At 32.8% G+C, this 144,179-nt stretch overlaps 7 protein-coding genes and 1 pseudogene across 7 annotated transcripts in view; 6 read left to right on the top strand and 2 right to left on the bottom strand.

Annotated features, from left to right (window-relative positions):
• Window positions 1-306, top strand: part of LOC145639140 (trihelix transcription factor DF1-like) — a 4,624-nt gene extending 4,318 nt beyond the window's left edge. The window contains exon 3 of the transcript XR_014114820.1: window positions 1-306. This exon is cut by the window's left edge and continues 167 nt beyond it. The gene's annotated coding sequence lies outside the window, so the exon portion shown is untranslated.
• Window positions 307-33,758: 33,452 nt separating this feature from the next.
• On the top strand, window positions 33,759-34,682 carry LOC145638043 (uncharacterized). Its single transcript, XM_081689016.1, has 2 exons — window positions 33,759-34,032; window positions 34,200-34,682. The coding sequence occupies exons 1-2, from the start codon at window positions 34,003-34,005 to the stop codon at window positions 34,668-34,670; spliced, it is 501 nt and encodes a 166-aa protein (XP_081545142.1). The 5' UTR covers window positions 33,759-34,002; the 3' UTR covers window positions 34,671-34,682.
• Window positions 34,683-37,330: 2,648 nt separating this feature from the next.
• LOC145638042 (uncharacterized) lies at window positions 37,331-39,705 on the top strand. The gene is made up of 4 exons (XM_081689015.1): window positions 37,331-37,421; window positions 38,786-38,817; window positions 39,088-39,155; window positions 39,265-39,705. The coding sequence occupies exons 1-4, from the start codon at window positions 37,357-37,359 to the stop codon at window positions 39,430-39,432; spliced, it is 333 nt and encodes a 110-aa protein (XP_081545141.1). The 5' UTR covers window positions 37,331-37,356; the 3' UTR covers window positions 39,433-39,705.
• Window positions 39,706-72,828: 33,123 nt separating this feature from the next.
• On the top strand, window positions 72,829-77,107 carry LOC145639139 (tubby-like F-box protein 8). The gene is made up of 5 exons (XM_081690304.1): window positions 72,829-73,084; window positions 73,997-74,431; window positions 74,604-74,691; window positions 75,123-75,255; window positions 76,064-77,107. The coding sequence occupies exons 2-5, from the start codon at window positions 74,084-74,086 to the stop codon at window positions 76,773-76,775; spliced, it is 1,281 nt and encodes a 426-aa protein (XP_081546430.1). The 5' UTR covers window positions 72,829-73,084; window positions 73,997-74,083; the 3' UTR covers window positions 76,776-77,107.
• Window positions 77,108-88,566: 11,459 nt separating this feature from the next.
• LOC145640430 (uncharacterized) lies at window positions 88,567-89,760 on the bottom strand. Its single transcript, XM_081691713.1, has one exon. The coding sequence runs from the start codon at window positions 89,758-89,760 to the stop codon at window positions 88,567-88,569; it is 1,194 nt and encodes a 397-aa protein (XP_081547839.1).
• Window positions 89,761-98,471: 8,711 nt separating this feature from the next.
• On the top strand, window positions 98,472-103,617 carry LOC145638041 (putative pentatricopeptide repeat-containing protein At3g15200). The gene is made up of 3 exons (XM_081689014.1): window positions 98,472-98,614; window positions 100,761-100,792; window positions 100,882-103,617. Exon 3 carries the CDS (start codon window positions 101,098-101,100, stop codon window positions 102,514-102,516), a length of 1,419 nt encoding a protein of 472 aa, XP_081545140.1. The 5' UTR covers window positions 98,472-98,614; window positions 100,761-100,792; window positions 100,882-101,097; the 3' UTR covers window positions 102,517-103,617.
• A 32,242-nt stretch (window positions 103,618-135,859) lies between these two features.
• LOC145639138 (protein BYPASS1-LIKE pseudogene) lies at window positions 135,860-137,778 on the top strand (annotated as a pseudogene).
• Window positions 137,779-142,287: 4,509 nt separating this feature from the next.
• Window positions 142,288-143,475, bottom strand: LOC145638040 (uncharacterized). Its single transcript, XM_081689013.1, has 2 exons — window positions 143,258-143,475; window positions 142,288-143,146 (listed from the first exon to the last, which is right to left on the bottom strand). Exons 1-2 carry the CDS (start codon window positions 143,400-143,402, stop codon window positions 142,467-142,469), a joined length of 825 nt encoding a protein of 274 aa, XP_081545139.1. The 5' UTR covers window positions 143,403-143,475; the 3' UTR covers window positions 142,288-142,466.
• Between the last annotated feature and the right edge of the window lie 704 nt (window positions 143,476-144,179).

Here is a 144,179-nt window from a genome sequence, read left to right as displayed (position 1 = left end):
TGAGAATCTTATTACTTTAAGGAAAATTTGATATGAATGATACCCAATTTTACAATTATTTTACCATTACTTTTTACCTCTTTTAATTTTAATTTATACTGTAAGAAAACATTTTTTTCTTTCTTTTTTTAAACAATCCAAGATTTTTTATTTTACTATTTTTTTTGTCTACTTAAATTTAAAATGGGATTAATTTCGTCTAAGTAAGAAGTGGGATTAAGTTATTATAAAAATATTATAGTGAAACACTTGATTTTTACTGTCAAATTTTACATATATTTTTGTTACATCATTTAAGAAGACATGTGATATACTACGACAACTACGTACAAGTTTAGTACTAGCTTACAATATGTTTTTCTTTAATTATCTTAATTACCACCTCCATTAATTTTTAACTGCTGTTACTGAAATAATTTTGTATACTAAAAAGGCAAAAATGAGTGAAGTGTGTTCTTTGCCAAACATATAAAGTGTTATTCTTATTTTCAGGATATTATTAAATTGAAAGTAATTAAGGGAGTGTTTTTTTTTTCCAGCATGGGTTATGCTCTCTTCATATGAAATAATTTTGTGATGTTAATTTTTATTTGAATGAATTGATTATCTAATTGGATCTTGCTAACTTTCTTCAATTTACTATTAAAAAATAAAGGTATAGAGTATTTGATACACTCATGCAAATAAAAATTAGAATTTTGGTTTGATATAATTTGTATTTTTTAATCTGCATGTTGTCACCGTGTAGTACGATATAAATTTAAGGAAATTTTGATTTTTACCACCTTCAACTAACGACTTTATTGAATTTACCACCTCCAAAAAATAAAGATTTACTTTACCACCTCATAAAAAAAAAAATAAAACATCAGTTTTACCACCAATCACCTCCAACTAACGGATTCCGTCCATAAATCCGTTAGTGGGGCCTACCTTGCACACGTGTCGCCATATTATTGGGTAAGTTTTAAAAAAAATTATAAAAAAACAAAAAATTTTTTTAAAAATCCCCATTAATCAACCGATGTTGCTGCCACCGTCGGGACCCCCACCGCCGACCGGCCACGACCAGCCCCACCACCTAGCGGCTACGACCAGCCCCCACCACCTAACCGCTACGACCAGCCCCACCACCGCACCGCACAGCCACAACCACCTTTCCACCAATTTTTATTTATTTTTTTGCTCTGTTTTCTCGAAAGCCACAACAATGGCGTCTCTTCCAATGGAGTTAATCACCTCCATTCTTTTCGATTACCCAGTAAATCACTACTTCGCTTCAAATGCGTTTCCAAGGCTTGGCATTCCTTAATCAATCAGCAACACCCATTTAATCAGACTTCATCTCGCACATTCTCTCTCCTCTGACCGTCGTCTTCTTATCCTCAACCATGGAAGTCACCTGGAATCGACTCCATTGAAGTGGGGTTCTGAGCTTGATGCTAAAAACGATTGACAAGGTTTGATTTACCCAATTCTTTTTCTGGTTTTGAGGTTTCGATTTGTGGGTGTTGTAATGGATTAATTGCTTTGGTTTGTAGAAATGTTGATGATAATCGATTTGTATCCCTGTTGTTGGTGATTTGGCTTCTTAGTTTTTGGCAGCCACCAAATCCCGACCACCCATAAAGCCTCTTCTAATTCCGACCACTCTAAAAACCCTAGCCACCACCAAATTTCGCACTCCTAAAACCCTAACCACCACCTAATTCCGACCACCTCCCTAACCCACACACCAAATTTTGGCCCCTCCTTAGTCACACACGAAATTCCGACCAACCGAGGTAGTTGATTTCGTTGCTGGTTGGTTTACACGGAAGATCGGGGAAGATGAAGAAGAAACGTCAAAAAGGTGGGCCCTACTAACGGATTCGTGGACGGAATCCGTTAGTTGGTGGTAAAATCGATTTTTTGGAAATTTTGTTGGTGGTAAAGTAAATCTTTTTTTTTTTTTGGAGGTGGTAAATTCAATTAAGTGGTTATTTGAAGGTGGTAAAAGTCAAAATTTCCTAAAATTTAATTTACGAAATAATTAATAGCTTTTTTGGAACAAAGTTAAGGGACACATAGCTTTACATAGACTAATTTAAATTTAGTTTGTTTGAAGTTATTAATATGCCAGAATTAATTTTAACTAATTTTATACATAGTATAAATTTAGTTTTATGTAGTATAAATTTTTGCTTCAAAAAAAAAAATGTAGTATAAATTTAGTTTGGGATGAACTTTTTAACTTATTTTATGTCTCAAATCATATCGATCAAAGTAAGTTGAGAAAAACACACCTATAATCAAGTTACAATCATCAAAAGTATCTTTCACTAAACTAAACTACTTACACTCATGCTAATTGAATCTACATATTATGTATTACTAATTAAAATTTCTTTTTGCTAATTCTTTCCTTTAATTAATTTTTTATTATATTATGAAAATTGATTAGTACACATATTAATTGAGATTTGTTTTTATCAATTGAGATCGATTTTTACTAATAAGTTCAATTTTCAGTGTGTAAACTGATTTTAGAGTAAAGGTAACTTTAGTAGAAAAAATAGTTAGACAAAAAACTCCACTATTAAAGTTATTCCATGTTAGCAATTTTAATAATACTAACATCTTAATTTATTTACAAATTAATATTGATATAGGTGTTATTTCATCTCGACTTGTTGTCTAATTAATACGAATAACAAACACATATAAGCTTGAGCCAACACTACTTAACAAAAATTATTACAATTTTAAAAAAGAAAGTGTGACCAGAGAAGTAAATCCTTAAATTTATTTTACTTATACATAGAACTAGCAGTGTAAGGTCCTGTTCTCTTCACCTTAAAAAATTAATATTAAGTAAAAATAATTTCAGTTCCGTAAAAATAAGTTCAGTTTAGTAAAATAAAGTTCAGTTCAGTAAAAATAATATCAGTTCAGTAAAATTCAGTTTTCTTAAAGAAAAATTTGTAAAAATAATTTCAGTTTAGCAAATATAATTTCAATTCAGTAAAAATTTAAGTTTAGTAAAATTAATTTAAGTTCAGCAAATATAATTTTGTTTCATTAAAAATAATTTCAGTTCAGCAAAAATAAGGTGAAGAGAACGGGGTCTAATTTGTAAAAGCTTGCTAGTATTTTTAGATCCTTCTATATATTTGTGAAATTTTATTATGTAAACCCAAATAGTATCTAAACGTAATGAGTATTATTAGAGCCTGTTCAAGAGTTCTTAGATGTTAAATCAATATAAAATGCTCACACAACAAATTTCAGAAGTATTGCAACAATGCAACAATGTAAATAAATCCTTTAAAATTTAACCACAACAAAGCTTTTTGTAAATCTATTTTTATTGCCTTAGATTAAGACCCATCAAATTATTAATTTCCGTCATTAAAAGTTCATCCTTGATACGGTGTAGTATTTGTCTCACAAATTAAGTCAAAACTTAAAGAAATTTATAGACACAAGATGTACTTAATTTATGAAATAAGTGTAATAAGTAGAAATAAATGTAAGTTTATACCTAAAACCCCTCAACTAATTTGATTTTGACTAATTAGAATTCATAAGAGATTATCAAAACTTAGTGGCCCTTAAAATTGTTTTTCTTTGGAGGTAAAACTTTTATTATTTTATTATTATTAACATTGCATTTATCAATTTATTTATAGACTTACCAATCTTATTGTTAGCATTACATAAACTTATTCTAACTTATGATAACTTATTTAACTTTTTCTTTTTTATGATAGCTTATTTAACTTGAACCTTGATTATTTAGGCGAAAAGAACGTGGCCAGGAAAACAATCATGAACCATGATATATGTACCATAAGGAGGAGATTTTTATTTTCCACATAAAACATAACGTTAATTACATGAGTAAGACAAATGAGAAGTATATGGGACCTTGATTTTGGAGCCGTTATGCTTTAGATATCACGCTAAATCATTCTCCCCTTCGATTTTTTTCCCCTAAAACGAAAAAGAAAAAATAAAAATAAAAATTGGCCAACATTGCTTGTTCGATGACTTTCAAACTTCAATATATATAAACGTGAAATTTGAATAATTTTCTTTAATTTCTCCGTCTAATGAGTCATGCCAATCTTTCTTGAGCATAGCCCATGGATATGACTTGACTCATTTGCCTTGTTATGCTAGTTGAAACGTGCCAACTGATCCCTTTAATAATTTTATATATTTTGTAAATTGATAAATATAAGTGGAATGATATGCATGCGATTAGTCCATTGTGCTCATTTCAAAATTTAAGAAAAATGTCCATGTGTTACTTGTTACACATTGATATGTTTCTCGTGTCATGCCCATCTTATGATAGGCTCATATTAAGTTAGACAATTTTTGTGTCGTGCTTGATTGGCATTAGATCATGTCAACCTGGTCCTTACCAAGCTCAACATAAGACTTTCTTCTAGCAAAAGAAGAGAGTGGTGACTTGGCCAATCTCTACATACATAAGCCTTACCTTGCCTAGGCCTTGGTTTATGGCATGCTAATTAAGGGTGTTAAATAGTCAAATTGCTAAGAATGGATACATGATAAATTGTGTAATTGATATTGATAGTAGTATAAGAAGAAGAAAGGGGGTAAATTGGGGTCCAAAGAAAAGTGGGGACAAAGAGCAAAAGAGGGAGAGCAGTGTAGTGTGCAGGGCACCACTTCCTAACAACATGCCATGCCAACATCACATGAGGAACGATGAAGCCGCGCCTCCCTTCCGTCCCCTCTCCTTTTCCTTCTGTCCCATCAAAGGAGCCTCCTTCCAAGATTCTCTTTTTCAATCCCCCCTTTATTTGCTTCTTTCATCATTAGACCTGATTATTGGGCGGGTCGGGATAAATACGGGTCAGATTCGTAATAAGCCGAGTTAATGAAAGGGTGCATTATATCGGATAAAGTAAAACTGGTAAATATCGGTTCGATAATGGACATACCAATAAACATTTAAGAAAAATAATAGAGGAAAGAACCAAAATTAAGTACCACCTCTGTTTTATATTATGTGCAACATTTTGTATCTCCATCTTCTTCTCTTATTAACACCTATAAACAATTTTGCCTAGGATTCCGTGTCAGGTTCTTTGTTACGTCAGAGGTAGTAAAATTTTTTCGCAATTTATTTATTTTTGTTAAATTAGACAAATATTTTGACCTTATATTGACGCTGTCCAATAAAAGATTAGTCCACTAAAAATCCTTTTTAATATAATAATAATAATAATAATAATAATAATAATAATAATAATAATAATAATAATAATAATAATAATAATAATAATAATAAACTATTAGTCGTGTCCCAAATCATATATCCGTTGGGCTCCCTTGTCCAATAACCAGATCTATTTGTCATTAGTTTGGTGATAAACCTATAACATAAACACTTAAATGAGTAAGTTTTTGCTGAATGATGAATATTTTAGGTGCAATTCGTTAGAAATAGCTTGAAGTTTTTAATTTATTGGATGAATATTTTAGGTCCAATTCATTAGAAAAACCTATTTATCTAATTATCTATAACATGTTATTATTAGGAAAATATTTAATGTAGTTAGTTTGAGTGATCGTTGTTTAGCTTAAAATTATAAGCTGAACTGAACTGACTTGAATATTTTATGAGAGAAGGAAATTAAGAAATGAAGTGAATTGAAAATAATCTGAAGAGAACAAACCCTTATTTATAAGGTGTAATACATACATAAGCAATTGTGGTTATGTTTAGTTCACCTGGTATGATCTGATCTAAAATTTTTAAATTTGGCATGGTATTATCTAATTTTCAGTTGTAATCTCTAGTCGCGATCAAAGCAAAATAAAGAAATTAAGCATGCATCAAGTCTATATTATTTAACATATTATTAGATCTATATTAATTTATGTGAATGAGATAAAGTTTTGAGTTTGATGTTTTTTTTTTCCCCAGAAAATTCATTGTTTCCTCCATGTTTAAATAAGCGAAACGTCTCCCTTATGCAATAATTATTCAATTATACTTTATTCAATATATATATATATATATATATATATATATATATATATATATATATATATATATATATATATATATATATATATATAATATTAATAATTATTCAATTATACTACCGTAGGTTTCCTTATTACTACAATTATGTAAATACCTAGTAACCGGTACATAAGAATAAATTTGTTCTAGCAAAAGTTTGGCTTATAATTGAATTTGTACATTAATCATTTCTTAAATTAATTAACAATGGAAGGAGTGTGCACTAGGTTATCTAACTAAATCATATTACATTTTTTTTATTAAAACTATTTAGAAGAATAATGTACTTTGTCGTAGTAATTATCATTTTGATTAAAGAGAGTAAACACTACTAAGTAGTTAACGGGATGAAAAGTTTATATATGTCGTATTTATTGAAATTTGTCTACAATTATTGCGTCTTTACACAATTCATCCAACTCAAAAAGAAGAAAATAATAATTTAAATGCAAAATTAAATAAAGCTTTAGCTTAAAGATTTGATATATATGTTGTACTATTGTATTATAATACACATTACGTTTGAGGTCAAAATTCTTATTCCTTCAGAGCCGTTCTTTAATTAATTTATATAACATAAATCTATAAATTTATATAAACAAATTATGTAACCCAAAAAAGGAAAATAAAAATAGGAACATAAATAAGTAAACCAAAATAGTACGATGACATTAAACAATTAAGTATAAATAATGTTATGTTAGTATCAACTCCTATATAATTAAGAGTTTGTAGACTTATAGGAGTGTTACGTACTTCTATGAAAATCAAGGTTTAAATGCCACCCCACGTGTTGACTTTCTGGACCCAATGTGTTGATTGATCCCAGGCTTAATTAATCAAATATGCATAATTATCATTAATTTAATTTTTTTTTACAGTGTTAGTGGTAATAATAAATAATTATATAGTGTACCCTATTGAGTTTATAACTATTTTCCTCTCTAAATATTCCTTGACATGTGTATTTGTATTATTATGATTCTTAATCCTTATTTTGTACACTTGAGGATTTTTCCCTTTGGATTCTTTTGTCTCCCTTTCCTACATTCATAGTACATAACCTTATTACCTTCTCCATTGATTTTTATTACGTAGTATTTGTTTTGAGAAGGAAGTTAAAAAATACAACAGAAGTTCTCTTAAAACATCGATACTATTAGAATAAATAATTAAAAAATTTACTATCTATAAAGGGATTGATATCCTAGAGAACTTGTATAAAATGACATGGTTAAGCAACATAATCTGCTACTCGATCGAATTTCCTCTCCGTACAGATGACGAGATTCAACAACATAATAAGCCATCCACAATTAATCATTATGTTAGAGGACCAACTAGAATATGTTTTATACTTTTATCACGCCACTCATATGAAAACCTGTTAGGCTTGAAGTATATATACAACATGTGTTGTCCTCATACTTAGCGCTTAATATTCCAATTGAAAGTGGGGGGTGGATGAGATTTGAATTGAATCCATGACCTTTGTATCACGTTAGCTCCTATACCATGTTAATGAACCAACTCAACCAAAACTTTAAGTTGACGGTTGATGCACAAGAATATGTTTAATACATCTATCACATTACATACATTTAGGGCATGTTCACTTCAGCTTAATTTCATTTCAGCTCCAATCAGTTCAGTTCAGTTCAGCTCCAATCAGTTTAGTTCAGTTCAGTTCAGCTCCAATCAATTCAGTTCAACTCAATTTAGTAAATGTGAACAAGTCCTTAATTTCTTAAATTTATAATATAGAAACTATAATTAAATATTTTTCTTTCATTCTTGTTCTTATAATCAAAGAGGATCGATCGATTCTCATAGAAGTATAGGATTCTCGTTAAGAGAAAGAGGGTTATTGGATGTGTTGGCCTTATATCCAACACATAGGTGGTTCGACTCCGGTCTTGGATACTTCTTGACTAGAAAAAACATATTAACTAATACAAATCGGAGTATCATTTGAATGATTTCTTTTTAAAATAACATATATGCAATTCTATTCTATAATTTCCTATTTGTACACTTATAAAGCAATCTTTCAATATTCTTACTTTTATGCTAATGTCCGTCCCAAATTCATCATAAAATGTCCATATTCCTACAACCTCTTGATTTTAGATTTGCAAACTTCATCTTCATATCCTGTAATGTTGTACAAAAAAATTTTTAAAGTTTGATTTTAGATCAAACATCGAACAAAACATCTTATATCATTTGGCAAATAGTATAGTTATTAGTAGATATGATTTCTCAAAGACATGTTTTAAAAGGAAAAGTTGAAGACTAGATACATAAAATTGTTACTATTTCAAAAATTTAGGAATCATTAATAACCACATAATTTTTATTGTTATTTTTTTTTTTTTGGTTTGAAGCAAAAAGAATATACCCTTTAGTCTTCTAAATGTTGCCTCACATATTTATAGGATTTGATTGATCAAAGTTCTAAAACAATGAATGAAAGCCCTTTAGTACGTACAACGTATTGGCCTAATGAAAGGGCTTTATGAGCTTATCAAAAGACAAAAGTAAAATATGCTTGCAAGCATAAAATTGCATAGTACTACAATAAAGCTTGATATGATCGTTTGTGGTAAATGTTTGACTTGTTACTTTTAAGTTCCTGTAGTATTTATTTTTCAATTTTTTGCCTACTAATTTGATCATATTCTCCTTTCTTTGCTACTAAAAAATAAATATTCTCTCTTCCTATAGCAGTTGCCCATAAGACTACAAACTAAAAGCAGAGGAAATCAAGCTACTTTGATCTTATTGCTTTCACTTTTTAAGGATATATAAGTTCAAATAAGACGAGCTTAAGAAAAAAAAAATTCCATGTAAGGGTTAGAAAAGATAATAAAGTTTAGTTTATAGTTAAAATAAGTTTAGTATGACCTTATTTTGTTCACCTTATTTTATAAATTAAAAAAATAAGTTCATACGCGCAGTATTGTAAAAGTTTTATTATAATAAACTCTTTAAGACATAATTTCATTTTAGTTTGAACTAGTTTTTGGCCCCGTGCTATGCACGAATTTATAAAGTAAGATTTCTTAATAATTATAGTTGATTTACATTAAATAGAGTTAATTGAAATAAAATGACTTATGTAATTATTTTATTTTTTTTTTCAATTTGAATTTATTAATGTCTATCTTTAAAATTCTTAAATTAATGTGTGTTGCACAAATAAAATTTATTAAAAGAATTTAAATTTTTTAAGGAAAATAAATGAATAGTATTTTGGAGGGAAAATTTTTCACAAAATTATGCAAAAATATTAGTATCATGAAAAACTTTTGTTGAGTAGTTAAATTATATTGATTGAATAGATGGAGTTTAGTTGCACTATTTCTATTAAGTAGTTGTTTAACTTGTGTTAACAAACTACCTCCATTTTAATTTAGTTGCAAACTTGCAACTTGTCTAGTATCATGTTGTCCACATATAATTTTAACAATTGATATCTTTAATTATAATTAAGATATATTAGATATTAATATCTTTATAAATATGCATCAAAATACATATAACTAATTCGATCATATATAACTTAATAGAGTTTCCTAAATACGAAATATAAATTACTAAGCAAAATATGTAAATAGGGCCAAAATAAAAGTTTTGAATTGAAGGAATACTTTGTACAAACTAAAGTATGAAGTATTTATGAAGTACTAGTATAAAGCTAGCAAAGAGGTCAACAAGATGAACGGTCACGATCAAATCAACGGTAAAAATAGAAATTCTGGTGTGAAGTTAATAGTGATAATAATGTAACAGTATTGAAGTTTGTGTTAGGTATCATGCACACGTACACTGAAGTCTCTGAGACTCTGCCTTATTATTTCATCGTTTTGTAATATTCTATTTTAACTTCCATTAATATTTCTATGTACATCTCACTCTTCTTCTTTGTCTTTATGAGCTTCTACTTGATGTTTCTTGGGCTCATCACCAATTCATCATCAAGAATGTAGCTTAGGGTGAATAGACTATGCAATATTTAAGCAAAAGAAACAATTTAATTCTAACACAAATTAAATTATTTAGATACTTGTACAAAATGATTGTTGGTTCAAGCAATAATAATTATGTTATTAATGTATATAATCCATTCTCTTAGAAATTGATGTAAAACTCGTATCAACGCAGTAAGTCTTTTTTAGGGAGATTATAAATTACTCATATGATATTTCGCAACAAATTGTGGTTGATTGAGAGCAGTGTTGGGATGGATAATCTCTTAGAGATTTTCCCAATGTAAAAATATATTGACAAATTAGAGAGAAATAGAATAGAATGACTTGATTATTATTCATCAATGACTTGAGTATTTATACAAAACCTAAGCTCATAAGATAGGAAACAATCTTCCTAAAAGATATACGTCTAACCATAAACCCTAAAGATATATTCTCAAAATAATATTTTAACATAAATATCCTAAATAAATATATTATTCTCTTAAATGATATCTACGGAAAATATATCACACATATATTTTCCGATATCTCTAACATATATGCATAAGAAATTATTTTATTGGTTTTTTGAAGATAGTTTTTTAGTTTTATAAGTTACACTTTGATACCAAACTCCATCATTGTAAGTCAATCTACCCTAAGGCCTTATTCTTTTGAGCTACTATGCTCTGCTCTACCCTGCTCTGCCCTGCTGCTCTGCTCTGTAGTGTGTGGAAGCTCTGCTCTGCTTTGCTGAAATTTGCTCTAGTTGCTCTGCTCTGCTCTACTCTACTGAAATCTGCTCTCTCCGCTATACTCTGCACACTGCTTTGCTTTGCTTTGTTCTGCCCAGAAGCTCAAAAGAACAGGATCTAACTCAAGCAACACATAAATGAACTCGAACTCATAATGATTCAATTAAATTAAACAAAATGTACCAACATGAACTGTAACTAAGTTGACGACGAATCAATTTGTATTCAATTCATTCATGTTTGATGTTGACCCAATATAACGATCTGACCAGAATCTGATCAATAATGACTATTTCAAATTTAACTGTATCCAAACTCAATATAGTCAAGTTCAAACCTATTTCTCGATCTGAACCGAATCAGCCTTCAACCCGCAAATGAAATACCTTCATGGTGTGTTTGGATTCTAGAATTTCATTTGAAATTCCGGAATTGGGACAATTATAGTGTTTGGATGTCCAAGAATTTCAAATGAGGAATTTGCCCAAATTATACAATTACCAAGTAATAACCCATGAAGGTAAGGATTTCAAATGACAAGGTAAACCATGTCATTTGAAATACTCAAATTCAATAATTCAAATGATGCATTTGAAATAAAATCTATCTTCCCAAACACAACCTCAAGTTAATTAATCCACATGAACCCATAAACTTACATAACCTAACATAACTCACGGATGAGATGACCGATTCATATCAATTGGTCAATTTTTAAAACATATTCCAACCTGATTACCCAAATATAACCCGTCTCTACTCATCCATCCAATTTAAACACGAATTGACCGTTATATCTATAAATACACTATTTTTTTTTCCAAATATAAAGATTAAAAAGTTGGTGCCAAACTCTTGCTCAATTAATAATTGAACAAAAATGTAGGCACGGAATTACAAAATGATATTTGTACAATCAACACCATCAATACTTCTACTAGCTTAGTAGTCCTTATCTAGAGATGACATAGTCCCTCAATTTTCTGATATTATAAAATTCTATAATTGCTGCACTTATGCGTCATCTGAACTCTGAAGAAGCATAATAGTATAGTACTGTATATAACGTTTATCTAATGTTATTTATTGCCTCAAATATTACGTGTAAAGAAAGGTAAAATTATGGCTTTCAGATAAATCTGACTATGTATATATTCTATGATTATTTAATTTTCCCACTAAATTTACAGCGGCTTTCCCGAATTATTCTCAAGGGAAAAAGTTGCATTAACAATCATTGTTGAGCTCTAATCATTGAGCCTGCCTCAATCCATTCAATTTGGCTGCCTCTATTTTTAGTCTTGTTACAATTTCTCTTATTGCCATTATTCTCTTCTACCATTTGCAACTTGTTAGCTATAACTACAAAAGTGTTTATGTTTTATTGCAAGAGTTGCCAAATAAAGTATATTACATAGTCTACGGCCCCGTTCTTTAGAACTGCTCTGCTCTGCTGAGCCCTGTTTTGCTCAAATTAAATCTGCTTGGCTCGGCTCTGCTCTGCTCTGCTCTGCTCTATTTTCAAATAATAATTAATATTGTGTTTATGATAATAATTTATTATTTTGAATAATTATTAATATTAAAAATAATTTTAATAATTATTAATATTAATAATAATTGAAAAAAAGCCTCTCTCCTCTCTCTCCACCTTTCTCTCTCAAAAACCCTAGCCTCCATTGTTGAATTTTGAAGGGGCTTCCATCGATTTTAATCGGTGGAAAGCCCCAATCCTGGTTTCTTTAGGTTTATAATAATACTTCCCCCTTTTGGGAGGAATTTTTCTCCCTCGAAAGAAAGGGTTTCCGATCTCCTTCGAAAGACAAGGGTTTTTCGACCTCCTTCGAAAGACAAGGTTTATCTCCTTGATCTTTTCGAGAGAGAAATTTCTTGGTTTTGAATCCATGGTAGCAGATCTAATGGATTGTCGTGAAATTATTTCGTTGGTGAAAAAGTTATCAAGTTTTCGAATACGAACAGATGAATCAGAAGGAAAATATCCTCACGGCTACAAAGGATCGTTAGATTGTCTCTCCAACAAGGCTGTAATTTTCAGCAATATAAGCGGGAGATGCTCCGCAGTGCAAGATCTACTCGACGGTCGTAGTTTTTATGAAGGAATATTCTATTTGATTCAATATCTTATGTATTTGTTAACGTCGAATCTTTATTGTAGATGTCGTATGACTTTTAATTAATGAAATATTTTTGCTTTTCAAAAAAAAATATTAATAATAATTAATATTTATTAATCATAATAATAATTAATAATAATTATCAATAATAATATTTAATAATTCAAACTATCAAGAATTAATATTTAATAATATTATTAATTAATAATTACTAATAATTACAACAATTCTTTCAAAAAATAAATAAATAATACTCCGTAATAATAATAATAATAATAATAATAATAATAATAATAATAATAATAATAATAATAATAATAATAATAATAATAATAATAATAATAATAATAATAATAATAATAATAATAATAATAATAATAATAATAATAATAATAATAATAATAATAACAACAACAATTAATAACAATTTCTTTTATAAACATTTGATATTAGAATCACAATATGTAGAAACATTTTATGTGGGTATTGATTGTTAGTTCATAGAGTTGAATTAATTTTCAAATCTTTCCATAAAATTTAAGAATTAAAAAAAGAAGTTGTTTTCAAGTATTACTTTGTATATTATTATTATTTTAGAGTTAAAAATATATGATTAAGACAAATTTATAAGTAAAATCATTATCACTCATTAAATCATTATATTTTAAAATTTTTGTGAAATAAATTTAAGTAAACCGTTGTCTTTTATCTTTCTACTATTAACATATATTAAATATGGTACACATATATTTATGTTTTCACTCACCTACATCGTATATGCACTTAATAATAATAATAATAATAATAATAATAATAATAATAATAATAATAATAATAATAATAATAATAATAATAATAATAATAATAATAATAATTTAATTGCAACAACAACAACAACATTAATAATAATAACATTAATAATAGTATTAATAATAATGTTGAAATATGCTCTGCTCTGCTCTGCTCGGCTCGGCTCTACTCTGCTATCCTGAAATATGCTCTGCTCTGATCTGCTGAAATTTAATCTGCTCTGCTCTGCTCTGCTCTGCCCAGAAGCTCAAAAGAACAGGGCCTACGTATAAGAGTGTCTATCATACACTCGAACATATGTACATGTGTGACGAGTGCATGGTATATTGTAAAAGTAATAACCACTTCATTTTTATATACTTGACTAACATTTTTAAAATGGAAATTTATATTGCTTGATATATATATATATATATATATATATAGGTTGATCTTTACACTCTGACTTTTTACCATCTTTTGTGACTTAATATGAAGTCAAGCGGAATCTTGTTTAAATTGTCTATAGTATTGCTATCATAATATTGATCTACTTCTTTATTTTATAATTTTTTATATACTAAGGGTATGTTCTGATTTATTAAACTGAATTGAACTGAATTGTGTATGAGAGAGAAAAATTAGAAACTGAACTGAAATGAGCTGAACTAAACTGATTGGAGCTGAATTGAACTGAAATGAGATTAAGCTGAAGAAAACATGCCGTTAGAATTAAAGAAATGCATGTTATGACAAACAAGTCAAGTGAAAAAAAAAAAAAAAAAAAAGAGTATTGGGTAAGCTTTTAGTAAACAAATACTCTAAATAAAGTAAACTATGTACAGTCCTCTCCTGAAATATTATGCCAACGACTGTGTCAAATATATGGAAACAAAGGAAGTTTATAGCAAAGTTCATAGATTATATCTACTCGTATATATAGGTATATACTCATCTGTTTCTCATTAGTTGTAATGTTTGCAATTTCGTAAATTCATTATGTTTTTTTGATCATCTCTATTACTTTATACTAAAACAAAGCTGTTTTTTGGAGGGAATTTTCCAGCCTAAACTTTTTTTTTTCTTTTTGTAGAAATATTAAATTTGCCTAGAAAATTCATCATATTTATTTAGTTTGTCATTTTTATCTAGTACCAGTATCTTTACTAAAATAGAGGGTTTTTTTTTTTTTTTTTTTAAAGGAATTTTCACTTCTAAACTCTATTTTATTTTATATGATTTAGAATTTTTGCTAACTTATAAATTTGCTTTGGAATTTTATTATTATTTTTTTAAGACCGGAATTTTATTATATAATTAGTTATTATTATGATTAAATTTTGAGTCACATTTTTTAGAGACTTTTATATTTGCATTTGAATTACCATTAATTTTAAAATCGAGCATGGCTCGAGAATTATCTAGTAAATGTCTAATCTATAAAGTGCACTCCTCTATTTTTAGATGCAACATTTTTCTAAAACAACTTTTTTTTTTTTTAATTTGTTTTTAAATATTGCAATTAAAATTGAAATGAGGAAGAATATTTTACATACACTTTATATAGGATAATTGAGTTGAAATACTAGTACATCATTTTTCAGGTCGGAAGTGTCAAATACTTCGTATAATAACTTGACCCAATTGATAAGACGGACATTTTATCAATATTAATGGGCTGAACGCTACCGAAACCCGCTCATATGCTTGTTAAATTGTAACGCTACCGAAACCCGCTCATATGCTTGTTAAATTGTATATCAAGTTTTGGTTATACGACTTACGTCAACAAGAGCTAAAATTCATGAATCAATATATATACCTATACTAAAGGCGAAACTAGAAATGACACTTGTCATAAACTCATAACCTGGTTAAAAGTTTTCCCTCCAAAAGGTCTTTTTTTTTTTTTTTTTTTTCAAAGCTTCTTAGAGAAGTATTTAATTAAATACTACCTCTGGTTCATTTTACTTGCAACAATTTCCATTTTGGGTGGTTCATATTACTTGCAACAAATATTTTTTTTTTCCTTATTTAGTAACTTTTGGGCTGTAAAATGACATATATGCCCTTACTTTTTCTCTTAAACACTCTTATTAAATTACAAATCTGATTTCATTAAATTAAACCTCAAGCTTAATTAATTAAACTCTCACCCCTTTAATTTTCTCTCTCCTCCTCCAACCCCTTTTTCATGGTGGCTTCGTGGTGTTAAGAGCGATGGGGGCTTCAGATCGGCGGCGTGTGTTTGGTTTCGTGGGTTGCAGATCGGCGGCGTCGTGGGTTTGGTTTTGTGGGTGGGTTTCGTCGGTTTCAGATTGGCGACGTGTGGGTTTGGTTTTGTGGGTTTGTTTCAGATCGGCGATGTGTGGGTTTCGTGGGTTTGGTTTTGTGGGTGGGTTTCGTGGTTGCTGGGTGCGTGAGGAGCGGTGGTGGTGGGTTCGTGGGGTTGCTGGGTTGTTGGGTTCGTGGGGTTGCGGGGTTCGGTGGGTGCTGGGTTCGTGGGGTGGTGGTGGTGGTCGTGGTTCGTCGGCGGTGTTGGGTTCGGTCTAGGTGGTGGTGGATGGTTTCAGTGATGCTGGGTGGTGGTGGTGGGTGGTTTGGGTGATGCTTGGTGGCGTCAGTAGTGGTGGTGATTTTAATTTAATTAAGGTTGTTTTTTTTATATATATTTTGGGTTGGATTAATAGTTAAGCATATACCCTTATTTTTTCATAATCATGCTTTCAATCTTTTGCCTTGGTTTGCGTAAAGTTGTCCTTTGTTGCGACTAAAATGAACCGGAGGTAGTACTTACTTTACAATAATATTTCTTTTCTATTTGGCAAGTATATTCATTTTTACACATTCAACAAAGATTTATATATTTATTTATTTTATGACAGGAACAAAGTCATATAATACAATAATGTAATATTATCTATAACTTTGTAATGTAATCCATGGTTATTTTTATTAGTCGTGCATGCATTTCTTCCTCTGTTTTCTTTAAAGATTCAAAAAAATTGTAATTACAGAACTTTCATCCTATTTTGCAATTTGATATTATTTTTTATAGTAAAATAATTGTATTAAACTAATTATAAATATTGAAATTACGTACCGTGCATGGCACGGGATCTAACCTAGTATGCTACTATAGGAAAGAAATCAATCCTAGAAAAACTTTATTATCAACGTAATTTAAGTTTTATACTTTGAATTTTATTTTCTCACAAATTCTTATATGTGTGCCACACCATGTGCTATCATGCATGAAGTTTACATTGTTAGTGTTGTAGGGGTTATTTGGGTACTGTTACAAGGGTTACCTGGGTACTGTTACAAGGGTTACTTTATCAGTGTTTATAGGAGTAACAGTAACCCAATAGTGTTAAGGGTTACTAGGTCAGTATTATAGGGATTTACTCGGTTAGTGACTTAGTGTTATAGGAGTTAATTTATTCTTTCACAAGCGATTATACGGTATAACCAACCGCGCATAAGACAGGCTCTTTCGATCCAACATATTCACACTTTGTGATAAATTGAATATATGGAGTAACATGTTTCAGACACCTAAAGAAAGAACTTTTTTTTTAAGATATATAGAGTAAGAAACTAAGAACTTGAATTATCTACCATTATGGCCATGATCATTACAATTTATCTTTATTTATCCCCCACCCCCTCTAAAAAAAAAGTTAATGGTTAATAAGTTCAAATAATAAAAGTTTTGAAAAAAAAAAAAAAAAAAAATACTCCATACATTTATGAAGAAGAAGATCTTAGCTCTAACTTTAAAACAAGGCGATGCACAATACAAGCCCAATGTTTGTATACCTTTGAGGTTTTTTTTTTTATTTGTGGACCCAGTTCGGTCCAGGCCAATGTCTGTATCATCGCAGAGGCCAATTTCAATCACTGAATTGGGCTAAGCCCAATATAAGTATACCATTGTACTTGTTCAATCCATGAATCAACGAAAAGGATCTTCACTAAGAATAGTCACATCAATCCTTTTAAACTAGAACCAAACAAACATAAAATTTAGAACTCTCATAATTAATCCAATCCGTCATAACCTATTAGTCATCATCACTAAACCATAAACAAGAAAGGTTTCTCATAAAAGAGAAGGAAACTCCATTGATTTTTTTATTAACGGTTTATGTTTATTAAGGAGGTTTAAGTAGCGGTTTTGGTGTCGTAGACCATTAACATGAAAAAAACATGTGTACTTATCTATACTATTGTTACTAGATAAACAGTTGTTTATCATGAAAATCAAGTGATCAACTTGTATTTTCCCCATATAAGGCGGCATATAGTTTAGTTTATTTTTTACCCAAAGCAACAGCTATATTAAAAACGAAAGGAGTTAAGGTACATCATTAGCAACAGCACTAACCACACACGGGGGGACCTCATCAATCCACACCCTCATCTCAACATAATTTCTACTCAAATTTGCTAATTTATGGGCAACAACATTCCCTTTTCTCCCAACAAAGGAGACAGAGAAGGAAGAACAAAGGCTAGCAAGATGATAAATATCATTAACAACCACACCCAGCAGAGAGTTCTCACGGTTTCCTTTCTTCAGCTTATGGTAGAGATTAAGGCAGTCCACCTCTAAAATCAAGCAACGCAGCCCCGCCTCGAGAGCAAAATCAATGGCGTGCCTAGCAGCCAAGGCTTCCGCGACAATAATATCAAAAGAACCCGTCTTCAAACAGCAAGTGGAAGCCAAGACTACCCCCAAATCGTCCCTTATAACCGCACCGAGACCCACCGAGCTGTTATCGAAGACTGCTGCATCAGCATTAACCTTTAAAAAGCCCATCCTAGGAGGGGACCAAACCTGACCTGAACACAAAGCACTCCCACCACCCGAGCTAACCATAGCAGTGGCCTTCTCAAACTCGCCAACCAGACTAGAGGCTTTCTGAGAGACAACCTCATCATCCATTTTTCTATTTTCAAAAGAAAGAGCATTCCTTTTGAGCCATATACCCCACAGTAAGCACCAAAAAAGATCCCACCATGCCTTCTCTTTAAATTTAGAATATCCATCACATTATCCACCTCATCCTCATTTGCTCTCACAAAAAGAAGACTATCATCCGCGAAAAACAAGTGAGAAATGGGCTCCACATGTTTTCCAATTTTGACACCATGGATCAAACTTTTACTTTCCGCATCTCTCAACAGAGTCGATAAGCCCTCAGCACAAATTATAAACAGAAAGGAGGACAACGGGTCACCTTGACGTAGGCCTCTAGTCGGGAGGAAACCCCGAGAGGGTTGCCCATTAACAAGGATAGAGAAAGAGGCCGTCCGAACACAAGCCATAATAGCATCAACAAATTTACACGGGAACCCCAGCTTTATCATCATTTTTTCCAGAACCCATTCGACTCTGTCGTAAGCTTTGCTCATATCGAGTTTCAAACCCAAGTAACCCTTTTTCCCTGTTTTCTTTTTCCTCAAGTAGTGGAAACATTCATACGCTACAAGGATATTATCAGTAATAAGTCTCCCAGGAACAAAGCCACTCTGTGACTCATGAATGATATCTGGGAGAACTTTTTTGAGCCTATTTGCAAGAACTTTAGCCACAATCTTGTAAAGCACATTGCACAAACTAATTGGTCTAAAATCAACAGGGGACTCACAAATTTTTTTTTTCGGAATTAGAGCAATGTAAGTCTGATTTATAGAACCAATCTCTTCACCTTTGTTCAAAATATTCAAGACTCGTTCAACAACATCGTTACCAACCACATTCCAGAATTTTTGATAGAAAAGGGCACACATACCATCGGGTCCAGGGGCTTTTGTTAGATGCATAAATTTGATGGCCTCCACAACTTCATCTTTGCAAAAAGGAGCATTCAGCATTGTTAACATAGGGGCTGAAAGCATAGGGCAGACCTTGTCAATGACAGGAGCGGGATCCACCGCAGCATTTGTCCCAAAAAGAAACTTAAAATGACGAACCAGCACCTCAGCAATTTGATCCTCCTCTTCATACAAAATTCCAGCATCATCATGTAAAGTTTCAATGTTATTACGCTTCTGCCTTTGCTTGGTTTTTGCATGAAAAAACTTTGTATTTTTATCTCCCCCTTTAAGCCACTCTTGTCTACTTCTTTGGCGCCAATATCTTTCTTCCCTCTCCTCAAGCTCATCCATCCTTTCATCGAGAGCACGCATATGGTTGATGATTTCATGATTTTGGTCAAGCTCCATGAGCCTAGCCATCTGTTGCTTGCATTCATTAAGTTCCTTTCCAGCATTACCAAAGATGTCCTTGCTCCAAGCTTTGAGCTTTTTGGCAGTTCGGGTTAAATTGGCAGAGACACTATCACCCTCTTCCCACCCATTCTCTATAACATCAGCACACCCACCATCCCTTAGCCACATCTCTTCAAAACTAAAGATCTTCCTTGGTTTCTTTTTTTTTGTGACATGAACTCTATCTTTCAGACAAAGAAGCAAAGGTAGGTGGTCAGATTTTCGCTTCTCCATATGGGTCACAAAGGCACCGGGATAAAGATCCTTCCAGCTCTGAGAGGCAAAAAATCTATCGAGACGTTCTTGTATATTCTCCTCATCACCTCTATTATTACTCCATGTAAATTGATGACCCACAAACCCCAAGTCTGACAACCCACACAAATCCACAGCTCTGCGCAAAATAGCAGCTTCACAAAAATTGAAAGTGGCTCCCCCCTTCTTCTCAGTTGACCAGAGCATAAGGTTAAAATCGCCACCGCAAAGCCAAGGGATCCCATCCTCATTGTGAAGGTTTTCAATTAGAGAACCAGTCAAATGTTTCTGCCCATCTTCCGGGTAACCAAAGCACTCCGTGAATCTCCATTTTCTCCCTTCATCATCCACCACGGCATCAATGTGGTGTAAAGAGAAAGATTGAATGTTAACCTTCCAGTCCTCCTTCCAAAGAAGCGCCACTCCCCCACTCCTTCTCCTCCCATCCCCATCACACCCAACCGCAAGCATACACTGAAATTTCAATTTTCTTTTTATTTTTTCCATCTCACCCGAGCTCAACTTTGTTTCCTGTAAGAATACCAAACTGGGATTTTCCGTGATGACAATTCGCCTAAGCGCATTGATTGCACGAGGGCTCCCTAAACCTCGGCAATTCCACGATAAGATGTGCTTCATTTACCACCGAGAGCCCAAGAGGTGGGGCTCGCCACACTATCAATCTTCAAAGCAGAATTTTTGTTTATCTCGACCACTCTTTTTTTAAGGCTCAGGTTAGCATCCATCTCCATAGGATCATCCTCTTCTCTCCCATCATCTCTGTCCTTTCTTATCGAGCCCGTTAGAGCCTCGCTAGATTCTGATTTACCCACCTTATTTCGACTAATTCTCTTGAATTTTTTCTGTTTCTCAATAACCTGCATCTCAGTCAGAAGGTTACTATCTTGAGAAGGATCGATTTGTTCAAAGGGAGGCAACAAAATTTGTTGGTCAGCAGTTTTAGTAGCCTGACTTTCTTCGCGAGGTTCAGTAACCTGATCAGCATCAAGATTTATTCTCCCTTCTTCCTCTGTGAAAGCACTCACCCCCTGCTTATTTGCAATAGCACAGTCCGAAAGCTTCTTTACAACATCACTAAACTTTTCAGTCGAAAAGCTTTCATCTTTTGGTTTTGGCTTAGTCACAAAAAGTCTCCTAGCACAGTTCATATTCGTAGAAGAGATATGGCTGTCATTTTTGTTAATTTTCCATGGAGAAGCTTTGAGCCACACACCATACACAAGATTTGGATCCTCTGCATCCCTACACTCATCACAGTCCTTTACTCCATGCCCAATAAGTCCACAACAGAAGCAAAAGAGGGGGGGTTTTTCATATTTAACATCAAAAAAATCTTCAATGCCACCTCTCATTTTAACCTTTATTTTTTGGAACAAAGGTTTGGAGACATTCACAAGGATTCTAAGCCGGATTGATTTGTCTATTCCACACATACCATTATTATCCATCTTTATGAATTTACCAATTTTGTTGCCAATAGATTCAATATTAGCAAGATTAAGTCTCCCTTTAAGAGGTAAGTTGTAAATCCTTACCCACATTGGCAACTTTTCCAGTGTCACATCAAGAGGTTTGACTGACCCTTCCAATTCTCCAAGAATAATTGCGTGTCGATCGAAATGCCATGGCTGCCCTTCAAGGACCCTCTGTTTATCCTTCCAGTGATGAAATTGGAAGATGAACAGATTTTTTCCAATGTTACTAATGTCCAAACCATGTCTGGGTTGCCAAACGTTTTTCATTGTTGCCATAAAAGCATTTATGTTCACATGACGATCTGTCCAGAGCTTGCATATAGTTTAGTTATCCGTATAATCGTTCAATTTTTTATTTATTTATTTTTTTATTTATTATTATTATTATTATTATTATTATTATTATTATTATTATTATTATTATTATTATTATTATTTTCAGCTGAGGTACAATTTGAGTTGACAAGAAGCCTTCCATTACATGAAAAAATTGAAAATTGTAATCGCTACTTGCAACCTATTGATCTTTGTTTGATAAATTTAAGGTCTTGACTCTTGAGGCTTATCTCCCAAAATAATTATAGCACAATATATATATATATATATATATATATATATATATATATATATATATATATATATATATATATATATATATATATATATATATATATATATATATATATAACCTCCTAAAACCAATTAATTATGCTTGTTTTAATGATCCTGGAAGTAGTGGATAGCCCGTACGTTGCCTTAAATTGCTACTTTTGTAATTGTTTAACTGCTATTTTTTTAAGATCTTGCTAACAAGTGTCTCGAATGTTAGATAAGAGATTAATATATTTCTTAAAACTAGGTTAGGTCCCGTGTCATGCACGACTATTTTAATTACTCTATATGTTTTTTAATAGATTAATTTCTCTGTATTCAATGACATTTTTAATTAAGAGAGTCACAAAAATTTTTTTTCTACGGTTTAACAAAATGAAAAGAGCATATTATGTCGGACTATTTAATGCGTCAAAAACTGTTGGACTTTTTAATAAAAGAAATAAATAAGAAGAGTGCAGTCCATTTATATATTGAATTAATTTGTAATTTTTATAAATTTCTCAATTTTTATAGTATAGTGATTTCTATATAGAAAAATATAAATAAAAAATTTTGTAAATGAGTTAATGTATATTCAATTAAGATTATATTCATTTATCCTTAGCTGGAAGGATAACTCTCGCAAAATCCACCCTTAACACGATGAGTTCCTATGCTATGCAGACTGCCAAACTCCCAAGAACCATTTGTGATGAATTAGACAAAAAAAACTCGAAGATTCATATGGGGAGGGGATGAAGACCATAGGAAAATTCATCTTTTGTCATGGGATTGTCTCCAACTTCCCAAGGAACAAGGTGGTATTGGCATTCTTAGTGCAAGAAATATTAATGATGCTTTTTTAGCTAAATTGGGGTGGCGTATGATGTTCGAACCTAATGCTCTTTGGTCAAGGGTCCTTCGTGCTAAATATTGTAAGGGTCGTTGTGACTTGAACATGTTTGAAGGAAGGGCTAGTATGTCAAACGTATGGAAAGGGATTTCTGAAGCTGCCAAGACTATTAACCAGGGAGCTCGAGTGGCTGTAAGTGATGGGAGCACCACCCTTTTTTGGGACCACCAATGGGCTACTCCTACCCCCCTGCGTGAGCAAGCTATTGCAGCAATACCTGAGCATTTAAACGATGCTAAGGTGGAGGACTTATGGGATCAGCACGAAGGGTGGAAGTGGGAGCTATTTGCAAATCTGCTTCCAGAGGACTCCCTCAAATTAATTGATGCCTTTGTGTTAAGAGCAAATCCTGATGTGGGTGACTTGGTTTACTGGGGGGGGGGGGGCAGCTCGAATGGCAAATTCACAATTAAATCTGCCTTCCACATCATTCATAGAGATAGACCTGAGTTGAAGGATGGAAGCTGGGACCTTGCTTGGAAATTAAGAGTTCAGCAGAAAGTGCGTGTCTTTTTGTGGCTGGTGTTACATGATAGGGTCTTAAATAATGCTAATAGAGTGAAGCGTAGTATTGCAAATGAACCTTGGTGTAAAACCTGTGGTCAGGAAGAAACTATACTCCATGTCTTGCGTGATTGCAGGGCTGCAAGGGATGTTTGGAGACACTTTGGAGGGCCAGCAAATTCGACTGACTTTAAGCAAGGAACTCTCAAGCAATGGATTGTGCGTAAGATTAAGGTACAATTTCGAAATTGATCTCTCCCCTGAAATTTGGCCTACATACTTTGCTATTGCTGTGTGGTGGATATGGAAATGGAGAAACAATGTTGTTTTTGGCAAAACAAATGACATACCACTTGAAGTTGGTAAATTTCTGTTGGAAAGGTTTGAAGAAAACTGGAGAGTTTTTGGTGAAAATGCAAGCACAACTAGCTTGAGTCTCAACCCAAGGAAAGAAGTATACATTAAGCGGCAAGCCCCCCCTATGGTTGGTTAACCCTTAACACAGATGGAGCAGCAAAAGGTGCTCCTGGCCCTGCTGGGGGTGGTGGCATACTTCGTGACTGCACTGGGAAGCTGAGGTATGCTTTTTCATTGAATCTAGGTGCCAGTACGGCTTTTATGGCAGAGCTTAGAGCTATGGAATATGGGATAGAATTGGCAGATCGTATGGGAGTTGCAATGTTGCAAGTGCAGATTGATAACCAAGCTGTGGTTTTAGCAATGAACAAGGATGATGCTACAAACGAAGGGGAGGGTGTGCACATAATCAGACGCTGCAAGAAGATGTTAGAAGACCCTAAATGGAGAGTTGAAGTCCATCATATATATAGAGAGGCAAATAGAGCTGCAGATTGGCTTGCTAATCAAGGTGTTTCTCAGAACAACAAGATAGCGTTGATTCAATTCCCTCCTATAGCTTTAGGACGTATTTTACATGATGATGTAGTAGGGGTGGCCTTCCCACGTTTAGTTCCTCCGTAGTTTTATTTTGTTTGCTTTTATTTCCCGGGGCTTAGCCTTTCGTTTGCATCAAAAAAAAAATAAAAAATTAAGATTATATTCTTTAAAATATTCCATCAGAATTACATTGTTTAACGAATGATTATTTATTTCCTTATTACTCCGTAGTTATTAATTGCATATCAACATAAGAAAGGTAAATATTTTTGCTCATACATATTGTTGACAAATACAAACTTTTTTCAAAATAACTTCCTAAAAAAAATTATTTAAAAAAAAAAAACTAAAGACACACCAGAATTTGACACGTGTCATTGCTGGTGTGTCTTTTAGTATATATATATATATATATATATATATATATATATATATATATATATATATATATATATATATATATATATATATATATATATATATAGTTAAGTTATTATAGTAATTGATGATTGATATTATTATGTTCGGAATGTAGACAAAATCACGTGTTTATCGGTGTAATTAATGTTAATTTACTACAAATATTTTCATATTTAGTTCTCTTATCTAACACGCTCAAACTGAATAGAGCTGAAATGAATATATTATGAAAGAAGGAAATTAGGAACTGAATTGAATTGAAATTATGCTAAGTGAACCGGCCCTTAGTAATAGTTTGTATGATTATTATTATTTTTTTGTGCATGATTAGAGCGTAATTAATAATAAGCCCAAATGGTAAAAGTTTAATATTTCTTTTTAATTAATAAAAGGTTAATTTGCTTATAAAACTCTAAATTAAACCCCCTATCAAACAAATTAAAACCCTAAAACTCTTAGCCTCATCTAACCTTTCATTCTTACGCTTAATCCTCAACTCCAACCCTTTTTACAGTGCTTTCTTAATCTCTTCATCTCATACCTCTTAATTCAAGAATTGCACAGACAAGTTGTAAATTATGACTGAAGACGATGTTTACTCTAAGAATGTATGCTCCAGACCTGGACATATAACTTTTAGTTCCGGACGATCTTTTAAGAATGAATACTCGGTGAAGGTATGTTGTGTCCAGACCTAGATACATATATATATAACTTTATGTTAGTTTTCTTGATTGTTGAATCAACGAACAATTATCGGAATATTGGCATCGAATCGAATAAAAATACGGATTATTACGATCATTAATGGTATTCTGTGTTACAGAAGGATGCTGATGATGAATACACTACAACTTTATTAAACATAAAGGAACAATCTCATATCATGGATCCATGTCTAGCTTTAAGTTGGGCTAGAGATGCTGGATGTCTTACTGAACTACTTGAATCAGAAGAGACGGCTTACCTTGCCGAATACGACACTCTCGAGAAACAAATTGCCAGGCAAATTGAAATCAATGACAAGGATGAATTTGCATCTTTCATCGATCAGAATTATTATAAACTCAAGGCTTTCCCTGCATACGAAGTGCTCGGCCGCCTTTGCAAAGATTGTGCTACTGCTTGTGTTGATGCATTTCTTGATTCTCAACTCCGCATTTATGTTGATTTAAATGAATTTTATCATGCTATGAACCCGGCACGCCTGCCATTGGAACACGCTGCTCGTGGGTTGTCTTATAGCCTTACTCACCTTCTTCTATGCCGCGGAGCTTTCCCCGACGACAAAGGGCTCAAGGAAGCACTGTGCGCTTTTAGGTAAAACTAGCATCAAGTATACTCCTAAAATTTATGATAACTCATTTCCTTTCGTAATAATTGAAACACTTTGACTTTTATGCTATTTATAAGTTTATAATATATTTATGGATTAGTTTTTAGGTATATTTTTATTAAATCAAACTTTTATAGGAGTACTTTTTGTAATAGTATACAAATATTAATGGTAAAAGTTATGTGCAACTTTTGGGTATTATTTGTAAGATATAAAATATTCTAAAGTTGCAACTAATAAGAAAGGGAGGTAGTACTTATTATGAAAAATTGTTGTAGCTAGCTTGTGATCAACTCTTTTTTCTTTCACTGTCACCAGATCTCATGTTGGATTGATCGCAAACAATCATACTTCAGGTTGATTGAATTATTGGGATCGCCGGAATTGGTAATGATTATTTTCCCTGAATCAATAATAATACTCACTACGGTACATTTTAAACCTGATCGTACCTATCCCTTAAGGTTTTTTTGGTTCAGTTTGAGAGTGAGGGGGAAGGGTAAGGGATCCCCTCCCTCAAAGTTTCTCTAACGGGGATTGAACCTCCCATCTCAAGGTTAGAAGGTGCAATCCTTACCACTAGACCAAGTTTAGCTGAGTACATTTTTATGGCTTTTGAAAAGTGATTTATGTTAATTGTTATGACAGGAAGAACCCCTTAACGTTATCAAATTGCTGGCTTCATATGCTGAACAACTGAAGATATGTAATCTTTGCCTAGAGTGTATTAAGATTGGAAACATCATCGAGCTAGGCGCCTTACTCTTTGTTTGTTGGGATAGGCTGTTGGTTCCGTCTCCTGATCTAGAGAACACCCCAATCGTGCAGTTTATAATGACGGAGTTGGCACCACAAACAGAGCTTTACATGGATGAAGAGAATTTTGTGAATGCATTCAATGTCATCAGAATTTTAAGGCTTCAGGTACAACTTCTTAATATACATCCTCAGTTTTTATTTATTTATTTATATAATTGCAACAGTTTAAACGACATATATCCACTTTGACTATTTATATCCGTAATTGTATATTACTCATTTTATTTCCTTTTCTAAAGAAAATGTTAAAGCATGATGCGCCACGTGGCATTACATATGCTGGACCTTGGGGTGTGAGCAATGACATTACAGACTGGTAAAGAGAGATTCTGATTATTATTGTTGTTGTTGAGTTTTGTTATATTCCTTGCTACTAAATAGTTTGGTTGTTTATTTTAGTGAAAATCATGATTGGTAACTTGTGCACTTTGTTTGTGAATATGACGCTCCAATGTGGATTGATCAAGTTTGCTTCTCAAGCTCACGTCTGAGTCTCAAGGTATGAGATAAGTTGTGAGATATGAAACAAAATTCATAAACAAATGAACAAATGTATTACTTCCTCCGTTAACTATTATTTGCAACAAAGGGGGTGTTTGCGCGCGGACTCCTAGGCAAAATTTGTTTGTGAGAGTAAAATGGAGAGAGAAAAAGTTAGGTGCATGTGATGACGAGAGATAGAGAGAAATGATTACCTAAAAAGGAAAAAAAAACATTTGTTGCACATAATAGTTAGCATCCATTTATAGTATATGTTGCAAATAACCGTTAACGGAGGTAGTAGTTGATAAGAGTGACATGCCTTCTAATGCAATAGCTTCTATTTTGTCAGCGTTGTCGAGGAAGATATTTTCTAATAAGCAAATGCTTTTGAGACCTACTTCACACTCTAATGTTGGGGTAAAGATTCCAAATTGACTCATTAAATGACTTGACATTCTAATAAGCAAATGCTTTCTAGACCTACTATACACTAATCTGTTGGGGTTGCAATATCTTTTTAGGTGCACACTGAATTTTCGCAACAAATTGTTCCTCCGAAACATCCATCTCCTCAACAGCTAGCTATCAAACTTGACAAGTCAGTTGCAAATCAAATATCGAAAACCACATCGATGAGGTCATTATTGCCTCTACTTAGGATTGTCAAGAGGATTATCAAGTAGGTGTGGGAAGTTAACGAAAGGCGGCCTTTTACAGCCATGATAGTTGACTTGCTTATCTATCAACTTTCCTTTGTTGTTTCTTTTGATTTCTGTAGGATTCATTAAATATGTAGTATGTATTACGAAGTATATATTATGGGTTATCATTGGCCGTAATTCGATCATCCTGCTCTTTCATGTTAAGTAGATGATGAGGTGAACTCAGATTGAACCTGATTTGGCTCGACTCGAATTTGGGTAAGGCTCAGTTCAAGTCAGTTTGTTAAGCTTTAACCTGTGTGTTTGCTGGACCTTGATTATTCCAATATTGAAGCTTGGCTCGACCTTGATTCCAATACACTTTGCTTTGCTTTGCTTGATTCCTCTTTTAATCATTATAAATTAATCTCTCTATTTTTTTTTTTTTTTAGTATCTCTAATTATCAATATTGTAAAATTATAGAAAGTGGATATTAATAAAATTTACATTGAGACGATTCAAACAGATCTTACGTGTATAGTTTGTGAATAGATCAAAATTCAAATGGTGTCAACTGAAAAAACGGGAGAGATTGTCATATACACCCGGGTGCACCGTACACCCACGAGTATTTTGTTCTTATTTTGATGATTGTTTTCTCATTTAATTATCAAAACAATTTAAAACAAGGGCTTGACTAAGGGTCTGTTCTTTTTAGATTATTTTCAGTTGAGCTCGGCTCCAATCAATTCAGTTCAGCTCTTAATTTCCTTCCTTCATAAAATATTATATTCAAATTCAGGGTCTGTTCACATTTACTTAATTTCAGTTCAGTTCAGTTCAGCTCCAATCAGTTTATTTCAGTTCAGCTCCAATCAGTTCAGTTCAATTCAGCTCCTAATTTCCTTCTCTCATAAAATATTCATTTCAGCTCAGTTCAGCTCTAATCAGCTCAGTTCAGTTCAGCTCAATAAATGTGAACAGACCCTCAGCTCAATTCAGTCAATCAGAACAGGCCCTAAATATAGTGGTCATATATCTTGGGTGTATGGTGCACGCACACCCAAGTTGTACATAACAAATTCCCAAAAAAAAAAAAAAAAAAACGGAGGATGTACTCCCTCTGTTTTTAAGTACTTATTCCACTTTCCTTTTACGATTGTTTTTAAATGCATGCTCCATTTCCTTATTTGGATAGCTCTTATAATATTTAATTAATTCATTTTTCTCAACTAGTGGATATAGTTTTACTCCCTCCGTCCCTAAATTACATTCCTCTTTGGAAATTTACACGGGAATTAAGGAGGGAAAAATAAGACAAATAACAATAATTAGATAATGCAATGGGAAGTACAAAGATAGATTAGTTATTACTCATGACAAGTCATCAATCCTTTGCAAAAAAAAAAGGATCAATCACATGCTCCTAATTAAAAAAAATATTTAACCAATCATATTCATTGTAATTTGGCACAATGATTATAAGTGAGATTAGGTAAGGATAAGTGAGAAAGCATTAAATATAAAACAGAAAAAGAGAGTTGATTTACTAAAAAAAACTTACCAAAAATAGAAAGGAGGAATGTTGTAGACACCCATTTGTGTCTCCCCAAAACCAAACCCAGTGATGAGTACCTTTCACGTCGAATCATAATCGAATGAAACGAAAGTGTGGAAAGGTCTAGTGTTGCGAAAAGTTTTAATTTCTTTTCTCTTCTTTCTGTTTTTGAAAACTTTATTTTAAGAAAATAGTCAATCCAGTTTGGTTGGTCCATGATATGGGTCCAATAGTGGTGTAGTTGGATAGGGCTTGCAAAGACCTTTCCAACGATATATTATAAGCCCAATTCCGATGAATATTGAGGAAATTATGGCCAAATTACCAAACTGGGCCCGGTTTGAGCTTTATGTACGGTCCAATGATCTTGGGGAGGGCCTAATATGATTTATCATTCCTAATGCAATTAGGAATGGTTTTAGTCTTCTAGAATCTTCTAGAAGGTTCTTTTCATTCCTAATTCAATTAACATTGATAAGTTGACTTTGTTGACTTTTTAGAGTTTCAATCAAAATCAAATAGCATTTTCGAAGAAATTATATTATTTTATCCTTCAGTACGGTAAACTTATCGGATTTTCGAAAACGCGTTAAAATCAAACTTGGCGTCCAACCCCAGGCCTTGGCACCTGGAACCAGGCCTTGGCGCCTGGAACTAGGCCTGGCGCCTGGCGCTAGCCATTGGCGCCTGGCGCCAGCTAGCCAGGGTTGGCGCCAGCTCTGTTTCCTGAGCGTCAGACTCTATTTTGTTAATTTATCTTTTTTGGCTGATTTTCTCTATAAATATCGTATTAAAAACTCCGTTTTCATTAATCAATCATCATCTACATCTATCATTCACCAACTCTCATCAAGATTTTCTTGATTATTCTCTCCCTCATTCATCTTTCCTCTAAACTTTGCTTTTTTAATACAAAATTCCGCATTCACAAGATCTAGAAACACCTAGCCATATTCGAAGTTGCCTTCGCCCTAGACGTGAAAGGTTTTAATTTCTGAGGGTTTGGTCCCAAATCTCTCTTTCAACTATTTAATTTAATTGTTTGTTTATTATTTTCCTTGAAGTTACTAACGTGTGTATTTTGTAATTAGAAAGAGGTACGAAGCATCAAAGTAAGTGTTTTAATTGATTAATTGATATTATGATGTAGAAATCATGTTTATATTGTTATTATGATATTCCTAGTATCATTATGATTCCTGCGATGCTTCCTATGTTCTTCCTAATATTTATGATTGTTAGTATCATGTTAGGATTAAAGACTTGATTTTTATTGCTTAGTGACATGCTAGGGTTTGTTATTAATCTCGTTAGTATCATGCCTAGGATCTTGCTATTATTATTATGCTTTAATATTAACATGAACATGATTATGATTATAATTGTTATAATTTACATGATTATGAATATTATTATTATTATTTTGATGATGATTATTTTATTGTTATTATTATAATTATTATTCATGATATTGGTTCATTATTATGTTGCTTGATTTTATTATTTATTGCTTGATCACACCTTTTATGCATGTTTAAAGGGAATTGGTGCTTGTAATCACGCTTGATAAGATATTAATAATCTTGTTTAGGGTTAATTTGATTATAATTTCAAGTGATCGCCAATAATAGTTTATTTGTGCATTAATATTCAACCAACATAGATTAAACAGGTTTAGGGTAAATCTATTGATTGTATATTAATTAGAAAACGCACATGAATACGATCAGAATAAAGTAGAGGCCTATTATTAGGGCAGGTTCAATCTCTTTTAGGTTGGATTTGTACCTTCATCCCCGAACCCTTATTTGGTTCTAGACCTTATGGAGTTGACGATCTCTTGGATCGTTAAGGGGTGTGACCTTCACCTCGTGAACGGTTTACAAGTTCCTAAAAAACTTGTTGGCGACTCTTTTGCTCTATCTTCTTCCCTTTTGGACGCCACCGTACTTTAGTGTATGATCACAGTGGGGTTCAAGCTAGTGGGATTTTAAAGACTTGAAAATATTCCCTACAAATGTAATTTTGGAATACCAAAAATAGAAAGGATGAATGTAATTTAGGGACGGAGGGAGTATTATTTTTAGATCTTCTATCCTTCAATTTACCTTCCACTAACCCAACTACCTCTATATTTTATTAATTTCTCCAATTTCTCCTAAAACTCCAAGCATAAAGAAATTAAGCAAGTATTTAAAAACAGAGGAAATACAATTTAACTTACTTGATCAAATGGACTTTCTCATCAATATTAATGGCCTGAACGCTACCGAAACCCACTGACATGCTTGTTGGTATAAGTTGGATTGTATATCAAGTTTGGTTATATGGCTTATGTCAACAAGGCCTACAATTGTTGAATATGCTATTGTATGAAATAAATCAATCCTACAAAAAGCTATATAGTAATATCAAAGGAATTTAAATTGTATACTTTGAATTTCATTTTCGATCCAATATACTCCATGATGTTAATTTGAATATCTATTAACATCATGGAGTATATGAGAAAGTAAAATTTTCAATTAATAAAGTAATAAAGTATATAGAAAAGAGACATTTTCAATTTAAAAAAATAATTAAAGTACATGGGAAAGATAAATTGATAGATTTAAGAGTGTAAAACATTAAATTAGTTAAAAGTTGACGCAATTTTTATGGCAAAGGACAAATAAAATGAGAGTATAGAAGTCTTTTAATGTATTTCTTTGGCGTGCTTGCACGGGGTCTTTGGCTACCTTTGGGAGACTTCATCAAAGACACATTAGAGAGAATGGGCTTTGTAGTAGTTATGGTGGTGGGGAGGAGAGTATTTTACATGCCCTTTTCCTCTGCTCCAATGTTAAGAGCATGTGGGACATGTCCCCTTTTACTGGCCTGTTGGTGGATGCTCCTTCCTCTTCTTTCATGGATCGATTGCTTTGGGTCCTTTCTAAGGTTAGTAAAGACGAGTTTATGCTTTTTGTTTCTCTGGTTTGGGCTGCGTGGGCTTATAGAAATTCTGTTGTTTTTGGGGAGCCATGGAACAATAGAGATATTGGGGTGTTGGGTTTTGTTAAGCTTGTTGGTGATTACTCGAAGTATATGGGTGCTGTGACTTCCTCTGTGAGGCGTGTTGCTGTTGGTTTTAGGAGTGGGTGGAGCCCCCCTGATGCTGGGTGAATGCGCATCAATGTTGATGCTGCTGTGCGTGATGGTTGGGGTGTGGGGTTAGGAGCTGTAATTAGAGACGATCAAGGAAAAATTGTTGCTGTTATGGTGCGCAGAATGACGACTATGGTTAGTGTGAAGATGGTAGAAGCGTTGGCTGCTAGAATGGGAGTGTGTTTGGCGAGGGATTTAGGTGTGCAGCAGGTGGATCTTGAGTGTGATTCGAGTTCTGTCGTGGCTGCCATTAACAAGCATACATAGAGGTGGTCGTCCTCATGAGGATTTAATCTTTGATGATATTGCTTTTATGCGTGAGTTTTTCCCTGGTTTTTCTTGTAATCATATTAGAAGGGGAGGAAATTGTGTTGCACATATGGCTGCTAGGATTAGGCCTGTTAGTGATGTTGAACAAGTGTTTGTTTCTTCGTTTTCGCAAGGCCTCGTTGCCTTGGCAAATGTTAATTTCGATTGATCAATTCTAATCCTTGCTCGCTGAGCATTTCTATCAAAAAAATAATAATAATAATAATAATAATTATTATTATTATTATGAAAATTTGAAATGTGACAAATATTTAGGGACATCCAAAATAACAAAAGTGACAATCAAATGGGGATGAAGCTTTATAGTACTCCGTATATAATTGTTAAATACATGTGGTACTTCCCTATGTAATCTAGTAAAACAATAAGCCCAAATGGTAAAATAATACTTCGTAATGCGTTTAAATTGCTTTATTCGCTTATAAAACTCTCAACCCTAAAACTCTTATCCTCTAACCTTTCATTCTCACGCCACAACTCCAACCCTCTTTTACAGTAGTTTCTTTCTATCTCTTTAATCTCATACTTCGTAAAAACTTGTTCTCATTTCTCTAGCAAGTAAATTAAAGGTTGACATATCTCCATAGTTCTGATAATTTTGAGAATTGCAAAGACAACTTGTTATTTATGGCTGAAGACGGTATTTACTCGGAGGCGGTATGTGTCCAGACCTACATATATATATACATAATTTTATGTTGTGTTGATTGTTTGAATCAACAAATTTCGGAAATATTGGCATCGAAATTAAATCTGATCGAATAATAATAGACGGATTATATATTTCGATCATGAATGGAATGGTGTTTGTTTGTGTGTTACAGACGGATGATGAAGAAGAAGAAGAATACAAGGCTGAAACTCTATTATACTTAAAGGAACACGGTCATCACAATGTTCCATGTCTTGCTTTAGAGTACGCTAGATCTGCTAACTGTCTTCGTGAAGTATTTGAATCAGAGGAGACGGCTTACCTTGCCGAATACGACACTCTCGACAAACAAATTGCCAGGCAAATTGAAATCAATGACAAGGATGAATTTACATCTTTCATCGCTCTAAATTATTACAAACTTAAGGCTTTTCCTGCATCCCAAGTGTTGAAGCGCCTTTGCAAAGATTGTGCTACTGCTTGTGTTGCTGCCTTTCTTGATTCGCAACTCCGCATTTATGTTAATTTAAATGAAAGATATGAAGCTATGACTATTGGCTGCCCATTGGAACTCGCTGCTCGTGGGTTAGCCTTACTCACCTTCTTTTATGCCGCGGAGCTTTTCCCAACGACCGAGTGCTGAAGGAAGCACTGTGGACTGTTAGGTGACACTATTTGACTTTTACACTATTTACACATTGTACTTTTGAATAATTTGAATTGACTTTTTTGATTTATAGATACATAAATATAGTCATGTGATACCTTATTTGAATTGGTTATTACAGTAATATCTACTTCCTCCGTTTTCTTTTAGATGCAACATACCATTTAGCGCGGTAATTAGAAATGTGGGGTTTACATGATATAATAAACTTTAAATAGGATGAGTGGTTGTAGGATGAGTGGTTGTTAGGAGTGTAATTTAGTGGGTCATATGCTTTAAATGAGGGATATAGTATAGTTTTTCCCCAAAGTATCTTTCCTTTTATAGTGTGTTGCAAGTATTGTGACATTTCGGGAAGTATTACAAGTATAAGAAAACGGAGAAAGTACTTATAATTTTACAGTGTTGATGGTTAGAGACGTTAATCGATTAAAACATGCATTGGCTAGCGTAATAATACAAGGTGTCAACTAAAAAAACAAAGGAAGTATAAATTAGAAATTTGTTTATGTATCAGTTATCAATTAAAGTTAAATTTAACGCATGCAAATTTGTTATACTAGTATCTTTCAATAAGAATACCAACGAATACACTTAATTAACAAAGTGAAGTTTATTTTATAAGCATCCTATCCACACTACATTTTTCAAGTACTACTATACTACTAGCTAACTTTAAATGCAGTTTATATATTTTTCTAATTAATGGCTCTAAATGTTTTACTATGGGATAGATAAGTATTTGAATTTTTATTAAACAATTTTTTTTTATAAACTTGTATAATAAAGATGTATGCATTCACCCACCCACCTAATACTCGTTTTAAATGTGATTCACCCCTTTATTTATATAATGATTCATATGTGCTATGTTATGAATGTTATACATTTTTGTATATGTTTCAAAATATTAGAAGTCGGATATTAGTTATTAAATAATTTAATTGTTATATATTTAATAGGTTATATTTTTCATACCAACAAAAATTTACACCTTTAGACTTTGTAGTTTTGTGTAAGATAGAATAAGTTTATTTCCATCATATGTGTATTATGTTGCTTTAATTTATACTTCCTATTTTTTTTTTTATCTTGCGACACATCTTTTTCTCCCGTTTTTCAACAAGGTGATTAAACTAGGTAAACGAATGAATTAAGCTATAAAATTTAAACCGTAGCAATTTATCCTTTTCTTCTTATAGATGGCATCTGTTTACCTAGTCTAATATCTTCCTTATTGCAACTAAATAAAAACAGAAGAAGTATAATATATTATATGCATGTACTTTTTTACACTTACAAGTAATTTTTTTTAATTTATTGTATAATGTTTGTGTATAAATTTTTTTTAAAAAAATTACATATCTCATTCATGCAGGTAGTGTATATTCTTTTATTATAATATATGTAAATTAGAAACTAAATATTCTAATTAACAACATTATATATAGAACAACATAATATTATTGCACATAATTTTTTTATATCTAGTATACCACATATTTTTCAATCAAAACATTAGTTTCTTCTTGAAATTCTTAAATATAATGCCCTAAAATTGCAACTAATATTTAATGAAGGTAGTATGTATATAAAAAAAAAAAAAAAAATGTACAAGTATATTCTATATATAAGACAAGCAAATGAGAGAGAGTCATTTGTCATTCTCACATTAATTTGCAACAATGCCGAGTATAAATTGTGAGTCATAAAAAAATCATTTGTTTCAAACTGATAAGAAAGGGAGGTAGTATTTATTTTGAAAAATTGTTTTAGTTTGTGATAAACTCTTTTTTCTTTCACTAACACCAGATCTCATTACTATGTTAGATGTCGGATCGGTGCTCAACAATCATACATCAACTTGATTGAATTATTTGAATCGCCGAAATTGGTGATGATTATTTTCCCTGAATCATTATTAATACTAACTACTGTACATTTTTATGGCTGTTGAAAACTGATTTATGTTAATTGTTTTGACAGGAAGAACACCTTAACATGATCAAATTGCTGGCTTCATATGTTGAACAACTGAAGATATGTAGTCTTTGCCTACTATATTGAGATGGGCTATATCGTCGAGCTAGGCGCCTTACTATTTGTTTGTTGGGATAGGCTGCTCGTTCCGTCTCCTGATCTAGAGAACACCCCAATCGTGCAGTTTTTAATGACGGAGTTGGCACCACCATCAGAGCTTGACATGGATGAGGCCACTCAGAAGAATTTTGTTAATGCATTCAATGTCATCGGAATTTTAAGGCATCAGGTACAACTTTTTAGTACTTCCTCCGTTTTTTTGAGTTGACACCATTTGACTTTTACACTATTCACATAACATGCTTTGACTCGCTTTTGTGGTTTATAAATACGATAAAACATATTTATGTGGGATCTTGTTTAAATCGTTTCAATGTATATTTTATTAATATCTATTTTTTATAATTTTACAATGTTGATAATTAGAGAAATTAATCGTTAAAAATATGTGTTAGCAAGCGTGATAATAGAAAGGTATCAACTGAAAATAACAGATAAAGTATACGCCATCTTTGGTTTTATTATACTTATTTTTTTTATATATATAAATGTAATAGTTTGACTATTTATATATGTAATTGTATATTACATTTTATTTTACATTCTTCTTGTTTTGAAGAAAATGTTGAAGCATGAGGCGTCACGTGACATTACATATGCGGGACCTTGGGGTGTGAGCAATGACATGTGAGTACCTATTTCCAATCAGTTGTTGATTTTTGATGTTCTTTGATGGGAAAGTATCCGCCTTTAATGTATAGAGTTCACTAGGACTCTAATAACACAATTTTGGTATTAAATTGTGTTTAGATGGTATCATTTAAATATCAAAATACTTATTCAATAGTACCAACGAATGTAAAAAATGTTTTGTTGATATCAATATAGTTCCTGGCTGGTATTTAGATTAACCATCTGAACACAATTTTAATACCAACACCGTGTTATTAAAGTTCTGGTGAACTCTATACATTAGTGTCCTAGACAACCTCGTTCTTTGATATATTCCTTGCTACTATTTGGTTGCCCTAAATAGTTCGGTTGGATTTAGCTAGTAAAACCCTTGATATTAGTGAAAATCATGATTGGAAATATGGCATATCATACAAAAATGCTTGACAAATTTGTCCCTCTTTTGTCATTTGGTACACCCACTCACCCCTCTTAGAAATGCTCCTCCTATCCCTTTTTGTTTGCCTCATTTTCATACTACCTCCGGTTCTTATTACTCGCAACAAAAGAATATTTTATGTTTCACAAATAATACCCCTTTGTTACGAGTAATAAGAATCGGAGGTAGTATTTAGGATTTTTCAAAAGATTCCCATTCTAAAATCAGTCATAGGGATCTCAACTATATTCTCACATAAACTCATTTGGTTCCACCATTTTTATCTTATCAATTTCACTTAATCAAAATTTAAAAAAAATAACTCTATCCCAATTGTGCAAACAAAAAAGGGAACAGTAGGTGTAATAGTTTAAGATAAATGGGTAAATAAATAAAAGAGGGAATATGTGACTTATTTGATATATTATGGAGTTTATACATATTGGTAAAACTCTAATATTACTCATCTGAGCCATAACCCAAACCAAACTCGATCCAAAAGACCCTATTACTGCTTCGAGGACAGGGGTTTGAACTTTGGATAAGTGTATGTGTTTCTTTTGCCTTATTCAATCTACACATTTGACTAAATTGTGTGTATTCAATAAACTTAGTTGTATTAGCCTTAGTATGAAAGAATTTGAATTTGAATTTGAGGGATAAACTTGCCCTTGGTAAATATTACAAGTACATATTTACATGGTAGTATTCTAGTCAATCTTTTGATACATACTAAGTAATATAAATAATTAGGACATAACTACATAAGCTATATATGGGGAGTAATAGTGCAATTAAATTTTCAGTTTCTTATCATTTAGATTTTGCGTGCTCAAATTGCAGTAGTCTAAATTTAATTAGATCACCCATTCTGACTTAATTAGTGGGTAACTTGTGCACTTTGTTTGTGAATGTGATGCTCCATTGTGGATTGATCTAGTTTGCTTCTCAAGCTCACCTCTGAGTCTCAAGGTACGTACCTTTGTCCACTACCTTTTGCAAACAACCTGTTAAAAGTTGTGAGATACTCCCTCTATCCCCCTTTTTTTGCACCATGTGCCCACTTTATATAAGAACTTTTTATTATTATTATTTTGTGACGGAACACTTTATACAAGATTTTTTTTTTTTTTTTTTTTTTTTTTTTGTAGAAAACTTTATACAAGAGCTTTATGAAACAAAATTTATAAATAAATCAACAAATGTAAATGTCATTTAATGTAATAGCTTTTGTTTTGTCAGTGTTGTCGAAGAAGATATTTTCTAAGAAGCAAATGCTTTCTAGATCAACTTCACAAACTTATGTTGTGGTAAAGATTCCAATTGGCTCATTAACTAGCATGAATTTTTTTAATCACTCTCTATGATTCTGTTTTATGTACTATACACTAATCTGTTAGGGTTGCAATATCTTTTTAGGTGAAAAAAGGGTTTAAATTTTCGCTACAAAAGGTTCCTCCAAAAGGTCCATTATATCCTGCACAGCTAGCTATCGAACTTGACAAGTCAGTGGCAAATTCGATATCGAAAACATTAGCAAGAGTTCATGCGCCTCTACTTAGGATTGTCAAGAGGATTATCAAGTAGGGTGTATGTGGGAAGTTAACAATACCAGCAACTCAGCAAGCACCTAGAAGGCCTTTCACAGGCATCTCGACCATCTTAGTTTACTTGCTTTATTGCTTATCTATGAGCTTGATATGGCACTCTGTTGCACAACCAAGTATGCCCAGTCCATTCGGTGGAACTATCATGCCCAAAATAAGCTAGAATTGCAAGGCCCGATAAAGACTTTAATGAATAAAATTTAAGGGTTCGTTTGGTATAACTGTAGTTTTTCTATTTTTTTGGTTTTTTTTTTTTTTTTTTTTCAAAATCATATGATATATGTCATGTAATGAATAAACAATTCGTTACATTTATTAAAATTATGATAAATTTAAATACTGATAACTAAAAAGTGAAAACATCTTTTTCTTATATCCTGTTTTTGGTTTTTTGTTTTAAAAAAATAGCAGAAAACTGAAAACCGAAACGATGTCAAACAAGCTCTAAATCCATCCATTTTTTTTATATCTGTTTTTCAATATTTGGAATTGAGGAGACTAACTGACCAATGGACGTAATTTCTCTAATTTTTTAGTAGTTCCATATTTTTTTTACACTCATCTATTTCATTTTGACCATTATTTGCTAATTATATATAATAAAAAAAAAATTTTAAAAAAAACATAATTGTGTTGAGCCTTGTTAGATTTATCTTGATTTATAGTTATAAAGAAGATCTTGCCTCTAAACATTAAAACACAAGGCGATATACCGCATATTCTTAGGTGCACACTCATGCACCTAGAAATAGGTGTAACAACAACACAATATGAACATTAGCTTTTCAGAAAGTGAACATAAGCATAAAAAATTATGAACATTAGCTTTTCAGAAAGTGAACATAGGCATAAAAAATTATGAACATTAGCTTTTCAGAAAGTGAACATAGGCATAAAAATGTGTGATTTTCGATTTCTTATGTGGTGACTTTGTGATTAACTTCAATTGATTAGGTTATACTACCTCCGTTAACATTTTGTTGCAACTTTGGGGTATTATTTGAGAGACATAAAATATTCCAAAGTTGCAACTAAATGTTAACGGAGGTAGTATATGATTTTCTTAATTCTAATGAATTGAATTTCATCTGATTTTCTGCATTTTTTTTTATCAATGAATATAATCATGAATATGTTCATGAATATGAACATATGCATAGGATCCCTTAAATGTGAACATTAGCTTTTCAGATAGTGAACATAGGCATAAAAAAATATAAACTTATTGATAGCATGCTATTTTGTATGATTATAGAGTGGTTATTAACGTTTAATATGTGAGGAATTGATGCCTTAGTTCATTATTCACTCTATTTTTATGCAATTTTGTGTATCCTATGCTTCACGGGTTGTTAGTGTTTTTGTTGAGTTTTTAGGCCTAAAGACGACCAATTGAAGCCTATGGATGATGAACCAAGGTTGAAAGCAAGAAAATGATGGAAAAAAGACAAGGCAAGGGAGCCAAGTTAAGAAAAGGAGAGAGCTGGAGTTGAGAGGCCTCTCCACAGAGTGGCGCGGCCTCTCCTAAGGCGCGGCCTCTCCAGGTCAGTGGAGAGGCATCTCCACCCCGCTGTTGTAGTTACTGCCTTCCTTGGCAGTTTCAAGGAATTTTGTGAGGAGAGGCCTCTCCAACATAAGGCGCAGCCTCTCCACCTGGATAGACCTCTCCACGTCAGCGGAGAGGCCTCTCTACCTTGATGCAAAAGTCCCTACCTCTCTTGGCAGATTCAAGAAATTTCGCAAGGAGAGGCCTCTCCAACATAGGGGAGCGGCCTCTCCACCTTTTTGGAGAGCCCTCTCCACCCTGCTACGGAGCATTCTGCCCTAATTTTCCCCAGTTTGGAGCGGCCTCTCCAGTCTTAGGAGCGGCCTCTCAAGGACTTGGAGAGGCCTCTCCCGATAGGTCCTGCGAACTTTCTATTGCGGAGTTTACTATGTAATTGGGGGTTATAAATAGTTTTTGGGGGCTCATTTGTACACACCTTGTTCTCTCTTAACTCCCTTGAGACTTCTTAGGCCCTTAGTTTCTCTAAACCCTCTTTAATTTAGTTTAGTTTTCTTCAAAGCTCAATCATTGTAAGGATTAATTGAAGTTTGTTCTCTTGAATTCAACACTTTCTGAACTTTGAAGCCCCATTAGTAATCTTTTTCCTCTATCTCTTGTTCTTAAATTTCTGTTTTTATTTATTTTGAATTGTTAATTTCTTCCTTAATCTTGTTTAATTGTTGTTGCATGTTTATCTACCTTGTCCTTACTACTTTTCCCAACTTGTTAATTTAATGTTAGAGTTAGAACTTGTTGTTATGATGCTTTTCACCATGATTTGTGAGTAGTTAATTAGCTAGGAGTTGGGTGAAGACCCAACCAAACCATGGGTTGATTGGTGTTTGTGCTTGCATGTTCATTTTGGGTTGATGATTGATTGTTGAAGAATTAGTTAATTGTATGTGTAATTGGATGGCCACTTATTGCTCATGTATTCACTTCTATTCTTGCATTGAGAGATGGAGTCTAGTTGTGAGCCTTTTTTATATGATTATGCTAAATTCCTCTTGATTACGGTTCCTTGTTTGGATGATGTAGTGGTCTTAGTTGCAATAATTAGGTGAGAAATCTCAATTACTTGTGTCTTAATGCTTTCATGGACCAATCGAAACACAAACCCGAGATAGTAGTCTACTTCCCATCGTTAAGACTTGGTTGGCCTATCTTGTTAGTTGAGTTTGGTTTAGGAATGCTTAGTGTTGTGGCTTCGAAAGAATGCAATGTTAAGGGCCCTTTCTATCACCAATTTGTGTTCATGCTTGCCTATTGTTTTGATTAATTGGTTTGGTTGTCGTCGATTCCCATTTCACCCTAGTGTTTGTCTCCATAGTAGTTATCTAATCAAAACCCCCAATTTGTGACCGAATTAGATTGCAACCATTTCATACTCTCGGTGTACTTACTCATTCCCTATGGATACGATCCTCTACTTACCCTAGACTTGTCTTAGGTTGGTTTAGGTAGAAATATTGTTTGGCTTTAGGGTGATTGTCCAACGACCGATTATTCCTCTACCACTTATGCATTTCAGAAAGTAAACATAACATTTCAAAATATGAATGTAAGCATTGGTTTTCTTAAAGTGAATATAAACATTTTAAAGGTGAACATATACGTAAAAAAATATGAACATAAACATTTAAGAAAGACAACATATGCATAAACAGATTTAATTAATATTTCATGAACTACACATATGTACATTATGAATATGTTCATATAAATTATTATGAATATAATGCATTTAATTATGAACATAAAAATTTGAAGAAATAAAAAATAATATGATTATGAAACATATGCATTATAAGTATTAAATGTTCATTTTTTACGTGTTCATTTTTTATGATTAAATGCTCATTTTTTTTTCATGTTCATATTTTTTTACTAAATATTCATTTTGTAGAACGTAGTGTTGATTTTGGCAGATTGCGGATATGTTGTTTGGGTTATTGATTTGGGCCGCGCGTTTTGAGTCTTCCCTTGTTTCACCTACAATAGATACACAACCCAAGCCCAAGGTATGTATATCTTTCAGGTTTTTTATTTGTGGAACTTTTGTCCAATATCTGAAATTCTGAATCATCGTAGAAGATTAAGCCCAATATTAGCATGCCTTTAATAATGGTCCAATTTAAATCACTGCATTGGGCTAAGCTCAGTATAAGTATACCATTGTGCTTGTTGTCCAATCCATGAATCAAGACCCACACGTGAGGATCTACACTCAGAATAGTCACATTAATCCATTGAATATACTATAACCAAACAAAGTTTAAATTTAGAACTGTCATTATTAATCCAATACTTCATAACCTATTAGTCATCATGACTAAACTAAACCATAAACAAGAAAGGTTTATCATATAAGGGAAGGAGACCCCATTCATACAAGGGAAGGAGACCCATTGACATTTTGATAAACGGTTTATATTTATCTAGATTAGCGATTTCAATGTTCACCATGAACTGTAAAAATATATATATATATATATATATGCACTAATTTACAATATTGCCAGTATATAAACAATTATTTATCATGAAAATCAAGTGATCAACTTGTATTTTCCCCATTTAAGACGGCAAATAATTTGATTGCTCGTATAATCATTCATTTTTTTTACAATTAATGACACGACTATTGCTCGTATAATCGTTCAATTTTTTCCACTCATAAAATTTAAGAGGTCTTGGCTCTTGAGGCTTCTTATCTCCCAAAATAATAATAGCACAATAAAATCTTGTTCAGAATATTCTAATTTTTTTTTAAAAAAAAAAAAATTAAAATTGAAAGTTGTGAGAGTAATGTTATTCATAGTGCCTTGGATGTTATCTAATTAGATAGGTAGCTACTACTAGGTAGTGCAATTAGGAACACATGCTTGGTTTCCAATTGGCGAAGATGAGCACACGCCCCACTAAACAAGGGCAGCTTAAAAAATTACACAAGAAAAGAAGATTTTCATGATTAATAATCTGACTTTATTCAATTTTCCAACATTTTTCTGTAGAATTAGATACTATATACTGTGTATAAATAGCATAATCTATCGTTAATTTGGTCTGTCGTTTAATGTTGGAGAATCATGCGTTAGTATAGAATATTACACAGTAACCAACATACGATGTACTAGTATATGAGACATTGCCTTTTTAGTTTTTTTGGTTTATGGCTTCATGTCCCTAATTAGTTTATCAAGATAGACAACCAATTTTAATTATATACACAACATGCATGGTTGAATCTTGAATTCTTATTATATTTAAGGAAATTATCATGAGCTATATATCCTCGTGTTTTAGAGATCGCATGAGATATCCTTATGATTTCTTATACTATCTCCTATTCAAATTACTCGCAACTTTGAGGTATTATCTATGAGATATATAAAATATTCCAAAGTTGTGAATAATTTGGACCGAAGGTAGTATGTATGTGGTTCCCTCGAGGTTTGATAAAAATAAATTTCTGCTAGACGGTTAAAATTAACAACATTCGCCAAACTTTGCAACAACAAAATAAAGATCAAAGATGTATTGATTGGTAAATATGAATAATATAGTTGAGAAATTGGACTTTTGATCATTTAAGAAATGATAGAAGCAAAAATCTCTAACGAACTTATTTGTCACCTTTTAAGACTTTTTTGATTTTTTCTGAACTACAACATAATCGTTATAAGTCAATTATTCTCTCTCCCTATAGTCTAGGCAATACAATTCAAACGATGGATTTAAAGATCATATATATATATTGATATCTTCGTATTGTAGCACTATTTAAAGAATTCGCACTCGTTTATATATGGTCATAAACTAGCCAAGTTAAAACTTATCCTTTAAATTATGAAATATCTCATTCTAAATTAAGTGACACTTGACCAAGCAAACCAAAGAAAATACAAGTTTATCTTGGTGATAAACAAAATTTGTTTATCTAATGTCATTTTCGTAATCAAATCAACAAAAAAAATCTCAAACAACTTGGCATTTTCGTAAATAAGTCAACATTTGTGGGACCCGCATATTTATAAAAATTGTTCACTTATTTACAAAAATATCATGGTGACTGAGATGAATTGTTGATATATTTACGAAAATGTCATTAGATAAATAAATTTTGTTTACCATCAAGATAAATGGAGGCTCCCTCAACAAACCATCCAAGTCTGTAGATTTAAAAAAAAAAAAATGCTAAATCTACCAAAGAAGTTAGAAAGTCATGTGCCATGCTAACTAGGATATTTTGTTAATTTAACTATAAAAATATGACTAAGGGTCTGTTCTTATACGATTATTTTCAATTCAGTTCAGCTTCTAATTATCTTCTCTTACGAATATAAAATATTTATTTTAGTTCAGTTCACTTTAATTGAGTTCAGCCAACGAGAATAGACCTTAAATAAACAAATTTTGTTTATCATGGATTCCCTTGTTTATGTATGCCGAAAATACATTGTTCCTTCCATTCTTAAAGGCTGCAAACTCTCAAGTCTCAATGATATTGTCAAAAAGGTAATTATTATACAGTGTAAATTATCAAAATGTGAGAAAGCTAGAAGATGTCCATGGATATTTATACGTAGTATATTCTGCTACTTAAGCTTGCTCATTTGTCACGAGTTGATTGAAGTCACACAAAATACTTTGTTATAAAAAAAAAAAAAATAAATAAATAAATAAAATAAAAAAAATAAAAAAAAACCTAAATACTTCGTGTAAGAAATTAAATAAGCTTATTTACCTTAATTCCTTAAACAAAGCCTAATTCGTTCTTACTATAATAGTCCATGGTTGTTGGATAACGTTTGATCATCATCTACATTTCAATCAGTAATACTTTATTTTCAGCAACATTTGCAGCTGCTTTCACTAAAACACAGTTCCTACCATTACCTTCATACTTCCTCTTTTTTTAATACTTATAACATTTCTCTTTTCACGCTTGTCATATTGTCAATGCACTATTTCAATCGCTGATATCTTTAAAAACTATTGAGTAAATATTTCGTAGTATAAAAATTTGATATTATGAAAGTATATTTGATTCTAATCTATAAATCACCAAAATTAGTCTAAGGGTCTGTTCTCATACGTTTATTTTCAGCTCAGTTCAATTCAGCTCTTAATTTCTTTCTCTTATAAAATATTCATTTCAGTTCAGTTTAGTCAGTTTAGTTCAGTTCAGCTGAGTTCAGTCAATGAATAGGCCCTAAATGTATGTAAATTGTGTAAAGCCAAACTGTTGCAAGTTAAAAAAAAAAAAAAAAAAAAAATTAAAAAAAATGGAGGAAGTATTAATTAGTTGTGCTATCTAGGAAATGCTCAACTTTTACATGCACCATATATGCATCTGAGTCAATGAGTGTTGGAGTTTTGAATTAGTACGGATTTAATCACATATATTAGCCAAAAAAGTACTTTGTATTAGTCTTAGCTTGATAATAAATAAATAATTAGAAATATATATATATTATAGAATTTTTCGGAGGAATTTTAAAATGCATTACGCAATTTTATTTATTTATTTATTATTTTCATTTTCTAGGTTAGGATGAAGAGCATATCATCATCTAGAATTTGCATGGATTAGCTTAAATAAGCTATAATATATGCTAAGTTAAAGGGACCTCCAATGAAGTTTTCCAATTTTAATCCAGAAAAAATGTACAAATTACAAGATCCACCAAATAAACCTCGATTCAAAGGCCCCATTATGATGACCTTGGCAAATGCATTTTATTAATATTCGATATGCCTTATTTTGTAGCTAGGTTCGTAATTACGACCTAACTATATAGTTTCTATACAAATTAGTACGTTCAATAGTTAATTTAGGGCCTGTTTTCTTACGTTGAAATTCAGTTCAGTTCATTTCAGCTCAATTCAGTTCAGTTCAGTTCGGTTCAGTTCAGTTCAGCTCAATTCAGTTCAGTTCGGTTCAGTTCAGTTTAGCTCAATTCAGTTCAGTTCAGTTCAGCTCCTAATTTCCTTCTCTTATAAAATATTCAGTTCAGTTCAGTCAATGAGAACAGACCCTTAGTGCAAAATGATATTTGGTTTTACTTTCTTGAGGAATTTTAAAGGGAGCAATCTTAGGCATGTAGAAATGCATAACAAGGGGTATTCATGTAATTATACATATGTACAAACGAATGCATATTCTGATTTCATTGGATGATCAAATGGTTCCATTGAATACACAATGATCCTATATATGCACATAATGGTATTATATATACATTCAGTTGTACTAAATTTAAGCATAAATGAGAATCCAATACTTATCAAATATATAGCATGTGTTTTTACAATATTTTAATCAAATAAACTTTTAGTGGAACAATCAGCATGTGGTCTCCCATCACGTGATACAATCCGACCAAAAAATAGGTAGGGTCTACCTATAGACCTCTCTCTACCATGTGTTTTTACAATATTTTAATCAATGTTATGTATTTGCAAATGCATAACATTCGGTAAAGGCTACACATACAATTGTTGTATGTGGTCCCTACATACAACTCTAATTTGTAATGTTTCTATTGGCTAAAATAATAGGCACAAGTTCCATTAAATTCAATTTACATTTTGACTCCTAATTTTCTCCCATGTTTTGTTGATGTGTCAAATTTCTAATGGTGTTGTATGTAGGGACAACATACAATGATTGTATGTGTATCGGCCCTCCATTTCCACTTCCTCAAAGTCACCAAAAGTTCCACTTTGTACTCCTTATAAAATAATTCGTTGTAACTATTACACATCATCTAATACTTATCAAATTATTAACCAAGCATTAATTTACTGATCACACTGTGATATTTTGATGACATCATAAATTCCAAAACTAATATTGTACCATAGTTCATAGTGCTTTATAATCAATCTTTGAATTGTAGGTATTAATGCAACAAAAATAAATTATTAAATTACAATATTGTAAGCATCATATATATTCACCTAATTTTTAATTTATTTATCCTAACTGATTTGAACTTATTTCGTTTGTATATTAGCTCTTATTAAAATTAAACTTGTCTATATAGCTATATTAGCTTTCCTAAACTTGTAAAATCCTTAGTTTCTCATAATTAATTAAGTGAAAATAAGGTGAATGTCATAATAGTCCATACTTATACAAGAATGAGACAATTTGTTTATGTTTTTAGAGATAACTCTTATCGTCACACATTAAAATATTATTGTTGTGGTCATCAACTACTGTTTTTTTTTTTTTTTTTTTTTTTTTTTTTTTTTTTTTTTTTTAAAGTATGTCTACAAATATATTTTAGAACAAATTAAGTAATTTCTTATTGTACTTCGTATAGTGTTTTTTTTTTTCTTTTCCAAATTGTATACGTAGTATAAGAAACTGACATTTATAGTATAAGAAACTGACATTTATAAGAGAATATAATTCAAGTTTGACATTTTTGTTGTTGACTTAAAAGGGTAGTCCGTACAATTTATATTGTATAGTGGATGCAAATTTGGACCGCGGAACGAAAAGGGCCATCCTTCATTGCGTCCTTCACTCCTTATTGACAATTAACTTATTTTCACCACTACTTTTTCTACATTTATTTGGAGAAGGTTGACTATTGTTATGATTTCAGAAACTTTTAATACCACGTGCCCTTGAATTATTTGGATAAATTCTAAATTTTCTACATTTTCTTGGTTAGACGGTAAAAAGTGAAAATTATTTAGATTTTTTTTTTTTTTCGAAATTGAAAATTATTTAGTTTACAAAAACTTTTGTATACATCCGGTTTACACTAATATTAGTGTACATCGAGCAGTATAAGGGTAACTTTTAGTTAATTTTAGGGTAACTTTTTGCCTGTTTTTGGGTAACTTTAAACATAATACAATTTTTATATAAATAGACAACAAGAAAAGTTTTATAAAAGTAATTTAATTACATTCAATCACTAATAATTGATTTTTAGTCATTTAAAATATGATTCTTTACTAATAAAGTGTAGATAATTTTTATTTGAATTGGGTTACTTTTATGCATATTAGGGTAACGTTTATTCATTTCAGAGGTAACTTTTAATCACTTTAGTTATCTTTATAATGGATGTACAATAATTATTGTAAATCGGATTTTTTTAAAAGTTTGTGTTTAGATTAATACTCCGAAGTATTGTAAAATTTGATCTAGAAATAAAGATATTACAACGCATTTCATAACCTTTAGTTTTTTTTTTTTTTTTTGAAACCTCATAACCTTTAGTTTGTGAAATCAATTTTCAATGAATGACAACTTGGAGTTGGAAGTGTAAGATTTTAATACAGATCGTTTTTCTCATCATTTTATTATCATTTTAATACTTGGAGTTGGGAAGCTAATTGTATTCCCATGCTACATAAGTTTTAAGCTAATTATCATTTTAGCTACTTTTTGCTTTAGTGGCTAGCTATTAGCTTAGTAGTAGTTGTAGGATAAAAAATACATGGAAAGAGCTTAATTGGTGCAATGAGTATTTTATTTTGGCAAGTTTAATTCCCAAGCAAATTAGCTTTTGCTTAGCCAAGCTAATTGAGTTTTCTAACTCCAATAGTTAAGCTAGTAGCTAGATAATTAATAAAGTACAAACAAGTCCCTACCTACAACCATTGGAGTTGCTCTTATTAGCCTATGGCAATAAACAATGAAAGATTGCTCTAATTTGAAATTTATCAACTAACACACTTATTTACAACTTTGGCCTCAGTCTATGTTATCACAAAGTCTTCATTAAGGCGATCATACTTTAATTTATTGTAAAACCGTCCAATTGAAGATTTTTATGGTTGAAAATTTCATCGCATTGGTGATTTTTTTTTTTTTTATAAAGTTGCACTAATTCTCTTTAAAGCTCTAGCAATTTCTGCTAGAATTATAATTAAAAATTCCATCATATTGAAGATTTTTGTAAAGGTTTTACCTTTTTTTTTTTTTTGTTAAAGTTATGTAGCAATTTTTGTTAAGTTTAAGGTTATGACAAAACTACGATCTCCTCTCAATTATATAAAGTTACCATAAAAATTATAAAAGTTATCCCTATACAACATTAAACTATAAAATGTTATCATTTTCAAAGCAATTTTCTCTTGTTTTTGGTTGACACGTGTGGGAATGGAAGTTCATTTAACATTAAGGGCCTCTATGTTTGATGTAAAATGTTTTCACGGAAAATTATTTTTCCAATTTTCTTTGTTTGGTTTGTAAAGGGTTCGTTGGAAATAGTTTTTCCAATGGTGGAAATTGCATCAGTTATGATGAAAAACATTATCCTTTACAAAAAAAGGGAAGCCACATTTTTCTCCTTTCTCCTTTGTTGAAGCTTAAAGGTTTTGATGATGATGAACTCGAACTAAGCAAACTTCAAACTAATAAGAGTTTTCTAAGTGTTGTGACTAGAACAGTTGAAGTTGACTTTGAAAGTGGAAGAGTAACCTAGCTATGAAGACTCATAGAGATCTCAAGGAAAGTTAAAGAAGATAGGAGAAGAGTTCCCAAACAGGAACTTGAAGACAACAAGTTATAAGTGTTGAATTGGTCTGCGTTGAAGACAACAAGTTTTGGAAGAACTTGACCTGCGAAGTTCTAGTTCAGAACTGGAGTGCAAGTGACAACAGGAACTTAGTCCTGGACTGCGTGAAGCCCAAGTATCCTACATTATAGAATATTAATTGGCATAGCAAATTAGTTTTGTTAAGCTTTTATCTTTTAGATTGCTGTAAATATGATTGTTAGGTTTACGAGTGAGACTTATTAGAAACGTGACAAAAAGCATGGCAAGCTTCTTAAAATAGGAAAAATTTAAAAAGATAAGTTTTTAGGAAAAGATTTTCTAAATGATTTATTTCTTAAAAACCGATTATCAAAAAAATATTATTCTTTTTGATAATTTATCTTTGATAAGTTTTCTAACAGATTTTCTTTAAAATAGATTTACTTAAAAACCGTGTTTTGGGATTTTGTTAATTTAACATATTTATCTTTTGAAAACCCTACTTTCTATACAAGTCTTGTATAAATTATAGAAATCCCACTTCATTGTTTTCTGTGAACTTATGCGTGAAGTGTGCTTAATTGTGTGAGTTTGTCAAGTCCATAACTTTGTCATATTAGTTTCGGGTTTCATGCGTAGCTTGCCACGACTCATATACTAAGGTTCTATATTTTGTATTGTTTGGGTTCTTGGGTGTGTGTGTGTGTAATTTATCTTTGCATACAGTGTTGTAGGCTTCTAGGTTGAAGCTGAGTGTGTAGTGCTAAGGGAGTACGAGTGAATCTAAGTCAGGGACTTAGGTTGGGTAGGATAGGGTCCTACTGTGTAGCAAGTTTAGTCTGGAACTTGTAAGTAAAGGTCTGATTATAATAGGTTGTAACTCATGTGTTTTCCCTACTATAGTGAATTGGTTTGGCTTTGGAAATCCCTTAAAGGGGTTGAGGTTTTACTTCCAGTTGGGCCCTAGAAGGTTTCCTCATAAAATATTGTGTGCATTGCAAGTTCCTTTATTTACATTCCGCAAAAGTAGTCACTAGGAACTCGCATATAATTCACCCCCCTCCTCTTATAGTGTTCGTCTCAACTAACATCCTTATATATCCTTTATACTTTCCTCTCATCTATCCACACTTTTCCACTCCTAGTTTTAATTTCTCTTTATCTTTTCTTGTAAGAACTAAACAAAGGAAAACTATCTTGTGTGGTTTTCCTTGAAAAATTTATTTTCCATGAAAACTAATTTTTCATTGAAAATACTACCTCCGTTAACTATTATTTGCAACAAAGAAATATTTTATATCTCACAAATAATACCCCTTTGTTGCAAATAATAGTTAACGGGGGTAGTATTTTACATCAAACAAAACGAGGCCCAAGTTAGGGCATGTTCACATTTACTAAATTGAGCTAAACTAAGCTGTACTGAACTGAACTGATTCGAGCTGAATTGAAATGAATATTTTATGAGAGAAGGAAATTAGGAGCTAGACTGAATTGAACTGAACTGAAATAATTGGAGCTGAATTGAACTGAAATTAAGTTGAAGTGAACAGACCCTAGTTTAAGCACGTTATATGCAAGACATATTGTTATGTTATTTATTAGTGCAAACTTGGCCTCAATCAACATACGTAATCCTAAAGATACACACTTTTAATTTGTTGCATATAGGAATAAATTAAATTATTCTTGTATGTAGCAAGTTGATATTTCAAATCTAAGGGTAACTCTTACTTAATATAGCTTGAGTTTTAGAAGTATTATACTTGCTTTTATTTATTTTCTATGTAAAGATGGGAGAAATAATTATTTATTAAAGTCGAAATAATAAGGTTTGCTGACATGATTTCTTTAATAGGATGTAGGGGGCCATGTTAGATTGAAAATTTTGTAAACTACAAAAGTAAAAAAAAAAAAAAAAAAAAAAAAAAAAAGATAACATATGAAGTGCATCACACATCATTGAGTCCCAAAAATAGTAATTTAACATATGAGACTGTATAGTTCCATTATCTTTATATGACTATGAAATATCTTCAATTGCAGCTTTATTGGCTTGCTTGGGAAGAGAATTGTCTAAACAATTACTAGTTTTGAAGTTTTAAGAAAAGAATAAAGAGGGATTAGGGTTAAACTACTTGAGTACTTGGTTCAATCAATAAGCAAACAAACTACGAGTGCATAAAAACAGAAATAACTCTATTTATATCAATTAGTGGTTGAGAAAACTGGTCCAAATGATAGTATGATGTTTTAATGAAAGTGTTGAATAATGGTGTAACTGTATTTATTTTTATCATAAATTAAAGCGCCCATTATTCAAGCTGAGCAGTCAGTATTCTTTCATCGTTCACAAAATATATGTCAATGATAACATATCAAATATGAAGAGCTAATATATACATGTTGCAAAACCTAACCATGTTTTCCCCCTATATATTTTACTCATTGTGCAACTCTAACCATTAAAATATACTCCATCTGTACTTTAATAAGTGTATATTTTGACTGGCATATAGTTTTAGGCAATTTGATTGATTTAAATATAATTAGAAGTAAGCAGGGTAGTTGGAGTATTTAAAAATTGAAAAAAGAAAGACAGTGAGGTTAATATAGTTTATTAATGCGAGAGAAAAAAATAATAAAAAAAAAGTAGTTATTGATTTGGGTGGGATCATGAAAAGAGAAATATATTACTCGTATATTACAAATGTAGCTTTTCCCTGAAAAAAAAAAAAAAAAAAAAAAAAAAAAAAAAAAGAGGAAGTGTAACATTTATTAAAATCCGGCCACAATTGATAAGTATATATAAACAATTCAAATTATTAAAAGGAAGTGTAATACTTATCAACGCGAAAGGAGTAATGCGAATTATTATTCAACTTTAGATGAAATAAGAGATATTCAATCATATCCATTAAGATAATTATGTATGTAACAATTCTAGATTGACGAAGTAAATTATTATGTCAAGTAGTACATTTTAATAAAGTTTTTTCATTATATGTTAATTGCAACTTGACATAACATGTTTCATTTTATATAATTTTTTTTACTACGTATTATTATTGCTACTCATATAATAGAAGAATTGTTCAAGACACCATAATTTATAAATTCTTGTTAGACATCATCACATAGTAAACTTAGTAATAAGCATTCAAAATTAACAAATTAATCATATTGATATATATTCAAGATTATAAATAATGAAAACCAATCAATCCAATATGAGAAGAAGAGAAAATCATGGAAGCTTCTAGGTGAAGTGAAAAAGAAATGTGAAAGTAAGTAATTTAAAAAAATGATGAGAAGAATCTAAGAAGCTATGAAGTGGCAATGTGGCATGCTTTACACCATCAACCGCACGTGAAGATTAAAAAGAAAGGATGAATCATGTTCATGGCATAACAGTCACAAAAAATATTTGATCATCTATTCATCTTAGATTATCCTATATACTTAAATTTTCTTTATTTAATAGCTAATAAAAAAAAAAAAAAAAGTCAACTTATTAAATTATAATTCAACCCATGCTACATAATGCATACCTCTTGAGTGCTTATAAGAGGTAGGTCAAAATTTGGTACCGCTATTTGTCTTGAGCCCTTGCCTTACACTATTGTCTTGTTTTATATAGTAGTTCATTTTTGGTTCAATAGCAAAGATCAATTTTGTGACATTTAATTATGCTTCTTAATATGATGTAATTAAGAAAGTTGTATCTCAGTTGTTGCGTTGATAAGAATGAATCATTAATTAAAAATTTCATGCTTTGTCAAGTAGCTACAATGGATGGAGTAGCAACTAGCCAAGAATTAATGGACGAAATTTGAATGTCCATTATGGATATGAATCACATCCACTAGGAGAAAAATTACTTCGTTTCATAATATCAAATGATGTTTCGTCTTATAACCATAAGATATCGATATATAATTGTAAATATTGTAATAATTAAAGAAAAAAAAAAAACCCTTTTAGCCTTTTAATTGTAAAATTATTCTTTTTCTATATTAATATGAGATATTGAGTACGAAATACTTTTTTTTTTTTCTCACGTTAAAAACTCTTTGATAATATACTTTTTTAGTAAATTAATATTTTATAATCTAACAACATTTAATTTTCAATAGAATAATGGTTGTTTTACTCGTACATGTATGTACAAATATAATAAAATTTAAGACTATTGTGGGATGCATGGAGTGATAACATATCTGCTACAACTCTCCTTGAGTAGATGGTAATAAGATAAAGAAATATAAAGTCTACGGGTGCATACACTAATACTAGGACAGCAACGTACCAACTAATCCATTTACAACTTAGCAACTTTTTATTTATTTTTTTATCATAATTTGTAGGAGGCATCTATTGTACTGTGTCATACGGCACTTTTTTTTTTAGTCGACCATTAATATTTTGATTAGTCGAATAGTTAAAAGTCCTCTCTTCAAATTTCACGTAGCAGAAGCAAATTGAATAAAGCTAAATCTATTTGCATACAACATGTTTCGGGTGAAAACAATGGGGCCTTGCCGAAGGCCCGCTGAAGTGGTGAAGACTGGATTCGGTCCAAGTGATGTTGGGCCGAAGGTTTCCTGCACAGCAAACACACGTAAACTAGCCTCGGGGGTGTTGCCGAGGAAGGCCCCTCCGATACTAAAGTCAGTACAATGTGTAGAGAGAGAAAGCTATGCAAGAGAATTAATTGCTTGAGGCTTTGTGTGTGTGTGTACAAATGTCATATTGATGGCTTTTATACCTTTGCGTATATGGAGAATGTGGGCCGTGGCCCAATTGACATGTCTCGTGGACTGATCTTGACTTTAGCACAATTGGAGAGTTGAACCTTGACCTTGGGCTTTTAATTGGATCATTTAATGACTAGGCCCAATTGGACTAAATTGGACCCAAACACAACATCTATCTGAAATTTCATAATAGTAATTAGTAAAGGATTGTTTCTAAAGTCATACCTTCTTCTTTCTTTCTAATTGACATGTTTTGAATTTGTGTACTATTCAAGTTACTTTGACATCTTTATTTGATTTAGGATATTTTGCAAAAAACCACCTTTTAAATTTTGTTTTTTGCATTTGACCATCTTTTATAAAAAATATTGCAAAAAACCACCAATTTTAAAAATTTTGTTGCAACTTACCACCAATTCAATGTAAAACAATTGATAAATTTGGCTAAAAAAAGTGGTGATTTGCAACAAAATTTTTAAAATTGATGGTCTTTTGCAATATTTTATTTAAAAGGTGGTTATATGCAAAAAACAAGATATAAAAGGTGGTTTTTTGCAAAATTTCCTTTGATTTATCATTAAGACAAAAACTCCTTAATTTTCTAGACTATTTAAATGTGTAGTATCAGTTGTGTTAAAGGACCAACTCAACCAAAAGCTTAAGCTGATGGATGAGGCCCAGGAATATATTTTATACTCTATCACTCCCCCTCACATGAAAGACCATTTGGGCTTTCTACTTTGAAGGAGGGGCGGATGAGATTTGAACCCGTGACCTTTGTGTCACGATGGCTCTGATACCATGTTAAAGGACCAACTCAACCAAAAGCTTAAGCTGATGGTTAAGGCCAAACAATATTTTATACTCGCTCTATCAAATTTCACGTAGTAAAAGCAAATTGAATTAAGCTAAATCTATTTGCACACAACATCTATCTGAAATTTCATACTAGTAATTAGTAAATGATTGTTTCTAAAGTCATACCCTTTTTTTGACATGTTTTGCATTTGTGTACTATTCACGTTATTTTGACTTTTTTATTTGATTTATCGTTAAGACAAAAACTCCTTATTTTCCTAGACTATTTAAATTTGCAGTATCAATTGTTAAGGAAAACATAGTTATGTAGAGTCTTGATTCTTAATGAAGATATAAAGTTAATACATTACTACTTTTCCTGTTTTATCTCAATTATTGTTGACATATACCTAAGCAAAACTATTTGAACATTTGATCCATTAATTTAGAGTATCTTATCAATAAATTTAGACATGGATTATTTCAATTCGAAAATAGTTTGTATTTTGATAAAATAGGTATAGAAGTACATAAGAAGTAGATAATTTAATTTAACTCAAGGTAGTCTCCATTATTCTGCAATAAATATTTGTTATATGCACTATTTGATTGAAAATTTAATATTACTTTTTATAAATCACATATCATTTCAATTATTGAAAAGTAATTGAGAAATAATAGTATATAGGTCAAGTTATCCACTTAATTAGGTCATGTAATTGAGAAATTATATAATATACAGGCCAATTTCAGGAGTTATAGCTAAAATAATATGTCATATCACTAATATATAAACTCGGTCTCACAGGCAGCCCACGAGACATCGTCACATGGCATTCCAGTTTTTCGTCAAGTGTCGAGCCACGTAAACAACAAATAAGTATTATTGTGACACATAGAATGCTAAGTAAGCGGCTTTGGATAAATTTTTTTAGGATAAAAATGTTGTATAGTGTTTTATTATCGATATACTTCAAATATTTCATATATACCAAATTAATTGTAATATTTACTAAATATCTTATAACTCATTACTATTTTCATCATATTCGTTTTAAAATGTTCTTTAAAATGAGATTCATTTATAATATATTTTGATAAAAAAAAAATAGAAAATCTGTAAAAGTAAGTATTAATTTTAATTAGTTTGGTAAAAATATTTTCAGTTCATTAGAAATAATTTAAGTGCAATAAAGAAAATAGGATATTTTTTACACTAACCACCTACAAATTTGGGGGAAAATGTATAATCCAGTTAAAGGTTAATATATGTAGAGTAATATTGTCATTTAATTTGGGTTTTTAAAGGGAAATTTTATATAATATGCCCCCAAAACGGAGATTCTAGCCAGAAACAATACATGTGGTAATGCAAATCAAACTTTTTTGTTTTTGTGGTAGTTAAAAAAAAAATAAATGGTACTTGGTTTCAAAAGTGGTCATTTAAATAATAGTTGTAGACAAAATTTCTTTCAATTTACTACCTCTAATATCTTGAAGTTGAAAACAATAGCTATATATATATATATATATATATATATATATATATATATATATATATATATATATATATATATAATCTCATTAAAACTAATTATTAATCTTAAACAATTAAACATATCCATTTATATGATTTCAACCCAAAATCCATTTAATTTCAACGAATACGAGCGGTTGAGCAATTTCCAGCACAAGAATTACATAAATAAATTATCAAATATCCACCCAATTAACAAGGTCTCGAGCAAAATGACAAATTTATGATTTATTTTTATAAGTTCAAATCAACATAAAACAAATTATATTAGAGGAAATTTTACATTAAACCATCTTTTATAATCATTTTTTTGCAGGAAACCACCTTATAAATTTTTTTTTCGCATAAACCCACCTTAATCTAAATGTTTTTTGCAAGGCCACACCTTTAGACGGAAAACAGACTTTAACCTTGTATTCCAGGGTTGACCTGACCACGCACCTCTCACGTGACACCCTAAAACCACTAACCCTCCCTTTTCCCCCAGCCCCTACTGCCAGCCCTTCCCCCCTTCTAGTGGACGGCGACCAGCTCCCTCCTTCGTTGCCGGCAATCGCATCCCCTCCCTTTCCCCGTCCTTAAACCCAACCCTCAAGCCCTAAACCCAATTCTTAAACTCAATCATGTACCTTCGTGAAGCGCAACTTCCAGGCACAAAAAAAAAAAAATAATATCCTAAATCCTAATTAAGATGAAAAGAGAAATTAGAGTTAAGGTAATATTTAGGGACTAAAGTTTTTTACTTTTCACCTTTTGGGACCTAAAATTTTTTCTTTCACCCTGTGGGAACTAAGAAAGAATTTAGTTGAAATTTTTAACTATGGTTAAGTGGTGGGGCCCCTTAATTATTTTAGGTTCCACATATAAGCATTAACTTTACACATAAAAATCGTAAAAAGTTAAGAAATTATATACTCATAGACACTAATAATTACACTGATTTACGTGTGTTTTTGTCATACATTTCTAACTTTATACAATTTCCAAGAATGTATTTAATGCTTATATATAGCCCTCATAGCCCTTAGGGCTTTATATGACATTACCCATTAATTATTTACAAAAGAGAATTTATTTTTTAAAAAAATTGTTTTAGGTGTTTTTAGTTTTTTACCCAAAAAAAATTACTTCGAAAAATAAGGTGTCTTTTCGACTCCACTCATCATCATCAACCTCGGCTTCCCTGTTTGTTCTCCATTTCAAAAAAATTGAAGCTTTGAAGGCGATTAGTAGCGGATTTTCAAACATCTTAGCACAAATAAGTTATCTATGATTTTTTTTTTTTTTAAAACCAAGTTCTCTATGAATCTTGTACAATATTTTTTCTCATTATTTATTGCTAGGTTAAGGGCTTATTTTTAATACGTAGTAAAATTTTATGGGAATTCATGAATTTTGATTATGAAACTACTGCTTCGTGTTGTTATAGTGTTGAATTTATTTGTTTGTTCTTGTGTTATAGAATTTTGAACTTCAAATTGGGGTCAATTCAGAATTATTGTGTTTATGCGATTGTATAATAGACCAACAACATTGTATAGTGGACCAACAACATTGTTCTAATTTCTTAAAATGCAAGGTAAGAAAACCATCTTTTTTAATTCAATTATTAACATCAAATTAATGCCTTAAGAATAAATATTTTTTAAAAAATAATTTAAAATTTTTTAACTACATCTACGACTTCAACAATTCATAATTTCATACTCATGAATTCATGATTGTAAGCCGAAAAACTTTATTGTTGGAGAGCAAGAAAAAAACTTAAAGTAAATTGGACTGTTGGATGGAGATAATATCATTGAATAAGGCTTGCTTCAATTTTTGGATGTTGGATATTGTTGCTTTTGAATGACGATTGTTGTTGTTTTGTTTTGGATTTATGTATTGTTGTTTGCTATTTAAAAAAAAAATGAGTTTAAAGTTGATATTCATGATCTAATTTGTTTTGGAAATACGAACTTTTTTTTTTTACTGCAATTAATGCTTAGGTTGGTTAGTAAGATGGGTTAAATTGTTTGAAAATTAATTAACCATAGGTCCCAAATGGTGAAAGAAAAAAGTTGAGGTTCCAAAAGGTGAAAAGTAAAAAAGTTTAGCCCCTAAATGTTAGCTTAACTCGAAAAATTAAGAAACCCAACCTATTTCATAGATAATGCAATTAACTTGTTGATAGTTTTAAACTCACAAGATCTAAAAACCCTTAGACCCAAACCATAATCAGAAACAAAAATTTTGAAAAATACAAAATAGTCGTATCTCTACAATTGCCTGTGAAAACAAAAATTATTTCATCCTTGTTTTGTCAAATTTCAAACCTCACAAGTCACAACCATCGGTAAATGCGGAATACAAGATCAAAGTCTATTTTCCGGCCAAAGGTGTGTGTAGACACCCATTTGTGTCTCCCCAAAACCAAACCCAGTGATGAGTACCTTTCACGTCGAATCATAATCGAATGAAGTGAAAGTGTGGAAAGTTTAGTGTTGCGGATAGTTTTAATTCTTTTCTCTTCTCTCTGTTTTTGAAAACTTATTTTAAGAAAATAGTCAATCCAGTTTGGTTGGTCCATGATAAGGATCCAATAATGGTGTAGTTGGATGGGGTTTGAAAAGACCTTTCCAACGATATATTATAAGCCCAATTCCGATGAATATCGAGGAAGTTATCGCCAAAATACTAAACTGGGCCCGATTTGGTTTTTATATGCGGCCCAATGATCTAGAAGAGGGCCTATTATTAATTATCATTCCTAAAGAAATTAGGATTGATTATAGTCTTTTAGAATACTCTAGAAGGTTCTTTTAAATCCTAATAGAGTTAGGATTGATAATTATGTTTGAAATTGAATAAAACTACTCCTTTTAAGAATCCTTGTTTTGTACGAAGTGGAATATATTCAGATTTTATTTTCGTGCCTCATAATATTTATCAAAATTTTATATGGTTGGATAGATCTTGAAATTATCTTTCCAATGATATATTATAATATTAAATCTGAGTTATAACGAAAAAGATATGAATGAGACATGAAACTCTATCCAAAACTGACACCCTTCCACTATTTTGGCCATATCTTTTTATCTACAAAGTATTTTAATCTGATTCTAATTGGGTTGGAAAGTAGACTTTAAGAGCTTTCCAACGACATATTATATACCTTATTTGGACTTTCGGATCAAAAGATATGATAAAAACAAAAACGCGTGAATTTATGAAATCAGCGCCAAACGCCAGCCATTGGCGCCTGGCGCCAATAGCCTGGTGCTGGCGCCAGCTCTGTTTTGCGTGCGCCAACCTCGTTTTGCGTGCGCCAAGTGCTCTGGTTTGTTTATTTTATCTTTTTGGCTGATTTTCTCCATAAATAACGTATTAAAAACTCCGTTTTCATTCACCAATTCTCACCAATTCTCCTCATTCACGAATTCTCACCTACAATCAGTTTTCCTTCGCAATCATTAATTCTCTAATTCTCTCTTAATCATTCACCAACTCTCATCAAGATTTTCTTAATCATTCATCTTTCTTTCTCTCTTTTTCTAAACTTTGTTTTCACATACAAAATTCCGCATTCACAAGATCTAGAAACACCTAGCCATATTCGAAGTTGCCTTCACCCTAGACGTGAAAGGTTTAATTTCTGAGGGTTTGGTCCCAAATCTCTATTTCGATTATTTAATTTAATTGTTTTAATTATTATTTTCCTTGAAGTTATTAACGTGTGTATTTTGTTATTAGAAAGAGGTACGAGACATCAAAGTAAGTGCTTTAATGGTTTCTATTGATTTATGATGTAGAAATCATGTTTATATTGTTATTATGATATTCCTAGTATCATGTCTAGGGTATTTTTAATATCAAATATGATTGTTATGATGCTTCCTATGTTCTTCCTAATACTTATGATTGTTAATATCATGTTAGGGTTAAAGATTTGATTTTTATTGCTTAGTGACATGCTAGGGTTTGTTATTAATCTTGTTAGTATCATGCCTAGGATCTTGCTATTATTATTATGCCTTAACATTAACATGAACATGATAATTATTATAATTGTTATAATTCACGATGATTATGAATATTATTATTATTATTATTATTATTATTATTATTATTATTATTTTGATGATGATTATTATTATTCATGTTTATTCTAATGATTGATTATTTATTATGTTGCTTGATATTTATTTTTATTGCTTGATCACGCCTTTTATGCATGTTAAAGGGAATTTGTACTTGTAATCACGCTTAATAAGATAATTAATAATCTTATTAGGGTTAATATGATTATAATTCAAGTGATCGCCAATAATAGTTTATTTGTGCATTAATATTTAACCAACATAGATTAAACAGGTTTAGGGTTAATCCTAATGATTGCATGTTAATTAGAAAGCGCACATGAATACGATCAGAATAAAGTAGAGGCCTATTATTAGGGCAGGTTCAATCTCTTTTAGGTTGGATTTGTACCTTCATCTCCGAACCCTTATTTGGTTCAAGACCTTATGGAGTTGACGATCTTTTGAATCGTTAAGGGGTGTAATCTTCATCCTATGAACGGTTTACAAGTTCCTAAAACTTGTTGGCGACTCTTTTGCTCTATCTTCTTCCCTTTAGGACGCCACCGTACTTTAGTGTATGATAACAGTGGGGTTCAAGCTAGGGGATTAACGCTTGAATTTATTCCCTACAGTGTGTCATTGCAAAAAAAAAAAAAAAAAAAAAAAAAATTAGATTAAGGTGTGTTTTGCGGGAAAAAAATAAATTATAAGGTGATTTCCTGCGAAAAAAAAATGATTATAAAAGATGGTTTAATGCAAAAGTTCCTAAATTAAAATCTGATATAAATTAACAAATTATAAAAAACTAAATTGTATAGTTAACAAATTACATTGTATAGTTATGTGTATGGATAAAAAAACTCATAGTTGTTATGCATAATATCTTTCTTATATTTGATAAATCAATTTTAAATAAATTATTATTAATTTATGAATGAATTAATATAATATATTCATAACGATAAAAATTAATTTCATTATGTACCATTTTTCAGGTTATAAGCCGGGCATTATTAGTCATTAGCAACGATATTACAAATTTGATGTTCCAGTTCAATTAAAATATGTCATAAAGGTTTCGGTTTAATATAATCCATTTTAAAATATCAATTAAACATTGCATGCAGCTGGAAAATTGACAACAAATAGATGGCTTCATACTTATTGTTGTAATTGCTTTTCAATAAAACTCAACATATTCAAAATTTAAATTAAATGACTATTCACACTCTTTTACAAGAGTATTTTTTTTTTTTTTGACAACAGCACAAGATACAAGAAAATTAAGTGACGAAGCTAGAAAGATTAACTCTACACCCATTAGCAATCAAGTGTACCCTATGCACTTGGTCTCTACTCACCTTCCAAACCACACAAAAATCTAAACCATTTGCCTCCCTTTTGATATCTCGAGTGGTCCATAGAATGTTGATATCAGGATGTTGTTGGTTATCAAGGATAGATGCTGACCAGAATCGCAGAGTCCGAGAAGAGCACTATTTTCCCCCAAGTTTTAGTCTTAGCCCATCTAATGGCCATGAGGCAGGCTAGGGCCTCCGTATGAAGAGCTGAGTTTGCTTTACAGTAGTGACCTCCTCCCTCGTGAAAATGGCCATTTGTATCAATAAAACCCCAACCCATGCCTGCAGTTCCCGTAGTCTTCTGCCACGAACCATCTAGAAGAATCCTCATTCCTTGAGAACCGATCCCATCTGCCTGGAGTTTGAAAACCTCCCTCCCTAGCGAAGCATAGTGAAAACCTGGTGGTTTAGGGCCACACGCATCGTTCTGCTGATTAATTGCCTTGCTTCTAAAAATCTTTAGGTCTTCCTTTGCTTTATCAAAATGTCGTTGAAGATTGGCTCTATCACCATTGTCTCCTCTGAAGACCTTTCCGTTCCTATTAAGCCAAAGGCACCATAAGATCATTATGAAACTGGAAATTCTGTCACTATGAATGCCATCCTCGCTATAAAAGAGCAGGATGTATCTCTGAATCCATTTTCGTATTGGACTGGATTCAGCAAATTCCAAATTAGAGCTGAAGCTACTGTTTTCCCAGGCATACTGAGCCATGTTGCACAATTTAAACAGATGGTGAGCATCCTCTGCTTCCTCCCCACACAAGTCACAACTCACCTCTGTAGAAATCCCCCTATGGTGCAAGTTAGCCTTTGTTGCAATTCCATTCATAATCACTTTCCATATGAACATGCTCCATTTTGGGGGAATATGAAGGCGCCATAAAACCTTACAAAAAACCGGGGAGAGCCTGCTGTCAGAAACATCCGCTTTTGTTCCCTGAAGGAAAGCATACCCCGTCTTAGTAGTGTATTTGCCTGATTTGTGGTGAGTCCAATATAAGATGTCTTCATCTTGAGCTTCTGATAATTCTAGGTTCAAGATCTCCTTAGCACTATTCCACTCAAAGTAATTTCTAACTCCTTGGATATCCCACCTCTTAGGTTCCTGAAGGATCATATCACTAACCAAGCCCGATCCTATGCCTCTTAAAGGCTGATTGGAGGCAATTACAGGCACTTTCCCATTTACCCATTTGTGTTTGCCGACTTTATTGAGTCCCCTGAACCCACCTTCCAAGCAAAGTCTTCCAAAAAGGTATCAGTGACTCTCTGTAGACCCCTCTTGCCCCATGAGACATTTCCCCTTACCTTATCAATCAGTTTTCCTGTATGCAGAGGGTTCGTTTCCTTTTTGTATAAGACTTTAGAGGCCAGTAGTTGGGGATTGCAGTGCATTCTTTGAACCTGTCGAAATAACATTGCATCATTTAAAGTGCTTGCAGATCTAATACCCAAACCACCCAAACCCTTCGGTAGGTGAATGATATCCTTCTTGACCCAATGCATGCCCTTTTCCCCTTTCGAGGCCCAGAAAAATCTAGTAATCATGGAGTCTATTGTATTGACGATGGAAGTTGGCAACTTGAAGCATTTCATTACGTGAGATGAAATACTGATGAGGACCGTGTTGATAAGGATCAACTTTGCTGATTGGGATAAATTCAACGAGCTCCACCCCATAATTTTTGTAGCCACTTTATCCACTAGATAACGGAAAGAGTCAGCTTTTTTATGTGCTAAATCAATTGGGGCGCCCAAATGAGTCCCTAAATTATCCTTGTATTCCATCCTTAAGATGGCTTTTTCCTGTCTTGCTCCGAAGTAGATCTGCTGAACTTGATGAAGGATTTATTAAGATTTAACTGTTGCCCTGACACTTTTTCAAACCTAGCCAGAAGACTAGCGATCTGCTCACAGGAGTTGCTAGTCGCTTTGAAGAAAATCATGGCATCATCTGTAAAAAATAGATGGGAAATAGAAGGAGATCTTCTTGAAACCTTGATCCCCTAAAATAACTGTATGTCTTCTGCTAAAATGAGCATACGTGATAAAACATCCATGCAAAAAAGAAACAGATAAGGAGATAGCGGATCCCCATGACGTAACCCACAATCCGGCTTGAATGAGTCTGCCACCCTGCCATTTACTAAAGTCCTGTAAGAAACTGTGGTGATACATTGTTCCACCTAATGAACCCATTTCTCCGGGAATCCATAAGCCCTCAAAATTTTGAGGATAAAAGTCCAGTTTACCCGATCATAAGCTTTTGACATATCAATCTTTAGTGCCACCATCAGAGCTTTATGATTATTGTTGTTGATGACATGGGTTAATTCATGACTGAGGAGAATATTGTCCTCCATATATCTCCCAGGAACAAAGGCATGTTGGAATTCTGTAATGAGACATGGTAAAGACCCCTTCATACGATTCACCATGCATTTGGTTATGCATTTATATATCGTGTTACACAAGCTTATAGGACGGAAGTGGGCTGCTATTTCCGGACATTGAACCTTGGGAAGCATAATAAGCAGCGAGGCATTAAGTTCTTTTAACAGAAACCCCGTTCTGAAGAAATGTTGGACTGCCTCTACCACCGAGGTCCCAACTATCTGCCAGTGCACATGAAAGAACTCAGCAATGATCCCGTCTGGACCCGGGGATTTTAAATGGTGAATTGAGAACATCGCATCTTTAATTTCTAGATAAGAGAAAGGCCTAATCATTGCTGCCGCTTCCCTATCATCTAGCTGTGGGAAGGACATCTCACGAAAAAGGAGGTCAATATCATCCTCCAAGCTTCCTCTAAGTCCCAAGTCTGGATTAAACACCTTTTTAAGGGATTCTTGAATCAGAGATGCTACCTGGTCTTACCCTGTAACCCATATATCCTCATCATTACGAAGAGTAATAATTTCTCGTTTTTTCTGTTTTTGTTTGACTCTATTATAAAGCATTGGCGAAGGCATATCTCCTTCCCTAACCCACTTCTCTTTAAGGCGTTGTTGCCAATAGTGAAAATCCAAAGCACAATTCGGAATTAACTCATTCACCCCAAGAACATATTCCTCCCCTTCTCTTATTGAAGTTACAGCTTCCCCTTGTCGCGCTAAATTATTCGACACACTTCTCCAATTTACCCCCCAAACCGTTTTATTATCCAAACACCACTTCTGAGCCTTATCCCGAAACGATCTCAAGTGGCTTGCCAACATAAACGTGCTTGAACCATTAAAATTTCTCATCCAAATATCCGAAGTTAACACCTTTATCTCATTAAATTGAAGGCACCATCTCTCCAATTGGTACGGCCGATTTGCCTTGAAGGTTCCGAGTCATATAAAATTGCAGCATGATCTGAAACTGTGATCGGCTCATGGAAGACACGACCATCCGGAAACTCAACAAACCAGTTGTTTGTACATAGAGCTTTATCCAATCTTTCCATAATAAGACCACCACTAACTCTTTTGTTTGTCCAAGTAAAACGTGGGCCAGAGAAGGGAACATCCATGAGTTCATTTTCCAACCTCCAATCCATAAAATCACTAAGACCCCGTATGCTAAGGAAACCCCCTAGCTTATCTTGCAGGGAGTCCACTTGATTAAAATCCCCAATTAAAAGACAATTAGGAGTTAAGGAAAGAAAGGTAGAAAGCTCATCCCATACTCTAGATCTATCATCTATTTTGGGCTCTCCGTACAAAAACAAAATATTTCTACTACTTCCATTAACTTCTTTGAGATTACACAGAATATAATTAGGAGTTAAGGCAATGCAATTAAAATCCCCATCATACCAACTAAAAACTGCTAACCCGCCCCTAGTACCTTCCGCGTCTACTCCACAAGAAAAATTTGGAGTAAACGAATTAACTAAAGATTTTACATCAACAAAAGACATCTTTGTTTCCGCTAAAAATAAGAAAGTAGGAAATTTAGTAGTAATAAGCCACACTAAATACGGATGTGTAGGGGCTAGTGTGTCATTGAGACCCCTACAATTCCATGAGAGTACTTTCATTTATCCATCGGGGGCTGGTCCGGTGCAGCCGCCTCACCCAAACTTACATCCATTTCATCCAAGATAGCTTGTTGAACCTCGACATCCATATCATCAAAATCTATGTTAGTCGGTTGAGAGGTAACTTCTTCATTCCTCCTTTTCTTCGAGGGACTAGCTGATGATGAAGAAGTAGATTGTCCCCGCTTGTTCTTGTTTTTATTTTTTAGCCAAGAAAACTGAACCTTAACCCCCCATTGCTTTGCCATATCAATGTCCGAGATAGCTTTTGACCTGAAATCGTAACCCCCTCCTCTATCTCTTTGCCAAAGTGTAAACCCCCCCTTCTCAGACCACCTTTCGAGAGTTTGGCGCCGCTTCTTGACCACCCACTCTATGTCATTAGAGCATTCCCGAACCGACCCATCGTCACATGATCTCGACTCATAATGGATCTCATCTCGTACCCTTTTCCTCGGCCATCTCCCAACATTATCTGCTGAAAAAATATTACAGTCGTCCGCTCGATTTTGCCCGTGCGAGACTGGTGAATTTGGCTGATCGAATTCAACCATTGGCATATGAGGAAATTCTGGCTCAAAGAATGGTGGCCAATCCTGTATAGGTTCCGGGTGCACTCGAGAAGTAGTCCTGTTATTTCTTAACGAGTGCACCAACCTCCTTCCTGCTTCAATTATGTTTCTAGCATAAGGAAGTAAATGAACAGGAGGGGAAGAGAGACGAGTTACCATAGGTTGGGGCGGTGGAGCAAGCAGCCACTGCGCTGAAGTGGGCTGACTTGCCTCCCCCGAGGTCGCAAGCCCTTGATTGGTGATGTCTTGTAGCAGCCCTGTTGTTTCGCCTTGATTTAATTGCGAGAAAGGGGTTGAAGCCCAATTTGAGATACCCAAAGTTTGAAAGAGGGTGGGCCCTTGCTGACTTGCCCGATTTGCCGCATTTGAGGATTCTCCCACCTCAAATGTCGAGTTCGCAAAACGCGAGTTGCTGGAGGGTGGGAGATTAGATTCTTGCGCGAAAGAGAACGCCCTGTTACCCCTATTTGGCTGCTGAGATGGGGTCCACCTTGGGAATGTTCCTTGTACAATATGTGGCCAGCCGCCCACATACACAACTTCTGGGCTCTCTTCCCTATCGTTCCTAGCCAACCCAGCATGATGAGATGGGTAGAAGTGAGCATATGGGTCACCATTGAGCCCATAATGTCTTCCTGGTGACGGAGTTAAACTCGGGGCAAAGTCCACTTCCCCCGAATTTTGCAAATCTTCTTCCATCTCCTCATCCCCCGAGAAGAAAACCTCCGTATCATTCGATGGAGATGACTTATCGAACTCAGAACCTGTGATGTCATTGTCTCGTTGATGCCGAAGCTCCGCATAGAGATCCTTGGGCTCTTCCAGTCGGCGTAAATTGACCGTCGTGTTCCTGAAAATGTAACGATCTGGCAAGCCACGAATCATATTAGTATAAAAAGGTTGGTCCATTGGACCATACAACACTCTCAAGCCGCTTTGTTCCCTAGCAGCCATGCGTTGCCTTAATCTTCGTCTCGCAACTTGAGACGTAAGGTTGCAGCGCCTAGTTGAATGCCCAACCATTCCCCACTGCTTACAATGTTTGAAAATGCCTTCATACCTAAAGTAGACCCACACCACTTTCTCTTCGGATACCGGAACAAAGCAACCCGGTACCAAAGGTTGTGATAAATCAATTATCATACGAGCTCTCAACTCTGAAAACCTGGGTACTCGATCACTTATTTGATCAAGCGTGTCTATATGACCAATTCGCTCGAAAATTCGACGAGCCCACTGTGAAGTTAAAAAAGGGAAAGGTAAGCCGTAGATCCTTACCCACAGTTGAGCCATAGCAAACTCAAGGTGTTGCGGAACATCAAGGGGTTGGTAACGTCTGAAGTTGATGACCCTACCATCAAAAATGGCTGTGTATTCTCTGATAATCCCTTGACGGTCTAACACTTCCCTACACTCAAAAAGAAAATAAATCCCTATTTTATGGACCCTTATATCTCCACGTCTAACCCATCTAGAGTTAACTATGTGTTGAACATACTCCACGGAAGGTGGATTATGCCCAACGAAGCTTCCAATCACACACCAATTGTAGTTAATTCTATCATGGGGTCGAATATTGTCAGGAGTGGGAACAAGATCCCCCATCCTAAAAACTGAATCAGGATTATTATTCTCCATTCCAGAGAATAATTAAGGAAAGAACAAGAAGAAGACAAACGAAGACAGAAAAAACAGAGAGTAGTTAATGAAGAAGAATGGAATATGCTTGAAACAGTGAAAACGCCAGTGCATTTATAGCCTAATTCCAAAATGCTTGTGCTGGGAATTCGCAATGCATGTCGGCCAAGTGTATTTAATGCACTCCACGCTCAAGAACAACAATTAACTCAGGTCGGGGCTCTAGGCGGCGATCCTACTCCTATCTCTACACTGATTGGTGCAGACCTTGGAAGGAAATTAAATTGAAGAAGACATTTACTGCAGAATTGAAGGATAAGGGAATTAGAAAGGCCTCTAGCTTTGCATGCTACAGAAGCAACCGATTTTAAGAGGTGAAAAAACTTTAAGCCAATAGATGGCCTTGCATGCTAAAGAAGCTCGTTGACCAAGGAAACTCACTTCTAGTGAGAAGGGCTCTCAAATGTAGAGAGAGAAAGTTCAATGTGCAACTATGCCTCCAATAATGTTCTTTGGTTAGTTTCTTTCTTTTTCTCTTTTACAAGAGTAGGTGTCTCTTTTAATCTTTATTATTCCTCTATTTATTGATGAAATCTTTAGGTTTTTACAATGCATACTTAGACAAATAATTAATTAAAATTTTAGCCCTAAACTAAGCTTAATTTAAAACTGGTTTTGCGCCCGGGTGATGCCCGAATTGTTGACAATAATCTGTTGTATTGTACAATTTTAATTTTAATAGGTTTTGACTTCTTTAATTTCATTAACAAAATCACAAACATACACAAAAATATTACAACCGAATGTGAATAATGCCTTATTCATATTTTAAAGCTTTGATGGTCGATCAATGGTAAACTTAAAAAGTTTTATGATACATGGGCATATTTATAATTATAAGTATAATTACGTGGTTATTTGTATAAGAGTAAAATTCTATTGTTAATTGAATATTCATATTAATTATAATATGTGTTGTGGTGTGTTGCTATAAGATTATAAGTAAAATTCTATGGTTAGTAAAAAGATAATTTTTTTTTCAAAAGAATTAAAAATTATTATTATTATTTTTTTTAATAATCCCGAACATATCTAACGTGACATCTAATCTAATCACAATAACGCTCTAACCACTTGAGTTATCCCTCACTCTCAATATTTTACATTATAAAAAAAGATTATATGATCTTATTTAACATTCTAGTTTAAAAATTTATGACAATTCGGGCATCAGCCAGGCACAAAATTAGTATATATATAAAGAGGAGTTTTTAGAGAGCCACGTAAAATTTGATTTTCTACGTGCGTCATGTAGGATTATAAAATTTAGTTGTAACCAATTAAATAAGAGATTATTAATTCCTTTAAGAATTAAATAATTCAAATGTCACATAAGCAAAATTGGCGAATGAGATTTTTAAATTTAAATTAATTAAATATAAAATATTATTTTTAAAATTAAGAAATTTATCTAAACAGATAACAAATTTTAGCACATAAAAAAAAATTGTTTTACAATTTTCAAACAGACCATGCATTGCACGAGTTGCATCTAGTTTTATACTTCCTCTGTTTTTTTTTACTTGACCTGTTTCATTTATCACGCTTGCTAATGTAAAACTTTAACGGTTAATAACTTTAATTCTCCATAATTAAAAAATATAAAAGTTATATATATTATGATAGTACTTATTGCGACGAATTCAAAATGATCTAACATAAATATTTTTTTCCTTAAATATTATTCACAAAACACGGTCAAAAGATGGGTGGTGAATAGTGTAAAAGTCAAAGCGGGCCAAGTAAAAAGGAACGGAGGAAGTATATAGTACTCCAAATTTGAATAGTCTAGGAAAAATAAGGAGATTAAGCTTTGTGTGTGTGTGTGTGTGTGTGTGTGAGAGAGAGAGAGAGAGAGAGAGAGAGAGAGAGAGAGAGGTTGTTACACCTTTATTTAAAATTATTTCAGGTGAAACAAGTTTAGATAAGTTCGTATCAAGAAAAATGAGTTTGGATAAGGGTTACCCAGTAAAATTTACAATTAAAATAAGTTTTCATAAGATCTAATAAGGTCCTGTTCTGTTCACCTTATTCCCACTTATTTCAGGGTTAATAAGTTCAGATAAGGATTAATAAGTCCAGATAAGTTTAGGAAAAATAAGATAAGTTCAAATAAGTTGTGATAAGGGTTAGGGGATGTTTTCTTTAGATTATTTTAAGTTCAGTTCAGTTCAATTTGAGTTCTTAATTTCATTCTCTCATAGAATATTCAGTTCAGTTCAACTCAGTTCATTCAATAGAACAGACGCTTAATCAGGGCTGCCCAAGTTAAATTTATAACTAAAGTAAGTTCTAATAAGGGTTAATAAGTTAAGATAAGATCAAATAAGTTGTGTTAAGTAAAAATCAGGTAAATAGAAATCACCCTAAGTTCAAGTAAGTTCAACTGTGAATCTTATGTAATCAATGTTTGCGTACTATGTAATTGGCAAGTAAAATAAAATAAAATATCAAAATAATGATTTTGAAGGGAAAAGCAACACCATGAAGTGACATGTGTCACTCCTAGTATATATTTTAGTATTAAATTATTGTTGATTGATGATAAAAAATTTGCTAATTAGGAAAATTAAAACTCACTCAATTAATTTTTAAGTACAACACTTCCCTAAAACTATTTTCTTTATTTAATTGCAACATTTTCTATCTCTCTTTTTTCTTATCTCTCTTTTCTAATGGTTTTCACTCTTACCTTTTTCTATTTTTTTTAATTATTATTTGAATCCTCTTAATTATATTCTATATGTTTTTAAATAAAACAATCACTTACTCCCTCCGTCCCCAAAACTTCGACCCTTTTGGCCTAGTTTTAGTCCTAAAATGATCGACCCATTTGCATTAAAATATCCACCAATTTACAACAATATTTGTGCAAAATTAGCTTCCCCATATAAAATTTTGTTTTTTCATGTGTTTTTAATACTTTATCTCTCTAGTTTTTTACAAACTCCATGTAAATTTATCTTTCCAATATGCTTTTATTTCTTTATATTTAAGTTTCTTAATAACCACGAAATCAATCCAAAAGGGTCGAAGTTTTGGGGACGGATGTAGTATTATATTCCATACATTTTTATAATTTTGAATTTCTTATGTTTGCTTATTATTTAACAAATTCAACTCAACTTTCTAAAACTCAATACCGAGCTACTCTAAAAAAGGGTAAGATAATCATTAAATGTACTTCGTAAAAATGATACGAGTACTATGTATTAATCTAAGAATCTAAGACGATCCCACTTGTATACAGTTATTATTCAACACGTTCTCACCCAACTTTCTACGAGTAAAATTTTATATCGCCTACACTACATTAAAAAAGGTAATACAATCATTAAAAGTATTAGTTTAAGAAATTAAGGCGAAAACACGCGTCGATTTTGAAAATCCTTCTATTTTTTTAAGCTTTTTACATGCAGTCCTTACGACAACATATACTAAAAAAGACACAACGGAGTGAGTATAAAAAAGAGAGAGGATTTGTTCATTACTGCGTTATTTGAAAAAATAAAAGGAGTAGGTAAGTAAAATACAAACTCCGTATCAAATTGAGCCTTGTTTTTATGATTAATCCTTTGAATTGGATTTAATAAGGTTTGGAATCCGGTTTTCAGATACACTTTTTCTAGAGAGAGAGAGTGTCTCTTCTTGTGTCTCTTTGTGTCTGTCTTTGTTAGAGAGAGAAAGTGTTAGAAACCGTGTTCCAAACCAAAGGATCTCAAATCTCATCCCAGAAACTCAACAATTTTTTAAGGTATACCCTCTTTTTTTTTTTTTTTTTTTCTTTTTTGATTTTATTAATTACCCTTTTCCTGATTTTCATTTTTTGCAACATTTTTCATTAGATCTGCTTGATTTTCAACTGTCATTTTCTGGGTATAATTGAAAGTTCCGATTTTTAGCTGATTTTTTTTAAGATAAGGAGCTTATTTGATGTTCAAATTTTGTCATTTTTTTTTTCTCAGTTAATTTTGTTGACTTTCTGCAAATATATGCTTTTTTGTGTTTATTTTTTGAATTTTGTTGGTTTATTTCTTGGCGTTGGATATAATTCAGCTTAAAGTTTGCATCTTGGAGGAAGTGGTTGGTGGGTGGTTCATCTACTGCTGAGCAAATTTTTGTTTTTTTTTTTTGTTGGAATTTGTTTGGGATTTAATGTGTCATTGGAATCGTGTATTTTAGATCGTTGCTAGGGTTTAAATTTTGAATCTTGATATGAATTTATGATCAAAGAAAGATGGGTTTGACTCATAAATTACTGAGATTTGGGGGTTTGTTTGAAATGTTATGCTTATTTATATGCTCTAATTTGTACTCATTTCTGGAAAATTAGCCATTTTTGTTTTCTGGGTTTCTTGCTTGAGCTCATTAATATGATATATAAGTAAAATTAAGTTTTTGTTGTTTGATTGATGTAAATTGTGGGTTTTAATTTGAAAAAGCTATCTAAAGTTGTATACTTTGATTGTATAAAAGCATAGAAAGTTGTTTCCATCTGAAGTGTGGTATGTTGTGCTTGCTCTCCATTAAAGTCCATATGAGAAGCTTTTCTTTACTACAGAATCTGCTTTTCTTGCTTTGCTCTTTTACCTTATCTGCCTTTATTGTTTTACCTCCTTGCTAAGGTTTCGAGTCGAAAATTTAATGTTTATGTGTTTATTTTCAGCTGTATGTGTGGCTACTGATCTGTAAGTGAAGGATTAATTTATGCAACCTTATCAAAGGAGAAATTAAGATATAGCTATTTAAGGACATGTCTTTCCGAAGCATAGTCCGGGATGTGAGGGATAGTTTCGGAAGCTTGTCTAGGCGAAGTTTTGAAGTGAGGCTCTCCGGTCATATCAGGGGAAAATCGCACGGTTCAGTTCATGAATTACATGACCCTCCTGTTGTTATCCAGAACAGCAAATGGGCTAGCCTTCCTCCTGAGTTGCTTCGCGATGTTATTAAGAGATTAGAAGCTAGTGAAAGTACATGGCCTGCACGGAAGCATGTTGTTGCGTGTGCTGCTGTTTGCAGATCCTGGAGGGATATGTGCAAAGAAATTGTTAGGTGCCCTGAGCTGTCTGGAAAGCTTACCTTTCCCGTCTCATTAAAGCAGGTAGGCTCAGTTTCCATGCTTGTGGAGTCTTCATTTGGTTTTTATTTGGGACTCAAATGCTGTTAGATGCAGCCCATTATTAGATACCCTTGTTTGCTAGTAGTCTAGAACTAATGTGTTTGTTTTGAGTGCATCCCAATAAGAAATATGACACCTTGTTTGTCTTCTGCAGCCTGGTCCACGAGATGGAACAATTCAATGCTTCATTAAGCGAGATAAATCCAACTTAACTTACCACCTTTTCCTTTGTCTTAGCCCTGGTAAGCTGATTACTAATTCGCAATTTCTTTGTTCTTTAAATTCTTGTATTATCTTATTTTAGAGGATAGGTTATTGGCATAATTTTGGGAGCATTGTAGTAATTGTATCCCCTTGCTGAGGAGAGAAAGAAGAAGAGGGGGGGGGGGGGGGGGGGGGTTGTTCAGTCCTTTGTTAATTCATCTGTTGTCTCAAAGTGCTGGTTTAATTACATGTTCTTTGCTGTGGTGTTCATTCAGTAACTGTATATTTACTTCTTCACCTAGCTCCTTCGTAGTTTGATTGATTGCTTGATACGCTGTCAATTTTGTCTAGTTTATTTTCCATTTTAGCTGAAGATGATGATGCAATGCAATATATTTTTATAGGGAATATATGAACTTTCATTGATGTTATGTTCATTCAGTTCTTTCTTGCTGTCTAATTTTTGCAGCTTTGTTGGTCGAGAATGGAAAATTTCTTCTTTCTGCAAAGCGGACCAGGAGAACCACCTGTACAGAGTATGTCATCAGTATGGATGCAGATAACATATCGAGGTCCAGTAGCACTTACATAGGAAAATTAAGGTAATGGCCTATAAGTTACTATGGTTTCTTTTAAAAGCTTGTGGTTTTCTAAAGCATTTACTTGATATATTGCCAATAGAATCTTCCCTGGTGAAAACTAAATGCTTCGCACATATATTTCTAGAAATTGGTGGAAGCTTATTTGGCTTTGTAGATTAGCTTGTGTAAAAGCAATGATTCCGAGGGGATGCTCACACTAATAGTTTGGTATATGATCATTATTTGTACTTTGGCAATTAGCCTTTTCTGCTTTTTTTGTGGATTTTTCACTCGAGAGTGCTTAAAAGCTTAATTTCTTTGATGCTTTGATTCTGTAGGATATATGCTAAATTCTATATAGCTTAAAGTTCCTACAGATTGGTGTGAAATCACTCAATTCTTTCTAAAAAAAAATTATCTGAATTAGCACCTGCCTTTCTATTGGTTTCGTGTATGGTAACTTTTAAAAATATCATCCCTTGTGACGATTAGAAGGTGCTTTTCGCCTTAAATTATTGGCCATTTCCTGGTTAGTGGTTTACCCTTGTGGCCACAAGCCTGATTCCAATGGGAATTCGCACTTAATTTTGGTCTTCTTGTATTTGGTTTTTAGAGAATCAGACAAAGTGGAAAGGTGCTAGAGTATATGTCACTATATTGCTCATTTTGAGTGTCTGCCACTTAATGTGTTAGGTATAAAGAATATGGCCAAATATTATGAGAACTACTATACTTCATTTTCTGATTCTTTGCTGCTAATGGACTCAATGTATACAAATGATTTCGATGGAATCATTTAATCTAATTTGATGGTCAATCCTTGTTTCAGGTCAAACTTCTTGGGAACGAAATTCATCATTTATGATACACAGCCACCATACAACAGCTCACAGTCATCACCTCCAGGCCGTAGCAAGAGGTTCTACTCCAAAAAAGTCTCCCCAAAAGTTCCTACAGGCAGCTATAATATTGCCCAAGTCACGTACGAGCTGAATGTTCTTGGTACGCGGGGACCACGCAGGATGCACTGTGTTATGCAATCGATTCCGAATGCCTCTCTTGAGCCAGGTGGCAGTGTACCAGGGCAGCCTGAGCTCCTCCCCAGATCTCTTGAAGACTCTTTCCGCAGCATGTCATTCTCAAAATCGATTGATACTAGTACTGAGTTCAGTAGTTCCCGGTTCTCTGACATCATGGGCCCTCGTGACGATGATGAAGAGGGCAAAGAGAAGCCCTTGGTACTCAGGAATAAGGCCCCAAGATGGCATGAACAGTTGCAATGTTGGTGTCTAAATTTCCGGGGGAGGGTGACCGTTGCTTCAGTGAAGAACTTCCAACTTATAGCTGCAACACAACCTCCTCTTGCTGGGGCACCAACACCTTCTCAGCCCGCGCCATCATCAGACCATGATAAAATCATTCTACAATTCGGAAAAGTTGGCAAGGATATGTTCACCATGGATTACCGGTACCCTCTCTCTGCATTTCAGGCCTTTGCAATTTGTTTGAGCAGCTTTGACACTAAATTGGCATGTGAATAGTAGGAAATCAATCGGTGGCAATTAAAGCTGAAAAAAGTAGCAAAAAAAACTAAAAAAAGTGTTGAGAACATTTATCAGGTCATAATCACAAGGGTTTTTCGTCGTAGAGTTGATTAGCGTTTGTGTCTTTGAAAAAAGTCATTTGTATAACCTTCGATCAATGAAAAGTGCATTGAAGGATAACAGAATCGTTGATAATGCATCTGTTTTCAGTCTCTTCTATTGTAATTCTATGCACTTTCACTTGTAGATCGTCGTTCTCTGTTGTTGAATATTGTCTTATGATCTGTTGTAACAAATAGTGCCAGAAAAGGATTCGAAATTTTCTAATAGTCTAGCTCTATCGTACAATTTAGTTTCTGTTTATTCCCTAGCCAGATTATTGTTGTTTCTGGCTCATAAAAGATGAAAATTGCTCGGCTGATATCTTCTTGTGCTTATTGTCGTATTACAATACACAAGTTTTGATATACTCCCTCCATTATGAGACAATATTCCTTTGTTGCGAGTAGTATGTATGTATGGAGGGAGTAATGTTCTTTGAAGTTAAAATGTCAATGAATGTGCCATTAAAGTTTTCAAAAAGTTAGAATTGACTTAAATTTTAAACTGATCATATGACTTATGATTATATTTTTTTTTATGATTTATGATTATAAAGTAGACCAATCTTAATTAATGTGCATGCCTAATGAAGTAATGATTTTACCATTGCTTTTTCTTGGAACCACTTGATAATATTTGTGGTCAACTTTTTATTTTGGAGAGAAAAATCTAAGTAGTTTGCAATTTAGTCAACAAATTTTATAGGTAAATATTAGGTGAAGGATGTTGATTTGGTCCATTTTTATCCCGTGTATAGAGTGACATCTTTATGCAATTTGGTAGTTTTAAATAGGTTGGGTATACTTGTCATAAAGAAAAAAATTTAAAAATTAGAAGGAAGAATGAATTTGGTGGAAAGGTTTGTTTAAATAAAAAAGAAAAAGCAATTTTGTGATTGAGATTAGTTTTGTTAATTACAAGTGGATTTTTCTAGATTAGTAAGATGATCTGATTTGTAAGAATTAAAAAAAGAAAGTAGCAAGTCACTGGTGGCATGTTGATGGAAGAGTGCACCTTTGACCTCGTGTTTCGTACCCTTTGAGCGTGTGAATTGTTTGTCAATACTGAGGGGTTGTTTGGTTGACAATGTAAAATGGGGGAAGTGAATATTCATAGGATTTGAGAAATTGAAGAGTTGTTTGGTTGACACAAAAAAGCACAAATGAGGGAAGTGGAAATTCATGGGAATTTTAACTTCCTACAAAACAAGGGAAGTAAATTACCTAGTCCCCCCTAGGTCAATCAAAATTCATTGGATTTCTAAATTCCCACATTGCCAACCAAACAAATTTAGGAAATTCCTAGGAATTTCATGAGGGAAATAACTTCCCATGAAATACAATTTCCTATGGGAATTTAATTCCCATGTCAACCAAACAAAGCCTCAATAGCATACAAGTCGACGTATGTGGTGCACTTGTTTAAGAGATATAGAATAAGATCAATCTTAAAATTTCAATTATTAGGGCTCATTTGATGATTGGTTTCCGATTATTGGTTTTTTGTTTTTCAAATTCACATGAGACATGATAGATGTTATATAATGAATAAAAATTAGTCAAATTTATTTAACTATGATAATTTTGAAAATTGACAACAAAAAAGTCGAAAAACCTTTTTCTTGTTTCCTATTTTTAGTTTAAAAAAAACAGAAATCAAAAAACAAAAACGAGGCCAAACAAGCCCTTAACTTTTTGGTCGAATTAGTTATGTAACATGGTATTAAGAGTTAGCATAATATGGTTATGTAAAAGGTTTCAAATTCAAGGGACTCGATCTAAGAGAGAGTGTGATAATTCTAGATCCTAACCATTAGCTTAAAGTGTTAACATATAAGGTGTTTTAGATTTATCTCAACATATATTTTAAGCACATCAATTTTTTAAGTAGTATATGTTTTAATAGATAATTGGACATCTAGATCTATTCATTATCACAGTTATGCATTTGACAAGTCACAAGTGTACAAGTTAAATTGTTGCATTTTGCCTCAAAATGAAGATAGTAGCAAGTATATTGGCATATACTTTTCTATGTAAGAAATAAAATTCATGAGAAGTAACTTTTCTAAACACCAAAACTTGAAAGAAGTTTGACCTGAAACAAGGATAGAATTTTACTAATTAAATGATTTCTAAATGCACTTGTTTCAAATTAGCTTAGCTGGTTATTACTTATCTTAATAGTTAATAGTCTTAATACTGATTTAAAATGCCTAATTAACATTGCTTTGTCCAAACATTCATATGACTTTTCGTGATCATTTAATTCCATTAGATCCTTCAACATAGCAAAACGATAATACAAGTATTATTAAAAAAAGGAGAAGATTCAATGATATCGAAATCATTTTGACCTACGATTTCAAGTCGAGTACCAATTATATAAACACAATGATGCACAAGTAAATTTTCAAGCCGTGAATGGAAGCAAAAATATTCTTTCTACATACGTAGGTACACGTAAATATATTATTTGTTGCACAATTGTAAATAATTTTCTACGCTCCAACATGTTATGTAGTGCATGTCTAAATGTCTAATGTCATGTACTCATGTGCAATGTGCTAAGAATTTTACAACTTTTCTGCACGTTACTCCTAACTCCTAAATCTGCAAGATTCAATCTAAAGCGATATTTGTATCTTTTTTAGTGACTGATTGAATTTGGTGTTTTTAGGGTTTCATGCCCTTATAGTCAGGGTCCATTTAAAGAATTTAAGTTGCAGGCCTTTAAGTTTAGGCTTGTAGTACTTTTGGCCCATTTAGTAAAATGGCTAGTTTCTAGTTTATTCATTTAAAGCCCCTACACCGAGTAGGGTACATAGGGCATGTTCGGCAAAATATAGTTGTGAAGGTAGCTGTAGCTGTGGAGATAGATGTGAGCTGTGGAGATAGCTGTTAGCTGTCAACAAGCTGTTAGCTGTGAAAAAAGATAATTTAGGTATGATTGTTCGGTAAAGTAGTGGTTGACTAGCTGTTACGTTTAAAAATCAATATTTTATTTTTAAAACTATACATTAAATTTTCAAAAGCTACTTCAAAAGCTACCTCTAACTTCAAAAGCTAATAATCCTAACTTTTAATAAAAGCTACCTCCACCACTAAAAGCTACTTGAACCATTACTTTGCCAAACACTCACATTTTTTGTTGAGTAAAAACTACTCAAAAGCTAGCGCCGAACACGCCCATAATCATACTCCATATTATAATTATGAAAGAAAAAGCATAGGACAAAGCTCAATAAGAGTATAAGACAGTGCAATTCAGTTTAGGGTCGTTTTTTTTTTTTGTTGAAAAGTTGTGAGAAATATTATGAGCTTTCAGCAATCCGCTCAAAATATAACGACCTTTGGATATCCTGAAATATTAAGACCTTTGACCCTGATCTACCATAAATAGGATAAAAAACAGTTTACCTGTTAAACAAGTTAATCTAGACACGTGACACGTTCTAATTGGTTAAGATTTTAAAAAAAAAATTAAATTTAATTACTTTTTTTAAAAAATGGAAAAAAAAAAAACCAGCCTCCCCTTCCCGTATTCGTATTACGTGCATTGTTAGATCAACACAATAATTATTACCATATATAGTACTACCCCCGTTAACTATTATTTGCAACAAAGGAATATTTTATATCTCACAAATAAAACCCTTTTGTTGCAAATAATAGTTAACGGAGGTAGTATAACATACTTATGTGCATGTGCATAGTACAGAGTACTAGTTGACACGCATAGTGCGGAGTACTAGTTATGTTTTTCTAACAATATTAATGTCTTGGCATCATCATTGTTATTCAAGCATCATTGTTTTTCAAGCAGTTTTATTCATTCATCACAGAGTTTCATACATCAGTTTGTACTCACTTAATCAAATTTCTTTATTTGTTTTTAATTTATTGTGATGACCCAAATTTAAGCCAACTCATAAGGCTGTATTAAGGCATTTTCAGCATGTACTAAACCCATGTCATCTCAATTGCATGTAATTTCACACTTCACGTCGTTTTTCCAATGCCCAGCTAGCATTGCAATAAGATTCATAATCTTTTGCTAGATTAAGAAACCAGCACATTAAATTATAGAGGGAGAATGACTGACATATAAGATTGATGAATTGTTCTATCAATCACCTATTAACTACATTATGCTTCGACATGAGCTTGAGTATTGACAAATGAGGTGCACAAATCGAAAGAGGTTTTTTTTTTTTTTTTTTTTTTTTTTTTTTTTCACACTAAAGACTTAGGAAATGAAACTAGTGACACAAAGCAACTATTCATACAAAGTTGCATTGATTTGATTCCCAAGTATATACTATGTGTAAAAAATAAACCTCTTATGATGGTTTCTTTTTTATTTACAAAAAAAAATAAAAATAAAATAAAAATAAAATCCCTAATGTCTTTACAAAGAATAATAAAAAGAAAAGATTAAGAAACCAGCAATATATTATATATAGCCTAATAAAATTGAGATGTGAATGTATAATTAACACAAAAGAGGTTGGTTAATTACTGGCAAAAAGCCAAAAAGCATGAGGCCTAACTTACTAAAACACTTTTAAGAGGAAAAATTAAGGATATCAATGTCTGTTAAAGCCAAATCTTTTGACTGAGATTTGATTCAATGTGTCCTTAATAAAGTTTAAGATTCATGGGAAAAAGGTGTTGAAAGTACAGTACCAAATCAATTGCCTTCAAAAGCCATATTTCATCATAGAAAAGTAAGCTTGCTCACATAAATTTGATATTATGATGATATATATTTATCATGATTACAAAATTCTATTTGGATATTAAGAAAATTGTACATTAAATTAAAAATTATCATTTGTTACTCCAATCAATGTACCATAATCAAAGTTCTAATGAACAATGTAACACTCTTTATGCCAATGAAAGTTAAGTGAGATAAGACTGATAATACTAGTTATTTATATATCGGATCAATTGTTTTATAAAATTGAAACCAATGACTGTAAAAAAGTATTCATTATTTATAAAGTAGAATGAAATCAATTTGGAATATCAGACACGATATGATATGATTATTACTTATTAGTATGAAATGAAATGTCTTAAGTTCTACTCCGTAATTTTAATTGAAGAATCTTGCTTAGGTGGAGCTCGCGTCGTGAAAGGTGGTTGTTGGAATTTAGGAACATATTTAGCTAGTATGGAGTATGTCACATCACTCACATGATAGTCAAGTTACCTCAAGTCCTCAATCTCCCTCCTCCCTCTCTCTTTTACTTTTGCTTCATTCCATATACAAAACCAAGTACCAATTGACTGTTGGTGTAGTAGTGATTGGGGCTACACTTGGTAAGAAGGACCCGTGTTCGATCCCCCGCAACAACAATTGGAAGGGTAATGGAACCTAATCACCCAAAGCTGATTCCCGAATCTAGATTAACCCAAAGGGCAAACCAGGTGAAAAAAAAAGTTATCAATAAAAGTAACAACGCATTATTTTATCCTTCCCTCATTCGATACCAATCCATTATGTTATTTCCTCCGATCATACCAAATGCACCCATTTAAAGTTCGTACGTCCTTCCCAGTTTTCAATTCATGACAATTAGAATTTAGTAGGATAGAGAAAAATTGCGCAAGATTCTTATATCTAGTATTGGATTTTCCTTGTTAATAAGCACTAAGAAGCCTTAATTAGCTAGGCAAACAAAAGCGTGACATCCAACCATTGGTTACATTTATCTCTAGGCATTTTCATGTACTTCAATCAAAATAGACTTGATTTGTGAAAACTATTGGTTATTGGCCTTATTGCGCTTGAGCTTCTAGAAAATAGCACAATTATTAAAGGGTAATCATCTTTTTTAATAGTATGGCAATGATGATAAAAGCTACATCATGATGAAGTATGTCCTCACTCCTTTATAATTTCTTTATATATTATATTATGGAGTATTATATATTTATATTATTTAACTCCAAATTGAATAAATAATCTTGTCAAAATACAAGATTACACTTAATGATGAATGTCTACTGAAGTTTTGGTCTTTAGTTTGTTTACAAAGAGATTACAAAATGAAATATAACATTATTTATTTACAAGAATGATAAATAATACATGCATGTCCAACAATAATAAATCAAAGGAGCATAACATACATTTGTTTCATGCTATATATCTCATTAGTTCATACATATACATGCTCCAAAAAAACGGAGGTCCAAAAAATTACAAGTATAAACTAATTTTACAAAGTATAAATGACAAAAGTCATCAAACAATCATACTAAATCATACAAGTATACAACCATACATAGCAATATTAGCAAACAACTAGTTTAACAAAATGCCATGCAAAGGGAAGAAATTAAATTAAATCAAATCAAATCAATTCATAACAAAACACATACGGTGTACATGAAGACGGTCGTCGATCGACAATGAACATAGCCGGCCCGAGGCCCCGAATCAATAATGAAACACATACAAGGAGATGATCAGCAAGATGATCTTCTCACCATTGACAGAGATAGAGAAGTGAGCACTGCCCTTTTTAGGGAGGCAAAAGAATATATGTTCTTCAAGAAAATGAAGAGAATTTTGAGTAAGTTGACATATCTCTTGTTATATAGAGGCTCAAAAAAAGATTTAATGGATCATGGTGAAGGTGATAGCTTAGCTTCATGCATATTAATTAGCATGGTTGTGAAAGGGATGTAGGTAATTAATGGTCTTAATATGGCCATTAGGAGATTAGAGAAGACACTAATTATATAAAACCTTTCACTAATATAATTGCCCCCTTGTAAATTAATATAAACTAATTATATGACATATAAATCCATGTATATGTCACACTCATTTTCATCTCTATATATGGTCCCCCTATGTCTAAAGTTTTTATATAAGATCATTTTTGGGGGTTATGGACCTCCACTTGATAGGGTTGTTATTTAGTTAATTAAGTGCTAATAAAGACTATTTAGGCAAAAGATTAGTAAGTTTGACAAATAAGAGTTTTATTTTTATTTTTTATTCTTTTATTTTTTATAATGAGTATACAAAATTACAAACCAATAGCTATAGTTCATTATTCTTTGAATATTGATGCATGGTTTGAGGTCTAACAATAGTGGTGTTGTTGCTTAACATGTGCATGTGAGAGTCCTAGACAACCAACATCACGAGTCCTCTGATCTAAAATTTTTGTGGTTGGTAAAAATGACTTTTGAGTTTTGACAAATAACATTATTGAGATTTCTGAATCCTCAAAATTTAAAGATTCTTTTGGCTGGTTTGTGTTTGTTAATAGTCGAGTTTAGTATGGATCTGAATATTGTACGGTTTTAGCTTATTGTAAAATTAATTTTTAATTTTTTTATTTGTCTTTTTATCAAAAACGAATATTAAAATAACAAACGGGGACATCATAACTAATTAACTATTCACGTGACAGTTTCTCTTTTAATTTTTTTTCCGCCTAATTGCTCTTTTATTATAATCTGACCAATTTTCTCCAACAAACTTCTGATTTATGACTGTTCACTTACCATAAATAATACAAGTATTTTTTTTTTCTTTTTATCGAACTATAGTGCAGAGGGTTTTTAGATTATCTGATTAATTTTCTCATTCTTTCCTTCCGTTAAACTACTTAATATATATGGTGCTTTCTAATTTTAATTTTATCAAATTTTTTATGTCATGCACAGGGGCTAATCTAGTAATTAATATTTGGCGAGCCGTACTCTATAATACTCACTTTAACAAATCCAATACCCACGTTTTAAACTTCCACATAAAGCTAGAATTTCTACATCTTAATTATGTTAATTGATAAAGAGTTCATTCATATTATGATTTTCATTATTATCACTTTCTTCATCGATTGAATTGATTGGTTACACCATGAGCAATATGTATTATCCTGCATTTCATACGTCGTTATTCTCAAATCACTACCCCGTAGTGCAATTAACGTCAATTCTCATTCATGCATCTTTCAAAGTGGACACCAATTGTTTAATCAAGGCTTATCATTAACACAATCATTATCAATATATATTGCACTTTATTTAAATCGAGAATTAGTCAATACTTGAAGAATAAAGTAATGATAAGACGGGATTACAAAGGTTTTAAAATCTTCTACGTGAGATATTCCAATAGCTTTTCCGTTACTCTCACCTTATTGGGGTATAGACGTTATACTGAATTTTAAAGAGTGAAATAGCCTGACTAGTGCAAGGAGATAAAGCTCAGAACTTTAGAATACAGAGAGAAGAATAGAAAGGAAGGAGGCAACAGAAATTAGGTCATTCTCATTATTCATCCAAGGACTCAGTACAACAGACTATATAGATGCTAGAGGACAAAAAAGCAGGTGAGGCCTAGAGCCAATCACTATTACATGATCATTACAGACAAAAAGAAATAACGGCTAAAAAGGAAGCATATTACTAAAGTGTCCTTGGAGCTAAAACAGAGAGAATGAGCAGCAAGGCAGATTCATGTTCTGCATTACCCCCCCTCAAGCTGAGAGGTAGAGGAACGAACTCCCAGCTTGAGAAGAAGATCAGAGTGTTGTTTGACAGATAAAATCTTTGTGAGGACATCTGCAACCTGACTTGAGGAAGCAACATGCTCAGTTTTTATGTCACCATTCTTGACCATATCTCTAACATAATGACAATCTATCTCAATATGTTTGGTCCTCTCATGGAGCACAGGGTTTGCTGCAATTGCTATGGCTACTTGATTGTCACGTTTAAGAACAGCAGGTGCTATGTGGTGGAATGTGAGATCCTTCAGCAAAGCTTTGATCCAAGTAACCTCACAGGCTGTTAGAGCCATAGCCCTGTATTCTGCTTCAGCTGAAGATTTTGCTACCACAATCTGTTTCTTGGATTTCCAAGAAATTGGAGAGTCTCCAAGTAGTATGCAGTACCCAGTAGTTGACCTTCTAGAAGTTGGACAGTTAGCCCAATCACTGTCACAGTATGCTGTAAGCTGAGCAGCAGAAGATGAAGCAAGCAGTATGCCCTGATCCCTTGTTCCAGCAAGGTATCTCAAGAGTCTTTTGGCAGCCTGCATATGTGTTGAAGTTGGTGAATGCATAAATTGGCTCAGCATTTGAACTGTAAATGAGATGTCTGGTCTAGTTACAGTAAGATAAATGAGTTTGCCAAGAAGTTGCTGAAGGAACTGGATTTGGTATTGGTGTTCCCTTGTCAGCACTCAGTTTCAAATGACCATCCATTGACAGCTTTAAAGGTTTCACACCCAACATCCCATACTCATCAAGCAAGTTTGAAGGGTACTTTCTTTGAGATATGAAGATTCCTTTCTCAGATTTATCAATTTCTAGCCCAAGAAAATATCTCAGTTGTCCCAAGTCTTTCATGTGAAACTGAGATGAGAGTAAGGACTTGACTTTATTGATTTCTGTCATGCTATTACCAGTGATCAATATATCATCAACATAAATCAATATTGCTGTAAATTTTGAGCCAACAGTCTTAGTGAAGAGGCTATAATCTGCCTTTGACTGAGAAAATCCAAAAGAGAGTATTTTTTCAGAAAGCTTTGAGAACCACTGTCTGGGTGCCTGTTTCAATCCATACAAAGACTTGTTCAATTTACAGACAAGGTGAGTGTTCTTGCAGGAAGTTGCAGCATTAGTTTGAGGTTGAATTCTGCTACCAAAACCAGTATAACCCTGAGGCATTGTCATATAGACATCTTCTAGGAGATCACCATTGAGAAAAGCATTTGTGACATCCATTTGAGTGGTATGCCAACCATACATAGCAGCTAAGGCAAGGATAGCTCTTACAGTGGTCATTTTTGCCACTGGGGCAAATGTTTCCTTGTAATCAACACCAAACTATTGTCTGCAACCCAAAACTACTATTCTTGCTTTGTGTCTTTCTATGGTGCCATCAGATTTAAATTTGGTTTTGTATATCCATTTGCATCCTATCACCTTTTTTCCAGGTGGCAAAGATGTGACATCCCAAGTTCCAGTCTTTTCACACTAAGCAAGTTCCAAATTCATGGCTTCTATCCAATGCAATTCTTTTACAACATGTTTAAAATGCACTGGATCTTTTGTTTCTGAGAGAGTGGTGAGGAAACAATAAAATTCAGGATGAATAGATTGCAAAGTGACATTTGCTATCTGTCTGTCTCTTCTGTTGTTTAGCTTGACATAATCTTTCATCCAAGCTGGCTCTTTTGTTGGTCTAGAGCTTTGCCTGGTTGGCTGAGGTGAAGTTTGGGCTATTTGAGAAGGTTCTGGGTCAGTTACAGTGTGTTGTGCTGCAGCATTGTCATCTGTTGCATTGTCAGTTGCTTGAGCTTCACTGTCATCAGCCAGATTAATATAGGAAGTAAGATTTGGGCTTGAGGTGCGAGGAAGGACAGCAGGAACTGGTTTCATGAGTTGATCAATGGATTGAAGTTGGTAAGGGAAGATTTCTTCATGAAAAATCACATCTCTTGAGACAAAGGTTTTTTTGGATGTTAAATCAAGTAATTTATATCCTTTTTGTGTTGTAGGATAACCTAAGAAAACACAAGGCAATCCTCTGGGCTGAAATTTGTCTTTTTTATTTGAGTGTGTGTAAGCAAAAGCAAGACAGCCAAACACTTTCATGTGGCTGTATTCAGGGATCTTTTTGAACAACATTTCAAATGGAGTTTTGTTCTTCAGAACCTCAGTTGGAAGTCTATTTATTATGTGCACAGCTGTCATCACACAGTCACCCCAAAAAGAGAGACTCAGGCCTGCTTGAAATTTGATTGCCCTAGCAATTTCCAGAATGTGTCTATGTTTTCTCTCCACTCTTGCATTTTGCTGTGGTCTATCCACACAAGAGGTTTGATGCACAATTCCCATGCTGGCAAAGAAATCTTGACAAGGACCATCTTCAAATTCCAAAGCATTGTCTGATCTCAGAATTTTTATTTTTCTGTCAAAGTGATTATTGGCATAGTTGCTGAAAGCTTTGAACCGAGTGAGAGCATCTGACTTGTGCTGCAACAAATACACCCAAGTCATTCTTGAAAAATCATCCACCAGGGTCAAGAAATATCTGTATTTGCTTCTAGTGCAGACTTTGTAAGGACCCCATATGTCCATGTGAATCAATTCAAAAGGTGTCATGGCATGTGATTCACTCAGACTGTAAGCCAGCTTTGTTAGTTTTGCCATAGGACAGGTCACACACACTTGATTATTCCCTGAGATGGTCTGTCTAACACACTCAATATGTTTCAGCTTGCTGACTGAGGCATGCCCCAATCTGTGATGCCAAGTAGCAAATGATACAGTGTTCTTTTTTGATGTTGCACTAAGAGAAGTATAGTTACAACTATCATTGTCACTTTTATTCAAGTGACCAATCAACTGAGTCACACTCAAATTCTGGTCAAATGGTTTGTTAACCAAGTAGTATAGTCCATTTTTCATTTTTCCCAAACCTTTGATTTTGTTTGAGTTCATGTCCTTGATTACACAGTGAGTTCCATAGAAAACCACTTCACATTGTGAATCTTTCACCAGTTTGTTTACAGACAACAAATTATGTCTGAAGTGTGGTACATAGAGTACATTTTTCAGCACCAGAGAATTTGCAAGTTCAGCAGAGCCAATATGTGAGATAAGAGATGTGTCTCCAGTTGGCAAATTGATTTTCAGCTATGTGAGAACCTGCTGAGGTTTTGACAGGTTGTGCACTGATGAAGTCATGTGATCTGAGGCCCCGGAGTCAATTATCCATTCTTCACACATACTAACAGCAGAGAGACAGGACACCATTCCAGAGAAACATTCCAGTTCCTCATCTGTGTCTTCTCCTTTTTGTTGCACTACAGCACCAGAAGAAGAGCTATGGCTGAGGAGTTTAGCAAACTGCTCATGATTCAATGTTATGCTGCTACCAGTGCCTGTGCTAGCAGCTGCTGCAGTCCTGGGAAAAGACTTTGCACCAGACCATTTTTGGTCTTGAGTCTTTTCAGCAGTCTTGGCTGCAGGATGCGTTTTGTGTTTGTGATGCCATTTTGGATACCCAATGACACTCCAACACCTTTTTTGAGAGTGACCCTTACCACCACAAGCTCGACAAGTCAGGTTTCTTTCATTTCCCTGACCAAACTGCTGTGTCTGTTGTCTGCTATACATAGCAGAACTACCAGGTTCAATAATACCAGAAAATTCAAGAATTTCCCTCTGGCTTTCCTCTTGTTGCAACATTGAGCAAGCTGACTCAACTGTGGGAAGGGGTGTCAACATTAAGATTTGACTACTCATAGCACTGTAATTGTCATCTAGACCATTCAAGAACTGAAACAGTCTGCTTTCTTCTTGATATTTTGCAATAGCATTCAACAAGTTTCTCACATCTGCTGAGTTTTCAGTTACAGTTGGCAATATATTCATAGCATCCAGCTCTTCCCACAAACTTGTTAAGGAAGTGTAATACACATTTACAGATTCATGATTTTGCCTAAGATTGTATATGTCTCTGTTCAATTTATACTTTCTAGAGCCATTAGCCATTGAAAAACGTTTTTCTAATTGAACCCATGTCTCTCTAGCAGTACTAACATACAAAACAGATTTCTTTATAGTGTCTGATAAACAAGCATGAATCCAAGAAATTACCATGGAGTTGCATGTATCCCACTGTTCTAATTTAGCAGCATCAGCAGCATATGTAGACCTCAGCACAGTGCCTGTAACAAATCCAAGCTTTTTCTTCGAAGATAGAGCAATCTCCATCGATCTCCTCCATGATCTGTAGTCAGCTGCTCCTGTAAGCTTGTCAACAGAAATGGAGTATGAACCATCATTCGGATGCAAATACAAAGGACTGGAAGTATCAGCAGCCATGATGGTCTTATAAAGATGAGATTTTTATGAAGAAACAGGAAAAAAATGGAGTCTTTATCAATCAAATGAGATTATCAATGACCAGAAATAGAACAGAACTGAGGCAACAATCCCGATGTTGCACTGCTGGCTTTGATACCATAAAGAGTGAAATAGCCTGACTAGTGCAAGGAGATAAAGCTCAGAACTTTAGAATACAGAGAGAAGAATAGAAAGGAAGGAGGAAGCAGAAATTAGGTCATTCTCATTATTCATCCAAGGACTCAGTACAACAGACTATATAGATGCTAGAGGACAAAAAAGCAGGTGAGGCCTAGAGCCAATCACTATTACATGATCATTACAGACAAAAAGAAATAACGGTTAAAAAGGAAGCATATTACTAAAGTGTCCTTGGAGCTAAAACAGAGAGAATGAGCAGCAGGGCAGATTCATGTTCTGCATTAAATTTTGATGCTGTGCGATGCACGAGTTTAATTCAAACATAACTTGTCATTTATAATAGATGCTACCTCTGTTTGTTTTTAGTTGACACGTTTTGAGTTTAGCACTATTCCCACACTTCTCTTTGACCGTATTATGTAGTTTATACATAATTAAAAATATAATCATGTGGGATCTTGTTAGATTCGTCACGATATAAATTTTTAAAAATCAAATTCTCATAATTTTTGCTCATCTGTAATTAAAGATATGAATAGTTGAAGTTGTGCGTTGACAAACATGACTAAAGAAACGTGTCAAGTAAAAAGAAACGAAGGAAGTATAACTTGTGGTGAGAAAATTGAAGGATATCATTAATTGTTAGAGCAATTACTATATGACTAGCTATATAATTATAACAAGGATTATATTATGGAGATAAATAGTTGAATTATTCAGAAAATCGATCGTAATGTGTATTGTTAGAGACAAATTATGATTTGTGGACAAATAGGATTAGGCATACCCGGGTTATAGCAAACTCACCAAGCCCATGATGGGCTTAGTGGCTAGTTAGAACTTGGAAGGAGTAAATTAAGAGAGTTAGTTTAGTTACAACCTTAAATAGATAATAAGATTACATATTAAGGGATAATAGTGAGAGATACAGAGCGTATACGACGCTAGCTTTTGAGTAACTTTTAGTGGTTTGACCAAGTCAAATCACTACTTGACAAAAAATGTGATTGTTTGGCAAAGTAATTGTTAGGGTTGCTTTTAATGGTGGAAGTAGCTTTTATGAAAAGTTAGAAAGATTAGCTTTTGAAATTAGAGGTAGCTTTTAAGGTAGTTGTTGAAAATTTAATCTTAAAGTTTTTTTTTAAAAAAATGTTGATTTTTATATGTAATAGCTAGTCAATCACTACTTTACCGAATCCTTCACGGCTAACAACTACATACACAACTCACAGCTATCTCTACAGCTACAACTACCTTCACAGTTATCTCCACAGCTATATTTTGTCGAACATGCCCACAGTAGAATTATTCAAACACTAATTGAACATAATATTCCTCTCACTCCACACAACCCCTTATCCTCAAATTAAAGTAAAGAAGATTAGATTGATCTTCTTTCCAAACTAGCATTTGTGGAGATTGGATCAACTCTCATCTTCAAGCAAATAAGTAGTACTCCCTCCGTTCCATAATAATTTAGATGTTGGACTTTTTTCACTATTCATATATGAGCTTTGACTATTTTTTTTTTTTATTAATATGATACAACATATTATATCATAAAATGTTGTTAGATAAGTATTGATATAAAGTTTCATTATTTTTTTTTTCTGTTAATAATTACCTATGTAAAAATAAGGTTAAACTACTATCTCGTTATATGTGCAATGTTTGACTGTGTCACTTACTAATAGAATTACACATCCAAGAATTTCACTCCATATTTGCATTTCTAATTATTTATGTGATTCGTGTTATTTATATGCATGTAATCCATTTATGCAAGGTGGTAAAACTATTAATAAATTCGTTAATTAAACCTAAAATCCAAAAATTGCATTGACACGTGTATCAAATTTGACTGTGTTAGTTATTTAACAACAGAAAAAATGCTTTACATTTCCATGCATATTTTTAAGGGTGTTTGTTGAAAATATTAAACAATTATTTGTAATGTAACAGCCTCAAATTTTTTGTAACCATAGATTACAAAAATTACTTGAGGTATCGCCGGAATATTCACTAGTTTTATGATTACAATGCTAAACACTTATGCAGTTATGCTGCACATAATTCGTGTCAAAAAAAACTGTTGGATCAAGCTCGAAGTTTGAAGCTTCTTTGTAAGCTCATTGATTGAAGGTAAAAATTGTCTAGTTTTAAATAGTCAAGCTAAAGGAAAAGTTCAGCTAAATGTAGGGTGATAAGATATTCCTATTAGGCCATGAATATTAATTTTTGGTGGAGCACTAGAACCCCAGTGAATGATTAAGGATTAATTAATTAATGGATTTTGTTTGAGACAAAAGGAATTTATAAGATTTTATTAGACTAATGATGGCTAAAGGAGCTTGACCACAGCCACTTTTAGCAAAGAAATACATATCATTAGCATTAAAATTAATATTATTAGATTAATGAAGTCACGTAATGCAGGGCCTAATGGACAACGGAGATATGTTATGATTTCAAATGGATATCATACACAAACGTGGATTTTATATAACCGGTATACATAGAAGTATTTTTGGAAAGATTGTGTGTGAAAATCACAAAAATTATCCGTTTGTATCTCCAAATCTATATCTATATCTATACTTAGTATTTAAAAACACAAACCACATTTTTTTATATGACACATGACACTCACAAGTGACTCAATACCACATATGCCACATGTCACCTCCCTTAATATTTATGTTTAAGTCTTTATGCATTCTACAACTTGCAAATTCAAGTAAGAAAATGAAGTGTTTCATTTTCACCATAATGTGTTTCATTATCACCATAATAAAATGAAGTTCAATTGATAAGTACACATTACACAAACATATGAATTATAATAAAAATTGTATTTTCATCTCCTAGTCTTTAAATGTAATTTAATATGTCATTTCATATCCCACCACTACAAAAAAATAATCTTTTCGTAGCGATTATTTTAACCTTTAGTATCGATTATAATTGTAACAAAAAGTTTTCCCAACGAATGTTCATTCGATACAATATCCCCCGTTGCCTTAGCCGTTAGTAGTGGTTTTCAATATCGTTGGGGTTGGCCTCAATAATCAATACGAAAAACTACATCCAATCGTGGTGATTATGGTAGCGATTATAATCGCTATAAATGTTGAACTCATTTTCTTCAAAAAAAAAAAAAAAAAAAAAAATCATACATATGATCTTTACAAGATTCGAACATGCAACCTCAAACTTTTATATTAAATGTTTCACCAATAAACTATGACATTTTTTTTTGTGTGTTTTTTGTCAAATAATATTTATATATCTAGTGTAGAAAAGGCTTTTTGTATCGATTTTTGGGATTTAGTGGCGATTGTAAATGATACGATTTCCCATAATTTTATAAATGTGCAAAAATAGTGTGGATATGTATTATTATGTTTTCCGCATCGATTTTATATGGGAAAACCATGGCGATTGTAAAATGATATGATTTCCTTAATTATTTCACAAACACACTTGCATATTGTAGCGAATGTACGATCACTACAAAATAATCGCTACGAAAAGCCAATTTTCTTGTAGTGCACAATCTTCATGTATATATATCTAACTAAATTCCTTCATCTTCTTTTACAGTTTTACCCTCACTCTTCTTTTCTTGTAAGTTTTAGAAATAAAACAATTACTTTGTTTAAAGACATACCTACATATGAAAATAATTAACCCAAGTAACAACCCGTGCTTTGAACTGGCCAAAAAGCTAGTTTCTATTCTAATTGAGAAACGCCTCACAATGAACCTCCAACACCTCAAAATTATTTTTGCTTGTAGATTTTTTTATAACTTATAATTGACGCGTTGTGCACACTTGAATTATCAATTACAAACTTTAATTTGAATTATGATATTTGATTTCAATGAATTTGTTGGGAAAGTCTAAAATCATAACAACAAATTCCTTAATTCAGCACTGTGACTAGGGGTAACTTTCTAATCAAAAGAGGGTAAAATTTATTGAAAACTTTGTTAAATGGCCGATCATAATTTATAGGAGATGTCAGTGGCGGATCCAGGATTTTCGAGCCTGTGAGTCACCCTTAATTATTGATTTAGGTTTCGGACACAATTTCGATTAGATTGCAATAATGATTATGGTGTTACGTAACGGAATTGATGCGGTTATTGTGAATATGATGATTGATGACCAAATTTTAGTTTTATAATTTTATATATTTATTACTACCACCTTTTCAATTTTTTTACAACTTTAGAATATTTTATATGTCCCAAATAATACCCCAAAGTTCCAAAAAATATGAAACGAAAATATTAAAATGTAGTATAATTACTCGTGAATTTTATATATAAATTTTTTTCATTTTCTGATAGTAAAAAGTTAATTTTTTTTAACTTTAAATACTACTCCGTATTGATTTGATAGTAAAAAATAGTACAACTAGTCAGTTAGTAATAGTAAAGTAAAAAAAAAATAATAACTAATGGTATATAAAAAGACACATGTCCTATTGTCCTATACCTATTTCCCTTCCTGACACCTCGCACCCCACTTAAAATATCAAATGTCACTTACCATCTCACACCGTTTCTCTTTGTTCTTCTTCTTGCTACTCTCTCTCCTCTTCTCTTTAATCTCTCTGTATTTCAATGGAGTCCAAGAAAAAAAATTGCGAATTCATGCAATTGAGTCCAAGAAATTTAGTGACTCATTGGTTTGCTTCGTCACTTGACGCTTTTTTTTTTTTTTTTTTTTTTTTTTTTTTTTTTTTACTGCTGAGTCACGTACACCACTGTGCACCAATGTAGATCCGCCCCTGGGAGATGTTATATCCTTTTTTATGTTTAGTTAACATCGAAATCATTAATAGGTAGTTGGGAGGTTTATTGTATACTATTACTAATTTTGAATTTATATTTTAAAAAATAAGATTATCAAACATTGAAATTAAGGTTCTTTATTAGCCGATGAGAGTATAGTGTACAAATTCTTTTGTGCACTAACAAGACATTTGGTATGAGAGATAGAGATAAGGAATATACGAAGGCGGGATTCCTAGACATTTTGTGTTTTTGCATCAATCACGCCTTCGTATGTTCCTTATCCCGACAACATCTCCTTATCCTATCTTCGTGTATTCCTAGAATCTTTTTTAATCAAATTTTTGTGTTTTTGTGATTGATGCAAAAAGTCAATCATCAACTATCTGGTAGGTTACCTTATTTTGTGTTTTTGTGATTGACACAACTTGTTAAGTAAATGTAAATAGTTTTCAATGTCTAATAATTTGGTTATAAGTTACTCCTTCTGTTTTTAAATACCTGCTCAACTTTCCTTTTTCGACTGTTTTAAATACTTGCTCCATTTCCTTATTTGGAAAACTCTTACAATATTTAATTAATTTCTCTCACCTAATTGACCCAACATAAATCACATTTTATTAATTTCATATATTCTCTCTCCACTACTTTTGTTTTTTACAATTTTTTTTTATTCTTCCACTTATCCCACTACCTCCATATTTTAATACTTTCTTCAATCTTTCCTAAAAATTCGCGCATGCAGAACTGGAGCAAGTATTTAAAAACAGAGGGAGTATGACTCATGCATGTTGCTTATAATACATGTTTCGTATTTTAACTGGTATTCAAATGATCTATATAGGTACATTTGGCCCCTTTTTGTTCACCAAGTAGCGTTTTATACTTACTCAAAACCAAACTACCTTGGGGCCATTTGGTATCATTGTACTTTTCAGTTTTTTGGTTATTTTTTATACTCCCTTCGTTTCATAATGTTAGTCCCATATACTATTTTGGGCGTTTTAAAAAGATCTACCCATATTGAATATATTTCATTTATAACTTTATTTTTGTATAAATTGATTGGTTGTGGATTGATGACATAACTCTAAGTAAGGTAATCTTTACCTTAAATTATGCAATTATAACTTGTGCTTTCCTAATAAAAAATCAAAAAAGTTAAATAAGGTAAACTAATCATGAATTATGTTGTACTTTAATGTTAGATTCTAAATATATTTATTTTCTTATTTTATATGACTGATTCCATATGGGACTAACATTATGAAACGGAGGGAGTATGATATAAGTCATATAAAGAATAAATAAAATCGTTTTGTTTTGAGTTTTCTATTTATATGAAAACTAAAAACCAAAAGTACAAAAATTATTTATTCTTTATATGACATATATCATATAAAAAATAACCAAAAAACTGAAAAGTACAATGATATATATGATATTATATCATTTATTGGTTCGTTTGGCATTACTGTGGTTTTCTGTTTTTTGGTTTTTTGTTGTATAAAAATATATGATATATGTCACATAATGTATCAAAAATTATTTAAACTTATTAAAATCATAATAATTTTGAAAACTGATAACAAAAAAGTGGAAACACCTTTCTCTTGTTTCCTGTTTTTGGTTTTTAGTTTTCTAAAAAACAGAAAACTGAAAACAAAAAATGATGCCAAACAAGCCCGACTTTAATAATTCCAACTATTACCAATTACTTCTAATAATTCCAACAAAGGTATATTTTTTAATAATCCTAACTATTGGGTTAGTTTACATCCAGTAGACCCAAAAACCGGTTAACTGCTGAAAAAGTAATTTTTTTTTGGTTTTTACATGGCAGTACATGATTGACCTAATATTAAAAAGAAAATAAAAAAATTGAAAATTCCCATCAATCTCTACCGTGAAATCCCAACCAACCCCCCACCGTGAAAATCGGTTGGCCACATCCCTATAACCCCCCCGGAAAATGGTCGGTTGATCCTCCTAACCCCCAAACACACACAACCGATCACCCCCCCCCCCCCCCAAACCACTCTCCTCTCTTCCCTCTCCCTTCGCCGGGAAACCAAAACAAAAAGAAAAAACCTCGGGTGCCGCTCTTACACCCTCAAAACCGCCGAAAAAAGCTCTCCCACACCCGCAAAATCGCCCAGGGTGCCGAATTCGGGGGTTGGGGAAAGAAGAGAGGGCCGTTTTGCGATGGCGGAAGGTTATTTTCGAGGGAGAGTGGGTGGTTTTTGGGGTTGGAGTAGGCCGGTTAAGGGTGTGGTTTTTGGGGTTAAGAGTGGCTGACCGGCCGTTTTCGGGGGATAAGGGAGACGAACGACCGTTTGCCGACGAGATGAGGGTTGGTCGTGGGGTTTTGCGGTGGCGGGAGGGGACGAGGGGGTGGCTGTTACGGTTTTCAATTTTTTTTCCCTTTTTTTTATTGTTTTTTTCAATTATAAACCAACCACGTGCTGACACGTGTATTGGTTACCTATTACAACAAGTCATTGACTTGGTGTTGACCGGTTGGGTCTATTGGAGGCAAACTGACCCAATAGTTAGGATTATTAAAAAATAAACCATAGTTGGGATTATTAGAGTGAGTTAAGAGTACAAGTAGGTACTCAATTCTTCAATTTTTCACCTTTTAGGTACTCAATTTTTTTTGCTTACCTTTTAGGTACTCAACTTATTTTCAGGCTAACTGACTCACCACTAACCATACCTAATTAAAAAAAAAAACAATAACTAATTTTTATGTTGAAGCATTCAAAAAGTAGTCGTTATTAGGCTATTTAAAGAGTTCCGAACTAGGTAAAAAAATGCCATGAATACACCAGCAAGAAAGTAGCAACAAAACATAATCAATCCAGTTTTCTTATCCTAAATTCATCATCAACGATTTTCCCCTCTGTACTGCTTCTTCTTCAAGATCTTCCCCTACCTCTGTACTGCAGTCCAATTGAAGCAAAACCTCCCCTATTTTACTTCGCAAAACACATACATTAGTCAAACCCTTGCGCATAATAAACAACAATGAAACAAAATCCATCAACAACACTAGCATAATCCATCAACAAACAATAACACAACAACAAATTATGTCTCAAAAAAACAACAAATCAACATCATCAATTTTGTTCACAAAACCATAAACCCTAACTCGCAAAATAAGATCATCAATTGGCCAAGAAATTCGAAATTTATATCAAAATAACAACAAAAACAATGAGTAATGAAAGTCACCTCAAAAAAATGGCTGCGCTAAGTGTCGTTTTCCCCAAATTTGCCCAAAGGAATGCTCGTGTTCTTCACCAAATGAGCAACTATTTTCAAGAATTGGAAAGAATAAAGGGGGAGGGGAATAAAGGGAACAGAAGAATAAGAAAAGGGGAAAAAAAAATTTCTGACCCACGCTTTTTTAATTCGGGTGGGCCCCACTTAGAGTTAACCCAAGCAACTGAATTGTTTACCGAGGGTACTCAATTCTTAAGGAGAATTAATTTTTTTTGCCGGAATTTGGTACTCAGTACCCAAACGGTGAAGAAAATAAATTCAATACCTAAACAATGAAAAATTGTAGAATTGAGTACCCAAATTTGTGCTTAACTCTAAATCGGCAATAGTTGGGATTATTTTTCAGTCCAGTTCTAATAGTTCAATTCCGTTCAGTTTAATTTTTAATTTCCTTCTCTTATAAAATATTCAATTCAATTCAATTTAGCTCCAATCAACCCCCCTCTCAAGTCATAACCATTCGCAGCTTCATACACCGTACTTCTTCTTCACTGGCGTTTTACCGCCACTTGAAGGTCGTAGCTCTCACGCCTCGCTCTTCACCTACACTCACTTCCGTCTCTCTCCTCTCGGGCTTCATACTCTCTGCTCTATCAAGGTACTATTTATTGTCAAATTTTCTGGTTAATTTGTTTGCTTTATAAAGTCCAAAAACAAACCTGATTCTATCAACAACAAACAATATGTTGCCATTTTTAATCTCATGAGTTTGATAAGCTTCATTTCTGAGAATATTTGTTCAATAGATGGGTTAATTTGTGCTAAATTCTACTGATTATCTGTTAAAAGGGTTATTCGTTACTCATAACAAAACTAATTTGGTTGTAATTCTAATTTGATATTGTTGTGCATTCTTTCACTATATTTGATGTCCTGGAACAATATTAGGTGCAATAGAGGTGTATAGTAGATGAAACATTGGATAAATGTACTATTTGTAATATATTGTGCTTATGTTTTGTTAAAATTGGAAGTTGTATAAGAAAGTTACTCGATTTCGGGCTTTGGCATGCGACGGTTGCTCCACCTTAATCTAGATTTCTATAGTTGGTTGCATTTGTTCTGTTTCTACATTTTTGAAATGAGAATTGCTGGTTTGGCAGCAATAGGTGTGGTTTGTTAGAAATTGGGTTTGTTTTGCGCGAGGGTAATTGTAGCTTATGAATGTAATCGGGTTGATCTTTGACACTTTTGAAATATTGAATATGCTGTCATGTTTAGACTGGAGGGGATTGGAACCTAACCACCCAAAACTGTTCCCTGAATCCGGATTAGCCCAAAAAGGTAAACTGGGTGGAACACCAAAAAAATATATGTAGTATATAATGAGTAGCCCATGTCTTAGTGTGGTAAATTGCAGATTGGGAAATGAAGGTTATGTCCCTTTAGCAAATCTAGTAAACGGAGATATTTGTAGTTTTGTTGGTCTTGTAACATCTAACATGCGACACAATTTCTGGCTGTAAGCTAAGTGTATGCGGGTTATCTTAATCTATGTTGTATAGAGAAAAATTTGTTTTCCTTTAAGTACTTGTCATGGATGTGGCAAACTGTAAAAGTACCTATTCCCTCTGTCCCTTAATACAAAGTCTATTTCTCTTTATTATGTGAGTAATAAATGCTAGAAAGAGGCTTTGTATTAAGGGACGGAGGAAGTGTGAAATAACAAGGCAGCTTAATTTCTAAAATTAGAAGCAGGAAAAATGTCTGTTAGAATTTTATTTTTGTCTCACTAGGATAATGGTTTGGTTTTAGTTCTTAGGCATATCATAATAAACATGGAACTACAGAGAGCTCGTAATCTTAAACGAAGTTTTATGAAGTCTTATTTCTGTAAAAAAAAATCTGCATTCTTGAAGATTCAAAAGAAAATGGAAGCAAATTTCATACCTTGTTGATGTCACTGTAAAATGTTGGGGAAGGGGAAAGACAAGAGATAAAGATGCAAATGACTTGTCAGCAAGTTAATGTCTTTTAGGTTGTACTGCACAATGACGCAGAGATAGAGTTACTAAAAAGTTACTGCAAAACTGTTCAATGCCATCAATTATCTCTTATGAAAATAATGTGTGACTGATAGTATTACCCTGAGGAATGGATGAGAAATGGAGAATATTCATTAAATAAATATTTAGAAAAATGGATTCTAATTATCTGACCTGAATACACTTATTTACCTTCTTAATCCAATGAATTGGTGTATGGAGCAATTATCTTCAGGTAGTTTGTTTGAATTTGGCATTTTCTTCGGACAATTTTGAAACTCAATGCATATTAGTTTTGCTCATTTCTTGTGTAGGTTAATCTGAATTAGCACTAATTTGCATGAAAGAGAATTTAGGAATCTTCTTTTTTGTTGAGTACACTATGAGATGATAATTGATCTATTGAGAAATCAACTGAACTGCACATCTCGTGTAATGCACATATTATGATGTGCTTCATGCTGACTAATTATATGAGTTAGTAAACTGAATAATGATGGAATTTAGGTTAATTATGCCTGTATATACTCAGCATGACTTGTATATAATCTGATAGGTGGTTTTGCAAGATTGGTTTTGTACTTTGATGCGCTCTTCTATTTAAATAAAGAGTTAAATGAGTATTATTAATGGATATGCTTTACATTTCATTAGTTCCATATTTTTAAATGGAGAATGTCATGGGTTATTGCCTTATTGGTCGATTAAGTGCTAGTAAATACTTCTTTTAACATATAAAATTTGCTTTTGTTCTGCCAGATATATGTATTGTCCCTGGAGAAATCAGAGAAGTATGTTTGTCTTTACTGCTTATTTCTCACTACTAGAAACTTTTTGGGCTGATAAATGTAATATTGAATCTGCCTCACCCTGTTTTCAGATCATCTTGGGGAGACTTATTTTACTCTGAGGCCCTGTTCTTTTGAGCTTCTGGCACAGCAGAGCAGAGTAGGGGTTAGCGAGCTTCCACACACTGCAGAGTAGAGCATAGCAGAGCAGAATAGTTCAAAAAAACAGGGCTTGAGTGTTTAAAGAAGACATTAGCACTGCTTTTTTGGAGTTCGGTTGGCCTTGTTGGGATTCAAAGGAGACTACTATGCGTCAACTTGGATTTTTACTTACAATTTGCAGAGTTATTCAACAAGATCTCAAATATAAGCTAGGGGAAGTGCCCAATTATCAGTTTCACAATTCTCTTCACATCTGTCCTCCATGTTTTCCCTCCAGCCTGGCCATGTTTCTTGCTTTTCACCTTGAACAAGACTCAGTTTTACGTAATCAAAGAATAGAGCTTCATGAACTTCATAAGAATTCTGAAGAGCTACCAATGAACTTTGATATGATTGCTCTCAAAGTTCAAAACTTGCTTAAAGAATTCTCAAATAGTTCAAATGAAGAGCTTGTTCAAGCTCTTGATAATTGTGGACTGTCTTTAAGTGAGGATTTGGTGCTTGATGTGCTTAGACGATTTCATTCAGATTGGAAATTGGCATTTCTGTTTTTTAAATGGGTATCTAATAATCCAAGTGGGTATTTGCCAGGATCTAGGGTTTACAATGAACTCCTTGGGATATTGGGGAAGGCCAAGCAGTTTCAGGAACTAAATCAAGTGTTTGACGAAATGTCAAAGAGAGGAACCATGAATGAGAGATCGTATGGGATTGTTGTTCATAGGTACGCTGCTGCTCATAGGATTGATGATGCAATTGAATTTTTCGATAAGAGGAGGCAGTATGGCCTTCAGAAAGATTTAATTGCTTTCCAAACACTATTGATGTCTTTGTGTCGGTACAAACATGTTGAGGCTGCTGAATTTTTATTCCATTCAAAGAAATGTGAGTTTCAGTATGATACTAAGACTTGGAATATTATCCTTAATGGTTGGTGTGTGCTAGGCAGTCTACGCGAAACTAAGAGATTTTGGAATGAGATTATCCGCTCTAGATGTAAACCTGACAGAATAACATATGGGATTTTCATAAATGCACTATGCAAGTCAGGGAAAATTAGTACGGCAGTGAAGTTGTTACATGCTATGTGGGAGAAGGGTTGCACTCCAGACGTGGTAATTTGCAACAGTATCATTGACGGGCTGTGTTTCAAGAAAAGGATCCCTGAAGCCATCAGAATACTGAGGGAGATGAATGAGAAAGACTGTGAGCCTGATGTGGTGACTTACAACTGCCTTATTAAGCACATGTGTAAGATTCAGAGGACGGAGGTAGTCTTCCAATTCTTGGATGAAATGGAGCAAAAGGGTGGAAATTGTTCCCCAAATTCTAGGACTTATTGTCACTTGTTGACATCTACTAAAAGACCAGAAGAAGTTCAGACTTTGCTTGAAAGAATGAAATCAAATGGATGCGAGATGACAGCAGACTTGTATAATTTGCTACTGAAGTTGTATATGAATTGGAATTGTGAAGAACATGTTCAATCAACTTGGGCTGAAATGTTGAGAGATGGCATGGGACCTGATCAGCGATCTTACACAGTCATGATCCATGGGAGATAAGACCAAGGAAGAATAGAAGATGCTTTGGATTATGTCGAAGAAATGACATCGAAGGGAATGGTGTTAGAGACAAGGACAAAATTGTTGGTTGATGCCATGAACATCAAGATGAAGGAGAAAGGTTAACAATACTAAATTGTCTAGCTATGAGCATAGGACAGAGAGAGCGGATACGTTAATCTCCCATTGATGAAGCTTTGGCAATGCTGAACATTTCTTTGGTTGCGTATATTCATCCTCCGATATAGTACTATGTTGGAGTTTGAAGAATTGACATTATGTCAGGCATTCTGTGAATGAAGAGCTTTCAACAAAAATATGTGGCTTGGCTGGTGCCATTCTTTATGCTGCCTCTACCCCTTTAATGGGTACTATTGCCTGTAGTGGAGCTGACCAGCCAGTCATCGTCTATGGTCCTCAAAGCTTGGTAACTGATAAGCAATTAAATTCTTTTTCTACTGACTGTTGAGGCACCTTTGGTGATATTCCATTAGATTATGCTTTACTGCTATCTCAGATTTGAAGCATGTTGGTTTGCAGGCTGTCAGTTGTTAGTTTTTATCTTATCTATGATATGATAACACCAAGTCTTGGTTACTTGATGAATTAGCATATATCTCCTAGCTTCTTGATACGTTACAAGTCATCCGTGACTCTACTATTGAGGTTGTCCAACATTTGGGGTTGATACCGTCTCAAGCTCTCAACCCCTAGGTGCAGTGGATAGCTTTACTGGTATGAATGTGGATACATATAGAAAATTTTTCTGACTCATTCTTCGTAAGGCAAACAATAAAAATTACTTTGTATAATATATTTCTGTACTCAGTTTCTTTTGCAAAGTTGTTTACTGTTATCAGTCGAATGAGATGAGAGAGTAGACCATCATCTTTATTGCATGCTAGTTCCTACAATTGAATTGATGAAGAGATTGACATTACCATGCAAGTCTTTTGAGGACAATGGAGCAAAAGCATGGAGGTTCTTTTCATTTAAAGGAGACTTAAATTGGCTTGGATTCGCTAAGCTAAGTGTCCATCTTCTGCATGTATATGGTTTCAACTTGCTAAGAATCTCTAATAAAGTAAATCTCCTAAAATCTTTCCCTTGAAGAGTTGAAGCTATTTATCAACAAGGTTGTCTTGGTTATCTGTGATTTTCTACTTCTCCAATTTGTAGAACTACTTCTGGTATATAAGCCATAAATAAGCATTTGGCCATTGTATTATGCTGCTTGTTGCATAAATAAATCATGATTCCTTCTGTCCATAAAAGTTAACTGACCTGCAAATATTGTCTGTAATAAGTTACTCGGTATAGAATGCATGATCATATAAGCTAGACAGGGACATCATAGGGTTTGATATGTTATCAACATCATTTGCCATAACTGCCAATGATCGGAATAAACCGATATCTTTACTGATTTCGGCACTGCCCTACCAAAGACAGGGACATTCTTGTGTGATTCAGGCAGCAATTTTGTGGATGATATTGTTGTTTATTTTGCAATGTCTGTTGGACGAGTTTCCAAGAATTTGACCATTATTGCTAGAGCCTCCTTCATCTGTATCATTGTATATATGTGTGCTCATTAATTGACAGTTGACTCTAGAACACAAGTATGGCCCTGCAGGCCACATGTATGTTCATGTTATGCACATTATATTATGGTTTAGAGTATGTTGAGGCCCATCATTTGCCTACGAGCTTCAGACTTTGGTGTTTTTTTATGAACTATACATATTTGATGAGGTGTCGCGACTGTAGTCGGCAACATACAAATACAAAATATAATTGGACATCATAGGGTTTGATATTTTGTCAAATTGCCGGATTGCCCCATACAACATTATATTCAAAATACATTGTATAATACTCTTTCCGTTTCTTTTTAATGATAAAGTGTACATTGACAATCGTGAAAAGGTAAAGTGTACTTATTATTTTGAAACGAATGGAATATTAAAAATCAAGCAATAAGATACACAACTATTTGGTACTCCATATTATAACTGCAATTCTAATGGTAAGTTAGATCAAATTTAGAACATACGTTATCAGAGGATACAAATGTTTGCACGGTGGCATTTATTTAAGTAAGATCTGTGTTATTTTGAAAGAACTTGTCGCTAACAATGAAGAACATGTTTAGATATGTTATTTAAATAAGATTATTGTTGGCAATTTGTCATTGTCAACCAATGATGTTTTTGAAATGTGTTGATATCTTATTTTATAAGTTTGTGTTGATTTATCAAACACTTTAAGGATTATGTATAATTAAAATCCATAGTATAATTAAAATCCTAATCAATGAGTAGTTGAACTTGAAGTATGCAAAATCCTTCTTCATTTTTTAAGGGTACATAAATCTAGTAATGGGCTGGATTTGGTGGGCTTCGTATTTCAATTAGTATAAACAAGTTGAAAATTTGAACTACACTTGGAGTTTGGCAAAACTTTCACCCCTTCTTAGGTGAATATGTTATCCTTTGCTTCCAATTTTTGAGGGTTGTCGTTTTAGCATTGAGGATGTAATGCTTCTAATTATTGGCAATCCCTCAATGATAACTTTAAGCTTTTGGCTATTTTTAAATAAACTAGAAAATTTAGAATTAGGTAATTCTAGTATCTACTAGAAGTCTAGAATAAAGACTAATTATAAACAATAAGTTTGTGTTGATTTTTGTACAACTACCAAAAAATTAATCATAATTTACAAATGCTTAAGGAAAAAAGAAAATCACCACCAAAGAAACAAAAGTTGGTAGTGTTTGAGGCAGTCTCGAATGGCCTTTGTGCTATTTTATTGGAGGGATTGAGCTATATGATGTTGGCTACGAGGGTGTCATGTTGTTGCATAGCCTTTCGCTTAGTGTTGCTTTTGTTGTGTTTTTAGTGTTGCTTTTGTTGTGTTTTTTGTTTTTTTGTTGTTGCTTTGTTCTTGGGTTCCAAATCAAATAAAAATAGGGGGAAAAAAAAAAACCATACCAAACTATTTTCATTTTAATTTATGATAAGTAGATATCAAGACTTTGAATTTGTTTTTTAGCTAGCAGAATTGGGGATGACAAAAGCTTAACATGACCTACCTCTCCTCATACTTGGAGTTTTTCTACTAAAATGTTGGGTGGATGAGATTTAAACTCGTGACCTTTTTGTCATGTAGGTTTTTCATATCAGGTTAAATGACCAATTCAACCAAAAGTTTAAACCGATAGTTTTAGATTAGAATAATTTTTATATTATCAAGTCTCCTCACATCAGATGAACTTAAAACGTAGATGCAAAATGGGCCTCCTACATGCCCAGTGCAAAATATTTCACTTGGAAGGGAAGAATGGATGAGAATTAAACTCTGATCATTATAGTCATACCAGCTCAATGACTCTTAATGTACAATGTTATGGGATCAATTCAACCAAAAGATTATGCTAATGATTGAAGCTAATGATCACTTTATATACTCTCATTAAAATGTTGACATTTGTAATTGTATGATAAAGTGAGACAATAAGTTACCATGTTAATTTGTTTAATTTATGTTAATGTGTGCATGTGGAAGATGAGTTATCAAACGAGTTGAGGGAGCTATATACAACATACTTGGGTTAGTGTTGATGATTGCTGATTTATATATTTAAAAAGGTCGAATTAGGGTTGAGAAGAATCAACATATTATATACAAGATCGATACAAACTTAACACTCACCTTATTTTCCAACTCTACACAAATTAGATAAATTACAAAACTAACATAATAAAACGTAGTACTACATAATTCTTTAGAATTAAGAGATACACTTTTGAACTATGCATACATCATGTGTATATAGAAACAATAAATCGATGAATAACCAAAGTTGATTCGCACGACAACACCTGCCTTATAAAAAAAAAATGGAACGTTGATATGAAATAGGAAGTTGCTTTCAATAGTTAGTGTCTTAGTGATGTCTAATGTGGTCCTTTTTACATGACTTGCCAATATTATTTTACAGAATTTTATGCCCTCTTTTTTTTTTTTGTTCTTTAAAAGTCAAAATTCACGAAATTTTGTAGCTTCTATGAATTGCAAATAAACCAATTATTCAAATAGAACAGAAGTTAAAAAACATGTCCCACATTACAGACATGAAAATAGTGAGAACAACATTTAATCTGAAGCTGAACAACGTGTTGCCCTAGAGTGCACTCAAATGTAGGTATATAAAAAGGAAGGTTTTCACTCATTAGAAGTGTGTCTGAGTGTCTCTGACTTTAGAATTCACAAATGACAGGCTAGGAGATGCTGCATTTCTATCATCAGATGAGTAGTCAAATCGGAAGACACCTTATTCTAATGCAGACTCATAAATCGTAGTTCCTGACCATATCTCCAGTTGACTCCCTCCATGTTACAAGCAAGTTTTTAGCAACTGATTTTCTTGATCCTGCAAAAGAAGAAAAAAAAAAAAAACTTATATTGTCAACATAAGCAACTCTTACAAATCTCTACCTTGCAGTACAGGAATAACTAATTATGAACACTTAACAAAGAAGTAGAAACAAAGGAGCCAAATACATCAACACTTCCTAATCCCTTACACTTGAGCACTTGATCATTTTCAATTCAAGTGCCAGCCAAGCTGACACTTTGATATGACCCTTGTATCAAATATGGATTGAGAAGGGTGATATTTTAGTTACCATAGGTTGAAAAGCATAACAAAAAGCCAGGAATGATGGTGATGGCTACCCTTAGCAACCTTAGGAATAAATACAGTATATAAGGAAAAAAAAAAAAAAAAGGGGGAAATTCTCAATGGTAGCTATATACTTTTGCTCATTCTCAATCGTAACAAAATATTTGACAAATTCTCCTAAATAGCATTATTTTTTATAAGATTCTCTACCATGACAATATTTTAACAATTAGTAACTAATTAGCTTAATTAAACACAATAATTAACAACAAAAAAGATAAATTACAAAAAAAATAAAAAAATAAAATAGTGACCCTCTCATGTCAACCACCCCACGTCACTAGCTAGGCACCGGAATCCACCACCACCATCGCCTAAACCCCGCGGATCCACCTTATCCCTCGGCCCTCGCCGGAACCCTAAAAGCCCCCATTAACAATGGCAGCAGCCAACCGTCATCGACACTTCATAAACTAAGCAAGACCTAGAAGTTTCTGCAATCAGCGATTGTTCGGCAATGATGATGGAAGTTGGAGAGCCTTTAATGGAGTCTTTGAGAAGCATGGTGGCTTTGAGATTATAAAAAAAGCAATCCCCTGACCCTTGCCGTTTTCACCCCCTTACGCATCAACCCAATTCGAAACCCTAGATTTTTAATTTGGGGGTTAAGGGTTTCGAGTGGTGGTTTACGGAGGGAAAGGGAGTGGAGATGGCAGAGGGTGGGGCGAATGGTGTTCGTTGGCTCCGGCGGGGGTTGGTCGGGGTGGGGAGCAGGGTGGGGGAGGTGGAGGTAGGGTGGGTGGTTTTTATTTTTCTTAATTATTATGTTAATTATTGTTTAATTAAGGTAATTAGTTGTTAATTACAAATATATTGTTATATTAGGGAAACTTATCAAAATAATGCTATTTGAGAGAATTTGAAAAACAAATTTATGGCGGAGCAAAGACTAAAGCAGTAGAAGGTTTACGAAGAACGCGTACCCCTGCAAGGTTGAGGGGAGGGAGACTAATGTTAGCTTTTGTTACAAGATTCACTACAAACAATTCTCTTCGAATGGCGGAGTTTTGAAGCAAGACTAGAGCGTTACAAGAACCCAAAATTATGGCTCGAAATGGAAGCTCGAGTTTAGTGCAACTGTATCGAGGAGGGTAAAGAAAAAAGGCCTGCTTTAACCTAACATCTCGCCACTCGTCGTCTTGAACAAGGAAACCACTGAGACCAGGAGATAAAAACGAGTGAAGGTGTGCTCTAGCAAAGAACGGGTCAGTGATTATAGCATTCCACTCCTTGCAAACAAACCTCATAATCTCCACAAGAACTGAAGCAGGAAATAGTAATAATATTTTAAAGATGATTTCAGGGAGAATAATAGGTTCTGGATAATACTTTTCTGTCCTCGCCTTCTTTGTAGATCGGCAAGCAGCAAGTAATCGTTCTCTTGCCTGAGATCAATATATTATTGTTAGCTCATACAGTACAAATTTTCATCTTGATTAGATATATTACTATTAAAACATAATTTTTGTGGAGTACTAATGTGGAATACTCGTATCTTAGTTGTTTTACATTGCCTTTGCAACATTTGGTCCATGTCCAGCTATAATAAAGAGGTGTCAAAAGCACATCCGATCCGACCCGATTCAAAACTGATCCGAAAAATATCCGATTCAGATTTGGACTCGCGTGGACATAATAATTTAGTATAACTCAACTTTAAAAATTTACCCGACCCGACCCGACCATATCAGACCCGATCCGATTATTCGAACTGACACTCCTATATAATAGGTAAACATACATACATGGTACATCATACATATATTTAAATGCAAAGTATAGTATTTTATTTTATTATACTGTATCTACCATTGAATTACGAGTAGCAAGCACGCATGCGGAGTATATAATATAAAGTGCCATTTCAAAGATACAACATTAAATTATTAGAGTTGTAGTCAAGTCAAGGTGCCGTATATAATAGTGCTACAAAAGTGGGATAATAACTTACAGGTGCCGTTGCTTTCGCTTTTGCTTCCAATTGTGATTCTGATGCTGTTGAATTGGCCATCTTCCTTAATTTGGACTAGCGTTAAGGTTCGCGAACTGAGCCGCGCGTATCGGATCGCTGAAAGAGGCGACTCTGGTAGCACCTAAGCGGTTAATCTTCCTATGCAACGTTCGATGGTTTCATCCCGATATTGCCACTGCATTTTCTCTCGCTTCTGATTTTATATTTTAGGAGTAGTTTTTTCTCTCATGTCTCCTGTTTTACACAATAGCACTATATAGGATAGTACTACATAGGGCAGCGGCTAAGGTTTTATTCCAATTGGACTCAAATCTTCATCACTAACTTTGGGCTTTTTATTATATATATATGCTCTATTTTCTGTTTTAGGATTTTCATTATTTTTTATTTTTTTTTAATTCCTAATAAATCAAAAGCATGTGTAAAGTTATTAACTATGGCAAGATTGATCATCAAATAATATTTTATATTTTATATTCTTGTATATTTTAGCAAAGATATGTAAAGAATATGTATATCGCTTAGTTTGTTAAGTAAATATTAATGTGCATAATTTAAGTTAATCAGCTTCCTTAAGTTTAGGCTAATTATGCTTTTGTAATATGTGTATAATCAATACGTTCCTAAGAAATAAGGCAATGATTCACATGAATATTTAGTTAACAAACTTAGTAATATTTACATAAATACAGAATATAATTATCTTATATTCACATGAATAAGAAGTTGTCTAGAATTGAATGTTGAGAAGTTCGCCTAGGGCTCTAGTGCGATAGTCCCTCTCTAGGGCGAGTTAGTTTTCGTAGTTCGTTGTCGTTCAATTTGTCACAGCCGCTCTCAGTCCGATCAGTTTGCCACCATGGAAGACGACCTTGTCAACGAATGGGAAAATTTGAAACTTACAGAAGATGAGGAGAAAGTGTTTGAGGTAGGAGCGGATGCAATTGCTGAGGGAGACTCATCTAAACAGATTAATCTCTCGCTGGTGGGGAAACTCCTTACGGAGGGACCCTTTAATTTTGAAGCAATGAAGAAATCCCTTCTGTCAATCTGGCGACTGAAAGAAACCGTCTCAATTCGAATGGCTGAAACTAACTTTTTTGTCTTCCCATTTTACTGTGAATAGGACAAAGATCGTGTGTTGGAAGGATGCCCTTGGTCCTTTGGTAATCATATCCTTCTACTTAAGGAAATTCAAAAAGACGAACAACCCTCTAAAATCGTCTTCAAAAATACCCCCATCCGGATCAGAATGTTGGACGTTCCCTTCGGCCTCCGCAATTCTTCCTTTTCTTATGATATAGGTGAAAGTTTAGGGGGTTTTCTTGAACATGATGATGATGATCCCCTGGGTTGGGAGGAATTCATGAGGGTTAAGATCCTACATGACATTGATAAACCCTTGCGAAGAGGAGTCAAAATTGCTTCGGGTAATTAGTCAGAGAAGTGGATTGGATTTAAATACGAACGTCTTGGTGACTTTTGCTACTATTGTGGTCGCCTAGGCCACACAGATAGGGACTGTCGCATCCAAGGGAACGAAGCAAACAATGGTGAAAGTATTGTCTATCAATACGGCCCTTGGTTGAAGGCTTCGCCCCACAATAAAGCTTGTATTTCACTGTCTGCTAGAGAAAAAGTTGTTAGCAAATGTGGCAAAGTCTAACAGCTCTTCTAGGAAGTCAGAGTACAAGGATCCTAATGCTATACGTCTGGGTCCACCTGTTGCTGCGAGAAAACTTTTGTTTTCACCTTTAGGCAAAGACTTGGAAGTGACTAAGCCTTTACCTGTTGAGGGCCAAACTCATACTGCAGAGTTAGCTTTACACAATAAGGTTGATAATGTTAATACAGAGCACTTTCAAATTTTTCAAGGCAAGAAGTGGAAGAGAATTCACAGGGAACCAGAGGAGGGATCTCGAAACATGGAAATACAGGAAGAGCAGAGATGTGGATTGATCTTGTGATGGAGTGTGTGTGTACGGCTTCTTACTCTTTTGTGGTGAATCGAAGTGTTTGTGGTAAGGTTATACCAACCAGAGGGCTTCGACAAGGTGACCCATTGTCACCTTACTTGTTTATTTTGGTGGTCGACGCCTTCTCTGGGCTTCTTTCTAAGGCTGCTAATGATAAAATTATTCATGGGGCCAGAGCTAGCGTAAGGGGCCGGAAATTACTCATCTTCTTTTTGCTGATGATAACCTTCTCTTTATTAGAGCCAACCGAGAGGAATGCACAAAAATAGTTGATATTCTCAACTTATACGAAATTGCATCCGAACAGAAAATTAACTATCAAAAATCGGAGGTCTCTTTTAGTAAAGGGGTGAGTGCGGCGAAAAGAGAGGAGTTGATCAATATTTTGAAGATGCAAGAGGTTGAAAATCATGGCAAGTACCTTGGCATTCCCACGGTCATTGGAAGGTCTAAAAAAAAGCTACCTTTGTTGCTTTAAAAGATAGAATATGGAAGAAACTCAAGGGGTGGAAGGAAAAGCTTTTATCTAGAGCCGGAAAGGAAGTTCCCCTTAAGTCCGTTATTCAAGCTATACCCTCATACTTAATGGGAATTTATAAAATCCCCACTAGTGTGATTCATGATATCCTTTCTATGATGGCGAAATTTTGGTGGGGTGGGTCGGATTCGCGCAGAATTGCTCATTGGCAAAGCTGGAAAGCTCTCCGCAGACCTAAATGCCTCGGTGGTTTGGGTTTCAGAAATTTGGAGGTCTTCAATGAAGCTCTCCTAAGCCGACAAGCATGGATAATTCTCTCGGTTCCCTCCTTGTTGCTTGCTAGAGTTATGAAGGCAAAATACTTCCCTAAGTGTGATTTCCTTGATGCATTTCGAGGTAACTTAAGTAGCTACTCATGGAGAAGTATTTGGGGTGTCAAGGCTCTTCTCAAGGAAGGGCTAATTTGGAGTGTTGGAGACGGTTCCAAGATAGACATATGGAAGGATCCTTGGGTTGCGGATGAACTTGGCCGTTTCATTACTACCCCTGCTTCGCCATCTTTTAAGCTTGTGCATGAACTGATGAATTCAAACTGCAAGGAGTGGAACTATGAGTTGTTGTCTGACAACTTTAATGACAGAGATAAGAGATGCATCATGTCTATTCCAATTAGCGATCGCTTATCCCTTGATTCGCTTACTTGGGCTTTCTCCATGGATGGCAAGTACTCGGTCAAAACGGCATATATGCTGGGTATGTCCTGTGATTTTGACAGCTTTCACAAGGCGTGGGTGGCAATCTGGAAGCTTAATGCAATTCCGAACGTTAAGCATTTTATTTGGAGAATCTGTACGGGTACACTATATGTTAGGGCGCTACTCAAAGCAAGGCATATGTGTGATAACTCCCTCTGCCGGTGTGAAGAGCTGGAGGAATTAGCTAGTCACGCTCTCTATGAGTGCAGGTGTGAGTGTGACCTTTGGAGGGAATTGGAGTGTGAAGAGGTTGTGGAGAAGTGGGCTGAGCTGAGCTTTGCGGATTTGGTTGTTTCTTGGAGCAAATTAAATGAGAAGAAAGTGCAAATGGGTGTGATCCTAATGTGGAATATTTGGCAAAGACGCAACGAGAAGGTCTTTAAAGGGAAGGAGGTGTCTCACTTCACCATAGGTGCTAGGTCAAAGCGCCTAGCTGATGACTACAAAACCTACACTCAGCGTATTTATGGAATCAAAGCTTCTCCCAGCAGCACCGTAGGCTCAGATGCTAAGGTTTGGCAGCCCCCTCCTCTGAATTTGATTAAACTTAATTGTGATGCTCATATTTCTAGTGATGGGTGGATCGGTTTGGGTGTCGTGGCTAGAGATTCTCAGGGGAATGTTTTATTTGCTGCAACTAGGCGCACTCGAGGTTGTTGGCCTCCTACAGTTGCGGAGTGTAAAGCAGTGGTTATGGCTGCCAGATTAGCTCACCGATTCAACCTCAAGCATGTCATTCTTGAATCAGATTGCAAGGAGATTATGTCCCGCCTCTCCAAAGGAATGATTTATTACACTGACCTCGATTCCATTCTTGAAGATGCTCTCTCTCGGTGCTCTAATTTTGATTTTGTTACTTGGTCACATGTTAAAAGAAGTGGTAATTATGTTGCTCACCACTTAGCTAGAGTAGTGTCGTTTGGTGTATAACAAATTTGGGAGAATCACTGTCCCTCAGAGATTGCTCCGTATGTTTTAATGGACAATTTGTCCCATGATTAATAAAATTGGCACTACTTTCCTTCAAAAAAAAGAAAAAATATTCACATGAATATATTATGGTATTCAAAAATATTTTTTTTATTCAAATGTTTGCCAATCTAAGATGAACTTTTCATTCTTCAATATATTAATTAAGCGTTGAACATATTGTTGGAAGAAAGTAACATTTTTGAAATATTCTTTCTTTATTTGATTATAGTTTGAAAAAAAAATTACATTAAAAAAAAAAAAAAAAAAAAAAAGTGTGCTTCATGCGTGACTAATTAATATTTTGAGGAAGACTAATAGCTCTTCAATCAACCATTTATCTACATCGTACATACATATGTCTCATATGAGTTTTTGAAGATTAGGCTAATTGGTCCACTTGATAAAGACTTCCTCTATAACAATTAACAAACTACGAGTATGAAATAATAGGATAAAGTAATTATGGTATTTAAAATATGCTAATAAGCTAAGAATACGTAAAAATATCCTATAAATAGTAGTATATATTTTCTGAAGATATAATTAAAAAATTTACCATGTATGACATTTAACACAATTAATGTTTACACACCATTATATATAGGCACATAATTTACAATATGTAGTACTTGTATTTAATATCTATATTAACAATGACATTCACTATGAAAAGAGATATTACCCCACTAAAAGAGAGTTGGAAAATTAGGGTCAGAATTGTGAGACTCTGGCGTAAACCCGATTACTACAAGCCAAACATAACTAAATCAATTGAGTTAGTTTTGGTTGATGAAAAGGTAAATTCATGTAGTAAAGTTTAATATTGATTTTATCATAGCATCAACAACTTCCTTTATAACTTCTATATACTTACGTGTATTAATTTTATATTATAGGTTGACAAAATTCAAGCCAATATCAAGATGTCTCTCTTAAAGCGATTTGAAAGTCTTGTGAAGGAGGATTTCACATATGTTATTTCTAACTTTGGAGTGGCAGACAACGTTGGTAATATTAGAGTTACTAACCATACTATTATAAGACTGATTTTTTTTTATAGGATTTCGGTTAAAGATTGTGAAGATGCACGATTCTCGCTACATGGACTTGATTTAGTTCCTTTTGAAAAATTCTACAAAAAGAAGTTAATGAAATGTTTTGCATAGGTAAGATAAATATCATTACCATACACTAATTATTTTTGTAAGAATATTATTAATTTTGGTATACTAATACATATATTTTTATCAACATCTTTCTTACATAATAAAGATGTTATTGGAGATGTTATTGGAGTAGGTGATATGATAGACACGTCTAAAGATACTACTCCAAACTACAAGTTGCCTATTGAATTGGAAGACTTAGGCCCCGTTCTTTAGAGCTGCTCTGCTTCTGCTCAAATCAAATCTGCTGCTCTATTTTCAAATAATAATTAATAATAACAATAATAATAATTAATATTCAATAATAATAATTAATATTGTATTGATGATAATAATTTATTATTTTGAATAATTATAATAATTATTAATGTTAAAAATAATTTTAATAATACTTAATATTAATAATAATTAATATTTATTAATCATAATAATAATTAATAATAATCATTATCAGTAATAATATTTAATAATTCAAACTATTAAGAATTAATATTTAATAATATTTATAATTAATAGTTTCTAATAATTATAACAATTCTTTCAAAAACATAAATAATAATAGCAATTAATAACAATTTCTTTTATAAAAATTTGATATTAGAATCACAATGTGTAGAAACATTTTATGTGGGTATTGATTGTTAGTTCATTGAGTTGAACTATTTTTCAAAATCTTTCCATACAGTTTAAGAATTTAAAAAAAGAGGTTGTTTTCAAGTAGTACTTTGTATATCATTATTATTTTTATGGTTAAAAATATATGATTAAGACAAATTTATAAGTAAAATCATTATTATTCATTAAATCATTTTATTTTAATTTTTTGTGAAATAAATATAAGTAAACAGTTGTCTTTTATCTTTCTACTATTAACATATGTTAAATATGATACACATATATTTATGTTTTCGCTCACCTAAATCAATGATATATGCACTTAATAATAATAGTAGTAGTAGTAGTAGTAGTAGTAGTAGTAATAATAATAATAATAATAATAATAATAATAATAATAATAATAATAATGTTGAAATCTGTCGGCTCTGCTATCGCTCTGCCCTGCCCAGAAGCTCAAAAGAACAGGGCCTTAGAGTAAGAATGCATATTTTAATTATTTTAATTTATTACATAACTGTTCTTAAATATATATAAAAATGCACCATTCTTCAAGTTTAACGGATAATTTTTTTTTCACAGTTTTTTTTTTTTTTTTTTTTTTTTTTTGGTGTTCCATCCGGTTCACCCTTTGGGCTAATTTGGATTCGGGGATCAGTTCTGGGTGGTTAGGTTTCAGTCCCCTCCCGATTGTTGTTGCGGGGGATCGAACACGGGTCCTCCCTACCAAGTGTAGTCCCAATCACCACTACACCAACAACCAATTAGTATTTTTTTTTCACAGTAAGAATACAATGAAATGTCTTTTGTGGGGTAAATTTGATGAGGATATGTCAAAGTACTTGAATGAGAGTAATCAAAGTCGCAAAATTGTTGTCGTGCAATTTGCCAAAATTAAGATTTGGAAAGGTAAATGTATTTTAGATGAAATTCCTTTGCTACTTTGCTAAAATATGATTATTAAGCGTTTAACTATGTATGACTTTTTATAATTTATGCGGATGAGATTACTTTGACAAATTCTTACTATGCCACACGAATTTTACATGATCAAGGCATCCCCGAAATTAACGACTTTAGAGAGTTAAAATTGCATAATGTTTTTTTTTTTTTTTTTTTTTTTTTTTTTGGTAGTATTGCTGATCAAGATGATATACATTCACAAAGGTTGACTCATATATCAAGTCAAAGCGCATACTCCATATCAGACAATTTTCTTAAAATTGTATGAACGAAAACAATTGGATTGTTATGAAATATTTGTGGATATCCATTATCCTCCTTTGTGTCATTCCGGAACAATCTAGATCTAGGGTTTATATTCTTATCCAATCAAACCCTAATATATTGTATGTATATATACACCTTATCATATGGAATAATATATACAGATTTATTCTCTATCAATCTCTCTTATATTTCTCTCTATTTTCATAACACGTTATCAGCACCAAAGCTCTAATTATTATCTTCTTATGTCGCATCTTGGGAAGAAGTTAGAAGGAGATTAATTTTGATCATGGGTTTTGATCTTTTAATAATGAAATCACACGTTTCAAGAATGTCATATCATTTCCAATCCTCATTAATTAATTTGGGACTAATACAAGTAGTCTCACGGTATTAATAATTTGGAATGTTAATAGTAGTGCCGCTTTATTTAATTACAAAGAACTCTCGTATTATTTTTCGGTTGCATTGGTTTGTTTATCTTGAATTATTGCTATACTTTATTTTCTTTTCATTAACGTTTTCATGAGTTACAGGCTAGCAGATGACGTTGACAACATGAATTTGACGATAAGGCTGGTTTTTATAGTGGGAAAGATTTTGATATCAGGAAAGTTCATTCTTAACTATCCTGTTATTGTTAATTTTAAGCCTTTACATAATATGTTTATATTGTTTCCCAAATTTCCGTATTTTTATTATTCCTAGAGTTCAATGAGCAATTTAGGAATAGTTGGATTTGAATTAGAAAATAACTAATTAGTAGTTTTGTTTTGACTATGAGTTTTGTTTAGTTTGAATATAAAAGGGTATTTAGAATTATTATTGGTGTTAATTTTATGAACGTATGGTTTTCATGAACTTGTATTACATATATTTGCTAGATTTTGGTATTATTTTTCCTATCCGTAAATGAGTTTGGTTATTTCTCTATGCTTCATAGCAAATATGAATGGTTCGATTTAGCAATTATTTACCCATATAATTTGTTTGTGAAATCCTATGTCTAATGCCTTGAATGTTTGTAAATTGTACGAAGTAAGCCTAAGGTACATGTGAAACTATTTATAATTTATGTATTGAATTATGTTTTTATATTTCAAGTATGATATGAAACATGTGGTTTTCCACTAACGTGAACGTGTTAATTTTGGTTGCTTATGTGCTTGTTTCTATTTTCTAATTAAGCTTTATCAGGCAATATATTGATATAATTGACCCGACAGTATAGTTGATTCAATCGATTCAAGTATTTTTTATTAAAGCGTGAAGTAGTAGGTTTTCATATTTTTACCTTTTCATTCAATTATAGTATTATGTACCTACTTGAAGTTTGATTATTGGAATAAATGTAAATTGAATACGATGTGCGGACCTGAAGTTCCTTATATTTATAAAGAGTATTCACACTAGCTTGAATATATAAATGGCTCAAAACCCTTAAGGATAATACAAAGAAATGAGCATGATCTACAAAGCTAAAGCATATTGCTTAGATTTCCACTACATACTAACGTGATTCTACAAACACAATGTCATGTTTACCTTCTCTTTCTGAAAAATGTAAATGGATTGGTATATATTCTCGTACATATGGACTTGAAGTTCCTTAATTAATTAAATATATAGCAAAAAGTGTGTTATGAGTTCAAGTAATTAAACATGACATTGTGAGAAACTATACATAATCAACGTTTTATTATGCCCATAAATATAAGAGGTTTTGTTCTTTTTAAGATGAATGTAATTGGGCATGAGGAACATGATAAGTGTTCTTTAAGTATAATTTTATATAAGCATGTTTTTGCTAAAAGAAACACTTTACTTGATACATACATGACATTGCCAAAAGAATTTATGGCTTAAAAGTTGCAAGGATTTTAAAGGTTGTTGGATTGATTCATTCCATACCCCCATTTGCAAGGATTAGGGGGAGATTGTATGTAACCCTTGCATATAAATAATAAAATATATTGATGGTCAGTTTGATACATACAATAACTTAAATATCAACGATTTATTTAATAGAAGTGGCCACATGTTCATTAAATAATTTGAAATGATACCATCCTGAAGGTGGATATAAACAAATGACATTTATCATATACTAGTTGTAAATGCTCTAATTTAAAATTGATGTCCTAAGAGTACAACATCAGTTGTTGATGAACCTATAGCACATCTGAAGCGTGATAAATCAATAGGTTCTAAAGATAATGAAGTATTTTTGAAAAGGAAAGGAGTCACTATAGACAATGACAAATTTGAGGAAGTGGTAAATATCATGATATTTCTAAAAGAAATCACTTTTAGTAAAGTTCATATGTTTGATTATATATAAAAGACTCCAGAAGAGTATGAAATATCCAACAAGATTAACATGTATCAAGTTTATAGTTTAAACTCCAGTAGAGTATGAGTAATTATTGGATAAAATATTAATCGATTGTCTTGCCAATTGTATAAAGAAACACATGTTGGTGTTCTAAAATCACATCACATTCATGGCCATGCATATAGTAAGTTTAATAAAGTGATCACTAGTGTTGAAAACTGACCAGAGTTCAAATTTAGAGAAGTGATTGGATGTGATAATTAAATTAGGCCATCCGGGTTTAATAATAATTACCCGTAATGGAAACCTGAAGTTTCATTTGATAATGTGCTGACGCTTTCTCAATGTTAAATATATAAAATGAATTAAATGGCAAGACGTAACATTGAGATTGGGTTACATTTGGATTGTGAGTTATAATAATTTGTATTAATGAAAATTTCAAGATTTAATATGTTTTGATTTTTTTTTTTATACATAAAGGAGTAATGGCTGACCAGAAGTTCACCAAAATAACTTATATATTATTGTCAACTATCAAGTGATTAGAAGCTCACCAAATATACTATTTAAGTCTTTAAAGATCCTGAAGATCATCACCAACTAGAATTACGAGCAAGTGATTTATGCTTGTATAACAATTTTTTTGATTGGGGCTATTATATGTCAGCACATATGAAATAGGAGAAGAAAGAAAAACGTACAACTGCACAACATATGTCTCTCCATTGACATTGATCTCCAGAAGAGAAAATATTATTGAAAATTTAATAATAAATACACATAAATTATAAAGTTAATGAATAAATAATTCTTCATTGAAATTGTTCTCCAGAAGAGATAAATTTTGATTGTGATCCTCCTAATGAAGTGAATTTTATTAATGCAAATTTGTCTACTAAGTTGGTATATAATAAGATGCCCCTATAAATGAGATATTTTACCAACTTAGGGGGAGAAGAACGAATTAGAAAAAGTTGGAAAAATTAATTAAAATAAATAAATAATAAATATGATCCCTATAATGGTAGTTTGAAAATTTATATATATGCCAACTTTTGTATATACATTATCAAGATATGTTGCACATTTATGATTTGATTTGTATTCAGTTATGACTCATGTTGCATAGCGTTGAAGATACATTTTGGTCATATTAATTATGTGTATACATTGAGATAAAATCTTGCCAATTGTACTTGAATCACTACACCTGAAGTGTAGGTTGTATATGATCGGTTCCCAAATAAAGATATGTTTAATAGATATGATATTTGGCAAGATAGTGCAGTTGACACTAATAGTGTAATAGTATATAAATATCATAGTGTATGAAATACCCTAAAAGTGGTATAGATATCTGAATTATTATAATAGATGGCCTATTATATAAGAAAAAATTATGATGGTACCAATGAGAAATGTATTCAGATATCATAGTAAAATAGCATGCAGAAAGTAAGTTAAAGGAATTTTATGATACCGGTACATAATGGAACCGATGAATAACATGCATATGCATAATGGAATGAAATATGGATTTTTAAATCCACAAGTAAGGGATCTGAAATATATGTACATATTTGATGTCGACATAATGATAATGATCATAAGTTTATCATGGACCCGAAGTCCAATGAAATATGGATTTTTAAATCCACACTGTACAGTGTCTTGCATTATTTCGAGTCTTATATTCATGTGTATGTGAGTCATAGGTTAATGGTTTATTGCATATGTAGGAAGTTAGATGCATTACTCATTGTATAATTTGTTTATATGTTATAATGTTTTATATATCTCATATTGCATGAATTAATTTCTTATAATGGTTGTGGTGTATGTGAATGTTCTTTCAAAGTATAGTAAGACATATTTACAACTTTGATGAAAAATTAGAAAGCGATATTTATATTCCAATGGGCTTATAATTGTAATGAAATTATTGATGACACTTATTTAATAACATGTTATGAATCATGTAAAAGGAGTTCCTGAAGAACTTATATACGACGTATTAAATGAACCCTACAATTTTTATGTCTTGAATATTGCAATTGTTATCAAACTCTTGAAAAGTCTATGTGATTACATTATTGACATCTCAACCTGAAGTTTGAGCATATGAGAGTTAGTAAGATTTACTATTTGTTTTTACAAGAGAGCTATCATGTCAATCATGAAACATCTAAATAATATCAATGGAATACTTATGCACCAGAATGTTTTCCCATGGTCCAGAAGAATCATGATTAGCGTACATAATTACATATGTTATATTATAATTCATATGAGATTGAAGAATGACATTAATAATATCAAGTTTTGTCATCAAATTATTATTAATGAATGTTAAATCAAATAATGATCACCAATATTTATTACTAACGACTTCCAGAAGAAGTCATAACCGCATGAGTTTAACCTTTTTAATCAACTATTAAATAGAGATTTGGAATGGTGATATTGGAGATAAACACATATATGGTGAAATGAAGACACTTCACATGTTCACGTGAAGACTTGAAGAATTGAAGATGCAACTTCAGCTTAGGAGAGTCGAAGATCAACAAGTGATATTTTACCAACTTATTAGAAGATATCCAACATATTGGATTCATTGTTACGACACTAGAAGATCTCAAGTTATGTATTCATCAGGGGGAGAAAATACGCGCTGCACTATTTTTCCCTTGACCATAGTTTTGTCCCAAATTGGGTTTTCCTGGTAAGGTTTTTAATGAGGCAGCATCTCGAGCGTATTACGAAGAATGATGTACTCTTTTTCCTTCACTATGTTTTTATCCCACAGGGTTTTTCGTAGTAAGGTTAATGAGGCACAATCTTCGATAATGGACATCCAAGGGGGAGTGTTATGAAATATTTGTGGATATCCATTATCCTCCTTTGTGTCATTCCGGAACAATCTAGATCTAGGGTTTATATTCTTATCCAATCAAACCCTAATATATTGTATGTATATATACACCTTATCATATGGAATAATATATACAGATTTATTCTCTATCAATCTCTCTTATATTTTTCTCTATTTTCATAACATGGATGAAATATCTAATTTTAACAAGGCAAACTTTTTACGTATGAAGATTTTTATACGATTCAAAATTTCTGTATAGTTGAATTTTCTATTCTGTCACGTATAAAGATTTTTTTATGTAACAAAATAGGAAATCTGACTGATTTTGTATTGGTTTAATAAATAATTGCATATGATTACTTTTGGTAGAATAATTTTATGCTAAACGTTGAATATTTAATTAGTTTTATGCTAAAATAATTCATTTAGTTTTGATTTTTGTTAAAATTTTTGTGGGGGTAAATAAGCTATCAATCAATCAATATCAATATATCTAATATATAATTACAGAGTCAGTTAACGAGAATCCTCCAAAACCCCAATGCTGAACTCTCATGCATTTAGGTTTTTTATTTTTTTTATTTTTATTTATTTATTTTAATTGCTAAATTCTCATGCATTTAGGTTTTTTTTTTTTTTTTTTTCCAAATAACTACCCATCCTTATCCCATACTTTATTTATTAATTTTAAAACTTTTTTTTATTAAAAAAAAAACAATAACTACACATACCACTTTTTTTTTTTTTTTTTTTTTCTTCAAGGGACTACTACTAAGATTTCACTTTGTGTGTGTGTGTTTTTTTTCTTTATTTGAACGTAGTATTATATATGTCATGCATTAGCACGGGTATATAATTCCTTTATCAACAATTAACCATAACACTCAAAATCCCCAACTCTTCAATTATATACACTTTTTAGGAACAACCCTCTAAACAACATCCTTCTCTAATCATTAACACAAAAAAATGTACAACATGCTTTTTGCGTGACTGACCTCGCCGAATAACTGCTTGCAAAATATCAAAGTAACTCCTAGAGCATTGATGGAATAACCCTAATGACACTAACCGAGTAACCTCTATAATACTAAACGAGTAACCTCTATAACTTTAACAAAGTAAATCCCATAATAGCTGGCCACATTGCGTGGCCACCGGTAAGAGTAAGACCATGTTCTTTTAAGTAGAGCAGAGAACATCAGATTTCAACGGAGAAGAGAAATGTCAGCAAGCCAGAACGAGTGTTCGCATATTACTAATACTCAGTCGCATAGCTAAGAATGTTTCAGCAGATCAAATCAAACCACAAGTACACAACAGACAATAACAACTCAAAAGAATAAGGTCTAAGTTAACATCAAAATCAACTTCCTGTATTTTAAATATATTTTTTCTTATATTATATATTTAATATTTCTCTAATATAATATATATCCCGTGCATTTTGCACGGGTACACTCTAGTATATTAAAACTCAATGGCAAGCATTAATATCTTGCCATTTGTTGTCAATTTCGCCACGTGTTGCCACGTCACCTACTATTATCAATCACCAATATTTCCATACAAAAAAAATATAATTTGTTAGCATTAGTATTTGAGCCCATGACCTCATGTTCATCAAAATTAAACTTTAACCATCACTCCAACAACAAATCTTATGATAATAAAGTTGTTTTTTTTTTTTTTTTTTTTTTTTTTTTTTTTTTTTGATAAACAAAGTTGTATTAAAAAGAGTTATTCATGTTCATAAATTCAATTATTTAAATTGACAATTAACATATGTATATTTTAACAACAATATGATTATAAAGTTACTTCCCATGACCTCATGTTCATCAAAATTAAAATTTAACCATCACTCCAACAACAAATCTTATGATAATAAAGTTTTATTAAAAAGAGCTATTCATGTTCATAAATTCAATTATTTTAATTGACAATTAACATATGTATATTTTAACAACAATATGATTATAAAGTTACTTCTTTCAGTTACTCAACCTTAATTCATATAGATTATAGTTAAGTAATTAAAATATGTAACCCAAATTTTAAATTAAAGTTCTTTCTTTTAACCACAAAATATGTTACTTGAAGGAAAATTTTTATGATATATAGCTGGAAAAAAAAAATTCATTTAACAAGTAAAACAAATTGATACGATATAACATTTAGGTTTTTGCATTTTAAATAATGAATTTTGATGTTCAATTATATGTATAAATATTAACAAATGATATTCTTTTTATAAACCACAAGTATATTTTACTTTATTTTATTATAATATTTTTATATACAAACAATGACCCGGGGTATCGCCCGGGCCAACAAACTAGTTTCTTATTGCTAAAAGCAAAGCATGTTCATAACCAACACGGAGGAAAGAAAACATCCAATTATGTGGCAATGCTCAAACCAATACAAGGTCTGCGAATCCGACGTCGAGAAAAGAAATCAATACTTATGAACAAGTATCCAAAAAGGGCAACAACAACATACCACACTTGCACACAAATTTACATTTTGGTAAGTTGATAATTATGAACGATTAAGATGTGTGAGTTTTATGCTTTATAATTTTATAGAACTTAGTCTAATAACACGTGACATTCACTCTGATTCGACACTGGATACTATACATATTCACAATGATACTCAAGAAAATCAAGGTATGTTACTATAATTCATAAAAATAATAGAGTTTAGGTTGATTTCTCTTATGTAGATTTATTGGTGATGCTATAATTTTATAGTTTTATGCTTAATAATTTTATAGAACTTATTCTAATAACGTGATATTCACTCTGATTCGACACCGGATACTATACATATTCACAATGATACTCAAGAAAATCAAGGTATGTTACTATAATTCATAAAAATAATAGAGTTTAGGTTGATTTCTCTTATGTAGATTTATTGGTGTTGCTATAATTTTATCTTTTATAAGAATTTCGGTTTAAAAAATTATAATGCTAAACACCAATGATTCTGCAAAAAAAAAATTAATTATATTATTCGTCAACTATATGTAATTTGTGGAACTTATTAAGAAAATAAATTCATCACTAAAATGTTGCGTTGTTTTATTTTTGCTCAGAATATTGGGACATTAGAGACCCGACATACACTTGCCAATTTTGTGGTGCAATATTTTGGTACGAGGAAAGATTAGGGAAGCATCGGAACTCAAAAATCCAAAATACTGATCAAAATTAATTTTATAAAATTAGCATTTACAACTAATGGTTATATCTCAATAATTTTTCTGATACGTAATAATACATAAAATATATATACTCTATATTTCCGTGCATCGCACGGGACTAATCTAGTATGTTATTATTTGGTTCCATTTTTTGTAAGGTATTTGTTTTAGCATTGAGGATGTAATGCTTCTAATTATTGGTAATCCCTCAATGAAAACTATAAGCTTTTGGCTATTTGTAAATAAACTAGAAAATTTAGAATTAGGTTATTCAAGTATCTACTAGAACTCCAGAAGTCTAGAATAAAGACTAATTATAAACAATAAGTTTGTGTTGATTTTTGTACAACTACCAAAAAATTAATCATATTTTACAAATGCTCAAGGAAAAAAGAAAATCACCACCAAAGAAACAAAAGTTGGTAGTGTTTGAGGCGGTCTCGGATGGCCTTTGTGCTATTTTATTGGAGGGATTGAGCTATGTGATGTTGGCTACTTGGCTAGGAGGGTGTCATGTTGTTGCATAGCCTTTCGCTTAGTGTTGCTTTTGTTGTGTTTTTTGTTTTTTTTGTTGTTGCTTTGTTCTTGGGTTCCAAATCAAATAAAAATAGGGGGGAAAAAAACCATACCAAACTACTTTCATTTTAATTTATGATAAGTAGATATCAAGACTTTGAATTTGTTTTTTAGCGAGCAAAATTAGGGATGACAAAAGCTTAACATGACCTACCTCTCCTCATACTTGGAGTTTTTCTCCTAAAAAGTTGGGTGGATGAGATTTAAACTCGTGACCTTTTTGTCATGTAGGTTTTTCATATCAGGTTAAATGACCAATTCAACCAAAGTTTAAACCGATAGTTTTAGATTAGAATAATTTTTATATTATCAAGTCTCCTCACATCAGATGAACTTAAAACGTAGATGCAACATGGGCCTCCTACATGCCCAGTGCAAAATATTTCACTTGGAAGGGAAGAATGGATGAGAATTAAACTCTTATCATTATAGTCATACCAGCTCAATGACTCTTAATTTACAATGTTATGGGATCAATTCAACCAAAAGATTATGCTAATGATTGAAGCTCATGACCACTATATATACTCTCATTAAAATGTTGACATTTGTAATTGTATTGATAAAGTGAGTCAATAAATTACCACTAATAATTTGTTTGATTAATGTTAATGTGTGCATGTGGAAAATGAGTTATCAAGCGAGTTGAGGGAGCTATATACAACATACTTGGGTTAGTGTAGATGGTTGCTGATCTATATATTTAAAAAGGTCGAATTAGGGTTGAGAAGAATCAACATATTAAATTCAAGACCGATACAAACTTAACACTCACCTTATTTTCCAACTCTACACAAATTAGATAAATTACAAAACTAACATAATAAAACGTAGTACTACATAATTCTTTAGAATTAAGAGATACACTTTTGAACTATGCATACATCATGTGTATATAGAAACAATAAATCGATGAATAACCAAAGTTGATTCGCACGACAACACCTGCCTTATAAAAAAAAATGGAACGTTGATATGAAATAGGAAGTTGCTTTCAATAGTTAGTGTCTTAGTGATGTCTAATGTGGTCCTTTTTACATGGCTTGCCAATATTATTTTACAGAATGTTATGCCCTCTTTTTTTTTTGTTCTTTAAAAGTCAAAAATCACGAAATTTTGTAGCTTCTATGAATCGCAAATAATTGTGTGGACCAATAGTGGGTGTCATAAGGCCATCGTACGTAGGGTCAATATCTAATGTTGAGCTCATTAAACCAATCAAATCATATGCTGCCTAACAGGCAACAGCAAAGCATATGATAACATTTTTTTTTTGGGATTTATTACTTAATTATCTAAGTATTTAATAACATATTTATTTATAGAGTATTTATTTCTTTATTATTTATTATGAAGCTTAATTTGATTTGCACCTCAATTTGGTATGATATGATCATTCAACCTAACACTTGGCAAAAGTATGTCACTCACTTGGTTGATTCAATTGGTCTTTACTCTTGATGTGGTTGTCCTACTTCATCCATTACCTTGTTAGAGTAGTATTGATGTGCACTATTTCAATTTTTATTAATTAAGTCAACCACATATTTTTAGACAAACCTTAATTGCTAAGTACTTGTTTTTCTAAATTTATTGATAAGAACAATAATCATAATAATATAGAATAGAGAGGTAGTAACTATGGAGTACAAGTGACAATTGTCTAAATAGCCAAGTTATTTTTTTTTTTTTAAAAAAAAAAAAAAAAAAAAAAGGAAACAGTTGTTTCCAAAACCATGATTTACATAATTAAAGTTGTATGTTTTACATATAACCTTATTTTTAAGCAATTTAGTGATGGTAAAACACATATAAACAAGGATAAGGTTGCAATGCTAATGATATTATTATGAGTAACTACATTGATCAAAAAAATAAATAAATTATGAGTAACTACATACATGGTCATTAGATATATATATGTATTGTAGTTATATTAACTAAATTGATTTGAACTCATACCTTAAACTAAATTATTCGAAATCGATTTTAATTTGAACTCGAACATTACCTCAAACAAAATGAGCTGAATTGCCCTAATAACAACCATTTCAACCAAAATCAAATTTAATAATTTGAAATTGATTTAATTATCAAATGATTTAATTATCAAAATAGGCTATTTATCAATAGAGATGAAATTAATCTAACTCACATAGATACAATATATACATGACATGACACGAAGGTCTCCTTATCCGAACATGACTTGTACTTAACCTGAAAGTTTCCTCATTCGAGCATCTTAGACTTGAACCAAATTGAACGACGACCTATTTGCTACGGTTCTGCCTCCTTTGTATAGTACGTAATCTTCTCTTTGAATCCTTTGTTTTTTACTTTTTTTTTTCACACTCTATACACTTAAAGTGCAATAGACTTTTAACATGACTTTCTTCAAATCTATTCCTCAAATCTCAAGACACTTTAATTAAAGAGTTTCTATTAAAATATCCAAACACTATAATTGTTCCCTACACTATTATTTATAACTCCCCACAAATAAGACTTTTCGATGTTCTTTTAGTTTTTTTTTTTTAATGCTGAGGTAAGTGAGGTTTCTATCCTACAAAAATCTAAACACTCATACAAAACATATATTGTGTTGGAAATTTGGAATAGAATAGATTGTGGGCAAAGCATGCCACACTCTTATAGTCCTATGAAGTGCAATAGTGGCTCTTGAAGGCTCAAGGCTCCCCTTTTTTGGATTATTACAAGGAAAATGGTCCTTAAAAATCATCTACTCCTATATATCAATGGTAAGAGATTTGGACTTTTGGAGGACCATTTGTGCAACTTTAATCAATTAAATCAAAAAGGAAGTACTAGCTTAGGGGGAACGAAATAAGTGAAAGTTTGCTTTTGAAGTTATTAGAAAAGATATATGATAGAAGTGTTAAGGCAATCTTCTCTCAATATTGTAGCATGTCATATATAAAGAAAGGTAAAAGCTATAACACTATTCGATTGGCTTCTTTATAGACGTGACAAGAGCAAGTCTTATTGAAGAAGGCTAAGCCATTTATAATATCATCCCTAAGCAGCTGGATCTTACAAGGGCCCTTACCCTACAAGGGCTATACAATTGATCTTTCTTAGAATTTGATAAATGAGAAATTAATTATTGTACCCCTTAAGCACATATTAAATACAATCTTTGTTTGGATTTATAATAGAAGTATACACTATAAAATCAGTGTGACACTAAGTATTTAATGAGGACATACAAGTTAAATCTTTATGATTGACAAAATATTTTAATCATAAAGGTAAAACCAACATTTTCATGAAAGGGCATGTTCTCATACAATTATTTTCAATTCAGTTTAGTTCAGCTCTAATAAGTTCAGTTCAGTTCAGCTCCTAATTTCCTTCTCTTATAAAATATTCATTTTAGTTCAGTTCAGTTCAGCTCTAATAAGTTCAGTTTAGTTCAATTCAGTTCAGTTTAGGTCAGCTCTTATAAGTTCAGTTCAGTTCAATTCAGCTCTAATAAGTTCAGTTCAGTTCAGCTCAGTTCAGTCAATGAGAACATATCCTTATTTGGGATGTTGTTGTAAATTTACTTGAATGAATTGTAAACTGAGTAATAGCTCCGTTACTTCTTTTTTCTTCCTGTTTCCTCCATCCTCCAAAGCTTCCTCCATCCTACATTGAAGCTTGCTCCTCCTTGTTCCTCCTCACTTAAAGCTTCCCCCTCTTAATTATTGCTTCCTTGATACCCACCATTCCCACGATTTTCAATTCCATCTTCAAATATGTATATCAAGCTCAAAACATACTTTAATAGAGGACGTACGTGCAGTGGTCACCCCATCCTCTAGGGTTGACAATGTCTTTAATTTCGCCCTTTATTCATAAGGTTTTTGTTGAATTATCAAAGATGGTACTATTCGTTGGTGTATATAACAATAACAATGCCATTTGATTGACAAATCTCGTCCATCATAAAAATTAACGGGGGCTAGCTCGTATTTTATTAGCTGAGGAAGTTAAGGAGTGTTCATTGCTACATTTGTTATTTTTTGTTTTTTAATTGATCCGCATTAGCTAGTTTTTACGTCTCCCAAATTACAACTTTAACCATTAATACATGTATCTAATTATCTAAAATTAAAATGTTTATATATAAGTTAATATGAAAACTTACATTGAGACAACATCTATAACATTTTATGTAATAACATTTGTTTTGTAAATAATTAGCTAGAAATGTTTGGTCACAGTAAGGTATGTACATAGTACTGTTAAAATTCAATATGGAATTGAATAATTTAAAAAACAGATCGAGTGCATACTTATCTTTCTTTGCCATTACATGGATTGCTTCTTGTCAATGGTTCAACTATATACTCAATCTATTTTTGAACAATAAACTACTTCGTGCATTTAATCTCGGATTTTTAAAAAGATATTAGCTTATGTATCATTATTATTTCGTATTTATTAAGTTGTTATCTTTTGATATTTAATACTAAGAGTCATAATCTCGTGAAAAGACATGTCTAATCTAATTTATATATTATCTTTAAAAAAAAATTATTGGATACATTATCTCGCTAGTAATATGCAAAATAAATATATGCTCTTTAATTTCCATTCAAAGTTCAAGCTTAAGTGTTTTGGACTTAGGTTCTGTTTTCATACGATTATTTTCAGTTCAGTTCATCTCCTAATTTCTTTCTCTTATAAAATATTCAGTTCAGTTCAGTTCACCTCTAATAAGTTCAGTTCAGTTCAGTTCGGCTCAGTTAAGTCAATGAGAACATACCCTTAGTTATTAGTTTGATGTGGTGTATTGTGTTTTTTTTAATTATCTTATCTCTTCTAATATGATTTAATTATGGTAAAAATAAGTTACAATTATAAGTTTTTAATACAAGATGAATAGAACAAATTTTAAGGATATATTTTGGCATCCCTCCATGCATGCCTTCACATAGTTAGGTGAATATGGTTGAACATTGTCTCATCAAAGTCTTTTTATTAAGAGACGTGTGAAAAGCTACATATTTGCACGTTCAAGAATTGTCTCCACGTTATAAGCCATACTTACATACATAATACATTAATTTAGTATGAAAGAATAAAATGTTTAAGAGCTTGATGTAGATAGAATTGTTTTTCTAATAAAAAAATTAATCATGTATTTTAATATCCAAGTTATGATTTTGATAGTTCGTCGATATTTGGTGTATAAATTAAATTGCTTATTGTATTATTATTTGCATCGTTTTTATATTAAACTCTATACTTTTCATGATTCATGACGTAATGAAAGGGATACCCTTTTCTTACCAAGGCTTAAAAAATGCAATTATCCAACCAAGAAATACTTGAGCAAATTTTTTTAATATAGTTTGATGGTGATGCTGTTTCTTTAAAAAAATGTTGTTTAGATTAATAATTTGGGTTTAAATTGCACGCATAATGACGAATGGTGCTTATTGATATACTGCTCAACGTATTAATATTGATATTGACATTTTTTTTGCGTTTGGTAGACGGGAAAGAAAAGCGACAATGTACGTATTTGTGGTATATCATTAACTTATTTACGTGTTTGAATCAAAATGAAATATATTTACTATTTTACTTACACTAAAGTCGTCTTTTCAAAGAAATAAAAAATTCCAAACAATTTATAACCTTAGATATAAAAATTACTCTAGGTAAAAGCACTACTTTAAGTAGCATTATGCCTAGGGCTGCAAACGATCCGAGCCGAGTCGAGTTTTTACTTGTTCGAGCTAAGCTTGATAAAGATTTCAAGTGTTCGAACATGCTCGAGCTTGAACGAGCTTCATAATTTTGTACTGTGTTCGAGCTTTGTTCATTAAGGTTTTGCCTTGTTCGAGCTCGGCTTGAGCTCGTTCGTTTGTGATTCGAGCTTGAGCTTGAACAAGCTCTAATGTGAACGAGCTCAAACGTGAACGAGCTCAATTAAGCTAATATTAATCAATTTTGAAAAATTATAAGTATACTCCAATAAGAAAAGTTGTTTGATGATATTTATCAGAACAACAAGATAGGCAGTAATAAGTATTTGATATTATAAATGAGAAATTTGAGCAAATATACTATTCATTTTTTTAACAATAATACTCCATATATTTTAATTTTATATGATACTCTGTATTATTAACATGGCTAATTTGATTATATACGATAATTGATTATTATAATTGATTTGGTTCCATATTAAAATTGTACTATTTTAAGAATAATTAAAACAGTGAAATTAATTGTTTCGAGCTTGAACGAGTTATAAATGAGCATTATTATGCCCCAAGATTAACGTTTTATTTTTCTTTTATTTCTTGGGTTAAAATTTCACATAAAATTGTAGACCAAACTTGCGAAACAGCAAAAGACGACATCATTGTTGATAAAAAAGAATCCCTAATACACCTCATGATGATTGTTATAATAGAATTTAATATACTACTCATAACAGCAAGGTGCATTTTAATGAATTCTTACGCTGAGAGCCTAAGATACAATAAGATAAATAAATATATTTAGTTGAGAGCATCACTCGAATGAAGAATTGAAGACATGTCGAGTATGAATTAAGGTAAAACCTCTACAGAGCTTTTTTGGTGCAGCAGGCCACACGGTGTGGCCTGCTGCCAAGTCAATAAAATAACGGATTCACACACTCGTATAACGGAGTTACTATTCACTCGCATAACGGGGTTACTGGTTTTGTCAGGGTTACTTGTATTTTTCGGGGGTTACTGGTTTTATCAAAGTTACTTGTATTTTTCGGGGGTTACTGATTACTTGTATTTTTCAGGGGTTACTGGTTTTGTCAGGGTTACTTGTATTTTTCAGGGGTTACTGGTTTTGTCAGGGTTACTCGTATTTTTCAGGGATTACTTGTATTTTTTTCAGAGGTTATTTGTATGGATTACTTATTCAGGAGTTACTTGTATTTTTTTTTTAGGAGTTACTTGATTTTTTTTTTTTTGGGGGGGGGGGGGGGGGGAGGGGTACTTGTATTTTTTTTTTTCAGGGGTTACTTATATGGGTTAATTCAAGGGTTACTTGTATGAGTTCTTTATTTAAGGGTTACTTGTATGAGTTAATTATTCAGGGGTTATAACTAGGGATGTCAGTGGGGCAGGTCAAGTAGGAGACCCGCCCCATCCCCGCCCCATTGGGGCGGGGATGGGTCTCGGTTTGGCGGGTGGTGGGGCGGGGATGGGTCTCGGTTTGGCGGGTGGTGGGGCGGGGATGGGGATTAAAACCATACCCGCCATGGGGATGGGGTTGGGGATGAGAAGGCCAACATCCGCCCCGCCCCGCCCCATTGACATCCCTAGTTATAACTTATATGAGTTAGTTCAAAGGTTACTTGTATGAATTACTTATTCAAGGGTTGCTTGTGGGCCCCATACCAAACCAGTAACACCTTACAAGTAACCCTTGACCAAAACCAGTAACACCCTATAAGTAACCCTTGACCAAATCCAGTAACACTCTACAAGTAACCCCTAGCTAAACTAGTAACACCCTACAAGTAACCTTGACCAAAACCAGTAACACCCTACAAGTAACCCCTAACCAAACCAGTAACACCCTACAAGTAACCCTGACCAAACCAGTAACACCCTACACGTAACCCCTTACCAAACCAGTAACACCCTACAAGTAACCCCTAACCAAACTAGTAACACCCTGCAATTTTTTACGAAGAATGTTCAATCTAAGATTTCACGAAGAAAACGAGCTCACATTTCTTTGGTTCTCATCGATTTCACTACTTCAAATGTTGTTGATGATCTTAAGGATAATTAATCACAATTTTTCACAGCAATTTGACACCCAATTTCTACAATTTCGGGCTTTAATTGCAGCAATTTGGCAAAGAGGAGAGAGAAAATGGGTGGAGTAGAGTTATGGTTGTTTGTGATGTGTGGTTTGGCTTGAAGAAGAAGCTAAGAAAAGTGAAGAGAAAAAATGAGTGAAGTAGAAATATGATTGTTGGTGATATATGATTGGCTTGAAAAAGAATCTAAGAAAAGAGGAGAGAGAAAAATTGTGGTACTTTAAAAAATAAAAAATAATAAAAAATAGTGGCTGAAGTGGCTAGCCACACGTGTCCAGCCATATACAAAAATTGTTGAAACCTCTATCTTTACCCTTTTTTTTATAATTATTATTTACTTGTGACATAAACTCCTTGCGATTCTATTGCATAAAATATTAAAATATATGAATAGTTAAAAGGTAAAATCGCTACTTAAAATGAAATAAAGGGGGAAAAGAAAATATTATGAAATAATATACTTGTATATCATCTTGGCCAATAAGAGAGAAACAAGGAGTTATATGATTGATGAACGAAGGGATATTAATTATTCCCTCCATTCCTAAACTTCTTTCCGTTTGGAATTTTAGCATTATTTATAAGATGAAAGTATCTTCTAAATACACTTGATATATATGTAAAACATAACATAGTGTTATTTTTTTTTTATTATTACTTTTTTTTTTAAGAAGTCCTAATTAAAGGACGCTAAATTTCATTAATATAAGCCATACGACATCTACAATTGACAATGAACGATAATGAAAACGAATTTAACAAAATCAAACAAAAATTAATCGGGGAAGGGCTAAGAATCCAAATACATAAATATAACAATTCGGCATATTCTCGATTCGTTGTCTCATACAACTTTTTGAGTGGATCCGTCGTCGCTTCACAATTTTGTGAGAAAGTAAATTCTTATGCTGATTCCGTAACCCGAATCCGAGCCATAATCAATGATAGCCCCGCATAATCGGAGACTAAATTAAGCGCAAATAAAACCTTGTCTTTCAAAGGAGTCCGAAAAACCTTATCTTTCGAAGAAGATCGAAAAAACCTTGTCTTTCGAAGGAGATAAACCCTTTCTTTCGAGGGAGACATTATTGTAACCTAAACAAAAAGCTTAAAAGAAAAATAAAGATTGGGGCTTTCCACCGGTGAAATCCGATGGAAGCCCCTTTAAAATTGACAATGGAGACTAGGTTTAGGAGAGAGAAGAGAGAAAAGGAGGCTAGGTTTTTTTTTTTTTCCTTAAGTAATTCTACCAACTCTAGCTCTCTAACATAGTGTTATTTGATTTGTCTCAATGATTAGATCATTACTATTCAATTGAAATATATTTTTTTACTAATATATATGCAAAATTATAATAATGGTCAAAGTAATGCAATAACAAACAATTACAGTCACAATAAGTCTCATTGTAACTGTAATTGTTTGTCACCGATTTTATCTTCTATAAAGTTATATGTGTACTCATCTATTTCTCAACATCATGTTTAATGTTGTTCAATCAAGTCTAGCGTGTGGGCTAGTGGAACTGGTGGTCGACTTCCCTGAAGAGTGAGGCAACGATGCAATGGCAAGCCCTAATGTGGTGGGGACTCTTCCTTGTTGTGGTGTTCGCTCTCGCTCGTGAAGGTCTAGAGAATTTGGAGATGCGAAAGAGAGAGGAACGGAGATAACCCGAGAGGAAGCATAGAGATGAAGAGAGATTGTATGTTGTGGGTTTGTGGCTGCGTGAAATTAGATATGCAAGACAGTGAGTTGTGTATCAGTTAGGGTAAATGTATACTACCTCCATTACAGGTTATGTGCAACGATTTGACATAAAGCAGAGAGGGAAAATGTCTAATCGTTGCACATAACCTGTAACGGAGATAATATTTTTTTTAATGATATGATCCGAATCCGATCTGAAATATCCGAAACTTGAAAATTTGGATCAGATATCTAATTTTTCGGATCGAATCGGCCGGATCACGGATCAGACTTTTTGTCCACCCCTACAATGAGAAGAACTTTTAAAGATAAACACACTTTGACCAACACATAATTTAGGAGCTTTAATTAACGTTAATATAATTAGATGTAAGTGAGGTAATTAGGGTATTATCAAAAGATAATAATTTATTGAAAACTACTGAATTTGGACGTGTGTGAGGACCATGAAAAAACAAAATTAAAGGTGTACAAAGTAATATTTAGTTGGAGATAATGCTCAAAGTTTCATTACAACAATATATCCGGTAATAAAATCTTTTAAAATCGAAACGAATGCAGTAATACAATCCACCAAATAATATTGCAAAACAAATTCTTTCGTTTACTTGTTCTTACTTCTTAGCAAACGAGTAACGACGTGTTCAAGGCGTGTAGAGTAGCGTGTCCAAAAAAGTGCGTCCTACCCCTTTTCTCCTTCTTAATTCCTCCTCTAATTAATTATTTAATTAACCTTCCTAATTTCACCATTAACATCCTACTTAACACAGTAAAAATTAATTTCCTAATTTTGGTTCTTCTTACCCAAAAAAAAAAAAAAAAAAAAATTATAATTCACCCTCCCCACCCATAAAACGCGGTGCTTCATCTCCTCATATAACTCCACCCTCTCTGCCTTAGGGTTCTCTCATCCACCCCACCCCCATTTTCTCTCTCCTAAATTTTCTGCGATCTTCAATCTTTTCTTCATTTTTCAACCTCTCTTTTCATTTTTCTTCATTTTTTCTGTTCTGGGTATTTCTCAATTTCTCCAATTTTCACCATTTTTAGACAATTTTTGCAATTTTTTCAATACCCTAATCAAAAAATTTGTGGAATGCCGGCGAAAGATTAGATTTTGATGAACTTTTTGTATCTGGGTATTTCATAATTTCACCAAAAAAAAAATCTCATTTTTTTTTTGTCATTGATTGAATTTAATTGATACCCAAATCAAATAAATTAGTGGGTATTTTCTCTGAGAAATGCCCGCAACAGATTACCAAGGTTCAGGAAGTCCGTTGACGAATTTCGGCCGTTCGATTTTGAGTATAAGACGTGATCAAGGTCAAGTTCATTCAACAATGGAGGGTTCACATGACCCAACAAATCAAGAATTCGAGCTCGAAACGTTTCAAAAACAAGTAGCAGAGCAATTCAATGAGTTATCATCAGCAGGTCCAGATGAGCTACTTTCTCTTTCTTGGGTTCGTAATTTGTTAGATGTTTTCATTTGTTGTCAAGAAGAATTTCGTATTGTTTTATTTAATAATAAAGGGTATTTGAATCGAGCACCAATGGACCGTTTAATTGGCGAATTTTATGAAAGAAGTGTTAAAGCCCTTGATGTTTGTAATGCAATTAGAGATGGAATTGAACAGGTTAGACAATGGGAGAAATTGCTGGAAATTGTGATTTGTGCTCTTGATAATCAGAAGAGTTTAGGTGAAGGTCAAATTCGCAGGGCGAAAAAAGCTTTGATTGATCTCTTGATTGGAATGTTAGATGAGAAGGAATCGAATGCGGCATTAGCGCATAGAAACCGGTCATTTGGTAGGAATAACGGTAGTAGTGGTGGTGGTGGCAAAGATCATCAAAAGAATATGGGACATTTCCGGTCATTATCTTGGAGCGTTTCGAGGTCGTGGTCGGCCTCGAGACAGCTCCAAGCAATGGGGTATAATCTGAATGCTCCAAGAGCTAATGATGTAATGGCTACAAATGGACTGGCTGTTGCTGTTTATACAATGAGTTGTGTTCTGCTGCTGGTAATGTGGGCTTTAGTAGCTGCAATTCCTTGCCAGGACCGGGGGTTGCAGACCCATTTTTCGATCCCTAGACAGTTCATTTGGGGACCCCCGGTTTCGTCGATTCATGAGAGGATCTTGGAGGAGAGTAAGAAGAAGGACAGGAAGAATGCTTGTGGATTGTTAAAGGAGATTTATCAGACTGAGAAGTGGACTCGACAGATGAATGAATTACTCGATTCGTTGCAGTTCCCTTTGTCTGAGGAGAAGGAGGCCGAGGTTAGGCAACGAGTGGAGGAGCTTAAGCAGGTTTTCGAGACTCTGAAGCAAGGGCTATACCCCTTGGAGAGACAGGTCAGAGAGGTGTTTCATCGGATTGTTAGGAGTCGAACTGAGGGACTCGATTCGTTGGGTCGTGCAGGCAGTTCTGAATGAAAATCGACTGAGTTCGATAGTTTGGATTACATTGGATAGATGGAATACTTTTGTGTTATGGAGTTTTTGGTTTCGCAAAATCAACATTGATGCTGCTTTGCCAAGAAATATATGGATTTAGAAAATGAATGTGTCTTGTATTTATGATTGTGATCAGCAGCAAATATAATTGTGTAGAGATTATATTAAGAAAACAAAAACAAAAAAAAAAAATGTTGGGATCTTCTTGATCCATTATTCAGCTGCTGTTGTTGCTGGGATTATCTGTAGTCTGTCAGGATGCTGTTGCTGTTTGTATAATCCAGAGTTTCAGACAGGGTTTTTGCTTCTGGGTTGTGTAGTTGAACAATGTTCTTCAATCTTGACTGTTTCTTTTTTTTTTTTTTTTTTTTTTTTTTTTTTTTTAATTGTAGTTTTTTTAAATGTGTATTTAGGATTTCTTTTTTCTTGGGATTATGAATATTGGATACTTAACTTCTGTAAGAAGAAAGAAAATTTCTCAAAAGGAAAAAAAAAAAAAAAAAAGCTGAGAAAAATAACCTTTAGTCTTTACTGAAATCGTTTACTCATAGTTCAATTGTTAAATTGTTTGTTATATGCATTAATATCAAATGTAGTTTTATCTTGAATCAAATCAAGCAGCGATTCTAGATACTAGTATTGTAGGTATTCATTCCAAATTACAGTTTACATAAATTTATTTTTTACCATTCTAATAAATATAAATATAGAAGAAATTGCATATGAAAAATTCTAACATAGTACAATACATGCCTCTAATTACTGATTAATTCACTGGAGTACTGATTAGATTATTAGAGTAGTATGCAAGTAGTTCATGATTTGTATGATTAAATTAATGTACACTTATTTCTTTGTCCTCATCTATTTATCAATATCTTGTCTATTGTATTCTCTCTCTCTCTCTCTTTTTTTTTTTTTTATTATTATTTTTTTTTACAACATTTGTCAATTTTGAATAAAATTTGGCCAGATATCTTCCATACTTCTGGATACCTGATGTCTGGAGTTGTCACATTTTTGAAGACAACAATGTTGATATGTTTTAGCTCTTTTGTTTCTTTTGACTCCATACTTCTCTTCTTCATTATGTGACGAACTATTAGTCACAAACTCTTTAATAAGGAAACAAATCGGAGTTAGGGCCTGTTTTGATTTACTGAATTAAGCTGAATTTAATTGAACTGAACTGACTTGAGTTGAACTGAACAGAGCTGGACTGTTTATGAGAAAAGGAAATTAGGAACTGAACTGGATTGATTGGAGTTATGACCTATTCTCATTGACTAAACTCAGCTGAGCTGAACTTAACTTAACTGAACTGAGCTGACCTGAACTGAATTGAACTGAACTGAGCTGAGCTGAATTTCAACGTAAAAGAACAAGCCTTTAAACTGAACTGAACTAAACTAAAATGAATTAGGCTAAAAAGAACATACCCTTAATCCAAGACTAGAACTTGAATATCTTGATACTCTTTGACCTTGTGGTATCAACTCAAAATCATTTAAAAATATGTTTCAAATATCCTTTCAGCATTATGCATTTTTAATTATATCAAATTATTACTTAAAAAAAAAAAATGAACTAATATTTTATTGGAAAATTATTTTACTCTGTATTATATAACGAAGAGAGTATTATGCAGGGGAGGCCGCAATTCTCTGTGGTGTTGACCGTTGTGCCAAAAGACAAAGCTTTGTAATGGCTAAAAATCAGAATAAATAAATAAAAATAAAAAATAATGTGAGATTTTACATGAGAAAGAGTGAGGCCAGGCTGTGTGTTTGGAATAGTTGTCTCCTAAGAAGCAGGCAATAAATATTTGTAAGTATTAGAAACGTAATTAAACAATAAAGATTACTCCTTAATTACACTCGATCTTCACAATCCTAGTCAAGCAAGCAAAACATCCCCATCTTACACATTTTTTACGTTAACTACTCTTCCAAATTTTATCATTTGTCTATCAATTTTAATCATTCATGCTTCAATGCAAGATTTGACAATAGTCAACAACTCATTATAGGATGCAAGTGCGTATACAGTTGTATTAGGGTGACTGTTAACTTGTTTTAATTATCTTTGTACATATATTAAGAAGTCATTTATAAGAGATAAGTAAATTCTTTACTGTATTTTGTGAAGAGAACAACTTGATAAAAAAAAAAAAAATAAATAAATAAATATTAGGTGATTTTCATTAAAGGTAACTTCAAATTTTTTTGTTTTTTTTTTAAATATCCATCACACAATATTTATTGTACACAGTCTAATTTATAAACTTGTGACTAAGGGCATGTTCTCATACGTTGAAATTTAGTTTAGTTCAGTTCAGTTCAGTTCAGCTCCTAATTTCCTTCTCTTATAAAATATTCAGTTCAGTTCAGCTGAGTTCAGTCAATGAGAACATGCCCTAACTTAGGCCATGTTCTTTTGAGCTTCTGGGCAAAGCAGAGCAGATTTCAGCAGAGTAGAGCAGAGCAGATTGAAGCAGAGCATATTTTATTATTATTAGTATTAGTAGTAGTAGTAGTAGTAGTATTTTTAATCAAAGCAGAGCAGAGCAGGGGCAAAGCCGAGCGGATTGAAGCAGAGCAGAGCAGCTCTAAAGAACGGGACCTTAGCAGATAAAACACAAAATACTGAATAAGTAACTAAAGAAATGAAATTAATTAAAATTTTACCATCAAATTACGTTGGAGTGTTAGAGTGATAATCACACTTAGTAATTTAACATTTATGGTAAAATCCTATAACAAATTCTCCCAAACATTTGGTTTTGTCTCTTATAGTCAAGAAAAAAATAAAATACTACTCGTAATTTTGGAATGGGTGAGTGGGTGACTAGTGACCAGCGAAATTTGACCTTATTTTGTAATTAACTTTTTATTTTATTAAATATTCTTACTCGTAATTTGGAAAGATGATACTCCGTAGTTCATAGCTTATGGATTACTGTGCTCAACACAACGTACAGATGAGTTACAGGTGGATTTGGGCTGTGGAGTTGTAGCCTTGTGTGTGGCTAATGCTAAACACCCATGCTTGCCATTTGGCGGTTTGTTTCTTGGTTCGTTTGACTGTTTCTTCTTTTTGTTACTTCACTTGTATGGATTAATCGTATTCCCTTAGGTAGACCTGGCAAACAGCCCAACAGGTCATTTCGGTTCGGCTAACATTTGGGTTGGGTACCGGTTGAGTCGGGTACAAACACTCTCTTAGGTAGACTGGCAAACAGCCAAACAGGTCATTTCGGTTCGGCTAACATTTAGGTTGGGTACGGGTCGGATCTTATACGAGTATCAAGTCAAGATTGGGGCAATCCATTTTTTTGGTAGGGTATAGGTCAGGTTGATTTTGGTTTTCAGGTCGAATTCGGGTCGATGTTATTGGGTAAATTCGGGTCACGGGTTAGGATTGCTATGTTTACTCTTAGGTACTAGGTAAATGTTCCCTTTACCTAAATTCACTTATATTACTTCTTTCGCTCTTAAATAATTGACACAGTTAAACTTGATACATGTCAATGCACTAGTTTGACTTTAAATATTACGGAATATATATTAGTGAAAATGTAAAAAAACTGATGTTATGATAAAAAAAAAAAATAATAAAAAAAAAAAATAAAAAATAAAAATAAATCTGTTTTATATATTCTGTATTACTAAAAAATAGTGGTCAAAGTTAACATATAAATAGTAAAAAAAGTCAAACGTCTAAATTAGCAATATATAACCTCGTTAGTTAGGAACTTAGGATGTAGTAATATATAACCTCTATATGCATAGCAGTATAGTAATTACACGTACTATGGTTTGATAATTATCTCATTGGACCTTTCGATGGTCTAATGATACCCACTGCTCTGTTTTTGTTTCTCTTTTGTTATACAGTATTTGTTTGACCTTCTATTAATTTCATTTCATAGAATAGTATGTCAACAACTTATTGAATTTTGACCAAGTCAACATTATTATTCGGAAAAATGTAGGTTGAATCTTTCTTTCTTTGTTTGTTAAATAAAAAATGGTACGTGTTATCTTAAATTTGGCGGATTAGTTTTGACTTGTTAGACTGCAAATTGTTGATGCCAACACGTCGTTTAATAGCTTGATATGTACAAACGACCTACTTCAATAATATATTCAACATCTTTGAGAACGTGAAGTCCTTTCTCTTTGCCCACTTGATAACGTGCCTTGATTTCTTGCTTTTTATTTGTCAATTTGATAATTCTATAATCAAGTTTCATGCTTGTTTAATTACCTTGAATTTCTAGAGGACTTAATTATGGTCAATGGAGACTAGAGAGTAATGCTTCTTCTAGTTTGAAATGATAAATTGGTTTTTAGAATATACTCCATAAACGAATAGCATATTAAAATTTAGGGTAATGTTATATGTAGCTCTAAGGGCTATATATATAAGCATTAAATACACTTTTAGAAAATTATATAAAATTAGGAATTCATAATAAAAACACGCGTAAATCAGTGTAATAGCTTGAATAACTCTTATCTTAACTCGTTGAAATTTAATTTTATGAATTTTATCTTATAAAACTTATCTGGAGTCATGAACGGTTTATTTTTCAAAACTTGGCATAAATAACTTGTTGATGGCACTAATGCCCCATAATGAAACATGACACATAAGGGTCTGTTCACATTTACTGAAATGAGCTGAGCTGAACTGAACTGATTGGAGCTTAACTGAACTGAATTGAATTGAGCTGAAATGAATATTTTATGAGAGAGGAAAACATGACACATAAGTAAATGTGAACAGGCCCTAACACCTTTTTTTTTTTTTTTTTGGGGAGGGGGGGGGGGGGGGTTCTACAGTTTTTTTGTATAACAATTGTATTAAATAAATTATGGTAGAAAAAATTGAGTTCAAAGCTAGTCACATGGACATCAACATATTTCTTTCAGCAAAAAAAAAAAAAAAAGGTAAAATATACGTAGTAATAAAATAAAATAAACATAGATATCAACTAAATGGACTTTTCAAGGCCCAATACTTAATGCCTTTTTGGTTTAACCAATCTAACAAGCAACATTACAAGAGATGCAATTAAAGTCGATCCAATAAAAATGCAAGGCCCAAATAGTGTACACTTATTATTTTTCTCTTTGTTCTCTTCCAATTCATATTCATCATAACTCCTTTCTTCCTTGATACCTTGTTTTGTTTTACAACCTTCTTCTACCTTTTCCTCAACTATTTCCTCTATTTTGTCACTCTCACCATTGATCCTACTACACACTTCTCCTTCGGTTTCTTGAATCGAAGATGAAACGCCTTCATCATCAATTCTCCTTCGTGAATATGGGACGAGTTCTCTTATTTCATCATCCTCATCACTTTCTTGCATACTTTCCTCTTGCAAAGTTTCATGATCACTAACTTGTTTTTCGTCGTTCTTGACCTCTTCAATCCTACCTCCAATCATTATACCCTCATTTTGCTTAGGCATGTAGATTGTCAACGTCGATTCATCATCATTGTAATTGGCCTTAATTCGATCCAATAACACCTCAAGAGGAATTTTAAACACCTTGATAAAATTCTTTAAATTTGGTTCATTCTTGTGCATTACCCATCCTTTCATTACCATTTCTTGCACCGCCTTCTCACCACTTATCGAAATTAGTGTTCCATCTTCATTTATGTCGATCTTGACATCTTCCCTTTTAAATCCTAAAACAACCACCCCAAAAAAATCATAAAAATCAGCAACCTTCCTATTTTAGAGAGGTAAAAAATGCATTAATACAAGATTATCATACATGGTTACATACAATGTGTTACCTCTAAGATGAGCCGTAAGAATAAACGTAGTTTCGGTCTCTCTAGATAGAAACACAGGACCAGCTCGATCTTTAGCAATTCGAAAGTCAGTAGAATGATGAGCACCTTTAGTTGTGGTAATCTTGAGGTCTAATTCAAGCTCCATATTTCAAATATGCACTAGAAAAACAAACTATATGGAAAAAATGAGCTAAAAACTATGACATAAGTACACCATATGTTATGATATGATAGTTATATTACATGATGTTGAAAGTTATATTTATACTGTACAAAAAATATTGGAATCAAAGAGATATAAATTGAAATAAAAGTGTGTGTGAAAGTAAAATGTGAAGTAGGCCGTAAGAATAGAGAATAAGCAAAGAATATATGCATTTCTTTAAGTTGGCTTTTGTTAAATTTTGGTTTAAGTTTGGTTGCCTTAGCTTGGCGGGAAGATAACGCTTTGATTGATGCCAAATTTGCTTTTATTCAATTTATGTATACAAATTACAACCTTTATTTCTGCTCGTTTTGATTGTGAGACTTCTAGATAGATAAAGCATTAGCACACTACTAAAGATATGCAGTTGAATGTTCATGAAACTATGGAGTAGAATGATAAAATCATGTGTATGTCGTCAGTGGCGGATCCAGGATTTCTAGCTAGGGGTAGCACTACGCAATAGATAACGTATTAAAAAACAGTGAATAACTAGAACTCATAAATTAGTCGTTATATAATATAATATACTTCCTCCGTTTTATAATGCTTGCTCCACTTTTCATTTCCGGTTGTTTTAAATACTTGTTGTCTTGCTCCATTTTCTTATCTCGAAAGTTTTTACAATATTTAATTCACTTCTCTTAACTAGTGGGATCTAATAAAATGATTTTTTTTTAATTAATTTTGATTCTCTCTTTTCTAATTTACCTTCTA

This window comes from Chenopodium album, chromosome 7, assembly GCF_948465745.1.
Source record: "Chenopodium album chromosome 7, dcCheAlbu1.1, whole genome shotgun sequence".
Taxonomy (NCBI): domain Eukaryota; kingdom Viridiplantae; phylum Streptophyta; class Magnoliopsida; order Caryophyllales; family Amaranthaceae; genus Chenopodium; species Chenopodium album.
The sequence above is the reverse complement of the archived record's forward strand: the minus strand, read 5'-3'. Positions and strand labels throughout refer to the sequence as shown.

What these genes read in the sequence shown, in the direction of transcription:
- LOC145638043 (XM_081689016.1), top strand. Translation starts at nt 34,003, where the DNA reads ATGGCTGAAGACGGTATTTACTCGGAGGCG. An exon ending in ACGGTATTTACTCGGAGGCG is followed by an intron (nt 34,033 to 34,199) that starts GTATGTGTCCAG and finishes TGTGTGTTACAG; the next exon opens with ACGGATGATGAAGAAGAAGA.
- LOC145638042 (XM_081689015.1), top strand. Translation starts at nt 37,357, where the DNA reads ATGTTGAAGCATGAGGCGTCACGTGACATTACATATGCGGGACCTTGG. An exon ending in GCTCACCTCTGAGTCTCAAG is followed by an intron (nt 38,818 to 39,087) that starts GTACGTACCTTT and finishes TTGTTTTGTCAG; the next exon opens with TGTTGTCGAAGAAGATATTT. An exon ending in CTTCACAAACTTATGTTGTG is followed by an intron (nt 39,156 to 39,264) that starts GTAAAGATTCCA and finishes ATATCTTTTTAG; the next exon opens with GTGAAAAAAGGGTTTAAATT.
- LOC145639139 (XM_081690304.1), top strand. Translation starts at nt 74,084, where the DNA reads ATGTCTTTCCGAAGCATAGTCCGGGATGTGAGGGATAGTTTCGGAAGC. An exon ending in TTCCCGTCTCATTAAAGCAG is followed by an intron (nt 74,432 to 74,603) that starts GTAGGCTCAGTT and finishes TGTCTTCTGCAG; the next exon opens with CCTGGTCCACGAGATGGAAC. An exon ending in ACTTACATAGGAAAATTAAG is followed by an intron (nt 75,256 to 76,063) that starts GTAATGGCCTAT and finishes TCCTTGTTTCAG; the next exon opens with GTCAAACTTCTTGGGAACGA.
- LOC145640430 (XM_081691713.1), bottom strand. Translation starts at nt 89,760, where the DNA reads ATGGCTGCTGATACTTCCAGTCCTTTGTATTTGCATCCGAATGATGGT.
- LOC145638041 (XM_081689014.1), top strand. Translation starts at nt 101,098, where the DNA reads ATGCGTCAACTTGGATTTTTACTTACAATTTGCAGAGTTATTCAACAA.
- LOC145638040 (XM_081689013.1), bottom strand. Translation starts at nt 143,402, where the DNA reads ATGGAGCTTGAATTAGACCTCAAGATTACCACAACTAAAGGTGCTCAT. An exon ending in TCTTACGGCTCATCTTAGAG is followed by an intron (nt 143,147 to 143,257) that starts GTAACACATTGT and finishes TGGTTGTTTTAG; the next exon opens with GATTTAAAAGGGAAGATGTC.